The sequence below is a fragment of the Ixodes scapularis genome, unplaced genomic scaffold (assembly GCF_016920785.2).
Source record: "Ixodes scapularis isolate PalLabHiFi unplaced genomic scaffold, ASM1692078v2 PGA_scaffold6__148_contigs__length_123643588, whole genome shotgun sequence".
NCBI classification, from domain to species: Eukaryota; Metazoa; Arthropoda; class Arachnida; order Ixodida; family Ixodidae; genus Ixodes; species Ixodes scapularis.
The window spans coordinates 49,127,963-49,272,141 of NW_024609881.1; the positions used below are offsets into that span (position 1 = coordinate 49,127,963).

At 46.2% G+C, this 144,179-nt stretch overlaps 3 protein-coding genes and 2 pseudogenes across 3 annotated transcripts; 2 read left to right on the forward strand and 3 right to left on the reverse strand.

Annotated features, from left to right (window-relative positions):
* Nucleotides 1-21,633: 21,633 nt before the first annotated feature.
* LOC115327463 lies at nucleotides 21,634-99,334 on the forward strand (annotated as a pseudogene).
* On the reverse strand, nucleotides 58,289-60,219 carry LOC115312284. Its single transcript, XM_042294606.1, has 3 exons — nucleotides 60,183-60,219; nucleotides 59,958-60,017; nucleotides 58,289-59,904 (listed from the first exon to the last, which is right to left on the reverse strand). The coding sequence occupies exons 2-3, from the start codon at nucleotides 60,009-60,011 to the stop codon at nucleotides 58,303-58,305; spliced, it is 1,656 nt and encodes a 551-aa protein (XP_042150540.1). The 5' UTR covers nucleotides 60,012-60,017; nucleotides 60,183-60,219; the 3' UTR covers nucleotides 58,289-58,302.
* Nucleotides 61,600-62,662, reverse strand: LOC121838386. Its single transcript, XM_042294607.1, has one exon. It carries the CDS (start codon nucleotides 62,641-62,643, stop codon nucleotides 61,630-61,632), a length of 1,014 nt encoding a protein of 337 aa, XP_042150541.1. The 5' UTR covers nucleotides 62,644-62,662; the 3' UTR covers nucleotides 61,600-61,629.
* LOC120845183 lies at nucleotides 81,911-85,390 on the forward strand. Its single transcript, XM_040216991.3, has 2 exons — nucleotides 81,911-82,322; nucleotides 82,488-85,390. The coding sequence occupies exons 1-2, from the start codon at nucleotides 82,170-82,172 to the stop codon at nucleotides 85,218-85,220; spliced, it is 2,886 nt and encodes a 961-aa protein (XP_040072925.3). The 5' UTR covers nucleotides 81,911-82,169; the 3' UTR covers nucleotides 85,221-85,390.
* Nucleotides 99,335-109,966: 10,632 nt separating the features above from the next.
* LOC121838480 lies at nucleotides 109,967-112,813 on the reverse strand (annotated as a pseudogene).
* Nucleotides 112,814-144,179: the final 31,366 nt, after the last annotated feature.

A 144,179-nucleotide genomic window follows, 5' to 3' on the forward strand; every position in this document is an offset into this window, starting at 1 on the left:
ACCAACGACGTGTCTTGCAACTAAAGGAAACTAAGCAATGAGGTCAAGAAAAAAAGATCAGCTCTATGGTATTGAGTCATCATCAAGAATCTGCATTCGTTTTTAATATTATCACTTAAATTTAGGAGTGCGTCACTGCTAAACGAAACGGGAAACCAGAGCGGATCGCTCCATCGCTCATCCTCAGTTAACCGAAAAATATTTAGGCTCATTTTCACTCCCCGCGAACAGACGCGTGAATCGCTGAAAACAATGCCAAATAAACAGCAAACAGTTTCCCATCTTTTAAAGTGAGCATATGTGCTCGATCTTGATATGACACAGAAGTCTCCAGTAATTTGACAATGACATATTTCTCGCGACGAGTGAAGAGCCATCCTGAACAATCATAGGATTTGGTTTTGTGATTGGAAACCATCGTAGCTATTGCCAAAATCAAACAATTAATACTCACTACCACTGCAAAAATTAGGTTTTGTTGCAAACATCTAATCAGGGAGTTAAGCAAGAGAAGACCAAAAGAGCGTACTGCACATCCATTGGAGCTCAAAACCATTGATGTCCCGGCTTTCGGCAGTCATTGTTTCCCCACTTGGCACATCAGGTGGTGTGGTGATGACGAAAATCCATGCTTGACCACATTACAAAAACAACGAGTTCCCACGAAAAGGAAAAGAAAGCCGAGCGCGCACGAACGCGGCACGAATCTCGCGCCGCGACGCACTTCCAGAAGCGAAACAGCTCGCCGGTTCGACGTTCCTCACGCGTTCGGTCCACTGACTTCCCGGCGCCAGCGGCCAGCGCATGTCGAGGCGCGAGGCGCGGGTTCGGAGAGAGAGAAAGCGCGCCCAGACTCGTTGAAAGAGTGAAAGAGAAAGTTACCATAACAAGCTTCAAAGCCATTCACACCTTCAAAACAACTTCACCTTTATTTCGCTTCATTAAATATATGAATCATATTTATTTAAAATAAAATAACAAGTGCCAACACCGGCTGGGAAATCATGTCGTATTACACCTGAGACTGCGGTGGAAGAAATCGGAAGAACTTTCAGTAGAAGGAACAAACACAGAGAACGTCTCAAGTACCGGAACAGACACAGAGAACTCTTGAGACGTTCTCTGTGTCTGTTCCTTCTACTGAAAGTTCTTCCGATTTCTTCCACCGCAGTCTCAGGTGTAATACGACATGATTAGCTACCACCAGCTCGCCTGCACTCTCACCGTCTTTTCACCGGCTGGGAGCGCGGCAATCGGAAGCAGTTCGCCGGACCGGACGAACGTCATAAGTATACGCGGCGGGACGGAAGTAGCCGAGAGCTTCACCCCACTGACTACTCTGTTAGCAAGTCCCGTGTATTTGGCGAATATTTGGGGTGAAAAACACGCTATTTACACAAATTACCATAAATTTACACGATGAGTAACGGATAATTCGTTCAGAAATCATGCGAGGTTGTAAAAAACGTGTTTTGGTTCGGTCATACACGCATAACCGTGTAGCCGACCTCGGTAACACGCATCGCCCCCGGCGACGACCGCGGCATTGCCGGCTATCGAAGCACCGGAATGATTGGGGACACACTTAGAAAGGACCGTCGAGACAAATGCCGCGGAAAGAAACATGTCTCGGAGGTCGCAGGACGTTGGCGAAACTTGCGCTTACCGTGCTCGCCATGGGTGCTCGCACTGATCTCTATGACAATTGCTGGATCGCGTTTGCCCGCTCCGCGATTGCGGTCACTGGCGGCCATCTTTAGGTAGAGTTATATCACCTCTAGCCAATGTAAGCTGCTGCAGCCGCTATCATCCATCCATGGCAGATAGCGTTTTGGCAGGTGGGTTGGCAGGCTGCGGTCAAAATAGCGTGGGTGATATTGCGTGCTTGATTAAAATTATTTGACGAAACATGTTTTTGAAACCCGGCGTGAACAGTAGTCCGGCTTCTGAGGACCTGGTAAAAGTTTCACGAAATCGAAGCACCGGGAGAAAAGCAGCACAGCACGTATCGAAAGTCGCTTCGAAAGAAGCATCGAAAGCAGACGACGGTAGGGAGTCTGCTTTTGATGCGAGCTGCGCTGCTTTCCGCCGGTGCTGCGCTTTCGTAGAACTTTTTCCGGGTCCTCAAAGATGAGGCTACTGTTCACGCCGGGTTTCAAGAATCTGCTTCGTCGAACAACTTCAATCAAGCACGAAATGTCACCCACGGTACAGTGTACTAGATCTACGGCTAGTTTTCTGGCAGCCTGCCGCCATTCTGCTGTCCGCCATATTACTATGATGGCTATAGATGATATAACTCTACCTAAAGATGGCCGCCAGTGACCGCATTCCGGTCCATAGGAGGAGCTGGTCAAACGCGATCCAGCAAATAGACATAGAGATCAGTGGGTGCTCGCCACTGATCTCAATGACAATTGTGCTCGCCGCCATCTTCTGGTCGATGGCAATGCGGCTTCCCTCATGTCGCCCATGTTTGTATTTAGTTTAGGGGTCGTGATAACAGTTTCTTAGACACCACAAATAAAGTTATGGGTCTAATTATTCGTTCCAAACAGTTAAAATGGATCTAAAAAGCGTTTCCTCGATGTGAACACGTGACATTGCAGTTGGTTTCGTTTTTGCTTCAACCTTCAACTGCAAGCGATCTGGCCACGGCGCAAGCGCAACGCCGATGTACGCTGGAAGCAAGCGCCGGTTGGCTTTCGTTGTTTTTGTTTGACCGGAGAAAATCTGGCAAGTACGCATGGCGCCGCTACTGTTTTGGTTTGACGGGACGCGAGACGCTTCGCATAGAGCTTCGGAGTTTGCGAGCACACAGTGAAGACGTGACCGGAGAAGTGCCCCTGTGATGTTCCTGGAAGACGGAAAGTAGCATTCGTAATCGTCGTGTGTGCTTTGAAAGCGAAGGGAGTCACAGGGTCCACGAGTTCGCAATTCTGTTTATTGAACAAGTTCAATACATTCGCTTTTTGAGGAAGCTTAACCTTAAGTATGCACGGCTCTGCATCATGCAGAGCCGTGTATACTTAAGGTTAAGTATGCACGGCCGTGAACCTTGGCACAAGCCAAGGTTCACGACAGCGCGGCGTTGACTTCGGCGATCTCGTTCTGTTTTGTGCAACCCGGCGATGCGAAAAAGAGCTGAAACATTCGTCGTGTGTGGTGCGGTGCTTTGTATTCCGGGTCTGTTTGAACCACGCTTTTAACACGGAGCGCAAATTGTTTGTTGCGTGGTGGAGGTTCAACGGGTACAGTCCCGTCGTCGTCAGCTGATCCGGTCCAGCTGGTCCGGGAGGACGCAGCGAGCGTTTTTAAAAGTAAATTTTCCTTCGTTCCGTTTTAAACCGTGGAAGTATCCCGACACATACCATGAGTAAGAAGCAGCGGCCGTTTTCAACAAAATTACGTTGTTTTAATGCAATAATGGACTCCGGATTGTTGTCTTAAATCTGCCGTTTTTTATGCTTCGTGTTGGACTGCGTTTGCATAGCGACGCACACCGCTCGAGTAGATGATTCGGTCCTGCAACGAGTTTATTGCGCCAATCATGCTGCGTGAATAAATTAGGGCAAGGTTTCCTACCTGCCCACAGATGCATGTACTGAGACCATTTTTTATGTTGTGAACGTAGTGCTCTTTCTTTATTTTGTAAGATGCGTTGGTGCATTTATTATGGTACAATCACTTGAGAGTTGAGAAATAGACCGATCTCACAGCCAGTTTTATTGCGCCACCGCTGCCGCCATGCATCCTGGGAGATGTAGTCTTTCTGCACGCGCGACAACCCCGCTAAGGGCCTGCTCGAGCAGAACACGAAGCGGTACGGACTGTCTCGTGAACTGGCGCCTGCTTCCTATGAACTACAATGATGGCGGCGTCACGCATGCGTGGAACGCTTAGTGGGATCGGTCTATTGGAGAGCGAGCAAGCTTTCTCAACTTTGTCTCTTTCTTTCTGGCACTGCCCTGTTTCAGTTTCAGTAGGCATATCTACTAGCAGGTACAAACTGCTCTAAAGCAGGTAAACTACGGGAAGCTTAGGACGGTGCAAACTCCGTGTTTCGCGGTTTTCGCAAGGTGACAGGGTAAGTGAGATATGCGGAATATGCAAGCGATTTTGTTATGCCCGTCGTTTGCGTCTCTCCAGCAAAACGAATAAGATGATCTACTACAAAGGCGAAATCACAAGCCAAGATTTAAGATAGCAGTCGTTTGCTTCGGTGATCCGTGTAGCTGTATTTTACCCTGCTCTCTGCAACACCGTGTCATGACGAAGAGCTGGAACGGTCACGGTTTGTGCTGGCCTCCCGGTTGACAGAAACCCGCGTCGCCCGCATCGGCACCGAGTGCGCTTGGGCTGTTGATGCTCAAGCCTTTCATCCGCGGTTTGTCGCCAGCTCATCCTGCTGCTCAACGGTGAGGAAGCGGCGAGAGTAACCTCGGAAGTGAATGTAAATCCTCGTTCATTCAGTTATCCGGTGTCAAAGTGTGGAAGATGTCCAACGTGTACTGAGGGCAGGAACTACGAGCGTTTTGCCTTGCTTTTATAACCGAAACCAGACCAACGAGATAACTGCCTTGCGTACTCTAAAATGACGGAAGCAATACGTTTCAACAGGTCGAGTACGTCACCGTGGATGTAGGCGAGACGGTGCACACTGTTTAAACGCTTGCAGTATCCACGAGTGGTACCAAGAAAGCGACGTCAACAGAGAAGGAGCTCGCGATTCAGCATAATGCACTGCTACGGGCCCGTGTATCCCAAGGCCAAGATTCCGAGACATTCGGGCTAGTTTCAAAACTTCCCACCACGCGGCGCTCAAAGACCAACCTGCAGAATATTTTTCAACCAGAAAATAGTTCCCCTCGCCACACTTCCCATTTCCTCCTCTCCCACTGCTAACTTGACGGCGGGGGGACTCCTTTTGTTGCTGCATCTCGGGGCCAGATAAGCCAAGCTAAGCGCATAATGGGCGATTTGCGGCGGGAGGCACAGCGACCCCTTTCCTCCGGCGATACCAGAGAAGCGCCCGAAACCGAACTCTCCTTTCTGCAGCATTTCAGAGCCTAGCCTCTCAGTTTTGTCTCTGAATTTTTGTTTTGTTTTGCGATAAGCATGCTTGGCTACTCCGAGCATTTGACTGCTTCTGCCGTCCATGTAAAGTGACCCAAGGCCATGTGAGGATGGGCATAGGCCAAGAGCCATCGTCCAAGAACCCTAGAGTTCGAAGGAACTACCGCATTTTCCGGACTATAGCCCGGACCCGGTGCATAGTCCGCAGGGAAATATTTTGCGTCAAAAATAAAAGTGCTTGCTTAGATAGTCCGCACCCGGTACACAATCGGCACCCAGTGCAAAGCCCGCACTTAGCACCTAGTCACAACGTAAAAAGTATCATACACAGCAGACCTTGACAAACGCCTACTGTATTCGCTCACGATGAAGCTTTATCGTACGTAAATCAATATTAGTATATTCCGTTACTCATAAAATTCTTCACGATTGTCATAGTGAAGGATCTAGAAAAATTAAATCATTGTATTGTCCGCACCTGTAGATAGTCCGCATCGGGGGAATTTTCAACTTTTAAACTTATATAGTCCGGAAAATACGGTACTACAGAGTGTATTGTGACCCTGGGTACTTGAAGAGGAAGTGGCGAGCCTTACAAAAAGTGTTTACGGGACGGGAACTCATGCCAGCGTGCGTACTTGAGCATGTCCGGTGCTTTTACCCCAACCCACCTGGTGTTGCCTAAATGGGACACACGTTGAAATAAACAGTGCTGGGGGCTGTCAGACCGTTGTTTTTGTTCTGAAATTTGACCGAAACTCCAAATATTGAGATCTGCAAAAATCCATAATACGAAGCAGAGCCTTTTCTTTTTTTTTCCCGGTTCCTTGCATTTTTATATTGCGTTTTGAGATCCTACTAGTGACCAGTGCCGCGTTTAGACGTCATATTGCACGTGGCCACACCGGTGACTAGAACTCCACCTTTCCGTAATCAAACGTTTAAAGTACAAGTTCACCCGTGAAATTTTGGGAGTGTAATTACAATATTGCGTTAATTTTTCTCAACTCAATATCTCTTCTCGAAATGGTTAATCACTTTAGTACAGTCGCCCTCTTGAGATTTCTAGGCGAGAGATGGCAAAAGCATTTTCCAAAACTAACTGTTTTACATTACCGATTCCTTTCTTAAAAATCACTAAAATTTAATTATATCACATTACAAATTACTGATTACTAAAACTATGGGCATTCTCTTCGTATTACATTTATTTTTGCAGGTAGAGTTTGCTTGTCGATAATGAAATATCAGTCTGCTGTTGCAAACAGTGCAATGTAGGCGCAATATAATATATTACTGTCATGCCGCAACCTTGTTCAGGAAGCCGCCGATGACAACGAGGTTTTACGATGCGCTAGTAACTCCAAAGTATCTGAATCAGTGGTGTCGCCATGCTGTACTACAGCGCAACATATGAGATGAGACCATAACCGTGCTCGCGCAAGCTCGTTTTTAATAAAAAAAGAAGATAATATTTTTTTCTTTAATTCTCTTCTTGTGCTTGTAAGTTGCAACACAGCAAGAGCTACTCAAGTCTATTGTAATGTATCACTGATATCCGATAAGCTGAGGTGGCGTAACCTGTGCAGCATAAAATGCTTTGACGGAATCGTTTGTTCTTAGGTTCACGCGTGAGGTGCGAGCTAACCTAACCTATACCTACAGCCAAGAATAAAGACTCCGAGCATTAATTGGAATGCGACGGCAGCACTTCGACTTTCCGGACTGCCATGATTATATCTGGAATGACTTCTCTAATCGAGGTGAACACACGCACACTTATACCGGAGGCACTGTTGATGTCTCAGGGGCTCGGGTTTGCGTATAGATTATCATTTGCGCCGATACCCGGTTTTCGCTTTGCTAAAATATTTCAACAACTGCCAGTCTTGAACGGATCAACAAAAGAACTGATCGTTTTCACGTAGTTGGGTTAAAACTATGTGGTTAGGCTACTGTATGGGTGCACTACTAAAACCAATTATAATGACATCTAAAGCGACAATCACTTTCCTGTGTACTTTATCTTGTAAATAACACTTTTGCGATTGACAAGTACTTTTGCGCGCGTGCACCGTCGGCAAAAGTCGCACCATTAAATGATCTCCCTTCTTTTTCTTTTCTTTTTTCTGAGCGAGAAAAAAAAAAAAGGGGGGGGGGGGGAGAGAAGGTTGTTGAGGGTAAAAAATGTTGGAGATATGTGCTTTGATTGTCATGATTGTGCATTTTTGATCACCTAACCTTTACAGCTCCCACATGAACGCGACGTCCCATGATGTCAACCGCAGAAACAGTTTGATCACTACTCGTACATCACCCACTGCATTCGGCTTTCAGGTTATTGTGTACATTCGTGCGTGTGTGCGTGCGTGTAACTTTGATATTTGTATCTGATGTTTGCGAGTGCATATCTCGTAATATTTTCTAGATATTGCGTTGATTTTTTTTTGTATATTCTTTCCAGAACGGTAAATCATCTAAAAATATTTTTTTACTCGAGTTTTATAACTGAAAATATTTACAACGCTTCAAACGTGCTTCAATCTGGAAAGTTCCCCAACTTCAGCGCGCAATTAAAAGAAAACTTCGTTTTTCTTTTTTTCTCGAGGAAAATATTTTACACTATATCGCGTGGTGTTCCATTAACATGTTGCATTATTTTGTCTCCATGCAAAATGCAGCGCTTCGAAATACACGAACTAGGCAACTTTGACATTTTTACCCAATATTTGTGAGTTGTTATCTGGCAATGTCTTCAAGATATAGCATTGAACTATTTCTGATATGTTCTTCCCAAGAGGGCCTATCACCTACATAAAAATCATTACACTCACTAATGACTGGACAAATTTACAGTGCGGCAAACAGCTCCCAGGGCCGAACTCGGTCCCAAGCAATAACAAAAGTTACAAGTAAAAAAAGAAAAACGATACCGACATTTTCAGAAGCTTTTATTTCTACGCCACATAGTTTTATTGTGTCCAGAGTTTGCGAGCTCAGGCTGAACTCAAGCAGGATTTACGAATGAACCACTCTAAGCGATCCATTATTCGCAAACACAAAGCAGCGTAGTCTGTTACGATCCGTTCTACCTTAAAATGAACCGCAGCGGACGCTACGAGCCATCGGAAGTAAATCAGTTCTGAGTGTGTGACACGTGACATGCGCTGAGTGTGGGGACACGCGGAGCACGAGCCCAAATGAAGCGCTCGCAGCGCTGCATTGGCTGGAACGACTTGCAGCGTCCGGTGTGGTCCATCCCTGGGTATACAGAACATAATCTTGTACCAAAGCAGTATGTCTGACTTCTCGGTTTACCCCGAAGAAATCTCCAAGCAGCTCACAAAAGTGTCATTGTATATTGTGAGAATGCCGAACCGGACAAAACCATTATCACGAAGTACCTTCCGCACAGGACAAGGCGAGGGGTTAAGTGCTCTTTCAAGCGTTGTGAGAGCCAGTCTTTTGAAGACAGGATATAAAGCTACGACCCTCGTGAGCCAATCGGGGCATCGGAGCAAAGCACCTGACGATGTGCCATAGAAACACGATCCTCCCACGGAGAGATGTCTCGTGCGTCGCTCCCTTGCTCTGATTGGCCAACGGGGATCGTAGCTTTCGCCGTTTACCAAGTTATGGGGAAACGGAGATACACTCAGTCCGTGTAGCTTTTCTATCTGATCTTTTTTTCTGTTCCACGTATTTTTAAAGTTCAATGTCACGGTTTGAGCGGAGAACGTAACGTGGCTTTTCGAAGCTACTGGAGAATCCAGTGTATGTCTGTTATCTGTTTCAACGGTCGTTTACTTACAAAAGCAAGCCGGGTCTTCCTGACAGAATAAAGTGCTCCTCGCCGACATTTACGATTCTGCCCCATTCCATGATTAGTTTAAGAAATAATCCAAATCCGAAAGCCCCGTTCCCATACCCCTGCCGCAAACCCCCGCGTTTTGTCACACATCTTCAAGATCCCCGGCTTTTAAAAACCAACCACCGCTTAACAATTTTCCAAGCTTCTCCCCTTATATTGCTATCAATGCGTTTCTTCCTACGCATTGTATACATGATTAAGCAAGAGATAGAGTTGACAACGCGACCACAATTACTACTTTTGTGAACTTGTTTGTCGAATGCGCTCTCGTGGCCCGAAGTCGTTATAGAGCGGAAGGTAAATACACTGCCAAAATAGTCTGTACATCTGTAACAAATAATTACTAATAATAAACAGAAACAAAGAAGCAGGTCACGGGCCACCGGAAAAACGTCACTGATGGCATTTATAATCAAGTTAGGTCACTGATATTAGCAACCAACCAGATGAGGTGGTTTTATCCGTGGACTGAGCAAGGTAGGAAAGATTAACTCGTATTTCAAATTAATGCTGGTGATTGGGTCCGGACACTTCATCGAACGCCGTCTCATCGAAGCCATTTCATCGAACGTTATTGAATCAAACGCCATTTGATCAAAGCCTTTTAATTGAATGCTTTAAAATAATATTTGGAAATCGTTTCTCGTTTTCGGAAATAGTTCCTTTTGCATCGAAGGACAACTATATCCTATGCCCTATTTTCAATTAAATGTCAGGACCAAGAAAAGAACTGCTTTTCTCCGGCAATATAATGGTAGTCGCATGAGGACAAGCACGCGTACACTATGCAGTGCTGACTACCCCGCGACAACCAGAAAGTTTCTGGCTCAGTGACTTGGTGTGCGCCGCCTATTTGTGTCACACTTGTGCTACTAAGCTTGTGTAAAGTAGGGAACATCCAAGATCACAATTGTTTTAAAGATGTCATTTACGCACGAGAAAACCAGAAAGTTTTTGATGAGGCGATGAAAGGGATAAAAAAAAAAAGGGTACAAATATTTTCGGACATTTCATTATGCACGTAGTTCGTAGCTCAGGCTCAAATCAATCACGACTTGCACAAGAAGCTGTCTGGTTTTCGAAGCTTTCTCCCAAGCCTCCCCATTATTTACAGACTTGGGCTTGAAACATTGAACCCAAACACAAGAAAACGCAGTGGAGACTCCTCTTCCCCCCTTCCCCCTCGAGCGCCTCGATACCATGAGACATCGAAGGTGACTCAGTGCTGAGAAAAGTGACACGTGGCATTCGGATTTGGTGCAGCGATGCGCGCCAAGGAGCGAGAAGTCGTATGAAACCCTCACAGCAGTGCATCGGCTGGAACAGCTTGTAGCGTCCGGATGTCCTACTTCCATCAAGCCCCACCTCAGCGACCCGAAGGAATTCCCCAAGCAGGCTCTAAAGCGACCCCCCATTGTGCGTTTCGAAAACCTTGAACGGGGCAATAACGTTATCACAGAGTTCCTGGTATACTGAACAAAGAAGAATGATAAGTGCACCCCCCCCCCCCCCTTCCTCGCTTTCAGCATGAATCACACACACCCCGTTCCAGTATTGCTTCTTTCTTTTTTTAATTTAATATTTTTAAGCGCGGGAGGCATAGGGTAGTTCGAGAGCGCCCTGTTTCAACGACCGCTCTTGTGAAAGATTGCATACGTTTTGTTTTTATATATTATTATGAAGCCGCCAGTCGCTGCAGTTATGGCTTAAATCTCTGATGAACCCGGATACTTGGCGTTTTACAAATTTAGAAAAATACATTTCATCGAACGCCGTTTCGTCGAACGCCATTTCATCGAAGCCGTTTCATCAAATGCCGTTTCATCGAGCACCGTTTCATCGAACACCGTTTCGTCGAAGCCGTTTCATCGAACGCCGTTTTATCGAACGCCGTTTTATCGAACGCCATCTTATTGGGGGCATCGGAGGGGCCCATCCCGGGTTCTTGAAGTTTTTGACTTGCATCGCCACAAAACATCAAATGACGGAAGACAAGCTGGAGGTGATGCTGAGTTCCCAAGAGCCTCCTCGCCAGAAAATAGCCATAGCGGCAAGAAATGAGAAGGTCCACCTTTTTTATGAGAACTGATGGCTGTGGGGGACTTTTTGAGAGCAATTACTCATCATTTGAAACAGTGAATGGCTGTCGCACGAACACATGAACCCCCGAAAGTTTTCAAATACAATTTGAAGAGACGTACTTACCTTCGACTTCATTGAGTCTTAAAACTAAAAAAAAAAAAAAAAATGTTTCGTTGTAGTTTTATAAATAGCACCTCAGCTTTAGCTACTGCAAGCTTCGGGCAGTATCAATAGAAATACATGAAAGGCTAGGCGGCTCACATGGCTAAAGTTGTTGCGCCTGCGCAAAACCTAAATCACCTTCTGGCCTCCATGAGTTGGAGTGCGCTCTTACCGGGAGTGCGACTTTTTATTTATTTGTTACAATACCCTCAAGGACCATCGGGTAATACAGAGGGGGTGAACAGATGAGCACAATATGCGAAACAAACATAAAAATCGGTACAAATATCCTCATGGGTTACTTGCATAAAAATAAATTGTAACAGCTACAAGTTTGGTCATTAAAAAACCTGACGATGAACTGGGTAATGACACGAAAATGCACGCGATCCGTGCATGAAAGACCATCTTTCACACTTTTTATATAAACGACATTCAATGAAACGGCCGTCAGCGATTCGATCAAACGGCGTTCGATGAAACGGCGTTCGATGAAACGTCATTTTTTTCGATGAAACGGCGTTCGACGAAACGGCGTTCGATGAAATGTCCGGGAACCGAGTCAAATGGCTCTGTCTTTATTCGCAAGGTTGTTGGATTCTTCAGACTGGGGATCCGAACAATTCAGTGTAGGACGTTTCGGTGTAGGTCGTTTCGGTGCCGACATTTCGGAGCACGGACTTTTCGGTGCAAGGACGTTTTGCTGCATGGAGATTTTTGTTTAAATACACGCCTGGAAGTTTAAATAGCTGAGCTTTCCAGCAGGCATTGCGGACATTTGAATGTTCAAATAGTGTGGCGGCAGTGGCGCATAAAATATAAGGGATGTAATTATCGAGATGTCTTATTTGACTATGTTTTCCCCCTAATGAAAATATACGATAGGTGTAATCAAGCAATTATTGGCCTGTGTGATCCTGTGAGGACATGTTCATAAAAGACGTAAGGTACACGGATATTTCGGTGTAAACGGCCCGTCATTTCTGGCAATAGCATGCTTTAATATTCTAAAGGTTAGAATATACGTCTAGGACATCTTTAATAAGATTTGTCATAATTATGTCTGGATGATAGGTATGTAACGTGCATAAGCATACGCTTATGAAGTTATTTGCATGTGTGGCTTGATAATAATATATTCCGGAAAGAATGCCAGTTTCTAGCCCTCCCAAATACTATAACGGCCACGTATCACAAGTGAGTCGTCGTATACGTAATAAAGTAAGAGTCTGAGGCCAGCTGCCTTCAAGAGAAATATAATCATGCACAAAGGGTAATGCGTACCCCTTTTATTTACAAAACGCGTGTGCTCACTGCTCTGTGACCTAATCGGCGTTGCTAGCAACGCCCCTGAGGAATCGTCGAGCACCATTGCAGTCCCTGATCCCGGCTTCCCAAAAGACGCTACACGGGGGTGCAAGTTTATTCATTGTGGTCGGAGGCGAGAGACACATGCTCTAACCCCCGTGGGGCGGTGGTATCTGCTAAAAAGTCGAGCAGAAAGAGAAGATGACATTTTTTTATGAAGTTCGGGCAAAAAATAATCGTAAAATAAGGATAAAAGCGACTCTCTGCGTCGCTTTGTGTTCCACGACCATGCAACAAAAACTCCGCACACCAAATATTTCGAGCACCGAAATGTCCTAGACTCTTCAGACTGCTAGATGAAGCCTAAAACAAACCATTGTACTATACATGGGCTGCACCTACGCCACAGAAGGACGGCGCACGCCGGTTTCGACCATGCTGGTGGTTGAGACGACCGCGATTTGCAGCGGAGCTATGGAAGACGGTGGTGCGTTGGGCTGCAGCAAGCGCTCGCGCAACAAAAAAGAAGCGGAAACTACACGGCCAGCTTCTACCGTACTCCGGCGATCGCAACATCGGTGTGCACTGCGACGGAGATGCTGTCCAGAAAAAGAAGGCACGAATGGCATGCAGAGCCGGCTCAGGACAGACGTCGATGATGCGGCCGCTCATTATTGAGTTTGCGGGGCGCATTTATTTGTTGGCGGTGTGTGACGCACTTTCATAACGTGTTTGTGAATGCTGTGAGGGCCAATACGACACCGACGCGATAAAGTTAGTGGCCCCAGTGATGAAGTGATGACTTTCCACTACACCACAAGTTTGTGTGGTAGACAGAAACAGTCTAGTGAGGTGCACCTTGTGTTGTTGAGCAGCGCTTCGCAAACATGGAACTCAGAAAATGTGGTTATGGTTGAGTTGGAAGTCACTTCCTAATGTACGCAACTTCACCATTCGAAATAACATTCAATCTCGGCTCCTGCACCCAGCCGATCGATCGTCAAGTGGTTCTGTGTGCTTTAAAGTGTTTGCGTACAATAAAGCTTCTTTTTCGGACAAGGTAATCAATCTCGTGACATGCGCTCTACTGGTCACGCGCTCTTGTGACGTGCACTCTAATGGCAAGCGCGCTCCTATCGCAGCGCTCTCGAGTCGCGCGTTCTAACGTCGGCGCTCTAGTTACACTGAACTAGAATATAGGGGCAGTGGAAAAAATGTCGGCGGCGTCCCATCGGCCGTGTGAAGCCAGAAGTGCAGACTGCCGCGAGCGGCGCTGTTGTCGAAATCCGGAGGACATGACTACTGTAACATGGGATATGGCGTCGCGTACGTTCTCCGATGGTTTCTGTAGTGTCTGTGGTCGCTTTTGCAATTTGTTTTTGTGAATATCAAGTGCTTGGCATTGTGATTACACAGGTTCGAGTTTTGTCGCTAAGCTATGAAAACGAAGAGAAAGAAGACGGATGCGCAGCGCTACGCGCCAGCATGCAAGACATGGTTACCCCGGTTTTCACTAAATTGTGGAAGTAAGCTTTAACCAATTTATTCATACACGTTGAAACACCAATGAAGCATTCAAAGGCCATACTAATGAACCGCTAAGATCAAAAACAGCTACGCTTGGCGCGAGCTTCGCTGGCAGGAGTGCTCCGGAATCGAACACCAGCGCCACCTGGCAGGTCCAACACGAAGCGCCTCACCTGGAGGCCGGCTAGTGTCGTGCGCTCGAAAGGGCCTCTCCCGTCTGAGTCCACCTTTGGAGAGCGATAACTAAATAAATTCTGGGCCGCTTCAAAAGCACTCGGGCATACGCGTCATACACCTAGAGGAGTTTCCTTATAATGAATTACAGACTGCTGAGTGTCGCCATTGATGGTACAATTGACGGCGCGTATGCCCGAATTTGTGGGAAACGCCCCCTTTTAGGCTGATTTTGGCGTCTGAGGCAACCTTTGGAGAGCGATAACTAAATAAATTCCGGGCCGCTTCAAAAGCACTCGGGCAGATGCGTCATAGACCTAGAAAAGATTCCTTATAATGAATTACAGACTGCTGAGTGTCGCCATTGATGGTACAATTGACGGCGCGTATGCCCGAATTTGTGGGAAACGCCCCCTTTTTGGCCGATTTTTACGTCTGAGGCAACATTTGGAGAGCGATAACTAAATAAATTCCGGGCCGCTTCAAAAGCACTCGGGCAGATGCGTCATAGACCTAGAGGAGATTCCTTACAGTGAATTACAGACTGCTGAGTGTCGCCATTGATGGTACAATTGACGGCGCGTATGCCCGAATTTGTGGGAAACGCCCCCTTTTTGGCCGATTTTTACGTCTGAGGCAACATTTGGAGAGCGATAACTAAATAAATTCCGGGCCGCTTCAAAAGCACTCGGGCAGATGCGTCATAGACCTAGAGGAGTTTCCTTATAATGAATTACAGACTGCTGAGTGTCGCCATTGATGGTACAATTGACGGCGCGTATGCCCGAATTTGTGGGAAACGCCCCCTTTTTGGCCGATTTTTACGTCTGAGGCAACATTTGGAGAGCGATAACTAAATAAATTCCGGGCCGCTTCAAAAGCACTCGGGCAGATGCGTCATAGACCTAGAGGAGATTCCTTATAATGAATTACAGACTGCTGAGTGTCGCCATTGATGGTACAATTGACGGCGCGTATGCCCGAATTTGTGGGAAACGCCCCCTTTTTGGCCGATTTTGACGTCTGAGGCAACCTTTGGAGAGCGATAACTAAATAAATTCTGGGCCGCTTCAAAAGCACTCGGGCATATGCGTCATACACCTAGAGGAGATCCTTTATAATGAATTACAGACTGCTGAGTGTCGCCATTGATGGTACAATTGACGGCGCGTATGCCCGAATTTGTGGGAAACGCCCCCTTTTTGGCCGATTTTGACGTCTGAGGCAACCTTTGGAGAGCGATAACTAAATAAATTCTGGGCCGCTTCAAGAGCACTCGGGCATATGCGTCATACACCTAGAGGAGATCCTTTATAATGAATTACAGACTGCTGAGTGTCGCCATTGAAGGTACAATTGACGGCGCGTATGCCCGAATTTGTGGGAAACGCCCCCTTTTTGGCCGATTTTTACGTCTGAGGCAACATTTGGAGAGCGATAACTAAATAAATTCCGGGCCGCTTCAAAAGCACTCGGGCATATGCGTCATACACCTAGAGGAGTTTCCTTATAATGAATTACAGACTGCTGAGTGTCGCCATTGATGGTACAATTGACGGCGCGTATGCCCGAATTTGTGGGAAACGCCCCCTTTCTGGCCGATTTTGACGTCTGAGGCAACCTTTGGAGAGCAATAACTAAATAAATTCTGGGCCGCTTCAAAAGCACTCGGGCATATGCGTCATACACCTAGAGGAGTTTCCTTATAATGAATTACAGACTGCTGAGTGTCGCCATTGATGGTACAATTGACGGCGCGTATGCCCGAATTTGTGGGAAACGCCCCCTTTCTGGCCGATTTTGACGTCTGAGGCAACCTTTGGAGAGCGATAACTAAATAAATTCTGGGCCGCTTCAAAAGCACTCGGGCATATGCGTCATAGACCTAGAGGAGATTCCGTATAATGAATTACAGACCGCTGAGTGTCGCCATTGATGGTACAATTGACGGCGCGTATGCCCGAATTTGTGGGAAACGCCCCCTTTTATGCTGATTTTGGCGTCTGAGGTAACCTTTGGAGAGTGATAACTAAATAAATTATGGGCCGCTTCAAAAGCTCTCGGGCATATGCGTCGCAGAACTAGAGGAGATGCATTATTATGGCTTATAGAGTACTGAGTGTCGCCATTGATGGTGCAATTGGCGGCGCGTATGCCCAAATTTCTGGGACACACCCCTTTTTTGCCTGATTCTGACGTCTGAGGTTGTGATGACTTAAGAGATACTTGGCCGTTTCAAAAGCTCTTGGGCGCACGCGCAGCAAACCTACATAAGATTGATTAATTAGCAGTAACAGCGTGCTAAATGTCGCCATAAATGGTACTCTTCATGTCGCGTTTGCCAAAGTGTCTGGACCACGCCCACTCATTTTGGCATTTTTATTTTTAATACCATTTTTGGAAGTGGAATAGCTGGTGAAATGAAATTTGGACGCTTTGTAAAAGATAGTTCGGATCAAAAAACGCTTTGACTCCTTAATTATTCAGCGCTTTAAGTATAATGTATTTGAGCTAATTACGCGATGAAAACAAAAAACAAAACAAAAAAAAAACTGCATTTTGGCTCCGTGTTTATCAATTAAGGAAATATTCAGTGTAGTTGCCGTTTTGTTATACCTTACATATATTGCTAAAAAATGTATTTAGGAACGCAACAACGTCACTGAATTCTTGAGTCTCCTCACCAACTGCGGATTCTTTTTGGTCTTTAAAGTCCTGGGGAACCGCTTTAAATTTAAGTAATTCGAAAATAAAAAAAATTTTCCATGGAGCTAGAGACATTGGCTATATATATAGCAAAATGCAACTAAATTGGTGGTGTGGTTTTCTTAGGGTTTGCATTGAATGTTGAAAAGACGTATGATTTTTCTGCGGTTCGCCATGGGACCAATGAGTAAAAGTTTGGTTGCATTTTGGCCAGACTTAATATAAACCCAGGGCCACGAAAATTCTCGTGGAGGTTGAGGGCAACGTATTAAAACGTGACACAAAAGTGCAAAGGGATTGAGTGATTAGTTTTCTTTGTATAAAAAAAGATCGCTTTGGTCCATTGAGTTACGGGCGCCGGCGCAACGGCGGCCGATAGATGGCGTAAGTAGTGGCGGCGCTCGCCTGTCCGAGAATCTTGGGGTTGTTCAAAGTTCGGGGTGGTGGCAGTATAAAAAAAAGACGCATCAGCGCCCCACACCAGTGTTTACGAATAACACCGGTCACAAACTCCCAAGCCCCACCGCTCTTCTCGACACCGACAGGACATACGACAACAAACTGCATCAAAACGCCTCAAAAGTGAAGGCGTCTGCTCCCGTACTGCAACTGCTGCAACTAGCGGAAGTGAAGTGTTGGGCGGATGTCCGGATGTCGTTCACAAAAATATATAAAAAATGCTTTGCGCAAGGATCATTTTCATTTATTATTGTATACGTAATGACAAAATCCCAATAATTTGTTTTCCTATCTGATTCAAGCTAGTCGGACTGCTCATAACACTGGTCAAGCAAGAAAATAACAAAAAATTGAACTTTTTCATGACTGGTTTAAGATTTATTGTTAACATATCGTTATCTATTGCAACGGACTAACATTATAGATTTTGCCTCCATACTTTTTAAATGCAAACAGTTCTAACACACGGCTGTCCATTGCGCCGTGTTTTGTGTATTCTTCTATAAATCTGTAATGGTCAGCGACCAAAGAGCTCACCCGCACATGTCAAGCTTATATGCGCCGCGGGGAGAAATGGCTATCGAGTAGGATCGAAGTGTCGGGCGTAGTGTCGGTTGTTGTGTTTGTGTACATGTCGGTGCTGTGTAGCTCTGTGCTCTGTTGCCTGCGTTGTATGTAGGGTTGGTGTGTGGTCGTGGTCGTTCTTTTTTTTTTTAAAAACAGGCTGCTATAAATCTCTATAGGTGACGCAAGTTACCGCCCTATTCTAAATAGTTTGCTCAAGTTATTTATCCATGTAAGTTCGGCATTCGTTTTTTTTTTTTTTTTTTTTTTTTTTGTTTAGCGGTTTGTTGAAGCTACCGACGCCGCCGACCGCCGACAACGCACGTACGTACCTTTGCAAGTAGCTACGTCCGCCGCTTGGAGACTTTACTGTGTATAAAAGACATCGAACGAGAACTAACGCGCCCTGTGTGCTTTCAATTCGGCTGAAAGGCGCGTGGCTCGCTGGGCTCGTCTCTCACCTGTTCTCGGCCGCTGGCCGCCATGTTTCATAAGGAACACGCTCGAAGCGGTTTTGCGGAAGGCAGACACGGTGTAGCGTGTTAAGTTTACACAGCACCTCATGTGTAGACGAAAAACACAGATGGCCTCGTGTAAAACGAACGCGTTTCGACGTGTCCGCTATGGGACAACGGTTTACACGTCTGGGCGTGTTATTTTTGCTAACAGTGTAGAGTGCATGTCACGAGAGCGCATGCATGACCAGTTGAGCGCACGACCCGAGAGCGCTCCCCAGTTGAGCGAACACCGCAAAATGTGTGATGTACCCCCGGCTCCACGGACAGAACAAAATTGTGCGACTCATCGGATCGGAGCGTTGGTGATTTTTGATTTATTGAATATGCCTTTAATCAAAAATAAAATTAAAACGGGTACGACTCTTTCTAACCAGTTGTTTACTGACATTACTAGGGCATGCAATCAACATTCAAACATCCTAACAAGGTTCTAAGAACGTTCTCAGAACATCCCAAAGAACTTCTCCAACTTTCTTTAAATGTTGCAAATCTATGGAGGGACATCCTTTTAATCTCCTCGGAACGTGGCGTGGACATCGCTACATTCAGGGAACATTCTCTGACGGCCCTACGAAGATTCCACAATTACGGCTTGCTTAGGCTACTGCCCCAACGAGTCGCACGACAAATATGAATGCGATAAAGCTTCTCAAGGGGTGTCCAAACAGGACACTACAAAACGCACGACTCCGACAAATCGTGAAAATCGAAGCGGACGCTTTTATTTTTACGACTTGTCGGAGTCGTGAAAATTTTCACGATCACCACTGCTCTCCAGGCCTCCTCCACTTTTCTCTGACATCACACGCCACCTGCGTCATGCTCACCTCGCCAACGACCTCGCGTACCGCCGTCACCTCGGCTCAAAGGCCAAGGCTTCGGGTGGATTTGGGACATTCCTGCGTCTAAGGGTGCGTTTCGCCCGCCTCGGATTTGCTTTCTTTGTCGAGATTCACTTTCGTTGTGATGGCGTCCGACGCGGTTCCGTATTGTGAGCGGAGGCCTTGAGCGATTGACCGACAGCCAACAGATCGTGTGAGTGGCTCTCCGGACCCACGTGATGAGCAGAGCAAGGCCGCTGTGGAGGAAGCGAGGGGGAGATTTGACGGGGGGAAGTTTCCCCCCGGGAGCTTTGACGGAGGGAATTTTCCCTCCGACGGCCGGAAGCGGAGCGCGGCACGATTTGCCGGAGTCGTGAGTTTTGTAGTATCCTGTTTGCACAGGCCTTCACAGGGCGATATATCTTAACCGAAAATGATTTTTAGGAGGTGCAAGCACAAGCCAGCCTGACACGTACTAATGACAGTTTACTTCTACCCATCACTTGTCAACTTCTTTCATTTGAAATGTACTTTGCCGATTATACATGGCATCACACACTCAACTGAGAAATACCTTATTCAAAGTGTTGAAAGCGAGATGCTTAAAAATCGGGTCTATTCAAAACTGCCCCTTTAAATACGGAGTGAGTGCCAAGTTCATTATCAAGTTTTGAAAACCATTGCTTTTCTCCTACACCCTATATCACATTCATCGGTAGACTCAAATAAACTGATCCCTTATGCTAAGTTTCTAGAAACTCCACTTAATTTGCATATTTTTGGCACAAAGTGGCATATAGTGGATTGTGTTTCGAATCACAGGTTGCGTGAGAGCTCCGTAAAGTTGGCTTTACCTGCGAAATGCTAGGAATGTTCGCAAGCGAACGCTGGAAGAATGTTGCGCATGCGAATGTGTGAAAGGGAACGTTCCGAGAACATTGTGCGTACAAATGTTCTCCAACGAACGTTCCTAGAATGTTGAGCAGCTTAGTTCGCATACGAACGTTCCTAGAACGTTCCGAATTATGTTTTAACGTTCCTTCAACATTCAGAACATCCAGGGAATATTCGCACAGCATTGGGTGCTACGTGGGGCACAGTGTGAGTAAAAAGCTGGGGGCGTTTTCAACAAAATTAGGTAGTTTTATTTGTACAGTGAACTACGGATTGTTGCCCTAAATCTGCCATTTTTATGCTTTGTGTTGTTGGACTGCGTTTCCACTACGACGTGTTTACACAGCGGCGCACACCGCTCGAGTAGATGATTCAGTCCTGCAAACGACCGGTTATACAGAATTTCAGGGAAACTAAAGTCACCCTTGCTTGGTAGAAGAGCGTGTTGGTTTAAGTCATGGATGAAGAAAGAATAAACAATTAAAACAGGGACAACACAACCACATCTTTCATGAAAGATGTGGTTGTGTTGTCCCTGTTTTAATTGTTTATTCTTTCTTCATCCATGACTAAAGTCACCACCGACATTTTCCTGTAAATCTCGCGTGAGTTTGTAGTGCTCATCATGCAGTGTGAATAAATTCGGGCAAGATTTCCTACCTGCCCACAGGCACATGAACTGAGGCAATTTTTTACGTAGTGACCATATTGCTTTTTCTTTATTTTGGGAAGAGGCGTTGGTGCATTTATTATGGTACAATCAGTTGAGAGTTTAGAAATTCGGGAGAGCGAGCAAGCTTTCCCAAATGTGTCTCTTTTCTCTCTGGCACTGCCCCTAGTTTCAAGTTTCAGTAGTCATACTTACTAGCAGGTACAAACCGCTCTAGAGCAGGTGAAAGACTGGGAAGTCAGGACGGCGCGGAGTCCGTGTTTCGCGCTTTTCGCAAGGTGAGTGGGGAAGTGCTTTTGCGAGGTAAGCGGAATATGCAGACGATTTTGTTGCCCGTCGTTTGCGTCTCTCCAGTAAAACGAATAAGATGATCTACAAAGGCGCAGTCACAAGCCAAGATTTACGATAACAGTGCGTTTGCTTCGGTGGGCCGTGTGGTTGTATTTTACCCTGCTCTCTGCAACAAGAGCTGGAGCGTTCACGGTTTGTGCTGGGCTCACGGGGATCGCGGTGTCCGAAAGCGAAACCAGGTCAGCGAGGTACTTCGAAATGGCGGAAGCAATGTGTTGTAAAAAGCCAGTTTTTATGGTTTCGAACCTAGTAAACAAGACAAATATAATTATTAAATTTCGTTGTTTTTATGTAGGAGGACTTATGTAACACAACGCTAGATTCTGTTTCCTAAACGAAAAAAAGTAACACTCAGTCCGCCGTATATGGCAGCAACTTCTTCGCTGCAAAACTGATGCTGGCAACGTAAGCGGTTTTCTAATGGCCGCCACCGCGGCGTTTGACGGAATTTTGTGACAGTGACAACCGATAATGTCAGCTTCTTGTGTCGTCTGTGATTGCACAAATTATCTTTCACGCAAAGTCACCGCGAATTTGTTCAGATTTCCGTCGAAACTCATGTATCCCGAGAAGAGAGCCGCATGGGTAGCTGCAGTGAGGAAAGTGCACCCTGACGGTTCGCTGTGGGAGCCAAGCCCGGATAGCCAGATCTGCAGCGCGCACTTTATCACAGGTGCGACTTAATAATCTTCTGGCGAGCTTTGCTCGATTATAACGTAGCGCTGAATTCTAGGGCGGCCATCGAACTTCAAGGACCGCCCTGACTTCGTGCCCACCGTGTTCAACTACTCAAGAGCTCCCGGCGAGTCTGCAGGGCAGTCGCAAGACCCCTGCGTGGAGAGGCACGAAGGTAAACGCGGGGTTTATGTTGTCACCCTACCTTCGGTTGCCCTTATACTCCATCTCCCAAACATCCGCAGTGCAGGCAAAGGCACGGGTACGAGCGTGTGGCTTTGGAAAATGCGTCCGACGCACGAGTTCTCGTACAAACAAAAGCATAGTGCACAAAATTATCGCAATGGACGAACACAGGAAGGAGTAGACAGCACAGAGCGTACATTATAACGGGTGTAGCACGATTGTCTCGCGTGCAGGGTCCCCGTCGCAAAACCCCCGCGTCATTATTCCCATGTTTCGAAAACGCTGCGTTCAATTACCCCGTCCCGTATTCCCCCCGTGCCAAAACCCCCGTCCTCGCGGCCCCCGTCCTACCCTCTTCGCGCTTCAATCAGCATTGTTCTATGTCTTTACCCGATCTGTTGAAGGTCTACCGAGGCTCTTTTAAGTGAAAAAAACAACAACTAAATAAAGTTAACTTGAACCACAAAGAATGACGTGCAAGTGGCCAGTTGCATAAATCTGCATCACCAGCGATGCACCCCGCTGTCATAGACGTATACTCAGACATAGAATTATAGAATTTATCTACCTAGATGGATAAAAATATTTTTTTCAAAGGCATAAGAATAGAACTGGTGTTTGGTGCTGTCTACACATAATAAATATGACGCCATGAGGTGCGGGTTAATGGTTTTCACGGAACCGTCGGAACTGTGAATTCGTGCATTCTTCAAAGTCGACGAATGCTTTGATCCAGAAAGATAAAAAAAAAAGCAGGTGAGCTGGTGAATGACATCCACAGTAACCCTGAGAGCTAGGAACAATAAAAAGACAAACTTCATTGTGCTGTCTGTTTTTTTCTTGTTCCTACGTCTCAGGGTTACTTTGGATGCTTTGGTTCAATGTTTATTCATCAAAACTGTAACTTCGAATGTTTTGCCAGTGATTGATATTTTCTGTTTGTTGTTATTTCTAATGTCAATCCTTACTTGAGTCTTGGGTACGGCATGATTGTTACACAAGAGTTAAAAGCAAAATCATTTGAACTTTTATGGCTGGGCATCAGAAAAGTCGCGTGATGCCCTCCTTGTGGACGTACAGCCTGTTTTCTGTAGGAAAGATTATTATCTTAGTGTCCTCCAGTGATGTGATTGCTGCGCCAATTGCGCGAAACTGCGCCAAGTGGCTAACCCTGTTACATCCTGCTACAGTTTGCCGAAATGTCGGTAATCTGCACCAAGCCTGTGCCAAAAAGCCAATTTCGGTCTCCTTTCAAAACCGAAACTAAAATCAGTACCGTAATTTGAGTATGTGTATGTTTTGTGGGGCGACCGCCTGACACTAAGTACCCTGCGTCAATCGTCCATCCGGTCTTGCATGATTTTCCCGCCATCTCGTGTTTTGCGCTCTTGTCGTCTCGTAAGTCTTGTCTCGTGTATTTTTCTAAAATATTTTGAACGATAGACGCAGGCGTGTGTAAACGCTCCGACAGTAGCGTGCCGGGTACCAGTCATGCTGTGAAACGAAACCATATTTTTGTGCAGCGGGAGTTATTTTGTGAGCTGAAGGCCCTCGCTTCTGAAAGCAATGGCCGTGGGAAAACTATATTTGGTCCCTGCCTTCCAGTCACCGTGGTCGGGTGACGTCGGGTGTTGCCGTCCCCACATCGCTGCAGATATGGTGCTTTCTAAAATGAAATTAACGACCACCGCATGTTCATCAACATTCCTGTCCATGTTTAAACCATACGTTACTACAAAAATCCCTCTTTAACTCGGACTCCTGTGTCGAAGTATTGATTACCTAGGTTTCTCTCGGTGGGCTTTCTTTCGAGAGGAACCCCGGTACGTAAAAAAATCTGCCTCGAAAGAAAGTTGGGGAAAAGGAATGAGCTAGACCAAAGAAGGCAACGTCTTCACGCTGAACCCGCACAGTACGCTGTTTGTCTCAAGTTCAGTCGTTGCACGAAGTGCTCCAAGAACTTCTTGACCCTGGCTCGCGATGTCTTGCATCAATGCACTTGCCCTTACAAAAAGGATCAATGAGTTTCAGTTGAGTTTCTAATGTATTCATATAGAATATATGAGAAACTTAGTAGAAAATCATTATTATTTTTTGTAAAAGCTGATTCTTTTTTTTTGTGTGTGTGTGTGTTTAGCTTGTACCTTGTTTGCCGGCCTGGCAAGCACGCGCCGCTGGACTGTTTTTTGTCATATGCTCGACTGTTACATTTTGCACACAATTTTGGAAATCAGTCGGCGACGGAGTGGAGTGGCATGGTTTTGGTTTCGATCGAACAGCCGTTGTCTATGCTCACGCGGTGAAGCATGCGCAACTGCAAGCCTGCCAAAGTTGCCCTCACGTGCTTGCGAACACGATTGCACGACAGAGGCACCAGTCGGGACGCTTGCAATTTATTGTTTTGCGTTTGCTTATTTTTGACAAAAATCTGGCACATCCGGAACCGGTCAAACGGTGGCAAGCGATTTTTCAGAACTGCTCGGCAACGCCTAATGCACTTTACACTTGTGGGATGTCTCCGCACTAAAAACACGAGTAGCGAGTTCCGTCACATCAGAACACAACACAACACAAAGTGCCCTTCGCTTGTGCAGCACTTAAAACAAATATTTAAAATTTTTTTAAGAATATTTGTTCTGAAAACCACTTTTGCTGCTCCTAAACACTGTCTTGGCTGCCCCAAAAGCCACATTTCCTGCTCCAAAACACTGTTTTGGCTGCTTGAAAAGGTGCTGCTTAGGCCAATCACATCACTGGTCCTCCTCTTCTTAACTGCGAGGGGAACCGCGTCAGGGTAACACCTTCTAAAAATAAGGCCGTAGCGTTTCAAGTGGTTACGTCACAATGTTGGAGGACGGAAGGCCATGGCGCAACTGCATGAGAAAATATCTGCTATCGACACATATCGACATGAAAAAAATGTGTCTTCTCGAGCGGCGCGGTGGTATTCGTGCGCGTTTATCCGACATTAATATATGTTTTAAAAGTGGTCTTGTACAATTTATTATATATATACACCAACTCATGTTTACAAACAAACCAGAGCGCCCGGAGCGCCCCTAGCGGACGCCACCGGCGCCGCGCATGCGCGATGGGGGTGTGGGCAAAAAGCTCGCCGTCGCCCATAAACAAATCATTGAAATGCGATGTTGTCGGCGCCGGTGTGAGTCCCCGCGCTCTTTTTCGCGTTGGAACTGTTGATTCTACGTCCTCCTAACGATGTCTGACTACTTGAGCAGCGTCAGCGAAATTAACGAGGCTCATTACACCGCAAAACTTCGCGTGAATAATCTGACATGCGGCGATTCATTCCGCATGGACGCCGCAGAACGTACGCTAAAGCCTGATTCACATGATGATATTTCGCTCGCAATTTTCAGTAGCGACGTCGCTCGGACTACAAAAGCGTGAACCGTAGCTGAGATGGTCGACGTCGATACTGAAAATCGCAAGCAGAATCTAACCAAGCGAATCAGGCATAACAAGTCGGTGATGGCCACTGGTAACAATGATCAACATCTCCTTGTATCTACTGTTTACGTCGAGCCTGCTTACCAACCTTCAAACTTAAGTGTTTCGAAGGCCTGCACTTAATTCTTATCGCAAGTACCGGGCCCACGTTTGGTCTACGGGCCGGTGTCCTCTAAAAGAGCAGACGACAAGCAGAAACGTTTGAAAGAGCAGACGACAGTTCGAACGATCAGGCGACCGTTTGAACTTGAAGACGCACTGAACGTAGTCCGCAGGTGGTCCGTACAACTTGACGGTATTCCGGCGTTCATTTTGGAACAAAACAAATAAATTTGATGGCCAGCAGTATCCGTGAATTGAACCCAAAATGCTACCCGCCCAAGCAATCGTGGTCCGACGGCATCTGGCTTTCCCTTTTCACGGCACATATCCGCGTTCTCGGACGAACAGAGCGCATGAAAACTGACCTTCAAACCTTTCTCGACTTTCTTGGTACAGCCCCAGTCGCAGCATTTTGACGAAAAGGCAGGTTTTTGTCTGGTTCCTTTAAAAAACAACGCAGGCCGGAATACACGTCTCAAATGGGCACTTCCGCCCACAGCCCCAGACCGGAAGTGCGTCCGACGCGCCACCACCGCGCCGTGACGTAACAGAGATGAGTTCGTGTATAATATAAACGTAATATGCAATGCGTTACCAAGGTTGAAAGTACCAAATTTATATTAATGATTATCCCCGTAACCGTGGAACTATGTGCAGTCTTGCAGCTCCCCACACCTTTTGAATCAAACGGCTCCGAAATTCCAATGTGACATCTTCTTCCCTCGTACAGGCTCCAGTTCTGGTAAATTTACGTTGTGTGTGTGCTGCTGACTGTCTGAAAAGGAACGCTGAGACATTTCAGATGGGATAAACCGAAAAAAAATCCAGTCATTGCCGCAGGGAGTGCACACGAGCAAGAGATGGGTCGACAATGTTAAGCTTCTCGTCCCACACTGCTGCTGTTGCTCTCGTGTGTGTGCGTGGTTCTCTTGATCCTCCTACCTGTCGTTTTTTTGTCGTCACCGCAGTCTCGGGTAGTTTTTTTTTGTGTTCGCTTGATTCAATTCAATTCAATTAAATTTTATTTCCAACAGAGCGTTGGAGGTCCCCGGGCGAAAAAGCTGTTGTTGACAGCTTGAGATACTACGGCATTTACGTAGATTCGCGAAACAATTCCTGCTACGGTTCAAGTGACGTGTATGGCAACTAGTCAACGATGACCATGGCCTCCGAAATCCCGAAGTGCGCGAGATCTCGGAGGCCATGCGATGACACTGGTCGATGACGTCTCTCTTGACAGAGAGAGACTTCTTGAAGTTTGTGTTCAAATGTTTTCGTGATGGATCTTGTGGGACGTATGGATACGATCGACAGGTGAGAAACAACTTATTTACGGCCTTTCTTGGTCATGTAAGACGCAAGTAAAGTGCTGCAGTCGATTTTTTCTAAAAAATCTCGTGATAGAATGGAATTTTGTTCTTCGTCGTTATCCGTTTGCTATTGCGTCTACATTTGTAAATATGCGTGGTAATATTCTAGTTTTTACTGAAGGTAAATAACAAGTTTGGTGTGATTATTGAAAGTGCGTTGTTTCTGCTTATGTGTTTATTTATACTAATGTTAATTTGTTGCCTTTACCGCATTTATACTAGAATCTTAACTGTATTAAGGTAATAGTATTATTGTAAACAAAATAGGTCATATTTTGTTCTTAGGCAGCTCGAGCCCATAGGGAAAAGTAAATTAGTTGACTGTAAATAGTAAGTTTAGTACCCCTGCCACATGGAAAAGTTAATATATTGTAATTAAATAATACGGGATTTAATCAGCTCTCTGTTTTGAGTGATTATACGAGCATCGCAAGATGATTTGTCGGCCCCATATTGTCATTTGATCGAAATTACATTAATTTTAATTTAGTGACTGCACGCGATAACATCGCTTACATGATCGTAAGTGACACTTGTCGAGCCGTGTCCGTGTTGGCTACGTCTACCTGATTTTTAACTGATCTGTGTTGCTGTGTCCAATCACTGCGTGTCTTGCCCTTTTGTCGAAATATTTCTGTTTAAAATATGCATTCCTACAGCAATAATTGCGTGACTCAATATTTTCTGCTTAAAACAATCACATTTTTCTATAGACGTCTTCTATGCATACCTCGTGCCATTTCGTATAGATTATTTAGTGGTGTAATGTTTTGCCCGTGTAATAGAGTGTTTCTTAAACCCGTTGCAATGTGCAGCTTTCATTTTAGCTAATAAGACGTGCGTATGTGATGAAAAGCGTGTTACGACGGTCGATCCACACGCGTTGCCTTCGCTTCGACGCGCGCCCCTGATGGCCTTCCTTTGCGACGTCACGAGAAGAGCGCTATGGCCTTATTTCTAGGAGGTGTTGGTCAGGGAAGATAAAGAGTAAAGAGGATATAGGAAAGGAGGAGTCGGGAAAAAGTGGAAAGTGCAAAGTGTACGTTGGGGGGCCTTAAAAAGTGAACAGAGTATCGGTGCGTACACATATACAAGTTTGGGAAGCTGTTCACAGTGCAGCACTTCCACAACATATACCTGCCCGTGTCTATCCCCTTTCCACTCGGGGCAGACTGCTATGCCCCTCCCGCAGATCATTACAGTGAAACCCATTTAGAACGAACCCACGTACAGCGAATTATTGTTGATATCGAACTCGCGGAAAATTGAAATAAAAATGCATGTAAAAAGTACTTTTTATAACGAACAATATATTGGCTATATCAAACTTTTTCCCCTGGGAAGGCTTCCAAAAACGCGCTGACGATCGTCTTTTAGCCTGTCCCTTCCCACAAAAAAAAAGATTAGGAAAGAAAGATAATTCCAAAAGCTCAAGTTGCGAAGAAAACCGATGCAGAAGGAAAGGAGGCTAAAAAAATACACTGCACACATGCACAGAAAAAGAAAACATAGTATTTTCATCCCAAAGCGTTTGCTCACGAAGCGAAGCGATTCAGAAGGGAAGATAAGCAAAAAATTAAAAACAAAACTGCACACATGCAAAAAAAAAAATGAAAAACTTTACAGCGCATTGTTGCAAGGCGGAAGTGAGGAAATGAGAAAGAGAGACAAGCTCTCGCCTTACAACGAACGCATCCTGGATATTCGTTGTAAACGGTTTTTGCTATATCGAACTACTTGCTATATCGAACTGATCGTAGCGTTTCCTGCTGTTCGTTATAAACGGGTTTGACTGTATTGCCGTTCCCCCGCTCTGCCCAATTGCCCTCATCAGGAAGACGACGAAGTGACGATCAAAAGAGTGCGTCATCCCCTCCACTTGGCCGTCTGTGGCAATCTTGGTCTCTCGCAAAAAAGCGACATCCACCCTCAATTGCGAAAGCGTCTCTAACACCCATTGCTTTCTTCTTCTAGCCACAAGACTGACACAATTAAGCGTTGCACACTTGAGCGGTCGCATTTCATGGAAAAGGGGTTGTGGGCAAAGTTACGCTTTGAAACAATGTCGAGAGATGAGCAGGGAGCCGAGAGGCAAATAAAAAAGAACCGACCTGCAGAGGGAATGTCCGGTGTCACTCTTTCGTTCAGATGCGCAACTTCGGGTTGAAGCGCTCCACTCTCAATTGCGAAAGCGTCTCTAACACCTATTGCTTTCTCCTTCTAGCCACTGACACAATTAAGCGTTGCAAACTTGAGCGGTCGCATTTCCTGGAAAAGGGGTTGTGGTCAAAGTTACGCTTTGAAACAATGTCGAGAGATGAGCAGGAAGACGAGAGGAAAATGAAAAAGAACCGACCTGCAGAGGGAATGTCCGGTGTCACTCTTTCGTTCAGATGTGCAACTTCGGGTTGAAGCGCTCCTTCCGTACGCTGTTCTTGTCTTACTTGAACTTGGAGCACGCTGATGCATCCCTTGGCCGCTCCAAGGATTTACTTTCGTCTTTCATTTCCGAGTGGTCTTCGCTCAAGCTGGCCTGGCTTCTGTCTTTTGGCTCTGGAGCTTGGCTGGTCTCGACGTCTTTTAATATAGACACTTTGACGTCAATCGAGACGATAGGACTGCTGCCTGATGCTTCCGGAGGGTCAGGTTTCGCGGCGTTCCTTTTGGGCTGCAACTGTGTAGGGTGCACTCTTTCTGGTACAGTGACCGGCACCTGTTTTGCACTGGCTGTAGCAGAAACCTGTCTGGACGTCCCGTGCGGCCTCTTCTGCCTCTTCCTCGTCCATGCTGAGGACACTGTCGCCGTCCGCCACTGCTTCCCGCGTCACTGCCGCGTGGGTCCGAGCACACTTGTTCCACTTGTGTCCGAAGCGATGTCACTCGTTGCACCGCGGTACCCTACACTCCCGTTGGATGTGTCTCTTATCTTTGCGGCGTAGACACGAAGGTGCACGTCCTGGAACCATGACCAGAACGTTGCCACCAGCAATACTCAACTGGTGCGGGAGACGTTCTAAGAGGACGCCCTCCTTTATGCTTAGCTGCACCAGCCCGGTCGTCGACTGGGTGCCGGTGAAGCTTTCCACTTTTCACGCGCGAAGTCTTGAACCTTCCCGGTGGGCTCGTGGGGCTTCCCATCGGCTTGCTCCGGTACTTGGGAAGGGAGCCTATGCGGCTTCGTGCGGATGTCTGCGTTGTCTGGGTCCACGATGGTGCAATGCTTGCTCTTTACCCTGGTGGCGACCGCGCGCATCTTGGCGTCCTCCGTCTTGAGGGTCATCATCCAGAAATGGTCTATTTGGTAGGAACGTGAGTGCCTCGATGTGCCTAATCACACCGAGACGTTCTAGCGCGGCCCTGAAGTCGCCTATCTTGTATGAACGGACACTCGCGTCGCCATGAAGCACCGTGGAATTGTGCACGGCGGTTCCGGATGGCAGGGGAGGCAGAAGGGTGCAATAATTTGAGTTAACCGAAGTGGAGAAATAGTGCAATCAAGACTCTACTGCACTGTCCTCGCCCATCGCAGCAGAGGCTAATTGCACTATTTCTTCACAGGGCGCGGTGCCGTCGGGGCCGAGGTGCACTCTGATTGCAACCGAAACTTAAAAGCCCGTCGAATTTGTGTGGTTTTTCAGAAAGCCGTAAAATGCTGCGTGTGCCTTCTATCGTTCTGCAATTTGCTGATTTAGGGTTTTTTGATGATGGTGAACAATTTGAAAATTGAAACCATGCCCTTAAACATGACACAACCCCTTTTTTTTTGTTGCGATGCATAGTTTTCACAATATTGAATTTGCTTACCTTTCGTGAAACACCCTGTATATTGTACTTAGGGCTAAAATAATGTTCATTTGGAATTCCATTACAGAGCTAAGTTTCAGAAAGACAAATGATATCGTGATTGGAAACAATTAAATTCGACATGAACTCGTCAGCCTTTGTACGTAGGCCCCGTACGTTTTGATAAAACAATTTAACCTTGTTCGCCATCTACGTTATCTACTGGATTGACACACTGAACAGGAGAGCTGTTGAGTCATCCAAAAAAGATGCTGCCCTCCAGCCACACTTCAGAATTGTTGATTACATTGAAGACGAACTCATAGCCTGAAAAGTTTGACAAGTTTGACGGACTCATACCCTGACAAGACGGACTCATAGCCTGACAAAGTTTTTATTCGTTCTCTGTTGTTGTTGTTGTTTGTTTTGTTATTTCATGCCCCAGGTGGTTGGCTGACAGGCACACTAATGTATGGGCACTCTCCTTTCTGTCTTCGCCTCGCAAGCCACCCGGGGTTACATTACTCTTGCAAATAAAGATTATTATTATTATTGATCATTATTGGGAGTATGTACCAAACTTTGCCATAATTTTTGAGCAAATAACCGGTTGTCCGTTCAAAACGTGCTTGACTAGCACGTCAACATTGATGACCATCGTGTCAGGGTGAAGCCTAGATACTAGTGATGGATCGAATCTGCCGAACTTCAGATGCGGCACAGTTCGGCACTTGCCGAACTTTTGAAGAAAAGTTCGGTAAAGATTCAACAAAAATTCGGCAAACGTCTGCACACACGTGAGAACGCGACGGGGCCATGGATTGCAAATAGACGTTGTGCGATCGTGCGGTTACCATCATATTGTGTAGTACTATCAGCGGTTATGACCACGTGTGGAGTAGGGGACATGGTAACTGTGTGTTTGTCAGCCTTTGCAAGTGTGGTTGTCTTCAATATTTTCTGCCTGAAGAACAGAAGATCCACCAGAAATTGATGCAAAAATGACGCAGTCCACTGCGCAAGTAACAAATTATGCGGTACATTTTGGGTAACGTGATTTTAATTTGATCTTCCCAGTGATGCAACGAGGTATTGCAACATTCACCGACAAGTACTTTAAAGCACTCCTCGCCATTATAGCAATCTTGTTTTCGGCTCGCAAGTGGTCTGTGCCAAAACAAAATAATATGACTTTTCAATTAGCATTATTTCGCTGTTTTGATCTATCCGCATAAAATTAAATACAGAACTGTCATGTTCCATGTTGCGCATCCAACATGCTTAAACCTTCCCATCTTCCTAAACGACCGTGTGTGTCCTAACACCAGAAATCGTCATTTTAAAAGTTAAAAACAAGACGTTGCATATATTGGACGCACACTTTTATGGAAAGGTAAAGTGACTCAAACCGAAAAACATGCATATTTACAAGAAAATTGTTATCTCTTCTGGTGAACGCTCCGCAGCCGTTGCATTTATTGTAGCGCACAAAAGGGTGACTCGCAGAGAAAGTCAGAACACAATGTTACCGCCTTTATTCCAACAATACACACTTGCAGGTTTGCACCGATTAGGCCTCAAAACTGAAACTCGCGTATTGCGACTGCGACCGCTACTACAGAACCCGATTGTCACACCACTTCTGCAAAAAGTCACTTTAAAATTACCAGTAAACACACAAAACTGACACCGATACAATTAGCTTGAAGAATATCACCTTATTTAACTGTGTCAATGTGCATTAAAAAAGAATCTAAAAACTTTTTTTGCACGAAAAAAACAATATATGAATTTTTAGGTCTGGTAACAGTGCATTTTTGCGAATGTTTGCCGAATGTTTAGTAAAGTTCGGCGAAAAATCTCAAGATTCAGCACTGAATTTTCGATTCGGCAAAAGTTCAGCCCGTCACTGCTAGATATAAAAAGCGCTAAACGGCGTTCCGGTTGATGGACAGCAGTCACCTTGTTTGGTCTGGCGGTTCCAAGTGACCGCTTGGTTCTTCGTCGGGGTCCCACTGTTGTAAAACCGTCATCATTGACACTCCCGTGCCCGGCATTTCCAGACCGCGATTCCGGGTTCACGCTGGCGGGAGTCAGACAAGCCACTGAGTTGGAAGGCCCATTCTGTGAGGAGGGCAGTGACACTGACGGCGGCGCGAGGATGGAAGCCTCGGTTAACTGAGCTACAACCGTAGCGTACGAAGTCGGTGGAACTGATGAAAGCGGCATCCTTTCCATTATGTTTTTGCGAAGTTGTGGAATCTCGGAGCGAAGACTGCTGTTGTCAGCTCCGAGGCACTTGACCTCTGCCTTTAAACGTCCAGCTTGTTGGACAGGCTTCCGATGAGGCGTAGAAGCCCGGGGGGACAAAGTCTTCATCCAGTTCACTCGCTGGCTCATCCAGCGGCCCTGACACAAGAACCGTTTCTCTGGAACTCACAGTGGTATTGCTGGGCGACATGCAGCTTCTTCTATTACAATCGGAGCACTTGAACGTCCTCTTGCTGTTTTTCAGGTAGATATTGTACACGTCAGGGGCCAATGTTTAGGCACTTGCAATGAAAATGTCGGTTGGAGCCAGACATGCAGATAAGATACTGCTGCCTTCCGTCCTTTTTTTTTTTCTAAGAATATCTGTTTTAAAAGCCACTTTTGCTGCTCCGAAGCACTGTTTTAGCTGCTCCAAAAGCCAGTTTTGCTGCTCTAAAAGTCTGTTTTGGCTGCTCCAGAAGGTGCTCCAAAACGGCTTAGTCCAATCACATTACTGCACGTGCCACAAACATCTTTCAGCAGAGCGCATCCAGACACGTCTTTCGTTGGCGGCATTATTCCGCGGAAAGACGCCGCTGACGTAATCTAAAAGTAGAATTTTTTCAACTTTTCTTGATTGCGCACTGAATGTTAGCCCGCTCTTTAGTTTCACCCAATTTCCTTTTGATGTTAGGTGGGCTATCTCTCGGTATTTTACGGTATTCACTTTGAATTTGCTTTCAACCCAGAATTCATTATTTTCACATGCCTAACGAAGAGTTATCGGTTTTTGCGCGAAGGGTGCTCACATCGATTACACGGATCAGTTAGAGTAGCTGTGTGCTTTACTTAGCTGCTCTATGAACAGTAGCAGGTTGAGTACAAGCGAGTTCAGCGTGAGACACATTCAACACAAAAGTGTCCGTTTGATGTCGAACTCGCGACAATTACGTTGCCGCAATACAAGCCGTACAAAGTAGCCGGAACATAATTTCTACGTCAAACACAAACCGAAGACACCATTGGTACTCCTAATAAATCAATTTGAGTCATCTGCAAAATTACCAGTGTATGATTGTTCAATAAATAAATAAATAAATATTTGTAGTGGCCTGGTCCCCTGTAAGTATGATACCTTAAATAGTCTCCCAGCTCTCCAGCAACTCAAGTTTTATCCACAGGTTAGCTTTTAAAGAAATTGTATAAACATTTTTGTAATGAAAATGCAAAATTGTCTGCTCCAAAAGTGGGAATCTGCTCCAAAATCCGTTGCTCCCTGCTACAAGAGCTGCTCCAATTCACCATTTGTCAATTCCACCACTGGAATCTTCAAATCTGCCCCCAAGCACTACGCCAGTTATGTTCAGAGTACTTACTGCTCGATAATGCAGTCGTCAACGTACAGGCCTGTACTAGAAAAAATGTCTAGAACAGAGTAACAGGCTGAAGTTGAGCTAGTTGGTACATAATGCAAAAGGAAATGGTCAGCTATAACGAAGGGACAAAACACAGACAGGTTTTGTCCCTTCGTTCTAACTGATTGTTTCCTTTGGCGTTTTGTCCAGAATAATATCATTGATAAATATAAAAAAAAAAAAAGCAGTCCCAACACAGAGCCCTGGGGTACACCAGAAGTGGCAGATGTAAAATTAGGTGATTTGCCATTAATTAAGACTGCTTGAGTCCTGCCGCTTTGATAATCTGTTAGCCATCCAAGAACTCTATCATCTATTTTTAGGGACCTCATTTCATGCAAAATAAATAATGTAGTACGACATCAAAAGCTTTCCGGAAATCAAGAAAGATACAGTCTGTTTGGAAGGCCTTTATCGTATCTGTGTGCTACATCATGATAACGTTTCGGTAGCTGGGTTGTGCATGACAAGCCTGGGTTTAACCCATGTTGGGATGGAATAAAAAAAGGGTTTGACTGTAAATGTTGAGCAATACTGGTGTAGATCACCTGTTCCATGCGTTTAGAAGACGTGCAGCAGCGATATGGGCCTGTAATTTTCAACTTTGTTTTTGGGGCCGCTTTTATGCACAGGGGACTATGAGAACTTTCTTCCAGTCAAAAGGAAAATGACTATCTGATAGAGATTTGTTAAATAGGACATACAAAAACGGAGAGAGTACACCAGCACATTCTCTAAAAACCGTGTTGGGAATACCATCAGGACCGGGAGACTTATCAGGTTTAAGTGAGCTTATAAGTTTAACCAGGCCGTCAGAGTGGAATTCGATTTTCGGCATATCAGGCAACTGACTCACTGCATTTGGCAAAGTTACGTCAACTGCAGTTACCGGGGGAAGAAAAAGCTGATTTAAAGTATTGACTAAAGCATGCTGCTTTTAGTCTGTGTGTGTGGTCTCTTCTAGTTCCTGATTTGATGGGATGCCAAGCTGCTTGTTGCTTTTTAACAGTTTTCAAAATTCTTTAGGGCTCCTTCTAAGGTGATTGCTTAAAGTGCTATGAAAAGCATTTTTAATTGATTTGAGTTTACTTTTGTAGAGTTTACTGAGGCCTTGTAACTGGGTAAGGAATGTATGTACGCTTTTTTTCTCAAAATTTGCCGCAACTCTTTATTTATTCAAGGTTTGTTTGCTTCATTGGTGAGATTAGCTTGTCTGGTGTGTAGGTGTCGATTAAGGCAGTACTCTTATTTCTAAAAATGTTCCACAGGTTTTCAATATTCATCTCATAGCTCTGCATTTCAAAAATGGCAAAAAAAGTTACAAGTTTATTAGCAAGGCTAGCATAATTGCACTGATCATAAAAATAAACCCTGCACGGAGGGTGTTGTGCTGATAGTGCATGCTTACACTGTATACTTGCAGTAACTATATCATGGTCGCTAATCCCCGGAATGTGTGTGACTTCAGAAATAACTGTTCTGGAATCACAAAAGAGGAGTTCTGTGTGCTCGCTCTTTTGAGGTTCACGCTGGTTGGTTCAGCGACATATTGGGACAACCCAAGGCTTGAAACGACCCGAAGCTTGAAACAAAGTGAGGAAATGTTCTGTATAATATAAAAAAGCCTGGTAGTTGGCATCTCCTTATCACACCATGTTATATCAGGCAGCTTAAAGTCACCACCAAGTACAAGATAGTCACTTGAAATGATAGAGAGCTCTTCAGATAGGAATAACAATGACTCGTGGGTTGTGCTAAGAGGCTGATATTATGATCCGATAGCTGGGGTTTTCGTGGAATCTAGATAAATTTTACACCTAACCAATTCACACAGTGGACAAGAAGCATTTATTTGCCAACTCAGAAGATTGCTTGCTAGTAGTAAGAAAATACCACCCCCATGGGTACTTCTGTCTTTTCGATAGACAGAGTAGTTAGAGTAAGAAGGAAAGATTTCTGCATTAGCTATCGCTTTGGTTAGCCATGATTAAGTGCCTATTACAATGCTAGGTTGCGTCGTAGCAACAAGTTCAGCGAAGTGATCAATTTTGTTTTAATGCTGCGATAGGCAATAAGCAGTACCTCAAGTTTCGACATAGATGCTGTTGTCACAGCATGCTTCCGTGCTAATAGCTGTGATTCACTCTATTGGGTTGAAACTAGGCTTGATATTTTCATTCCTTGGTGCATTGGTTCGTCCCAGGCATATGCCTCGCTGTTGACTATTAATTTATCACAACGTAAAGATAGTTTGTCTTCTGGCCTTCGAGAATGTTTTATGCTATTCCAAAGTTCTTTTCATATGAGCTGAACCCTATGTGAAAAGTCCTCGGATATAAACACCTGCGACCTCTTCAATTTTCAAGCATTACGAGGACATCTGGCTTTTCAATGAAATCTTACAGATGCAGAATTAAGGGCCTTGATTTACCATCTTTTGATTGCCCCATTCTATGGATCCGCTCCACACTGGAAACGGTAGTACATAGCTTCTCTTCGAAAATATTTTGAAGCATCAGTTTTTTTAACTTCGTTGTACTTTCATCTTTTAAGTCTTTTATTCCATGAACAATTAAGGTATTACACCTTCCTCTGTTTTCTAGGTCGTCGACTTTCCTCGTTAAAAGGTTATTTCGTTGGTAACGCAGCCGAATCGCCGCCCGGGTGCCGCTGACCCTAGTCGCGCCACCGCGTCTTGCTTTAATCATGTCGCAAACAGACGCTTTATTGCATGCTGCGAATAAAAATCTGGATTTTGAACTTTGAAAGTGTAATGTTTGAAATTGACATGGATCTGAACCCCATGTTTGGTTCCATGTGAAAATATCTGAAATTATCTGCTGACACAAACTCTCAAAATTTATGTATTTTCTTTTTTTTGTTTGTCCGTGGTTATTTTCTGAAATTCATTCGGGACTTTCACATAAACCACCTATTTACAAGCTCGCATGCACCCGAAAATTAACGTCAGTAAGGGTTCTGTTCCGAGATTAAAATAGGAATGATAAACACTATTATTAGAATTATTAAATATTTTATGCAGTACCAAGTTCGTCTGTGTCAGTGGTATGTGTTATGAAAACCTGGGTTCAAGCTAAAATATAAAGTTATGTTTGGGCACCTATTATTAAAATTTCAAACAATCTTTTATTTACCTAAGAATTCAAGTCTGATTCGTTCTATAACTTTCTTTGCTGTCCGAAAGAATCAGATGTGTGCATCTTTGACTTCAAAATTAGCGATGCTAGTGCCGAGTTTTAAATCAAAGCGAGCGTGACAGAGGCTGCCTATGCTAGACGACCACGGGGTCGCGGCTTGTTTCACCTTTTATTTTGCAGAAATCTGCCACAGCAAAGTTTCCCAGTCAATTACAAAACATTACAGCACTTTAAGAGGCCACTGGATGCAGAAACCATAAGGAAAGACCAATTTAATTGTGGAACAAACAAAACATAGCACTTATGCTGCTTTCTAAAAGCATGCCAAAAATACCCGAACCAGAAGTGTTCTCGGCTCCCTGTCAAGGCGGCCGGAAGTGGCCCAAGTACCATGTATCCAGGTTGTGCGGAGGCAAACAAAAACAAATAATGGCGGAACTTTTGGGGGACTAAGTTACTTTTGGTTGGCTATTGTTTTTGCTTGTTTTTGAGGACGCACAGCGAGTATCGAGTACTTTAAAAGCCTTGCCGTCAAGTGCCAACTGCGGTACCTCCTAAAATTTTATTATACTTGATCGACATGACTTCCTGATCCCTTGGGTGAAAGAAAAAGCACTTGTTTCTCAAAGAAATGAAAATCTGCCGAAGGTAGTGTGGGCGCATCTTCAGGACTACCTGTTCGTCTAGCCTGGTTCATATATTTGAGAACGATTTAAAACACACAAATCCCCAAACCCGATCAACCAGCTCTTTGACGCCTCAAACACTTTGTTGAAGACTGGCAGTTGTACGAAAATGAAAGGAAATATTCAGTTGTCCTCCAGATGTTTGTTGCTCTCATCCTTCCTGAATGTTTTTAACAATATGGCATGCTGGAGAACTATTGATTGGACACTTCAGATGGCCAGGAATATATTGTGCGAGTAACAAACATCATCTGGAGGACAAGTGAATGTTTTCTCTAATGTTTGTGCAAAATACAAATTTTCAATAAAATTTTGTCACTATTTATGAAGAAAAAAAAAATTAGGAATCAATCAAGAACCTTTTATACTCTTAATTGGTTGCCAACATTAGCCCAGAGCCAGGCGGAAAGCCTCTTCCTCTAGCTTGTCCTTGACTTCACATGTGTAAAAACCCAAAATTTACATTGCCCAATCCCCACAACCATGGACTTCTCCAATAATTCAATCATGTTTCTAGCCTTCCTTCCCTCGAAGCAGCCTGCATCACCATGCACATCCCCATCTGGGCTCAAGTGGGGACACATCCCTGGTGGAGGATCAACAAACCCCTGGAAGTTTGTGGAAAGCTGAACAAGAAGCACTGCTCTAGACTATAACTGCCTATAGTCTAAACACTGCCAATGTCCTCTGTTAATGAGAGGTTGAAATGAAAAACTTACCACAAATTGTGGACTGGATCGGTTCCATTTGAATTGCTGCCTGCAGTCAGGTTCGTAAGTAGGCTCGTAAGATCACGAAGGATGCACGAAACCATTTGAGATGACTAAGGACCAAATGCAAAGAGCAATGACATTAATTATTTCCTATTTTGCTAACTTCAGTGATGTGGTTGCTGTGCCGATTGCGCCAAACTGCGCCAAGGGGCTAACCCTGCTACATCCTGCTAAATTTTGCCAAAATATGGGTAATCTGCGCCAAGCCTGCGCCAAAAGACCAATTTCGGTCTCCTTTCAAAACCGAAACTATTCTGAGCACCGTAATTGAGCATGCGTGTGTTATGTGGCGCAAGCGGCGGACCAACACGAAGTACCCTGCATCAATCGTCCTTCCGGCCCTGCGTGGTTTTCCCGCCATCTGGCGTTTCGCGCACTCGTCGTCTCGTCAGTCTCGTCTTGCTTTTTTTTTTATTATTATTTTTAACGATAGACACAGATGTGTGCGGAGGATCCGACGCTATAGCGTTTTGGATACTAGCCTTGCCATCATGCTGTGAAACGAAACCGCTTTTTTGCGCGGCGGGAACTTTTTTTTTGTGAACTGAAGCACTCGCTCCTGAAAGCAACAGCCGTTGGAAAACTATATTTGGTCCCTGCCTTCTAGTCACCGTGGTCGCGCAACGTCGGGTGTTGCCGTCCTCACGTCGCTGCAAATATGGCCCTTTCTATAAAATGAAACTAAGTACCGCTGCATGTTCATCAACATTCCTGTTCTTGTTTAAATCATACTTTACTACAAAAATCCTTCTTCAACTCAAAGACTGCTGTGTCGAAGTATTAATTACCTAGGTTTCTCTCAGTGGGCTTTCTTTCGATAGGGATCCCGGTACGTGAAAAAGAAAGTTGGTGAAGAGAAGTGACCTAAAGCAAAGAAGGCATTGTCTGCGCTGAACCCGCACAGCGCACTTGTTTGTCTCGAGTTCAGTCGTCGCAGAAAGCCAAAGCAATCCAAGAACTTTTTGACTCTGGCTTGCGATGTCTTGCATCGATGTGCTCTGGTTCTTTTTGCTTTTTTTGTGTGTTTAGCTTGTACCTTGTTTGCCTGCCTCACAATAACGCGCCACTGGACTTTTTTTCGTCGTATGCTCGACAGTTACATTTTGCATACAATTTCGGGAATCAGTTTGCGATGGAGCGGAGTGACATGGTTTCGGTTTTGATCGAACAGCTGTTGTCTCCGCTCGCGCGACGAAGCGCGCGCAACTGCAAGCCTGCTGAAGTTGCCCTCACGTGTCTGCGAACTTGATTGCACGGCAGAGGCACCAGCCGGGACGCTTGCAATCCGTTGTTTTACGCTTGCTTACTTTTGACGAAAATCTGATACGTCAGGAACCAGTAAAACGGTGGCAAGCGGTTTTTCGGAATTGCTGGGCAACGCCTACAGCACTGTACACTTGTGGGATGTCTCAGCAGTAAAAATACAAGCAGCGAGTTCCGTCACAACACGTCACGTTAGAACACTACACAGGTCACAACACAAAGTGCCCTTCATTTGTACAGCACTTAAAACAATTATTTTTATTTTTATAGGAATATCTGCTCCAAAAGCCACTTTTGCTGCTCCGAAACACTGTCTTGGCTGCTCCAAAAGCCACTTTTACTGCTCCAAAACACTGTTTCGGATGCTCCAAAGGCCACATTTGCTGCTCCAAAACACTGTTTTGGCTGCTCCGAAAGGTGCTCCAAAATGGGTTAGGCCATTCACATCACTGTAACTTGCATATCTTGTAAATTGCTTGAACACATTATTTATTCTCAGATAGTGAATCACCTAGTCACTAACAATCTTCTTTTTCAAAATCAGTATGGTTTTTAACGAGGACGCTCCGGTGAACTCCAACTTTTTTAACTAGTTACTCACCTTCATTCTAAAATTATCTCATCCCTCAGCACTGACGCAGTATTTATTGACTTTTCAAAAGCTTTCGGCCGTGTCCCCCACAAATGACTAACAGAAGCAAAGATAGAAGCAAGCGTCGTTAAATGGATTTCAGACTTTCTTTCAAATAGATCCCTGTGTGTTGTTATAGATAACATTGTTTCTCCTCCTATCTCGGTTAAATCCAGTGTTCCTCAGGGTTCCGTCCTCGGGCCTTTACTCTTTTTTCTTTTCATTAACAACATTCATGCCAACACTCTTTCTACCAGTCGTCTCTTCGCAGATGACTGCGTCATCTATCAGACCATAACTTCTCCCTCAGACAACTCTGTACCTCAAGCTGACCTCGAGAAAATTTCAAGGTGGTGTTCTGATTGGCAAATGCTGATTAAAGGGCAACTCCGCTCAATTCCAAAAAATTTAGGCTTACATGTGATTCCATTTTACAAAGCACTACAAAATAGCTCCACGTCCTCGGATTCGCGAAATGTGGAATATTATTTGTGTAATCTTAATTTAAACATCAGCTGATACCGAAACCGAAACTCCGGTTGCGTCAGGCAACATTGGTCTCGTGCCGTCAGAGTCATGGCTACGTCACGTCGAACCACGTTGTCTTCTGACGTTCGGGAGGGAGCGAGCGACAGGACACGCGGCGCAGGCAGGTCGCTTCTCATGTCGTGGACGGTGATGGCCCGGGGGAGAGGGGGAGGGGGAGTGGAGAAACAGACCGATAAGCGTGCAGGGCAGCGCAAACTAGCGCATCCGTGTTACGGTGATCACGTGGACGCCGTTCAGCCAACACCGGAAGGAGCAACTTGCCAACTCATGACGTCATCGTTCAATTTCGTTGAGAAGTAAAAATAAACAAAAAGTGAGAATGATGTAGTCATGCCTCTGACGTAGTGGCTCAACGCTGGCTGCTCCAACGCTGTCGCATTGACATCGCTGACGATTGCGGCTCACGTCGCACGCTGGAGTTGGCAGATTTCAGCGACTTGGCTGATTTGAAAGTTTGCTAGCCAGTTTATTAAATATATGGACGGAATTAGATAGTAATATTTGACATGGGGTCTTCGTGTATGATACTGAAGAGGGCTACATAGTTTTCTAAATATCAAAAATGAAGCGGAGTTGCCCTTTAACATAAAAAAACTAAATGCATGACTTTCACTACAAAAACGAAGATAACCGAACATACTTATAAAATTAACAACACAGATATTGAAAGGGTACAATCATATAAATATCTAGGAATCCATTTAACTCCTAGCCTCTCATGGAACCTTCATATTGAACTAACTTGAAGGAATGCTTCTAAAATATTGGGTTTCCTGAGAATGGCAGTTTTGAGGACAAGGATGTAGAGTGCTAAATTTCAGGAGAAGGACACATTACCTGCTGCCTGCCATAATGAGAGTGAGACACTAGGGCACTTTGTTTTTGAAATGCACTGGGCTCGCCCTGCCCTCTTTGGTGGGGTAACGGATTTGCCCGGGGCCCTGGTTTTTGCTGGTTGAGAATGGAAGGATGGAAGAGAAAAGTATTATAGTTGCGAAGGGGCAATTAGAAGATTGGTGGAAATTATCTTGGGAAAATTGAATGATGTGCAACTAACTAGCACAGCTGGGGACAGCCGGGACAGAGAAAAATCGGTACTCCCTTTCACGTGGCTCCGGCCCAAAGCCGCAAACCTGTCTCCCAGTGGGTTGGGTGCTGGGGTAACGCCGACCAGGTTTGACTATAGAGGGAAATTGGCGACTCCCTCGGTGGGGGGGAAGATGTGGAGGGTGATATTTTTAGTTGTTTTTCTTCCGATGCCCCAAAGGTCAACCTGGTGGTACTCCATAGTCCCTGGTGATAGTTAGTGGGAGAAAATTGGCTTAAAAGGGTGGGAAGAATTGTTTTTTTTTAGAGTTTGGTGAGGTGGCACAAGCTACCGCCCACTACAAAGGGTACAGACATAACATCCATCCTTCCATCGGCATTCGAAAGAGACGCCTCCACATTGTCACCCATTCAGTGACCCAAACAATAACTTATATTAGCAAAATGTCAAAGTACTCTGAGTGGCTTGCAAGACATCGGCTTCAAATGTTTGCCACCGACTTTGTGGGGACCGTTGGTCGCCCTTCCCCGATGGCCGGTATAACGGCCGTGGTTCGGGACGCGCGGCCTGGTTGCCGTGAGTTTTAACCTGTTCGGGAAGCGTAGGAGAGCCGCCTGGCTTGGGGGGCTCTCCTCCTCACTCTCTCCCGGGGGGACCTTTTTCCGTCCCCCCGCTCATCCGGGAACCTGGTTGTTTTGGGTGAGGACGACGCCTGCAGGGGGAGGAGGTCGACGCGCGTTGCCGACTTCGGGAACGTGGGGGACTCCTCCCGCGGATGCGATAGAGATCGGATGTGTCGCGAAGGACTTCCTTTGCCCGCTCCGGACTGCGCTCTCGGGACGGTGTCGACAGGGTGAGCCTTTCATCTGACCTTGTCGGCGCGGGGGTTTTGGGGACAGTGTGTCTTTTGGTGTTCCAATAAACACCGTTGGACCCAGTCCTATTGTGGTACGTGCTCCTCCTTTTTAGAGAAGCGATCAGTTGTGCGGCGGACGTTCGGACCCGCCCGTAGCGGTGTTCTCGAGAGAAAGCTGCGGAGTGTGGGAGTAGGCTTGGCGTCTCCCGATTAGAGACCGCCGCTGAACCCTTCGGTTACCACCACCTGTGACCATCCCACATATTCTGGCACCCAACGTGGGGCCACGACTTCCTTTATCGCGGTCGTGGCATTCGTTGAACGTTTGGCTAGCACTGTTGTCTGCCCTTTCACGCCATGTCGACAGGCCAGCCCAATTTTCGGTCGCTGATCACGTTGGCAGAAGTGGCTACGAGAGGGCTCACTTCTGATCCCCTCGTACCCATCGGTGACCCGGCAGCCTCTTATGCAAGCCGTGTGTTGTCGCCGAGCCAGCCAGGTGCACCTCTGATTGGAGGAAACGCCTCGGTTGATGGGCCCACGAGAGCTTCTCCTTTCCGAGACGGCTCTCTGTTGCGGCCAGAGCCCTACGCCGCTCCTATTAGAGCCAGCGTTGGGGGCTCCTTCGATGCCACTCCCCTCGGAGGCGGCGCAGATCACCGGCATTTGGGTGTAGCTACTGTTCAAGCTGGCGCCCTGCCGGGCAGCCACATGACAACTTCTCCTGTCCGAGACGGTTATCAGGTTCGGCAACCTCCCGGTCGCTTCCCGATGGGAGGCAACTCGACGGCTGGACCGAGCGCGCCCCTCTTTTGTGGTGCCGCTCGGAGTTCCGTGCAGTTCGTCGCCTCCCCCCTTCGGGACGGCGCGCTGCCCGATGGCCACGAAGCGGTTCCTCTGCCGCGAGACAATATCCCACCCTGGCCCGCGCAAAGCACGACCCCGATTGGAGTCGATGCTGCCGGCGACTTGATTGAGTTGCCCGCCGGCAATGTCCATCCACCGGCTCCGTGCGACCCCGCTCCCTTCCTAGCTGGCGCGTCGCCCGTTAGCGGCCTGGAGGCTTTTCTGTTTGGAGATGGCCCCTGGGCTCCGCCGGTGTCTAGCGCCGCTCCCCTTGGGGCTGGTGCTGGGAGCTCTCATGACGTGCTGCTACAAGAAGCGGCGCGAGTCATTGAAACCTTGACCGGTGCAATGCAGTCAGTACTGCAAGCACCCAGGGCACTGCGACCGCCTGTGCGAGTCCCAATTCCCTAGTACAAGGGTTACGGAGACTCCATAAGCGCGAACGACTTTCTCGAGGACCTGCTCCATTACCAGCAGGCCACGGGAATGGTCGATCAAGAGGTTCTTGGCCGAGTCCTGCCTGTCGCACTGACTGATCAAGCTGCGCGGTGGTTCCGCCTTTGCGGACAAAACGCGCCGACTCTCGATCAATTCCGGGCCCTGTTTCGCCAGGAATTTCTCCCCGCTGACTACGAAAGGCGGATGAGACGGGAGTTGGAGCGGCGTACGCAGCACCCAGACGAATCGTTGCTGGAGTACGTGAGGGCGATGCAGGAGCTGTTCCTTCTCACTGACCCCTCGGCCCCTAATGCGGAACTTGTTGAGCGTGTCATTCGGCAGGCGCACCGACTTTCTCCGCCTACCTTCGAGGCAGCCGTTTCCATTCACTGGATGACCTGGCACTCGAGGCTCGCCACATTCAAGGTGACATTCTTGCGGCTCGAGCCTACCGGCCCCCACCCCCACCCACGGCATCTCTTGAGCCGCAGTGCGCGTGGAATGTCGACCCTGTCGCTCCCCATTCCCGCCGGGCCGAGGCCTCCTCGGCATATGCCGACGCCCGGGGTCGAGACGCACGAGAGATTTCTGATCGGGCGCTTGATCCATACTCCTACGGGTTGCGAAGATCCGCTGCCAAATCGCAGTCGGGCCCGCACAGTCAGGACCGCGTTGTGGATCCTAGACGCGAGGAGAGGCGACCTCGAAACGAGCCTTTCGCTCCGAACGAGAGGAGAAATTCCCCGAGACCTGCCGGACGGAACCCTTTGGCTCCCGAAATTCGATGCTATCGCTGTGACCGCATTGGTCATTTGGCTCGAAACTGCACGAATCCTCAGGCATCGGGAAACGGGCCAAGCCGCCGCTAACGAGGCCGGCGGCTCGACGGAAGACTGGAGCACCTGGTTTTGCTCTAGCGCCGTCGGCGTACCGGGCCGGTGGTTTGTCCGGTGCGCCCGCCCCGTTCCTGGCCTTGACGATCGCTGGCCGAACGTTTAAGGCTCTCCTGGACTCCGGAGCCAGTGCTTCGTTGTTCGGTGAGGACGTGTTGGCGCACCTCCGGACCCATTCTGTCCGATTGAGAGAGTGTAACACAGCATTTCGGCTCGCAGCGGGGGGCACAGGTCTTTCGAGCGGCTCCGTGCGGCTGGTTGTACGCTGGGACAATCGGGTGAGGCGACATCGCTTTGTGCACCTCCCTGGTCTTTCTGTGCCAGTAATTTTGGGTCGAGACTTCTTGGCTCAGACTGGCATAGTTATTGATCTCGGCAACGCTGGCTATCGTGAAGGCGCTTTCGGCTCAGTCAAGCCATTCGCCGAACCGTTCGCCGAACCCCCCGCCGCCGCTCCGGCCTCTTTCCCGTTGAGCAGCCGCAACAACCGCGGCCACGTGGGAGACGCTGTTTCTTGGAAACCGGTTGTGGACCCTGCGGTCGCGCGCCCCCCTCTTTTGGGAGCGAGCGCCGCCGCGGCGTCCCGAGTCGCCACCCACCCGCTAATTGCTGGTTCTTGCAGTTTGGGGAGGCGCGACAAGGCCCGTCTTGCGTCGTTGTTGTACTCTTACGACTCGATGTTCACGGATCGTCCGGGCTGCGCCGATTCGGTGCGGCATCGGATTGACACGGGTGAGGCCCCTGCTTGGAAGTGCCATCCCCGTCCCGTGAGTTTGGCCAAACGAAAGGCCATTGACGCTGCCTTGGACGAGATGATTGACACCGGCGTTGTCCAATCGTCGGAGAGCCCATGGGGGTTCCCCGTCGTTCTCGTTCCGAAAAAGGACGGTAGCTCGCGCCTGTGCGTGGACTACCGCAAGCTGAATGAGGTCACTCGCAAGGACGCTTATCCGTTCCAAAGCATTGACTCGATCATATCCAACCTTGGCGGAGCTAGATATTTCACTACGCTCGACGCCAGCAGAGGGTACCTGCAGGTTCGGATGGAGCCCGGTGACGAAGAAAAGACCGCATTTGTTTGTCACCGTGGGCTTTTCGAGTTTACTCGGATGCCCTTTGGCCTAGCCGGTGCTCCTATGACGTTCCAACGGCTAATGGACAATGTCTTAGGCAATGCCAGATGGTCGCATGCAATGGCTTACCTAGACGACATTGTCGTGTACTCCGACACCTTCGAGGACCACTTACGTCACTTGAAGGATGTTCTCGAGAAGCTGCGGGCTGCGGGGATCACTGAACCCCAACAAAGCCCAAATCGCTGAGACCCGTATCTCCTTACTGGGTTTCGTGATCGACGACGGGCGCGTTGTGCCCTGCCCGCAAGAGCTCCAGTCTATTCTGGAGTATCCGAGGCCGTCTGATGTCAGCTCTCTGCGCCGCTATCTCGGACTGATGAATTTTTATCGTCACTTTATTCCGGGATGTGCGGCCCTCCAGGCACCTCTCACTCGTTTGTTGAGGAAGTCTGAGAGATGGAGTTGGGGTCCCAAGCAGGAGGCGGCTTTTATTCGTCTTTCCAACGCTCTGGTTGACACAGCCAACTTAAGGCTGCCCGACCTGAACCGGCCGTTCGTGATTCAGGCTGACACCAGCAATCTGGGTCTCGGGGCAGTTTTGCTCCAGGAACACGAAGCCGAGCTCCGACCGGTGGCCTTTGCCAGTCGATTGTTGACGCTGGCGGAGGTCAACTACAGCACCACGGAGAAGGAGTGCCTGGCGATCATTTTTGCCCTGTCCAAGTTCGACATGTTTGTCGATGGAACCACCTTTGTGGTAGAAACGGACCATATGGCACTTGGGTGGTTGCAAAGGCTTCGCGAACCCTCTGGTCGTCTAGCAAGGTGGGCCTTGACGTTGCAGCGCTATACCTATGTGGTGCGCTACAGGAAGGGGAGCTCGAATGTCGTGGCGGACGCCTTGTCGCGTGCCCCCGTTTCTTGCCCGAACCCTCCCGCGTCTGACGCCCCGGCTCAGCACGTAGCGCCGTTGGCGCCGCGTGAAGCCGAAAGCCAGTGCCAAAAGGAGGCGATTCCGCCACATTCCTCGGACGAAATCGTGAACCACCTGAACCTGATTAGTTCGGTGGGGATTACGTTCAGCAGAGAAGAGCTCCTCAAAGCTCAGCAGGGTGATCCTTTGTGTCGAGAGATGATCGACAAACTCAAGAAAGAGCTGGACTGCGCGGAGTCGGACGGCGCGGCCGTCGGGCGAATAGCAGCTGGTAATGCTGTGGAAAACGCCGAGCACCGAGAAACTGCTGGTATTGCAGTTGGTGCGTTGGATTCATACCTGCTTGACGCTGACGGACTCCTGCTGCGGTACATACCATCCGAGAACGACACTAGTGCGTTCAAAGTGGTCGTACCTTGCAGTCTTAAGGGCGCACTTATGCGCTTTTATCACGACACGCCCCTGGCAGGGCACGCGAGTGGCCTTAAGACTTATTTCAAGTTGTGTCACTTCGCCACCTGGCTGGGCATGAAGCGCGACGTACTTCAGTATGCGCGTTCGTGTCACCTGTGCCAGAGCCTCAAGCCACGAGGCGGCAAACCCCCGGGCCTCCTGCAGCCAGTTCAAAGCCAGCAATCCTGGTCTCTAGTGGCGTGCGGTCTGGTCGGACCCTTTCCAAAGAGCCCGAAAGGACACCAGTATTTGCTGACCGTCACCGACCACTTCAGTAAATGGGTAGAGCTTTTTCCTCTGTGCAAACTGACGGCCCGGGCAGTGCTGGACAAGCTGATGGAGGTGTTTTCCCGTTTCGGATACCCTCAAGCTTTGATTTCTGACAACGCCAGCATCTTCACGGCAAAGGTATTCGCCGATTCCTGTGCAGCGTTGGCATAAAGCACAAAAGGACGACGACGTACCACCCCCAGTCGAACATCACCGAGCGTGTCAATCGCAACCTGAAGCCTATGCTTGCAGCGTATGTGGAACGACACCGGGATTGGGATGCCTATCTACCCGAGATCGGGTTTGCACTCCGCTCCACGATGAACAGATTGACAGGTTTCAGCCCTGCTCTCCTCAATCTTGGGAGGGAGCTGCCGATCCCTATAGATCGGGTCTTGGCGGCTACAGGCGACGGGGGCGGCGCGCAGCCAGCCTATGCTGACTACGCCCGGCGGTTGCAAACGCGGATGGAGGCGGCCCTGTCGAAAGCCCGCCAAAATTTGTGCGCAGCCAGAGCCAGTCAGAAGGCTCAGTACGACCGTTCACACCGGGATGTCCGCTATCAAGTGGGCGATCTGGTGCTCAGACGAACGCACGTCTTGAGCGACGCTAGCAAAGCCTTTTCTGCTGCGCTGGCACCGAAATGGTCGGGCCCCTACCGAGTAAAAGAGACTGTTTCTCCTCTCGTGTACAGACTGACGGACCTGCAATCCAGGGACGTTGGCGGGCTGGTGCACGTCGGCGATCTCAAACCCTACATTAGCAGGGATGAGACGGCCGAGGAAACGTGTCGCATGCGTCAGCAGACACGCACGAGGCGTCCCCGTGACGGCCCCTCTGGGCCACAGCCGCGCTACAATCTGCGGAGTTTTCGGTCCTAATGTCCGAATAACTTCGTATGACTGAGGCCATAGCGCTGGCTATGTCGTCTGCCCAAGCCGCTTATAGCCAACGGACGGGTTTCCGGGGGCTAGAAAGCCGGATAACGTGGGCAGCTTCCGTGTCTGCTGGTGGGGTGAGCTCTGTACTTTTTCTCAGAAATTCTCCCCCTTGGACTCCGCCGCAGAGCAGACCCTAGTTGGTTTACTTTGCGTGTGGACAAGGAAGAACAAATGGCTTTTCTTTGTGTGTCTCCTGCCCTCCCTTGTCGGCGGTAGAAGACAGACCCCAGCCATGTCGTTCGCGCTTTCGGAATGACTTCTTCCCGGCTCGACAGACGAACCCCCGGAGTGTTTGGGGGTGCCGTCAGGTCTGAGCCGCTTTTGCGCAAGGTCCATCATAGAGGCGCGCGGCAGTGGCCTGGAATGTCGCTGCCCCCGCTCTGGTGGAGGGGGACAGGTGAGCCAGGCGGAAGTGCTTTCCCCTTTTGGGGAAGCTTGCCCCCTCAACTCGCAGGCGAGGCGTCTTTTCGTCGCCTTTGCTCTCCGCCGCCCGGAAGAAGGCTCGAGCGGCATGGCCTAGCTTTGCCTTGCTGCTCGCCTAACGGTGGGCCACCAAGAGATTTATGTGGCTCCTGTCGGTTGCCGACCCCGTTTGGAGACAGCAACTTTTCCCCCGTTGGACTTGCGTCGGTCCGCAGGCTCGTCGTTTCCGTTTTGAAATGGCTTGAAGCCTGGCCGACCAGGACCTGGCTCGCCCGCTCCGTGACACCTGATACTCGCGGAGCGGAGCGGCCAGGGATGGCGGGCCACTTTGTGACTCTGGAGGCCACCCGTCCCATTGGAGGGGTTTGCCAGAAGCCACCATGTCGCTGACCGCCAAGCACGCAGGGTCATCGTCATCAACATCTTCGCCATCGCCGTCGGGCACTCGGGCCGGGGGTCAGCGTCGCCGGGATCGCCGTGGCGGGCCGAGAGTGGAGTGGTCGCCGTGGGCGCCGTCGCCCACGGCAACTCCGGTGGGGAATATTCTAAGTTTTGCCTCGCTATTACACGGCGGAATTGCAATATTTCGATGAAAGGAGGTGTGTTTTCTGTCATTTGTGACAAGGTGAGCAATATCGAAAGCAGAAGATGCCAATTCTTTCAACATTAAAATCGTTGCACAGCTCCTTTAAGCCTTCTGAATTCACCCACGATACCTTTGTCTGTTTTCCCCAAAAGTTAAGGTGTCGTAAAAAAATTACAAAATAGCTATGGCGAAATAATCTTGCAAAATATTTCTACATCACCAGTAGTAACACATACAATTTTTTGAGGCAGAATCGGTGAGGGTGGAATTTGGGCGTGGATCATTTGGCATGACCCTGTTTGAATCTTTTTACGGCCGAATAGCAATCAGAAACAGCTTTCATTGGTGTCGCATCAGCCACCATTGTGCTAGCCTCGCTGCAGTACTAACATGGTTAAAATCGCGCACAAAGAGACGAAGACAAACGAGGAAGGAACACAGAACACAGACAGGCACGCACTCACAACTCTAGTATATTAAGTGAAGAAGAGAAAGATGAAGCACTATTATTTACAGGGGACAACGTCACCAGGGGGAAACAGATCATCCGCAGTCAAATGATCGCAAGAAGGCAACTTCTTTTTCGCTCAAAGCTACCGACGGCTGGCTAACGCAGTGATCGGTCAGGCTCAAGATGGTGAATGCCTCGAGCACCTCGTGCGTTTGTTTTTCTTTAAAGCGGCCAATGATTGATGTTTTTTCTAAAGATGGTGTGCACATACAGGTTTTACAGTGCACCGAAAGGTGACCTCCTTATTGGATGTTAAAGAAAGTTTATGCTCTCGTAGCCGGTCATTCAGACACCGTCCCATCTGTCCTACATAGCACCTTCCACATGAAAGAGGAATGCTATATACAACGCCCGATGAACAGGGAACAAATGGCCGCACATGTTTTTTATGGCACGTGTTTTTTGATAATTTTTCCGCCTTTTCACGAACCTTAGAACAAATTTGTCGCATTTTCTTAGGGGCTGATAGTACTACAGGCACACCATACCTGCTGGCCACTTGTTTTAGGTTACGTTTGTCCTCGTCTCTTTGTGCGCAATTTTAACCATGTTCAACGTTTACCAACTCGCCCAACTTACTACTCTTCTGCAGTACTAATTTCACAAAACCGAATTTGTTTTTGTCTGCAAGTTAGAAGGGGGATTGCCAGACGTTGAGATTGTGTGATGATGTCACGTGCGGGCCATGTGTAATGCCATGATTACTAGCTGCAATCTAAGGCTGTACGTTTGGCACTTACAAGTGTGCTGCATCATCTCTCTTCTCCTCTGCTGGTGTAAGACCTCCTGCAGTGGTGCGGATTCGGCATCCTCCAAAGCATGTCGCTCCATTGCAGACAACACCTGTTGGTTTCTGCAGTACTTTAAAGAAATCTCTTCAAATAGGATATTTGAGAAAATAAAAAATTATTTTCGAGAACAAACTGCCAGTCACGGGGGGGGGCATTGGGGATTGCATTAGACTCATTATTTAGCAAAGTAATTACCGAAGATTTGCTAATTAACTTTTTAAGTTAATTAGCTCGGGAAAAAGCATCGGGATGCGCTAAGGTTTCCAGTCATCAAGCAGGCGGAAGGCTAGCAATGCCGCAATGTGGATGATAACAAACTTATCCGTTTTCGCATCGTCAGCTTTCTGCCTGCAGCACAAGCTCAAACTTTAGTGCACCCTCTTGCTTCGCACATGCTTTAAGTCTCCTGAATTTGACTAATTTAGGGATTTTGTTGACAGTCAGCAAGCATCCAGTTGAAAGCATGTTTATTTTCACAAATTCTAAAGTTAATTAGTATGTTTTTGGAAATTATTTCGCTAATTAGTATGTCTTTGTAATTCCTGACATCCACCGTGGCTGGCAGTTGGATCTCAAAGAGTTGTATTTCCTCAACCACCCTCTTTGAAGGAATTTTTCAAAGTTTCTGCAGAAACGGCCGGTATATGAATGTCCGTTATGTTGAGCATTAAGCAACACTCGAAATGTTTTGTGCACAGAGGAATATGGCGGCCTTCCTGAATGGGCGGATCCAAGGGCCCCCTGTTCAATTGAATTTATCCACAAAACTAAAGCACTGTTTCTGAAACAAATTTAGCAAAAATACGGGAACACTTATTACACATTCCAGCGGCATAGTTATCTCAGATTTTATCTTTTGTTATTCCTAACATCTGTACTGATCGAACTTTTACTGTGCTGGCAGTGTGGCAAAAAGAAAAAAAAAAAGAAGAAAACATACTTTTTACCTTTATGTCAGGTGATGCAAGCTACTGCTTTTAGTGGAGCGCAAGTTTGTCTGCTTCTTGCATAGGGGTTGTGCTGCTATAAGAACGTCGAGTTTTGATTGGCTCTGATGGAAAAGCAAAGGGTAACCCCTGCTTAAGAAGCAGACGAACTTGCTCTCCGCATTGCTAGGCACACAAACATTCCATTTTCTCATTCATTTGTCATTGTTATCTCGAAATAGCAAAGTTCTTGGTGTGTCTCATTTGTCTCATCTTCACAGCTGTCTGGCTAGCTTGATATGCTTGGAGGATGTGTTCACTTTTTTCTTAATTAATGTAACTGCTCTATGAATCTGGTCCTAGTCATCTCGAATGGTCCCGTGCATCTTTTGTGATCTTACGAGCCTACTTACGAACCTGACCGCAGACGGCAATTCGAATGGAACCGATCCAGTCCTCAAGTTGTAAGTTTTTCATTTCAACCTTTTTCATTAACAGATGACATTGGGCAGTGTGTGGACTATGTGCAGTTATAATCTAGAGCAGCGCTTCTTGTTCAGCCTTCCGCACAATTTTAGGGGTTTTTGCGGGTTCATTGATTCCCCACCAGGGACGCATCCTCACTCGAGGCCAGATGAAGATGTTCATGGTGATGCGGGCTGCTTCGAAGCAAGAAAGGCTAGGAGCACGATTGAATTTTCGGAGAAGTTCATGGCATTGGGAATTGGGCAATGTAAATTTTGGTTTTTATACGTGTAAAGGTGAAGACAAGCTAGAGGAAGAGGCTTTTTGCCAGGCTCTAGGCTAACGTTGGCAACAAATGAACAGTAGGAAAGGTTATTCATTGCACCCTAATTTTTTTTTTTCTTCATAAATAGTGACACAAATTTTTATTGAAGATTTGTATATTATAGAAACATTAGAGAAAACATTCACTTGTCCTCCAGATGTTGTTTGTTATTTGTACAATATACTCCTGGCAATCTGATATGTCCAATCAATAGTTCTTCAGCATGTCGTACTGTTGAAAACAATCAGGAACGTGGAGAGCGACAAACATCAGGAGGCCAAGTGAATATTAATGCGAAAGTATTAACTTTGCTATGGAGCAGAGCCGGCGTCCGTAACTGCGAAAAACGGCAGAGAAAATCACTTCATGCCATAACGACTCTTAAAAGGGCTGCGACGCTACAGTGTACTACAATACTTGGGTAGTGTTGGGACCGGAGGGGCTCGCCTGAAGCGTGTGGCATTGATCGCGACAGGTGTCGACACCGGCGCGTTATCCAGAAGGTGTGCTTATGCGCGGCTGCACGCGCGAAAATATGAATCTTTGGTGCCGCTTTGGTGGAGTGCACATAGGATTTCTGATACAGCTTCGACGTGCCAGCGGTCGTACCTTCGCCATCAATTACGCTGCGGCACGATCGTTAGCAACATGATGCTTTAAAGGGATACTTCAGCGAAATTTGAAATATTCCCGTCGTGTTCAAAAACAGGTTGAATATGATCCACAATATCTGTAAAAGACAATCGCACGTTTGTATTTTGAGCCTGGTGGCTGTATTTTTCGTTATAAATGGCCCACTATGGCAAGGGCTCGGAGAAGGCCCAGCGGAGACCACGTGACATCCAACGCAATTGTGACATAGGTCGTCTCGGGACGAGCAAAGCTATGGCGAGGCTGACATTGAGAGGATGGCCTAGTCGTTCCAGCCACCGAAGCGGCTGCTTTTGTACGAATTTTGAGTGACTGGTTAATCTTCTATAATCTTGTAGGGGGACAATAGCGACTTCTGCGACACACAAAAGGCATTCTCGGGAAGAGGGGAGTTCCTCCTTCCCCTCTTCTTTCGTCGTGGCCGGAGGTGAGACAACCTCCGTCACTAGCTGTCAAGGTTCCTAGACGAGCATTACAAACGAGGCGTTAGCGACATCCACCAGGTGCTCTTTGCTAATTGTTTAATTCATTTTAAAATTCTTTTTCGAGGCTTTTTTAACAAGATATTGGTATGTTTGGTGTGATACTGCTCCTTTGAACACACATAGACCAAAAAATGAGGGCCGAAATTTCGTTATAGTATCCCTTTAAAGGAGTTGTGCAACGATATTCAGTTGGAATGTTTTTCACTATACACGAGCTTACTGGCACTAGTGGGAGTTAAGGATACTCGCACGCAACTCCGCTGGCCAAGAAACTCCTTTGTTGCGGTGTAATTTCAAGCACAAAAGCGATCATTTTCATTCAATCTCTCCTTGGCAAAATTTCATGACGTAACGTGGGGATCGCAGTACACCCATATGACGATATTTGAATGCTGTTCATAGATTGGACCCGAGCATTGCGTGGGCACTCGATTTGGGCTCGTGATAATTACTAGCTCGAGAAGCATTCGGGTAGTGGCCCGTGTCCAATCGCTGCAACGACGACAATAGCCGAGCCATAACAATATCTGGAGCTCAGCGCGTGCCCTGTGCTTTGCCAACCCCAGCGCGTGGCTATGATCTACATTGGCGGCATATAATCGGCTCCAGACCACGTGGCCGCTTGTTCTGGCTGCGAGTTGAGGGGGTGAACGTTGCTCGTTTTTCTTTAATTTTTTTTTGGGGACTTCTATTGCGTGGGGTGAAAAACGAACGCGTGTTTTATAGGTCATTAATGTCAGGGATCCGTTCTAAGCGGTATTTGCGCAAGGTACAAAAATTGTTGCATCGCCCCTTTAATGTATTGGACGGTATAAGCTACACTACCCTTCCTTTACATAAAAACAATTGTGACTTTAAAGAAGCAGATTGCAAGTTGTTTCAGCGTAGAATTAGCTGCGACTTTCGGTTCGTTGGTTGGTGAGCATATCAAATGAAATGCCCATTTCCTTGGTCGCAAAGGCCGAACATTAGATATTTGAAAGGAATATCTAAAACTCAGAAGCAGTTTTTCTTCTTTTTTCTTGCCTATCTTATTTTATAACGGAACGAAACGGCGCATACTAAAGTCCGAGATTGTTTTAGTATGTTTTTAATACCCCAGGTTAACTTCTCAATCTTCTTTTCTGCCCGTCTTCTTTTTTTTTACCTTAATCAGCTCGCTTCACTTGTCACTCATTCTTGTGTTCATTTATGCGACGAACCACCAAGCGACGGTCGCAAAGGGGTGAGAATCTTTTATTTCTTCATGGCTGCCACCACCGTACGAGGACCACCTGACGTTCACTTGTAAGAAATGGCTTATAAGCCGTGACAATTTTTATCACGCGTTTTAACATTGAACTTAAGTCCAAAAACTGAGACAACGTGGGCTGAACAAGCAATGCTTTATAAGAGTCAAAGAAAACAAGCAACTATTTCATGTCATTTTGAGTAGAAAACATGAGCAGACGTAGATCAGGCAAGGGAAATAGTTTACAGCACGGCATTGAAATAATGGTTACAATGTGCAGCGCATACATGGTTACAATATGCAGTGCATTATCCTCTTGAGGGTAAACCATCTGAAACCCACACGCTCATAACAATACATTTAACCGACAGCTGCTTTCTGACAGCCAGGTAAGTCTCGCCTGAGCTAAGTATTCGAAGGGAAAGACCCATGGCTCCACAGGGGGCGTATCTGGTTCACGTAGACATAAAGGGTGTTTTTGTTTTATTCTTTACAGAACTTTACATATTTTACAAAAAAAGGATGTGGCAGATATGTGGATGCCGTCTTTCGTTATATCTGTAGGGCTCGGTGGACAATAAATGGGTGAATAACCGTTCCAATGTTTTATAATTAACACAAATCTGTTAGTTAACTTGTTTATTAACGGCTTAATTGGCCATGGTGCAATTGTAGTTTTAAAAGGAGTAATTATTAAAGGCAAACACAATTTCGACAATTCGTGAGAAGGGAGGTTCGTGAAATTTATCGTAAAAGTTTGCCTTTCTTCGCTTGATCCAGAAACCGCGTTATGAAAATAATGCGTAGAATAGTGACTTAGTTGTCTTGATGTGTGGCACCGGCGAGTCCACCGAAGACACGCTGTCGAGTTAGTGACGAGGGGACAGAAACAACCTGTGACATTCTTCTACGCATCAATATCAGCACAACCTCATTCGAGCTTTCAGCGCGCATTTTTTTAATTAAGCGAAGAAAGGCAAAAGTTTAGCGATGAATATCTCAAAGCTCGTTGTTTGTTCACAAACCTTCTAAATTGGGTTGGCCTTTAATAATGACTCCCTTTAAAGCTGCAGTTGCAACATGGCCATTAAACCGTTCATTAACCCTTTGCCTACCGCAAAAATTAAAAAGAAAAGATTTAAAAATACAGATTTTTTTTATGTGTTTCACCTTGTACCGCAGGAAAAGCTTCAAGCGCGAGCTCCTTGCTCTATGGCACACCTCGGTGGCACAAGCTCTCGTGCACCAAGGGCAGCAGCCAACGCTACGAGCTCGCGCTTCTAGCCTTCGCTGCGGTGCAACATAAGGTGAAACCGACACGTGCACCGCTCAAAGTGAAAAAAAAAAAGGCGGGCTCCGCGATTTTTTCTGGATAACTCGAGTACAGTGCCGCCACAAACTGTCAATACACGCGCCCTCACGAGCTCCCGTTGCCGAGCCGCTCCGGTCCCAACACTACCCAACTATTCTAGTACACTGTAGCGACGCGGCCCGCTTTGGATAGTTCCAAGGAACGCCGCCCCACACTCCTGGCGCTGCTACCCAGAGACCGGCTGGACGGCGTCCGCAAAGGCTCCTTGGCCGGCACCTGCGGAGGATAGTGGGGCGCGCAGCTTGTAAAAGTACGCTACATATACATATACTTTCGCATTCCTACATGTAAGCAGTTAAGTGCCTCCTGTAAGTTTTTCCTTTCATTTTCATACAAACTGCCAGCTTTCAATAAAGTGTTTGAGGCATCATAGAAAAGTTTGAATGCATTTGGGGATTTGTAAGTTTTAAGTCGTTCTCAGATATATGGACCAGGCTAGATGAACAGGTAGTCCTGAACGTGCGCCTCCGATACCTTCAGCAGATTGTCATTTCTTTGAGAAACAAGTGCTTTTCTTTTCATCCAATGATCAAGAATGCATGTCGATCTTTATAATAACATTTTAGGAGATACAGAGATAAGCACTTGACGGTGAGATTTTTAAAGTACTTGCTACTCACTCGTGTCCTAAAAAACAAGCGAAAACAATAGCCAACTGAAAGTAACATATTCTCCCTAGAAGTTTCGCCATTATTTGTTTTTGTTTACCTCCGCACAATCTGGATACATGGTATTCGGTCCACTTCCGGCCGCCGTGACAGGGAGCCAAGAACACATCCGGTTCGGACATTCTTGGCATGCTTTTAGAAAGCAGCATCGTCGCTATGTTTTGTTTGTTTTGCAATTAAATCAGTCTTTCCTTTTGTTTTCGGCGTCCACTGGCTTCTTGAACTGCTGTAATGTTTTGTAATTCACTGGGCAACTTTGCTATGGCAGATCTCTATGAAATAAAAGGTGCAACAAGCCGTGACTCCACGGCCTTCGAGCGCGCTTAATTTTGAAATCAAAGATTCACACATCTGATCCTTCCAGACAGCGAAGATATTTATGACACAAATCACACTTGAGTTCGTATGCAGATAAAATATTGATTGAAATATTAATAGTATTCGCCCAAATATAACTTAATATTTCAGCCTGAAACCTGGTTTTCATAGCAGAGACCACTGACACAGACCTAACCTAACCTAACCTAACCTAACCTAACCTAACCGAACACAAGCCGCCACATTGTCGTAGCAGTTGTCGAAGGTCAATATCAAGACCGTGAAAAAAGGTTCAAGCATTTATTTCAAGTTTCTTTGCAGTTTGTATTCTTGGTCGTCCAGGTAGTTGTCAAAGAGGGAGATGAGTGCGAGGGGATGAATCTTCTTGTCGTACTGCTTGAGGGCTGGACAGGAGCGCCACTTGTAGCGAAACATTCTGTGGTTGAAGGCTTCGTCACGTGGGAAGGTCTCGTTGTTGCTGAGCACAATCACTGGGGTCCGCGTCACAATCATGTCCGGCGAGTACTTGACCGCTACATTGTCCACATCACCACCAAAAATTTTCTTGATCGTTTCGTATGCAGCCGATTCGCAGTTTGGCTCGTTCCAAATCAGCACTCGCTTACCTACCGCGTCCTGGAGCGGAAAGTTTGAATAGCGATTAAAGTTGTGAATGGTGCCGCGGTTAATGTAAAAGCTGACGACGGCATCAAAGAAAAAGTTTTTACCTGCACTAGGGGGTGACACCACTTCCATACAGTTTTTCATGGGCACGCGACGTTCTAGTAAATTGTACAAGTCGTGTACAAACTCCTGCACCTCCTCTCCGAGTTGATACTCGAGCAAACGTACCATGGCGTCGTACGATGCGCTCACGTCCATGTAATAAGCACTAATGTTGCCGTGAGGCGCGTCAAAAAGTGGGTTAGTTGTGGAATAGAGCTGAATGTAATCTAGGGTAGTCCAGTTGCACAGCTGCTCATTAAGTACCTGAATCGCGCGTTGCAAGCGTTTATCGTCGAGTTGTATAAAGCGCAAGTCTGGACTGTCTAGCCATACCGGCGTTCGAATTATACTGTTTAGCGGCGAAACCGGATTTCGGATGATGACTCGGTACAGCGATTCTTCTGTATGTGCGTTTTGACGTCTTCTGGTTTGACCTGCAGTACTCGTTCCTGGGCGTAGCGACACAGCGTCTTGATCGCCTCCTGTACTTCTGGAGCAGTCTTCACAGGCACTTGTACTCGGAAATGCTCCAAGTAATGTTTCCACTGTTCGTGAGCTTCCACATCCAGTATGTCCTCTGTGTTCCACAGGCGCAGCTCCAAGGTATTCGCGCCAATCGGCTCCTGCCACCGCAAAGTGCTTGAGCCGACGGGGGTTTGTAGCAAGATACACGACGAGACGCCAGTAGTCCCACCCGGTGGCATTACTAGTCCAAATCGAAGCGCGATTTGGTCGACGGTGGATCCCATAAAAGGCAACGCATCGGCACGATCCGTTTGACCATGCGCAGTCGTGGACCACGTGCACGTGGGGTTTTCGGCATCCGTCGAGGTGAAAAGAGACGGCTGTGAATGCGAATCCTGACCGGGGGTCCTCAAAGCTTCGCGAGAGCGTTTGATACAGGCTCTCAGCTTCTCCAAGACTTCCAACGGGAATAACATCGTGCACAATTCTTCGTCTCGTCGGAACCCGTCGTAACTCCTCTGCCCATCTGGCTGGAACCGGAGGGGATTGGTAATCTTCATCCATTCCCGTTCGTGCTGCTCCTGATTGGGATATATCGTCTCCTGGTATTTGGTCCAGCGCTCTAGCAAGGTACGCAGAGAAATCCAATGGTTGGACATACTGAGTGGCAAGTCCTGAGTCACCTTCTCGACGAGTTCGTCCATGCTGTCCCTATAGACATGTGGACCATCAAACATATATTCTAGCAGAATGTGTAGCGGTACCTGGTCATGATGATCCACCTTTTGACGTTTTGGCTCGGGCGAATCTCGCTCCATTGCGTCCTAAACAAGAAACGGCGTTTAAATTTCTGCAAGTGGTAAAAGGAAAGTTTGAATTTCCCGCCTTATGTCTGCGCCCGTACAAAATTCAAAGCTTGCCTAGTGTAGTACATCTAGGCACAGAAAGGAGAAAAATTCAAACAGGGCATAGTAAGATGGCTGGCTTACCTGGTATCGGTCTGCTTGTAGGTCCACCCGAGCCCTGCAGACTGATTTCGCTCCTATAGTGGGGCTTCTTATATACTCACTGATCATGTGACCTCCAGGGTTTTTCCGAAGGTCGTCTTGCTAGGCGGAAGCTTTTAACCACCTTTTCTTGGAATTTACTTGACATTGATTAATTCTGTCTGCCTTTTAAGCAGCTTTTCCAGGAAATACCACACATTGATTAATTCTGTCTGCTTTTTAAGCAGCTTTACCAGGAAATACCACACATTGATTAATTCTGTCTGCTTTTTAAGCAGCTTTACCAGGAAATGCACGACATTGGTAAAGTTTGGTATGCTAATTTAACCTTGACTAACTTTGTCTTTGGAACCAGCTCGGGTATATAAGACCGCACGGTACTTGGGACGACTACACCGACGACAAGGACCACAACAAGAGGCTCCCCTGCTGCAGGAGATATCCAGATGGAAGGAACCGCCGAAAATCCGGTGGCCCGGGGGGCCAAAAATTTGACTTTGTCCAATTGGCCCGAGTGTGGTATCATTGAAGAGAGCTCGAAGAATGCTGCTCGGTGGTATAGTTTGTTTTTGGATTTGGCCCGGGCCAACTCTTTGGACCCAATTTTGGGCACCTAGATGTGGCCCTACGCAGTCGTGTTGGGTACCGTTCGATTCGTCTCTTTGAGCCCTTTCCAACGATACCAATGTCGACCAGTTTCGGCCCGGTCCAAATTTTGGCAGTTTTGCAAAATTTCGGGTGTGGCCCTACCCCGGCGTGTGAGGTATCAAACGAAAGGTCTCGGCGAGTGCTATCCCGCAATTCAAGTCTGGTTTCGCTGCGACCAATAGGAAGCGAGATGCAATTTTTCAAACGTTTAAATTTGGCGCCAAAGTGCACGGGTTGCCAGACTGCCTATATGAAAAGTAGATAAACTTGGCATAATTATTTTCTTTTAAGCCTAGGTTGGCGAGAGTGGTATCAATCGAAAGCTAAAATCGAGCTCTACATACCGGTGCAAGTCTGGACATGCTAGGCCTAGCGGCTCCCTAGTTACCGTTTGTTTTGTCGTAGCTGTTGTCGGTGTTATTAAAAAAAGTATATATATATCTTTTTATGCAGATCTACATCGACGACGACATCCCCGAGGCGTCCGAGACGGAGAGGGAGTTCGGTTCGAGAGAGAGGGCATTGGAGCGAGCCGTGGCACTGCAGTTTTGACTGCCACCTGATGGAAGAATTTGAAAATGAAATTTACAGGAAAACCGGCTGAATTGCATGCTAGCGCAACAAGCCGAGGCATAGCATGCGAGGTCATGAATGGAAATTTCAATCACCTAAATTTAGTACAAGAAGAGGACGAGACCAATTTTTGGAACGAGCAGAAAACGAGCATTGAATTGAGCAGAGTTTACGCTTTTATTCAGCAGCTCTAGAACCGAATAAAAATTTACGGTTCAAAAGGAACGAGGTGAGATGATGTCTTGGGAAGGTATGTGTAGTGGCCCAGGTGCGTCTGCCGGTTGTACGGCACGTACATGCCAAAGTTGGTCTTTTCAAAGTGTTGCTCCTGCGCCGGGTAGCAAGCGTCCATGGGATTAATCGTGTCGATATCCGTGTGCAGCACAATTTCAGTGTCGACCTGGAAAAAGGCAGCAACTTCTTGAAACTTGTCCCCCGATCCCGGTTGGTCCAGATTCTTTTTAGATACGGCCATCATGCCGAAACCCACACTAGGTTGAGCAGCGTGCAAGTTGGGATGAGGTCCGAGTCCCTGGCGGCCCCATTCACGTTCGATTGGGTTGGTGTACCGTGTAACTTCAGTGTTTGGGGAGAGTTTGGTTGGCGAGGAAACACCTGGAGGGCTCTCCTTGTCGTTGTCCAGGCTAGAGGCCGTCTTGGTCAGGCTGTCGGCCGGTGCTGCAACATAGGTCCTGCTGTTGCCGCAATACGGTGGACAAGTCTTGATCCAAGCGTTTTGAAACTCGTACTCGTAGTTGATGATGGGTATTCCAATGTGGCTCTTGAAGGGATACACGTTGACAAACTTGTTGGTGCGAAGAGCAAAGTTGGCACAGTGAATAAAGTCGTAGCACTTGTTGTGGCGTGGAACACCCATACACGTTGGTATCTTGTCCGACTTTGTCATGATCAGGTTTTCGTCCATGCTCATGCCCCAATACTTTTCAATGAGGTGTCTGTGGTCCGCGTCTTTAAGCTCTGTGGGGTTGGATGTATACATGGCATTGTCTGCGCCTCCGGGACCGGGAACGCACATGCCAGTGTCCAGAGATAGGTTAAGGCCCACTGCGCTCACGCCGTATACCATCATGTCCGAATTGACGGGTTGTACGACGCTGCTCCCAGTCTTCCACGGAGTGCGAATGCCGTGCGGTGTAATTTTGGCACTGCACTTGATGGCCTTGGTGTTGTCGGATAGCATATTGAAATGCGCCGGAGTCATGTAGAGGTACAGATATTCGACGGGTAATCTGCTCATCGAGGTCTGGTAGCCCTTGTACTTGTAGCTGTGTGCATAGGTAATCTCGGTTAGCACTGTGACATAGCCCCTGGTGGTAAGTAGTTTACTGTCACGATGCACCCGAACCATTCCTTTGTCTCGGGGGATGCGCAAAATCTGCTGTACGACGACTCCGTCATTCGCAGCGTTACTTCCAATGCCGGCTCCTCCTTCGTTCCGCAAGGCTTGCGACTGCTCTTCTTCCTGGTTACTGGTGGTGCTATCTGCCCTGGCTCGCTCTCCGGAGTAGAGGGCCTGGTTGATGAAATTTTCGACGCTGCTACCGTAGAGCTTTTTAAATTCTGGTGAGCTCCCGCTGCATTCACTGTGACCACGTTTCCGTCCGGACATTGCTCCACTTCGTCCATAGAGGAAACGACCGATTACCTTTTCTTCCACCAAATTCTTGAGACCGAGTCCCGCAGCACCGACCAACGAGTGGAAAGATCCTCTGTCGGCCCAGTCGCCCACAAAGTCGTGGATGGCGTCCTTGTCGGCAGCTAACACGTCCTGGTCGGTCTTTGCGTCCGAGTACCTCCTGTCGTGCTCCCGGGCAATAGAGTCGTCCTCGTCCACCGGCTCTCCATTGTTTAGAGGATTCCCGGGTCCCAGGTAGCGGTGGCCTGGAAAGAGAAAGCGCATGCCTGTTTAAATCATCACACGGTCCATGATAGCCGACGACATCAACAACGACAAAGCAGTCCCCCTAATAACGCGACTATTTTCTAACCTAACCTAACCTAACCCAGGGGTGGAACGGCTGCGCCATTTGCGCCATTTTGCACCAGACGCATTTGTCTGCGCCATCCTGCGCCATGTTTCGGAAACTGCGCCACAGTCAATACCTCGCGCCATTATGCACCAAATTGGAAAACGTGCGCCAAAAAAATTGTATTTTGTCTTGGTTTCGGTTTCTATCGACTCGATTGGCAACAATGATCGCGTTTAGCTTGGTCGGCCTTGCAATCCTTTTTTTCTCTTTATTCTCCCTGTGTATCCCGAGTAGGAAGTGTGCGAAAAAAACTCGGGGTTCGGATTCCAAGCGCTACACCATCTGCCTCTGGATTGTTATTCTTCAACCATAAGCGGTTAAACAAGTCGGTCGAGGTAAGGTCGAGTCGTTAAGCGTCAGATTGCCTGAGGCTCCGAAGCCCGGGATCCGGACGTCAGTCAGTTGAAAACAAATGAGCAAAAGATTCCTTTGAGCACTTCATCGTTAGAAGTTGGAACCGCATTCCTGCAAGATAAATCGTGATTTGATAGATCTGAAACGCAGTCCGATCCGAAACCTTGCCGGCCAGCAGCTCTCACGCGAGCGGTAGATCTGCTCGGCATACGTTAACCTTGCTCCTGCTTATCGCTTCGAATACGATAACTCCGTTAATTGTAGTCTGCTGCTTCGATATTGAGTTGCACAATAGGATAAACTCGAATTTTGTTGCGATATTGAGTTGCGCAATATGAGAAACTCGAAATTCGTTTCCCTGTTCTTCCGCGCAACTGCACGTTCGTTGCTTACGCACGTCACGTGGTTCGCACATAAAATCACTCTGTCGAGGACGTGTGGACTGTGCGATAAGCGGTGCTGGTTTGCATTTTGAGCAGCTGAAAGCCACTCAGAAAATATCAAGGCTCACGAAGTTCCAAGGTTTCGCTTCTGTTACACTGTTATCCCATCTGCCTAGGTCCCTAACCACTCATGTTTATCTGGGCTGCTAAGCGCAACTGAAATTGCTCCCGTGCTTGTCTAAGACACAAGCTGGAGTGCAATGAAAACTGATCTGAGCTGCTCCTAGCCTGCTCCAGAGTGTAGTTTTAGCTGCTCCCAACCTGCTCCAAAACAGCTGTTTTAGCTGCTCCCGTGGCTGCTCCCAAGCACATTTCATGAGTTCCACCCCTGCTAACCTAACACAAGCTGCCACATCAATTTCAGAAATGTCACTTCGATGTCCAAAAGGCAGATTTTTTCTTTTCAGCATGCAATAAGGCATCTGTTCGTTGCATGATTAAAGCAAGATGTGAAACTGCATGAAACCACTGGTAGCATTCTCTCTATTTTATTACTCGCCCTTGCCGTCAAACACAACAACGCTTCTGTATGTGTGCCCAAACAGAATAGTTTGAACAAATGGGATTTGTTTCTAGGAGTTCGCGTAATTGTAGCAAGTCAGACGTGAAACTAGTTTTCTTACCTTATCACCAGGGTTCTAGAATCCAAAATAGCCTTTTGATGTCAGCGACTGCAACTGTATCCACGTGAATATCATTCACGGAATCGCTGAGGTAGGTCGATGTGGTCACAATCAATATACCTCCTGTCATCTTTGCAAACACGCTGCATGTTTTTTTTTCTTTGCGGAGAACAAGCAGTGGAATTGTACGTACTGTGATATCTTTGTCCCAGTCACAATATCTACACATTGAAAATGCACCGCCCACTTTTTCTAGGGCACAATCAAGCACGGTTGGCAGAATCCTTCCCACCCTCCTTCATCTATGTCTGACAGGCATAGTGTAGTTTAGCTTTAGTCAGCTCGAACACTCACGGCAACGACGCGCAGATATCGAAGCAATCTTTTGCTCGTACTCGCTCTCCCATGCACAAAAGGCATGAAACAATTACATGTCTCGGTTGATTTGTGGGCGTCTAGCTTCGTTGAATATCTCTCGTGTACACAAGTTTCACTGGGACGTCAGGTAGGGCCACATAACTTTCGCCATGGAGGCCAAATAAAACCAGATTCGTTGCTTTTCCTTGCAAAAACATGCATTGATTCATCTTACGTCTGGTTTTCGACATACCTTCCTGATGTTCCTCCAAGAAATACTTGAAAGACGTGCTGCTCATCCTTGCTCATTGAAACATCCACAGGAAGCTTGTCGGCCGGAAGTTATCTTGACCACAGGAAGTTCCACCATTACTTGTTTAGGTTTGCCTTGGAATACCATGTATTCCAAGGTAAACACTGCTGGGTTAAATAAAGAATATCAGTATTAATGCTTCAAACTCCTAGCAGTCTTGCTATCGTCATTCATCATCATCATTTTGTTTCCTTGAGGGCCCGCGGGGCATTGTACAAGTGAGTGGCAATAAAACAAAAAAGTGCACTAAACACGAGTGTAACACTGTAAGCTGGTTATCTAAGTTAGAAAGAGGTTAATAAATTCAACAAATTTATTAGTATCATTTATAGAAACAATCTGAAGTAGTGAGTTCCAATGCTCGGCAGCCAAAAGTTGTGTGGAAGTGTGGTGAGAAACAGTTGATGATCGAATTGAACATAGTTTACGTAGCTGATGATCTAAACGAGAGAAAATATGGTGGGGAGGTGATAGTAATGGTTCTCTGAGGTGGGTATTGTGATAGAAAATTCAATGATGGGGAGGCAGGCTTTACACTCGGCTGTGAAGGGGAAGTGGATAAAAGTTAGCCAATTGGCATAATCCTGGTATGCTGGTATATGCTGAGTAGTTATAAATAAAATTAAAGGCTTTGTTTTGAATGGATTCTACATGATTTGTGAGGTACGACTGCCATGGAGACCATGTAGATGAGGCAAATTCCAACTTAGAACTTATAAGAGGAGTTCATGCTAGTCATTTTACCGAGGGTGTAGCAAGTTTGAGGTCGATCAAGTAGCAGAGAAGTTACTGGCAAACTGGCCCCCGCTCAAAAGTTGTGTCCATGGTAAGCTTCTTTTTTTTTTTCCGCGGCCGCAGTGGGGTTATTGCGTGAACGGCAGTGGGCTCACACGTTCGGCACAAATATCTGAGAGTATGGTTAGTATCAGCAGGTATCAGTATCGGTGTCAATATGGTTAATTCATTTCACTCAGGCGTGTGCCCATCTCAAATACTCTTTTCAAGATACTATATTTAAAATAATTTGGTAGTAATCTGGTTTCTTGAAAATATTTTTAATTGAGAGTATTTACTTCTCTCTTTCTTAATTAGACTTCTCGCTGTCTTTTACTATCGTGAACAATATGGGCATGAATGCCGGAGCACGTGGCCTTCGATATATTCTGCACTAACTGGAGGCTGATAAAACAATATAGTTGAGAGGGGAAGCTGCGAAGGTGTGCACACCGGAGAAAGTGCACATTCTCGCAACCCTGAGGCTGTGCAGCACGTTTTGAAGGCCACACCCGCAACTCCAGCTCGTACTGTTCATAATAGTACTCATTATCTCGTAGCATCTTCGATTAACTTGCACCGGAATTGCCCCGAAACGGTGTGCAGCGCATTGAGTCGGTGCAATTTTGAAGACAAAATGCACTTCGCAGGGACGTCTGTTTTTGCACGCCGGTATGCGGCAGTCGCGTGATAAGAGATTATGTGACCATCTTTCTAGCCCCTTCCTCAATTTTTGTATTTCTTTTCATATTGTTCTCTTTGCTCTTGCTCCAAGATTTCTCCCTGCATTTTTTGTTTGTTTTTGCTTTATTATTTTTGCTGAGATCTGGGCAGTGCGTGCTAATGATGTGCTTCATGTTCTTGTGCTACAGCGCAGTCCAAGCAGACTCGTATTTCTCTTACCTGCTTCGGTTCACATAAAAAGCAGAACTTCCGGCGCATATATGCGGAGCAAGACTTCGCGTGTTTGTTTGGACGGCCACCTTAAAAACTTGAGTGTATTCACAATACGAGCGAAGGAGGGAGAGGGTATGCAGCACTGCGGAGGCTGGCGGAGGTGCTTCGGCAACGGGTGTAATGCGGCCGCTACGAGCGCCTCGGCTGTCTAGACAACACCGCGTCATCCGCTCTGCGACATGGCCAACATGGCAACATCGATATCGTCGATCGGTTCTTGGTTAGAAGTGTGTTACACCACATGCAAACAGCAAGGTCAACCAGACAGTTTGCTTCCCTTTTTTTCCCGTGCATAGCAAATATGAAGTGTTTCTTTTCTGGCATTTGTCTCGGAAACCCAAATTTGAGTATAACAAATGCACTGCCTAAAGACTCCTTTGTGGTAAGTTTCACTGCATTGCGTTCATTGGCTTATTTATGAGGCATTTTTTATGTCCGGATAGCATTCGGGAAGGTGTATGGTGTACACATGACCTATGAATGTTCTTCAGGTTAGTCATCTGTGGCCGTGACATATGGTAAATGGACAAAAGCTCACTGGTCAGAAGCTCACCTAGCAAAAGCTCACCAATCAAAGACTCACAAACAAAAGCTCACCCGTTTTTTCACAAACCCGGACAAAAGCTCTTTTTTTTGCTACTTGGGCGAAACACGGGCTGGGATAAAGTGCAGATGCAATGGACATTGCACCATTTTTAGGAGAACTTGGTACCCCATCCCATACAAAGGTGTTGACAGATAAGCCATAGCTGGCAGACAAGCAATGATTTGGGACCAAAATTTAGGTCACTAAAACTCAGTGGAGCTGATAAGATCGAGCTTGCTTGACTTAAGATATGCTGGAGCACCCTTGTGCCACGCCCAAGAAGCTTCCTGAACTGAAGTTTTTGAATCCGAAGAGTGACCGAAAAAGCGAAGTCACCATTTGTCGACCTTGCTTTTTCATTGTGCTTGTGTCACACTAAACGCACACATGAAGGTTAGGCACAATGTCTCATCCTTACTAATGCATGGGTTTTCTTGGGGTTCAGGGTACTATTTGAAGTGAATCGCTAAGAAAATTAAATCTTTCCGTCATTGTGCGTCGTAAATGCATTTGAAATCAAGGATTATCTCAGGGTGATGTGAAAGGGAAACTGAAGCAAAGCTGTAATGTACATCCATTGAGTTAAGAATTTTTTTTTAATATGTTGAAGGAATGGAAGTTGGGCCTTTTAGAGAAGTACAAGACAGATGACCAATTTAGAAAGCTGTGTGGGATTTTTTGATAGGCTGACATTCCTTTCACCACAGCTTGTGCCCAAAGGACTAACCTACATCAGGGAAAAGTCCACCGGTGACATCGGCGACTTGCTGGACTACTTTGCATGTATGTCAACGGACCCTTCCGTTATGCTTCTGCTCCTTCTGCAGCTGCACCCAGAGCGAATTATTGCCTTTGCCTGACTGTGCTCCAACGACGACCGGAGTTTCCCCCGGAACAGTGGAATATGTACGACGACCCTCTTCAAGATAAAGACCGGACGAACAACAGCCGCAAAGGTCGGAATACCCGGTTTCAGAAGCTTGTCAGCCACGCCTATCCAAGCATCTGGAGGCTGATTAAATGCCTACAGCAAGGTGAGCCGCTCGTTGCCACAGCATTGACACAAGCCTGGAGTGGTGAGCCCCCAGTGAAGCAGGTGCAAAAAACCACTCTGGTGCCTGCAGAATCGTCTGAAAAATATTTGCAATGTGTTCCCGGTACACCGAGATCTACCAAGACTGCTAAAGCTAGTAGTGGACTGCATTCACTTCTAACCAATCGGTAGATGAACTTGTTTCTTCTATAATCAACAAACCAGGCGCATGTCAGATTTAATTTATCGTTTTATTTTTGGTGTCACATGCATGCACCTAAGTTGTCTTCACTCATGTTAAGACCATGAAATTTTCTCCTGGTGAGCTTTTGTCCGGGTTTGTGAAAAAATATGTGAGCTTTTTCTAGGGGGCTTCTCTCCGGGATTTGTGACACATAGGGGGAGAAGGGCAGGTCACCTATTTGGCTGGAGAGCCCCCAAAAAATTACACCATTGTTCGGTGCCCAGGTCTTATACCTTTTTGAAGGAAGGGCAACCATCAGCAGACAGTAGTGAAACTCAGTATGTATTTACCCAGTGTGTTCCCAAAACTAGCTCTCCATAGTTCTGACCACAAGTTTCTACATTAATGAGACAGAATTGCATGGTGGAGATTGGTCCCCTCCAATTTTGTCTGTATAGTGGGGCGTCCATGTTAGCAAGGCACAATTGCATCTTATGCTGAAATTCTTTCAATGATAACTAGAAAGAAGTCATTAAGTTATTGCCCATTATAAAACCTCTTTTCTAACAGTCTTCTGAAATCTTGTTCTTGTTTTACTCTGATTATGTATTCTTGGTTTGAGATCCAAAATATAGTAAAGAATATATTGTTAGGAAAAAAAGAATAATTCTAAGAAAACAGGGAGAAATTTTCAAGACGAGCTTCTAAGCACCATGAGTATCGTAAGGTACGTTGTTGGGCTAGTTGGTTCATCTTAGTAAAACATATAAAATAGCGCAACAGAAACAAGGACAAGAAGTAAACAGGACAGGCGCTGTTTACTTCTTGTCCTTGTTTCTGTTGCGCTATTTTATATGTTTTACCATGAGTATCGAACTTTTGATATACATAACTAAATAATTATGCACATTCTGTGGGCAGTAAATAGAAGATATGTAAACTGATTAAGAGATAAAAATATAAGAAGGCTTAAAAATAAATTTTCCTTGGATTTTCTATCTTAAAGGCTAGGGACTCCCCTCAATGGTGTCCATTGTGTTTGAGAGCTTCCAGGAACTTAGTTCAAAAGTAAAGCAGCACATATTGCATAGCTTCAGCAAGACTGCATTAGTCACTACTTTTTTCTAAACTAGGTGGCTACCTTGCTTGGACATTTCTTGTGTGTGCTAATACACACGAGTTTTTTCCTTGTAGGTGATGGAGCTGCACCGTTGGGGAAAGCCAGCAGCCCATTGAAAGTCACCGAGGTCATCTCGTTCAGATGCTGTTCCTGCACCTATGTCACCAGAGATCAGCGTGGAATCGTGAGCCACTTGGTTGCCCATGGCGATGAACAAATCAAGAGCCAGCATTCTCCCGTGTCCTCTGGATCCAGGTCCCATGTCCCAAGCAACACTCAAAAGCACAAAAGCAATAAGTTGTTTAATTGCAAACTGTGTCCTCAAGCTTTTGCTCGGAATTCAGGTCTGAGAAGGCATAACGAAACACACACTGGTGAGAATCCATTTAAGTGCAAGCTTTGCCCAAAATCATTTGCTCTGAATTTATCTCTGAGAAAGCATAACTTAACACACACTGGTGAGAAGCCATTTAAGTGCAGGCTTTGCCCGAAAGCCTTTGCTCGAAATGCAGATCTGATATTTCATAATAAAACACACACTGGTGAGAAGCCATTTAAGTGCAAGCATTGCCTAAAAGCCTTTGCTTGTAATTCAGTTCTGAGAATACATACCCAAACGCACACTGGTGAGAAGCCATTTGAGTGCAAGTTTTGCCCACAAGCCTTTCTTCGGAATTCAGATCTGAGAAGGCATAACAAAATACACACTGATGAAAAGCAATTTAAGTGTCAGGTTTGCCCCCAAGCCTTTGCTCAGAGTTATGATCTGAGAATTCATAAACGAATACACACCGGTGAAAGGCCATTTAAGTGCAAGCTTTGCCAAAAAGCCTTTCTTTGGAATTCAGATCTGAGAAGGCATAACGAAACACACACTGGTGAAACGCCATTTAAGTGCAAGCTTTGCCCAAAAGCCTTTACTCGGCATTCTAATCTGAGAAGGCATAACCTAACACACTGGTGAAAAACCATTTAAGTGCAAGCTTTGCACCCAAGCCTTTGCTCAGAATGCACATCTGAAAAGCCATAATCAAGCACTCACTGATGAAAAGTCATTTAAGTCCAAGCTTTGCCCCGAAGCGTTTGCTCAAAATTTCTTTCCGACCTGCCAATGTCGAACACACACAGTGAAAACCACCCAAGTGCAAGCACTGCTTTCAAACCTTTTTTTTCCTAATTCCAGTCTGAGCCGCCATTATCGGACAGTGTTCAAAAACCTTACAGATGCAAACATGCTGAATGCCTTGCGATTGACCTGTACGTTGAGCCTGCCATGCTTTACAATTTGTGTAAATATTTCACTCATGCAGAATTGTATGCCATTTTCATTTAAATTTACATATACCCGAGTGCAAGCTAAATCTCAAGGCATTGCTCAGATTAATAGTTAAGGTTGCCACACTGAGGCGCTTGTGCACAATAAGCCTCACTGAGGCCAGCAGCATCCGATGTCATTTTATAAACGGTGTTCCCTTATCAGGCACATGCCAACAGATGATGTTTTAAAAGCCTAATGGCATTTTCATAAAAACACTGGCAGCAAATAGCCCTTTCAAATGCCAGCAATATCAGGGAAGGTTCAGTTTGAATTCCGGTGTTTTGCGGGTCACAGAGGTTGTGCACACAGAACTGGACTGTCTGGCGTATTGCTGCCGAGTCTTTCGTCCAAATCCCGTTTGTCATCACAGAAATGTATTGGGAACTAGGGAATAATACCTTTCCAGCTGCAATCTAGAGGCCTGGCAATGTAATGGAAAACTTTGCTTAATGTTTTTTAGAGCAGTACTCTTACGTTCTGCGTTTGAATGCACATTGGGTCATGCTTTAGCTTTTGTTCCAAGTTTCTGCGCACTCTCTCGAAATGTACTGCATTGAGGTGAGGTCCATTGTGTTTGTAAAAATGTCTTTATTGTTTTTGTTTGATAAAGCTTCTGTTTATCTGAAAGAAACAAACCTGCAAAATGTAAACTCGATAGGAAAAAAAAATAAAATTCAGTTTTACTGTAAAAATAAATAAAACATTGGCAGTTTCAATTCTGAAACCCCTGCGTCTTCCATCATTTCTAGCGTTAAGTACTCATGCAAGTGTGAAGGAACTTTTTTCGAGATTTTTCGTTTTGGGGTTCTGTACCATGCGAAGACCTTTTTGTGGCAATTGCCTTGATGGTGGACTGATTTCCGAGTGCGTGATGCATTGGGACATCTCTAGTTGAATTGTCGCACTACCCAGCAGGTCCCGTTTGCTTGAAGCCGGTTAACTTTAACCGTGGCAAAAAGTGAACTCCCAATTCTTACTGGGTACGTAACAGTACCTAGCCAAGTTTGACGAGGGCTAGATGTGCGATAGCTTCAAGTATTATGTATTGTGGGTTGGTCGTTTGTGTCACGTACTGGTTGTAGCGAATATAAGTGGCTTTCGTGGAAAGCGTTTAAAAAAGGGGTTCCCGAATACACGCACTGTCGGGTTTTCGCGACGCAAGTCTTTAGAGACTGTTTTTGTTGCTCGTGGTACAAATATGAGTAAAATAAGCCAAATCAACTCGTCTGTGACAAATTATTCAATGTTTGCCTGCCTGAAGTCTAGGCAAGCTTCGTTGAAATTCCCTCCCTGTGTTTAAAGGGGGACCAGCAGAAATATTCCGCCTGGCGGAAAGTCCTCCTCGCCCTCTTTCTTTCCCTTTCTCTCTTGTATTGTAGCACGGCGAGGCGAGGGGAAAGGTCCCCTTTTGCGCCGGCTTCTTCTGAGGGGATAAGCCGAGAAAACCCCCATTCTGAGCGACGGGCGATGGGTGTGGCAGCAGCGACCTCATGACTAAAGCACGAGACACATAGACGGCAGAATCGTTCGATCCGACAGTCCGAACGCCGCTCCGAATCGCCGCACGCGACAGTTTAAGACACACGCTTCCGACCTTGCATGCGACACGGCGATCCGTTCGGCTCCACCCAGGAGATCCAAGCACTCCAGCGGAGGTCCGCGTTTACAGATCTCTGGTCCCAGATTGGCGGTTTAGCTCACACGAGCGAAGTTGGAAGCTCGTTCTCGTTAGCACGTGCATTCTTTGCCGGCGCCATCTTTCTCGAATGAGTCAACGGGATCCACGCGTCCGGCTTCCCGTCGCCCGTCCCGTTTTCTATTCGTCCCGACAGACCCAGTACGTTATCATGACGTTCGCGCTAGCTGGGCTGTCATTGGCTGGACGCATCCGACAATTCGTCCGAAACTGTCCGTTTCGTCGTACACGTGTTCTGCGCTTAAGCGCAGAACACATGTACGACGAAACCGTCCGATCCGACGTGCGGACTGCCGGAAGGACCTTAGGGGGGCAAGGGTTTTCGTAGCATCGGAGAGCGTTGAAAACCCTCGCGTCCGACCGTCGTATTGCGTGGTCGGACGTCGGATCGGACGGTTTCGTCGTACATGTGCTTCGCGCTTTACAGGTATCTTCAGCTCCTATCGCGTAATCTGCCCTATTTTTTTTTTAGCGCTTGCCAAGCCTAGCCTCTCGGGTGTAGGTTTTACGGAGCTGCAAGGCTGCGCCGTCGCAGTCACAGAATTTGAGCTGTCGAAGTTGTTTGGTTTAGTCCGTGGCAAAACAAACACATACTTTGGAGTTGCGATGCATCCCCGCACCCATTGAAGAAACGTTTCATAGATGTTCTGGGTTGATCAATCAGCTCAAAAGACATGCGCGGGATGTGGTGACTTGAATAGGTAAGGATGACGTACATGTTCACAAAACATTCCATCTTCAAAAAACAAGAAAAAAAAAAAGAAACGGCTTTTCACGCTCAAACCTGCCTCAAATTGGGATCGATGCTAAAAAAACTATGCACGAGGCGCAGGCATCTTTTAGAAGGTCTCTGTTTTCTAGCAGCGAGCACACATTATTGGAGAACTTTAGCAGACTATGTTTTCAGGCCACGCTATATTTAGCGGGAGCTCGCGCTGCCACTTCGATGCATTCTATGAAGCGCGTACCTGCAGTGGTAGCGGACCTTTGAAAACAATTTACTAAAATGCCCTGTTGTGTGCTTAACTCGCAGAACATGATGGCCAGCAAAATGTATAAAAATCATATTTACACATCCCAACAACCACTTGAGGTGAGAGGGCATCAAGGGTGGACGTCAATACTAGAAAGTTTTAGTGGGTTGCGTTTAGCCACTTCGATAACCGTACGGTCCGTAGCCCACAACGAAATGTAAGCTAAACTCGCTATGGACATTCCTTATCGAGTGCGGCTATAGGGCGGGAAATAAAATATCAAACCCCTTTTTGGCAAGTCTAGCGTGTCGTGTTATGGGTCAACGTTGCTTGTATTGGTACCATAGCATGGGCCGCCACTTCGAAGTATTTGTGGTGGCTCAAAGAAACTAAAGCAGAAGCAAACCATTTTTTTAACGTGACACAGAATTGTATTTAACATTGTAAAAAAACTTTTAGGTACCCTACGCCACGCAGTTAGCACGAACAAATGATCGCCGGTGTTTCCCACTTTTTTTTTTCTTGTTAGAAGTGAATGATGTTTAGGAAGCTGTTAATGCGAGTATCCAGCCTGAGTGGTAGATTTTAATGCGAGCCAATACATTGCTGCCGAAAATAGCAAAAAGCGCCGATGTCGTGTTTGCGCTAACAGTGTCGCGTAATGTACGCATACAGCTACACAATCAATGCTAACATAGTAAATCAGTAAATTTAGTGGCCCCAAAAAAAGTGGTGTTATTTTTTTTTTATAGTTTAAAAGTTTATTCATTTTTATACAAGCAATTCGGTAGAGAGTGCTTCCACTGGGCACCAACTTACGAGGCATCAATTTGTTCTTGTGCACTAAATTCTGCATGGCCCTTGCGTAAAAATGTCAATATTGTGTTCGTGCTAGCTGTGTCACGCACAGTAAGAAGACCGGTTCATTGCTCGAACTTGTAAAGAAGGCCTTTCTTACGCCAAATAGACATTTTGCGAGTACGCTCTATTACTAGTGGTTCATCAAATAATCTACGTTGTTTATTTGGAGGAAAGAAAATGGTGGTGAGGGGAGGGGGAATTGAATACGAAAGACGACTCGGGGAACCTCGAACTTCGCAAATATTTCGCTCAACCTAAAATTCTGAGTTAATTAAATCACTTTTTCTTTCTGTTTCGGAACTTGTTAACAGTCGCGCTAAAGGCCAAGATGAGCGATAAGTCAGATGCACCTGTTTATTTGAGCAAGAAGCGTATGCGAGATTGAACTGAAAAAGCGTGCGTGTGTAACCGTAGCAATCTCCGACGAAGCCTGAAACTCACTTTTTCTGAAACCACGGAGATTAGTGCTTTTGACGACTATCTGTATAAAGCAAGCCAAAGCAGTTATTAAGTGTGACTCGTTGTCAGCTGTGATAATCAAGGCGCGGCAACGATTTCTTGAAACCTTCGATTTATTAAAACAAATTGTGTAATAAATTTATTGCCATATTATGCTTGCGCTGATCTTGTATCAGTATGCGTACATTACGTGGCACTGTTAGCCCGAACGCGACATCGGCGCTTTTTACTATTTCTGCCCAGCAACATGTGTTGTCTAGCACTGAGCTCTGCCGCCCACCTAGGTTGGATATTTGCAGTAACAGTTGTTTAAACATCATTCTATTCTAACAAAACATAACTAGAAAGACCGGCGATAGTTAGTCCGTGCTAACTGTGTAAAATGTGTTTGCAATGACTAATTACAAATCCGTTTCATGTTTAGGACAAATTGGCTACATTTTTATTTTTATTTTTAATGCTTCAAAAATATTTTAAAGTGGCAGCACGTGCTATAGCATCGATTTAAGCAACGTTGAACTATAACACGACACGCTTCGATAGCCGCACTCGATAAAGAATGCTCACAGAAAGGTTACAGCGTATATATTGTTGCAGGGTACGGTTATCCAAGAGCTAAAAACGATCCACTAAAACTTTTTAATATCGACACACACCATTGCTGCCTTCTCACCTCATGTGGTTGTTGGGATGTGTAAATATAAATGCCGTCTACATTCGTTGGCCATCATTAGTGTGAATTACGCACACAATAATTTGTGCTCGGTGCTAAAAAACAGACCTACAAGATGCAAGCGCCTGGTACACAGTTTTCTTTTCCATCGATCCAAATTTGAGGCAGGTTTGAGCGTGATAAGCCGTTTTTTTTTTTTTTTTTGAAGATGAAATGTTTTGTAAAGATGTAAGTCATCCTTACATATTCAAGTCACCACATCTCGCGCATGTCTTTTGAGCTCCTTGATCAACTGAGAATATCTATGAAACTTTCCTTCAATGGGTGCGGGGATGCATCGCAGCTCCTAAGCATGCGTTTACTTTGCCACGGGCTAAACCATAGCCTCCTCTATACGGAGAAAGCCTGGCGCGTCGCGTGAAAAGACGGCCGCCGTAAATGGGAAAGGAGGGGCGGAGAAACGGGAGCGGAGAGAACCTTGCCCGCTAGCGCCACAAAAGAGCGAGCGGCCAAACGCAGAAACAATCTTTTTCTTTTTTTCTCGTTTCTTGTCGCTATCGCGGAGAGGAGAAACTCAACGTCCATCCTTTCCCGTTTCTCCCTGCGCCCTTTCGAACCTTTCGAATCGCCGCGCCCGTTTCTCCCGGAGTACGAAAACGACGGTGACAAAAACACAAAAACAAGCGTGGTTCGGGGAGCGGCCGCTCATGACCCAAGCGCTCGCTGTCTAGGTCTGCCCTTTCTGCTCTGCGCTACCATATTGGTCACCGTTCGGCGCGCTCCTCCTCTCCTTTTTCCTGCGGCCGCGCGCTCTATGGCTCCGTCGTCGATGTGCCAGGCTTTCTCCGTATAGAGGAGGCTATGGCTAAACCAAAGAACTTCGACAGCTCAAATTCGGTGACTGCGAGGGCGCAGCCTTGCAGCTCCGTAAAACCTATGGTGCTTTCATGTGCGCTAAAGCGCACATGAAGGCTCCCTAGTAAAACTTACACCCAAGGGGCTAAGCTTGGCAAGCGCTAAAAAAAAAAAAAAAATAGGGCAGATTACGGGATAGAAGCTGAAGATACCTGTTAGTCATAAGGTCGCTGCTGCCACACCCATCGCCCGTCGCTCAAAATGGGGATTTTCTCGGCTTATCCTCTCAAAAAAAGCTGGTGCAAAAGGGGACCTTTCCCCTCGCCTCGCCGTGCTACAATATAAGATAGAACGGGGAAGAAAGAGGGCGAGGAGGACTTTCCGCGAGGCGGAAGAATATTTCTGCTGGACCCCCTTTAAGAGGACAACAAAGTTCAGTGTAAGAAACAATGAAAAATCGAGAGAATAAACTTTATTACACGACTCAAGTCCGAGTCTAGAGAAAGAAGTGAGCAATGAAAACCGGGCGGCACACCGGCAGCTTGGTTGGCCAGCATCTAAGAACTGTTCATAAAACCTTCTTTGGTAAAGGAAAATTACGTACTTCAGCTCCAGTGGAAATTGGTGCGCGGTCTGCTTCTGCGTGTCATCGCCGCGGGCGCCAACCACAAATTTGTTTTGCGCCGTAAGTATAGCCCTAAATTTTTTTCTTCGTTGTAAATTTGTTTTATAATATTTTCTCCATCTAGCCTGTTTAACAAAAAAAAAGATTTTTCCTTTGCATGTGTCCTTTAAGGTACCAGTGAAGACAACCAGCTGGCGTGAAATTTCTATCGAGCGGAAAATGAGCGTCACTTTCGTCATGCGCGTTCATTTCGATGTGGTGCAAAATGTGCGCGAAATAGCAGCTGATAAGGGAGCAAAATTTAGGTGTTGGGTCTGGAACACCTCCAGACTCAGCCGTGTTGGGGGCATCTCTCGCGAGTCATTACGTCAAAGGTCTTGCGCGTCGAACTGTAAGTGTGAGTTATCCATTTGAGGGAAACCTTGATTTCGCAGAACTATTATGCGTTAGAAATGTGCATCGTGTGAGTCAGCTATAACTATACTCCATCTCACTAGTTGAGCGCAGTACTTAGAATTTACGGGCGAGAAACAAATAAAAGTTCATTTTGTAAGACAAACGCGACGTGGAGACCCATAAAAGAGTCCCGCTAATGAGAGAGCTCCCCCTTCTCCTTCTCTTCAAGTGCTTGGGTTACTCTTTCAATCCTGCACCTTTGGTAACACTGCGTGCACCTAAAATCGTCTTCTTCCCGAAAATCCCGTGGCCTTCAGAATCTAGGGGTGCTACGCAAAAACGAGCGACACGTCACGGAAACGAAGGCGAGGAAGAAGGGAGGGGAGGAGGGGAAGGGATGGGTCTGGTCTCCACTCTTGGTCTCAAAACGCGTCTCAAGCGCGAGACACATGGACGGCAGAATCGTCCGATCCGACGTCCGATCCGACAGTCCGAACGCCGCTCCGAATCGCCGCACGCGACAGTTTGAGACACACGCTTCCGACCTTGCATGCGACACGACGATCCGTTCGGCTCCGCCCATGAGATCCAAGCATTCCAGCGAACGTCCGCGTTCACAGATCTCTGGTCCCAGATTGACGGTTTAGCTCGCACGAACGAAGTTAGAAGCTCGTTCTCGTTAGCGCGTGCATTTTTTGCCGGGGCCATCTTTCTTGAATAGGTCAGCGGAATCCACGCGTCCGGCTTCCCGGCGCCCGTCCCGTTTTCTTGTTCGTCCTGCCAGACCCATTACGTCATCATGACGTTCGCGCTAGCTGTGCTGTCATTGGCTGATTGCATCCGACAATCCGTCCGCCGTGCGAAACTATCTGGCGAGTTGGACGCACGTCGGATCGCCGATCCGACGTCTGAAGCGAATAAATTTTTCGGATCAGGCAGTCGTACTGCCGGATCGGACGTCGGATGGGACGGTTTTTCGCGCATGTGTCTCGCGCTTTAAAGCGCGAGACACATGCGCGAAAAACTTCACTTCTTCACTTCTTCCATGAACAGTGTCGCTGTATTCGTAGCACACCTAGACGGAAACGGTTGAGACTGTGCTCAAATAATATCTTTTGTGAGGTACTGCGCAGCGATTACACACAATGCTTCTAACATAAACATGCTGCTCTACATGTGTATTCACAAGACGCAATACAGTGTTCTCCCAACTTCATTAAAATGGGCATGAAAGCGCGTAACCGTCACTTGGTGAAATGTTTACCGTAGAAATTCGTTAATTTTTTTGTTTTTTTATGTCACAACAAGACTTTTTTGTGTCGCCTCCTCAGCGCTTCCACGTCGATTATTTTCGCGTTAGAGGACATCGCATACAGTGCGAAAGGAAACGGTACGATAGATGCTGCGTAGCCTCTCTTTGTGGACATTAATAAAAAAAAATGTATTTGTCTTCGCTTCGCACTGCACGTATCAGCACGGAAGTTCCTGCATGATTATAATGGCTTTAATTTCTTAAAAAAAAAAGGAAAACAATCTACAGTTATTTAAATTACCGAACCACAAAAATGTTGAAATTGCATAATTGCTTTCAGTACTTGCATCTATTTTTGCTCGCATAGTGAAGATTAGTTCAAAACATATCCGAAACGAAAAGCTGGTATGTGTATTCTCTAAGGTGTTACTTTCCTAGCGGCGTAACTTTCAAGAAGTGCTAATTTCGTGCATTGTGTATTCCTTGTTTTGAGCTGCAGGGCATTTTGAAGTGGAAATTAAGAAGATAAAACAGCATGATCCCCTTTGCTTTGCTAAACCAGATTAGCCGCACCTTCTGGCAACAATATGCCTTTGGCGGTTCCATCCACTGCCGAGCGTGAATGACGGAGCTTGCGTACTCTCTTGGAGCTGAAACAAACTCGGCGTCAACCAAAAATAGGAACGAATATATGAAAACAAACAAAACATCTCCGCTATAAACGACTTACGCGTCTGTAGAAATCGAAGAACATAAGTGAAATTGGAGTGCCTTCATGCACACGTGCATTTGTAGAGTTATGACATCTCCGCTGTTTTGTCGCCCATCCATTTTTTTGTTTAAATGCACTCACTGTTGCCTTTTCGAAAGCCAGCAGTTTATTTATATGTTTGTTTTTTCACATGCTGATGACAAGCGTTGCAGCAGTCGGTGTTTTCACACTGAGAGAAACACACCGACGCACTCTAAATTCAATAACTTAACAAACCTTGTATTTAATTCACTACCTTTAAGGCACCAAAAACGTTTCACGTAAAACAGTTGCCACAGTACCGAGTACAGCCAACCTTGATTTTTTTTTATTCTCATTTCTATATATATATATATATATATATATACTCTTTTATTTGCAAATACCGTTGTACCACGTTGTTGACAGCAGAATAAAAACTGCAGCCCCACCGATTTTTCCGCGCTGTTTTCGCGATTCGTTGTACGCGCCGTTGCTAGGATCACCAGTCTACCAACATAACTAGAAAACGAAAGAAGCAATAAGTAGAAATAGCAGTCAGTATCCTGCATTGGCGACACTGGCAAGCTATGTATTGTATTTATACTTTGTTTCATCGTGTGTTGAATTGCAGTGGAAGGTTTGGCTTCTACAGCCAATCAAGCGCAAGTCAGAAGTGACGTCACCAGGTTCTTTAAGCGTGTATCAGTGCGTGACGTCACCTTTGAACTGGCTCTTGATTAGCAGTGGGGGCCCCCAGCCTTCCGATGCGAAAGGCCAAACGCCTTATTAGTCCTTGCGGATGGAGATCGCCATCTAGCGGAAGGAGACCAAAATGCAAAATGCATGAAAATTAGTGAAAACTTGCTTTCAGAAAAATCGCTGTAGCTCGAAAACGGATTAACCAACACCAATTATTTTCATTCCTATCGATTCTGTATTAAATTTTATAGAAAATAGCGCGAACACAATTCTATTTTTTAAAAATTAGTGCATTATGTAAACTGAACCCAAAAGTGTCAAAGTAATCGTTTTAGTCGCTTCCCGATTTAAATATATATATATATATATATATATATATATATATATATATATATATATATATACACTAAATACTTAGAAATATGGTCTTCAGCAATGCACCAATTATGTATTAATCTCTTTGTCGTAAAAGTTTCAACCACATACAAGAAGCGGTTCTCATGTAGGAATCTTTTTTAAACATCAAACATCTGCATGTATTCTTTATGGCGTTTGGAGGTACTATGCCCTCCTAAAGACGGAGATAACATCAGGGCATAATGTTGCTTAAAAAACAGCCAACTCGCTGAATGCCCGTGGGATATATTTGACCAGCTTGGACACTCACAGCCTCGGCATGCCGGCAGTTAAGGAGGCAATGTGAGCTGGTGCACCCACTCATTTCCCATTCACAAAATTTTTAGAGTCGACTCAATTGATTTGCTACAACTTTGTTAAATGCCTCCCATGTAAATGGGTGGGTTTCGAATGCATTGTTACATAGGGACACATATACTTTCGGCTTAAAGGCCAAATGGGCAACTGTGTTTATTCTTGGCCTGTTTTGTAACTACTTGGCAGAGTGAAACTTTGTTTGATCAAATTTTTCTTCGTTTTAACTTGTGTTCTATTGTTAATTTCTACTCTGTTTTGTTTCCTGCTGGGCTCTGTGTATGGTGGTGGGGCCTCGTCCAGGTGAATCTTTACCTTTTGCCCCCTCACCCGAGACTGAAGGAGTCTCGGGTGAAGGTCAGGGGCCTGAAACTCATTTGAGTGTGGGGGCCAAATAACACATCCCTAAAGAGTCGAGGCAAAGCCACCTAGAGGAGGAAAGCCTGGGGGCTCCCGCGATCACGTGGGTCTACGTCACCGCTACTCGGCCTACGGTTCGGCCGCGGTGTAGTTCCGTTCCGGCTCGGCAGATGGAGCCGGCTTGCTTCGGCGTCTTTCCAGAACGTTCCGCGGCTTCTTTCGGCGTGTTCGGAGACGCTTGGTTTTGTCTCGGCTGTTTTCTTTGTTTGTCTTGTTTTAAACGTCGCACAACTTGTGAGTGCTCTGCGTTTTGTGCGCGATGATCAAGTGCTCTTTCCGTCATGCCTGACAAATGCTGTGTGCCTCGGTGTAACGGTAATTACAAAACGGGGCCCAAAGTGCACGTGTTCGGACTCCCCAAAGATGAAGCGCTGCGGAGTGCCTGGATAAACGCCATCCCCCGAGAAAACCTGATCGTTTCCCAGAGAACGAAGGTGAGGAATTCCCATTTCCAATTGTTTATCTCGCATTCGTAGTGGCATAGCGCCATTTGGACGGGCTAGCAATAGAAGGGTTGTGGGAATAGGCGATAACGGCGACATGTAGCGCGTTTAGTGGTAAGTCGCTATTATTTATACGAAGGGTATATATCTTTATAGGTGTGCGAGCGTCACTTCTCCGACGACGACGTTCTTCGGGAGGTGTCTCACGTCGACGAAGTTACCGGGAGGACGGTGACTGCGCCGCTGTCTAGGGTGCGCCTTCGCCCAGGCGCAGTTCCATCGAAGTTCCCTGGCTGTCCAGATTATTTGTCGAAGCACCATGCGAGAAGAGAAGACCCGGACAGCAAGCGATTGCGTCAAGAGGCTTCTGCAATGGAAAGAGCGCTTGCAGAGTCGATCGATTCATTTCGCAATGAGGAAGAAGCGGATCGAATACTCAGCATAAAGGACTTGTCCGACCACTTGAAAAACGTAAAATCGGCATTCTGGCATGTTATTGAGGGCAATGGACACCTCACTCTGGTGCACATTGTTGAGACTGAGGCCCCTTGGATAAAATACTCGATCGTCGTGAAGCCTGACCTTACACTAACTCTACATTTTGCGAAGATTCAGGTCACAAGGTTGGGCTCCAACTTGCTCATACCAAGAATCGCAAACAGCAAGAGGGGAGTTGTAGAACTACTCGAAAGTGTCGAAAATTGGGACAACGATCTTGAGTCAAGCTCTGAAAGCTCGCACAACGATATCTGTGCCACGATTCGTTTTCTGCTTGACAAGCTGCCCGCGACGCAAAGCGAAGATCAAGCAGCGGTCATCCAACTGCTCGCCGAGCAACTGAAGCTGATTTCTTCCAAGAAAGAGCGAAGGCGTTATTCAGTGGATTTTATGGTGTTTGCATGCATTCTTTTCACAATATCGCCTCATGCATACCAGTACATCCGTAGCTCTAAAAGCATTGTTCTGCCACACCCTAGGACAATCCGATCGATATGCTCCTCGTTTGGAATGAGCCCTCAAAACGAGCAGCAAAGTTCAAGTTTTCTCAGCTACATGGCAAAGAGGATCTCTGACTTGAACGATGACCAACGCTATGTGACCTTGATGGTGGACGAGGTCCACATCAAACCGTTTTTTGATTATAAAGGAGGTAGCATTGTCGGTGTCGCACTTAATTCCACAGAAGTAGCGAATAGTGCGTTCGTGTTTATGGTGCAAAGCATCAAGTGCCAATTTAAGGAAGTCGCTCACGTCGTACGCGTGCACGGAGCCAACGCCGAGTTTCTGCACAAGTTGCTTAGAGACGTGATTTGCGGGCTTGAGAAAATCGGGTACCGAGTGATGTGCGTCGTAACGGATAACAATGCAGTGAATCGAAAGGCTATGGCTCTCTTTATGAGCTCGATGGACAGCCACGACACGCCTGGTACAACAACGCGCAACCAGGACACGCCTGACACAACGATGCGTCGTTCAAACGAGTTCTGCTACCCACATCCGTCTGATCCCAACAGGCCGCTGTTTTTTGTGATCGACACTGTACACATAATCAAGTGCATACGCAATAATTGGCTGAAGCAAGACGATCAATGCTTCTGGTTCCCCGAGCTTCATGCTGACACGGAAGGCCAGCGGCGCATGCTGTGTGCGTCGTTCAAAACCATCAAAGCTGCCTACGACTTGGAATGTGACCAACTGCTGCGCTATGGATACAAAGTGTCAAGGAAATCCCTTTGCCCGTCGAGTATTGAGAAGCAGAACGTGAAACTTGCTCTCCAGATATTTGACAGCTCTCTTCCCAGTGCCCTCCGTGCCATTGGAGAGAAACACAACCTGAAGTTTTTCAAGGAGACGGCCACTTTCATTGAAATTATAGTAACGTGGTGGAAAATTGTCAATGTAAAGACACCCGGCAAAGGAAGCAGGCTGAAAGATCGGTTCCAAGAACCTGTGCGCCCGGCTCCAGACGACGAGAAGGTAGATTTTCTCTACGACATTTTAGACTGGTTGGACGAATGGCAGAAAAATGCAAACAACTGCAAATTGACCGACAAAACTCATACCGCACTGCACCAGTCAACTTACGCGCTTCTCGAAATATGCAGGGACTGCTTCGAAGAACTCAACCTGTCCTACGTCCTCCTCGGGAAATTTCAGACGGACTGTTTAGAGGACCGCTTCGGAAGGTACCGGCGGCTGGCAGGTTCCCAATACCATATCTCAATACGACAGCTTTATGAAGGAGAAAACAAGCTTCGGCTGCAGAACACACTTGCACCGATTGGCAAAGCTTCTGAAACAGAGAGAGATGAAAAATGGGAGGAAATGCAAAAACGACGAGACGCGCCGCGCCCTAGCTACAACATAGTAGTAACAGAAGACTCCCTTTCAAAAATAAAAGACATCGTCCCCGTTCTAGCCTATGTGGCAGGATATGCGGTGTACGCGACGGTGAAGAAGCTAAAGTGCGAGAACTGCAAAAATGCCCTGACAACAGACCACACGATCACAGCCGCCACCGGCCATGAGCACTATCATCTCATCAAAGAGATTGACAGAGGAGGCCTTCTGTACCCAGCAATGACCGCAGTCAATGCCGTCGCCCACAACTACGTTGTCGTGGAGGAAATGTCGAAGCGGGTGGACTTCTTAACGATGAGCAACCAACGCCAGCTGGTCACGGAGCTCACACTGGACTTGCTAGTCGACGAGGATTGCGACTTCGATGTGTGTGAAGAAGGACACACGAGTGAGGTCGTGCTGAAACATCTGTTGTGGTGCTCTACAAACATTCTACTAAAAAACTTTTGCCGCAAGCTCAACGACAAAGTTGTCGAAACGAACAACAAATCTAAGAAACGAAAACTGGCCACGTTAACAAAAAAATGATGTGGATATTCTAGCATGCACAGTGACAACCGTTTTGTTCGAGATTTCTAACGCGCGAGTCAATAAACACGCGTTTGTGCCGAAAAACTGGAGTAATTGCTACCCTTGAGCGCTGCTCCGCGGCGCGCTTCGGCTTCGCCTAGGCCGACTAGCGTGACGTCACGCGCGGAGAGCCCCGGCCTTCCGCTCTAGGTGGCTTTGGTCGAGGGCCAACCTAAGGCGGAAAGGGAAGGAGGGGGGGGGGGGGCTCAGAGATTTTATAAAGGAACTTCATGTTTTCTGCTTTTTGCCAACTCAGTTTTTCCAGTGATATCTTTAACTTTGATTTGTTTATAGGACTACTTTGGACCTTTACCTGTTGTGATAACAAGTTAGGATGCCGCCGCCCCGCCAACTTGCTAGCATTTTTAATAGAACAATTCACTCTGAAATTAGCCGAACTTAGCATGTCCAAAAAAATATATACTTCATTTGTCAGTTTCTGCTTTCCTCAGTAGCAGCAATCACAGAAAATACTTGTATTTTAATGGTGATATACTCAGATGGCGGGAATAGTAGAGGGATATCCGTATAGGGGATTAACATGGTAAAAAGTTGGAAAGCAAAAATTAAAGCAAGGCAGGTTAGAACTATAAGAGAAGAGTTATGTTTCGTGCGGAAGTGAATCGACGACATGAAATATGGCGTATGTCATTTGTAGCTCTCTAGACATTGTAAAGGGGGCTTGCAGCCGGTTGACTTCGGGCCACGTCCCAGCGAGTGGCGGGCCACATGTTTGAGACCCCTGATCCGTGTATACACTCATCAATCCATGGTCTATCAATGTTTCAACATACCCTTTCTGATTCTCCACCAAGAAGAACTTCGAATACATTCTGCTCATTCTTGCTGATTGAAACATGCACAAAGTGCGGTCCAATTGGAAGTTCTCTGAGGTTCAGAAAGTTTCACCTTTACTTGTTTACATAAGAATGCCATGTTTACACATTTGGTCAAAATGTGGATGGATAGAAGTATGGACATCAACGACTGTACCCTTTATGACAGGCATTTGCTTGTGCCACCTAACCTAAAACATAAAAATTGTGATTCTGCCCCTTTTAGGCCAATGCTTTTCTGTAAATATCCCCGGGGCGTGGGGGTGGTTGCTGAGATGACCTTCAAGGGATAGGGCAAAAAATACTGAAAACACACCACCCTTCTCTTCCCCCCCGTTGAGGGAGTCGCCAATTTTCTGTTGGCGTCGCCCCAACACCTGACACACTCGGGTACAGGGTCCTCGTGGCTGTAGCCCAGACCTTGGGCTACAGCCACCGAGGAAGGGAGTCAAAATTTTTCTCGTGTCCCCCCTGTTCTTAAATCACTTTTCCCCATATAATTTTCACCGGCACTCTAACCTCCTCTCCGTTGCCTCTACTTTACTGTAATTCAAACTGCCACCTCCAGCGAAACTCAGGACCCCCGTTTGTCTGTCACCCCTTTGGCAATGGGAGCACTAACTCATTACCGCTTAGAATTGCATGTTCAAGTGTTTATCTCCTCTTTACACCGTGACCCACAATCATCTATATTTTCAAATTTAACCCTGTATGGTTTATTCAGTTTAGATGGAAAGAGAATATTAAACGAATTGACAACGGAGAAAAATATTTTAGACCTATATTTATGGCGCAAAACGAAGTTGAAGTTGGCGCCTGCGGGAGTCGCCGCTGGTCACGTGTTAAGGCCCATACGCACATTCGCGTTTGAGCGCGGTGCGTTCTGTAGCGGCAAGCGGACGCGTTGCGTTGCGAAGACCGCTTGCGCCAAACTTGTACGCACAGTTGCGTTGACACGCAGTCAACCGCAGTCAAGAGCCAACTAGAACGCGCTATCGCAACACCGCATAGACAGAAGGCCTCCACACGCGTCATCATAGCAAAGGAAAAAAAGTTTTTTTTTTAGAAAGCAGTTTAGATGGAAAAAGAATATTAAACGAATTGACAACGGGGAAAAATATTTTAGACCTATATTTATGGCGCAAAACGAAGTTGTAGTTGGCGCCTGCGGGAGTCGCCGCTGGTCACGTGTTAAGGCCCATACGCACATTCGCGTTTGAGCGCGGTGCGTTCTGTAGCGGCAAGCGGACGCGTTGCGTTGCGAAGACCGCTTGCGCCAAACTTGTACGCACAGTTGCGTTGACACGCAGTCAACCGCAGTCAAGAGCCAACTAGAACGCGCTATCGCAACACCGCATAGACAGAAGGCCTCCACACGCGTCATCATAGCAAAGGAAAAAAAGTTTTTTTTTTAGAAAGCAGTTTAGATGGAAAAAGAATATTAAACGAATTGACAACGGGGAAAAATATTTTAGACCTATATTTATGGCGCAAAACGAAGTTGTAGTTGGCGCCTGCGGGAGTCGCCGCTGGTCACGTGTTAAGGCCCATACGCACATTCGCGTTTGAGCGCGGTGCGTTCTGTAGCGGCAAGCGGACGCGTTGCGTTGCGAAGACCGCTTGCGCCAAACTTGTACGCACAGTTGCGTTGACACGCAGTCAACCGCAGTCAAGAGCCAATTAGAACGCGCTATCGCAACACCGCATAGACAGAAGGCCTCCACACGCGTCATCATAGCAAAGGAAAAAAAGTTTTTTTTTTAGAAAGCAGTTTAGATGGAAAAAGAATATTAAACGAATTGACAACGGGGAAAAATATTTTAGACCTATATTTATGGCGCAAAACGAAGTTGTAGTTGGCGCCTGCGGGAGTCGCCGCTGGTCACGTGTTAAGGCCCATACGCACATTCGCGTTTGAGCGCGGTGCGTTCTGTAGCGGCAAGCGGACGCGTTGCGTTGCGAAGACCGCTTGCGCCAAACTTGTACGCACAGTTGCGTTGACACGCAGTCAACCGCAGTCAAGAGCCAACTAGAACGCGCTATCGCAACACCGCATAGACAGAAGGCCTCCACACGCGTCATCATAGTCAGATCGATCGAGGCGAGAGATTGGGCACGAGTGCTGCGTCAGTGTTCGGCTGCGGCTCGTGGCCAATCAGCGCGTCGAAGGTCGGACTCGGGTCCAATAGCCGACCGAGTGCGATCTGACTGTGATGACGTTTCATAGAGGAAGAGGAAACCATGCGGAGGCCTTCTGTCTAGGTGGTGTTGGCTAGAGTAACTGTATAGGCTCTGCTTGCAGAGTCTATGCTCCGCAAGCGGAGCATATACAGCTACTCTAGTGTTGGCTATCGTCGCTAGTGGCTCACCAATAGTAAGCGAAATCCAAGGCAACATGGCGGCGCACGGCGACAGCGTCGAAGTGTTCGATCTTGGGACAATCTCGCCGGCTTCCTCGACGTTTTGTCAAGCTTCAACCATCGCAGCCTTGGAAAATACAGTCCCCACCGCTCCCCAAAACGAAAAAGCAAGCACTGCGACCGGCAAACCGCATACGTCTCGCCGAGTCGGCCGGGTGGGGCGTGCGAACGCGTCACCCCCTCTTCTTTCGGCTTCTGATTGGTCGAACGCACCCGAACGCACCGCAACGCTTCGCAAAGTTGAGCGAGTCTCTACTCGCTTGCGTCGCGCTACCGAGCCTTGCGGGAAGGCTCGCGTCGCTCCGCAAGCGACCGCGCCTGGCCGCAAGGACTCCGCAACGCACTCAAACGCGTTCAAACGCAAATGTGCGTATGAACCTTTAGGCCTGTGCGCCGCCGCTCTGCGTCGCCGTTGCCGCAAAAGTCACGCCACCGCCAAACGCTGAGCGTGTTGCGACTTGCGAGTCGACGCCGGGTCAACGCGTTTCTCCACGCCGCTGTCGCCGCCGTCGCACAAGTTCGTCTGCTTCGGGGTGCCACCGCCGTCGTCTGACCGGCGCACAGGTCTATCACGTCTGCTTGCGCTTTTTGAGGAGTTTCCTTTGGACACTAAAAGTTACTTATTAAACATTTTTTTTTTTTTTTTTTATATAATTCAAACGAAGATGAATAAGTTACTTTTAGAGGCTATAGGAAGCGTCCGAGAAAGCGCAGCACCACGTGACAAATAGCGGCCCCTTTTCTGCGGCACCCGCGGCCGTCAACTACAAATTAGTATATATCGCTCTATTTTTTTTTTTTTCGTTTTAAATTCGTGTTATGACTTCCATTTCCCAACCAGGACGCTAAAAGAAAATGTTTTCTTCCTTTGCATGCGTCCTTTAAGACTCCTGTCCTGGCCTATTCCATCTAAGTGCTCCCTCTGGAATTATCGCCTTGCCAATGTGTGCCCACGGTTACCGGACTGATTTTCAGCAAAAACGTGGCTGACCGTAAATGTGCATAGACGGAAGAGGCCAGCTAAGCTAGAAAAGCGGCCACAGATGCCAAACCTGAAGAACATCGTAACGGAAGGAGAGAAGGAAAGGTTACTCATTTGGCTGGAAAGCCCCGACAAATCGAGCCATTGATCGGTGCCAAGTTCCTGTGCTTTTCGAAGAAAGCACAACCAACAGCAGACTGTAGTGAAGCTCTTGGTGAACTCTGTAACCAAAAATCTTAACTAAGCTTTTTTTTTTTTTTATTAGTGGACCCTTTTTGGTGTTCGTATTAATGAAACAAACCTGCACGTATTTATCCGGTTTGTTCCCAAAACTAGCTGTGCATAGTTTGGACAGCGGGTTTTAATATTCACGAGGCAGAGTTGCATGGGGAGGGATTTGTACCCAAAATTGTGTCTATTCGCGGCGATAACCACGCAAGGGGAGCCACTGAGCAGCATGTGAATGTCACGTGATACCCTGAATGTGAGAATGCCGGGTTTGTTTACGTCGCGCGCGCCATGGCGGTACGGCGTGATCGCTTGCTTTCGGGCGCGCCGCGGTGGTTCGTTATTGTTCCATCATCGGTGGCACAACACACGCGACCAAAAAAGGTAAATTTTCCATCCATATCCGAGAGAAAAATGACTGGGGAAGTAGAGATGAAAATAAAACAGCGCAAAATGGTGTGGGCGAGCTCGATGGTGTGCTTGAACCACTTATCAGGCGCTTTCACGACTAATGGTGTTGTATCTTTTATTATGTTTTGATTTCCTTCGCAAGTGTCTGTTTCGTCCTTCGTACAGATTCCACTGGTGGGGCTCGGCGCCAGCGATAATCCGATAATCCGCCTTTCCTCTTCCCCCACATCTGAATGTCTGTCTTCGTGTCGGCCGTGTCACATGTCGCGCTGCACAGTTGAGAGAATGAACAGTCCTCTTGTTGTTGTCCGAAACGAAATGGCGCTCCTGTGCCCTCAAGAAATCAGGTCCCGAGGATCCCACAGTCGAGCGAGTCTTACCTTTCTTACTGTGTAGTAGCTGCGGCGCAGTGTTGGGATCGAGAAAAAAAAGAAGTAACTTATGCTAAATGGTTTACTATTCCGCCTACATGTAGACGCTATTGGGATCATCTTTTTTCTTCTTTGTAATGAAAGGTGCTTTGCTGAACATTTATGCTCTGTACTACCAGGGTGAATTAGTCTAGACGGCTTATGGTCAAGGCAAAATATATAACGTCCTAAAATACTGGCTGTGATCCCAGGGTTTGTTGCGTTTTATTGTCGGAACTATAATTGGAATTCAAAAATATTTTCTTCACCCGCATGTCAGACATAAATAAACCCACATCTTTTTTTTTTTTTTTAGAGCGCAGTTTTTAGGCGCTTGTTTCTGGCTTAGGCGTAACCGCGGGGAAAAGTTTCCGCGCAATTTAGCGTGAATTTCTTTTTCCGCGAGAAAATTTTCCGCTAAATTTAGTGCGGAAATTTTTTCTGCTAAACTTAGCGGGGAAATTTTCCCACTCATTTTAGCGGGGAAATGTTTTCGCTAAACTTAGCGGGATAATATTTCCGCTAAATTTAGCGGGGAAATTTTTTTTCGCCAAATTTTGCGGAAATATTTTTTCTAAAAGGGAGGCGAGCAGGAGAGGAGGAGGGTATTTAAACCTGTTTTATTTTTCTTTAAATCATATTGTCATGATGTTCATCACATCACATCCACATCTGTGCAATGTCTCAAATGGCTGTCATTGAAGTGTTAGCTGTCGATCAGGTGATGTATTAGTTTAAATGCACGATCTTAACAAAATGACCTGGTGATAAAGATAATTTTAGAAAACGATTTTCAGTAGAAGCTTGCTTATGTTTCTTTTTTTAATTTTTAATGTGTGTACTGTTTGATTTCGTTTTTTTTTTTGTCTTTTTTTAATCGCGTTAGGCTTTTTTGCCTCTTCAGAATACAACGTTTCATTTTACATGAATCCTCTAAGGACTCATAGTCAACCACACTTTGTATTCTGGGAGCATTCACATGTTCACTGTAATTTCCAAGAATATAAACATGGTGCGTCTGATTTTATTAAGCTTGATAAAGTCAAGGATTTGCATAAAAGCAAATGGGTGCAACTAGACTACCCCTGATTTTTTTAAAGATACAACAGTAGAAATAGAGAATTAGTAAGTTTATCTCAAAGGAGAAAACCCGGACAATGGTGCCATTGATTGTCCTCCAAGGAAGTGGCGCAAGAAATTTTCCTGAAACTGTCAACTGAAGTCTGAAAGAAAAAAAAGTGAATTTAAAACATTAGCGAGCTAAATATGAGCGTCTTGACCATGCTTTGCCCAGGACACTAAATTAAAAGCACTCCAGTTAGCAGCATTGAAGCCTGGGAGAAGACCTGCCAGACGCGATATTTGTAATCGTCCTCGACGAATGCAGTGCTGTGATTGCTGCGCCAATTGCGCCAAACATATGCCAAGCGGCTAACCTTGATACATCCTGCTATATGTTGCCGAAATATGGGTAATCTGCGCCGAGCCTGCGCCAAAGGACTAATTTCGGTCTCCTTTCAGAACCGAAACTAAACTGAGTACCGTGAGCTGAGAGGTGCAAGCGGCTGCCCGACACAAAGTAACTTGCATCAATCGTCTTGTATGGTTTTTTCCGCCGTCTCTCGTTTCACACTTTCGTCGTCTCGGGTCTTTTTTAGTGTTTTGTAAAGATATATGCAAGCGTGTGCGGACGCACCGACGCTAGCGTGCCGAGCGTGAGCCATGCCGTCGCGTTGTGAAATGAAACCACGTTTTTTGCGTGGCGGGAGTTACTTTGTGAGCTGAAGCACTTCTCCTGAAAGCAACGGCCGTGGGAAAACCATATTTGGTCCCTGCCTACCAGTCACCGTGGTTGCATGACGTCGGGTGTTGCCATCCCCACGTCGCTGCAGATATGGCGCTTTGTAAACTGAAACGTAAGGACTGCCTCAAGCTCATCAACATTCCTGTTCTTGTTTAAATCATTCGCTACTACAAAAATCCCTCTTTAAATTAAAGACTGCGGTGTCGAAGTATTGATTATTTAGGTTTCTCTTGGTGGGCTTTCTTTTGAGAGGGACCCTTGTACGTGAAATCGTTTGCCACAAAAGAGAGTCGGTGAAGAGAAGCGAGCTAAAGCGAAAAAGGCAATGTCTGCACGCTGAACCCGCACACAAAGCGCTCCAAGAACTTTTTGACCCTGAATCGCAATGTCTTCCATCGATACGCAGGTTCTTTTTTTATGTGTGTCTAGCTTGTACTTCGCCTGCCGGCCTGGCAAGCACGCACCGATAGACTGTTTTTTTTTCTGTTTTTTTTTTTCTGTATGTTGGACCGTTACATTTTGCATACAGTTTTGGGAAACAGTTGGCGACGGAGCGGAGTGGCATGGTTTTGATTTTGGTCGAACAGCCGTCTCTGCTCGCACGACGAAGTGCGTGCAACTGCAAGCTACCGAAGTTGCCCTCAGGTGCATGCGAACATGATTGCACGACAGAGGCACCAGCCGGGGCGCTTGCAATCCATTGCTTTACGTTTGCTAACTTTTGACGAAAGTCTGGCACGTCGGGAACGAGTAAAACGGTGGCAAGCGTTTTTTTCTTTTAATTGCTTGGCAATGCCTGCAGCACTGTACACTTGTGGGATGTCTCAAGGTTTCTTTGGAGACATTGACAGTGGACATTCATTACTTGCCGAAGGCAAAGCGAGACGTGCAACAGCTTTGTAGGACGTTCTGAAAGGCAAAAGAAAAAGCACCCACTTGCCGTACTGCACCTTTTTCTTGTGTACAGTTTCGCATTGCACTGGAGTAGTTTCATGTTTTGTCAGTCGGAGACTGGTTCAATTTATTATATCATATAACTAGTCAACTTTATTAACACAGAGGTTCGGGCGAGTTGGTTGCTCATGATGTACAGGGGGAACAGCGCACCCGCAGAACAGTCATTCAAATCAACATACACACAAAAAAAAGAAACAGTTACTCAGCGCTGACTGACAACTCTCTATATTTACACTTAGGGGGGATCGGTGGCCGAGTGGTCTAGCGCACACCAGCTCGAAGCACGTGGAGCGAAAGCTCGCGCTGCAGAACCCAGGGATCCTGGGTTCGAGTCCCACCCCTGCCCATTTCGATCTGGATGAGCATCGTACCGGCGTGCGGTCGTGTATCACTACTGCGTGATGCACGTTAAAGACCCCAGGCTAGCGGCTGTACCGCACTGACTAAATTTCTCATATACAGCTGGGAGACTCGTCGCCCCTGTGAGGCAGACCAAGTTCTAGGCTGTATAAACACACACACAACCCAATTTTTTTTTTTTTTTTTTTATATTTACACTTTTTCTTCTTTTATTTGTGCTATATGCAAGGGCCAGGGAGAATAACTGGTCTTTTTTTCTTTTCTTTCGATATGATGCTAAATAGTGAACTGAATTGAAATTAATGTAAAGCTAGGTAGTCTAATTCTTTTTGTGACAAGGTTAAAGACGGAGTACTAACGCATGTGCCGTTATGTTTCGCAATGTTCTCTGCCTCGATAATTTCTCTCGTGAGCTTGTTATGATGCTTGCCAAGCACGCCGCAGTTACTCAGCTGCACTGAGCACCCACAGTCACGGCAGTGAATCCCTAGATGACCGGAGCTTTTGTTGGTGAATGTGTTCTTATGCTCTCGAAGGCGATCGTTCAGACACCTTCCGGTTTGACCTATGTACAGCTTTCCACAAGAGAGCGGAAAGGAGTAGACCACCTTTTCTGCACAAGGGACAAAGGTATTCTTGTGCTTCTTTTTGCAGCCAACTGTCGTTATTGGTGGAGTATTTACCTTCTTGCATAAGCTGTGAAGTTTGTTAGGAGCTGAGAAGATGACTTCCAAGCTTACCCGGTTAGCTATTTTCTTCAGTCCGTGAGAAAAATTATGAATATATGGCACAATGATGGGCTTCTTTGTTTTGTCTCTTTGCTTTTGTTGTGTGCATAGGTCTCGCCTGCTTTCGTTGATGAGCTTTTCGGCCACTGATGTTAATAACGAGTTTGGGTATCCTGCGCGCTTTAGTCTTGAGACTTGCCCGTCAAAGCTCGCTGGAATGGAATGCGAGCAGGATTTTTTGAGTGAGTTTTTGAGGCATAACCGCACGATGCTTCTTTTAACGAGTTTTGAATGGGCCGAACCGAATGGTAAGAGCGGTTTTTTCCCCCTGGGCTCATACGACCAGCATAAATGGTAGGGTAACATGAAGAGTCTGAGATCTAGGAATCTTAAGGAGCGCTCGTTTGGAAGTTCATGGGTAATTTCCAAAGGACTCATGCAGATTTTAAAACTGCCGAGGACGTCAGCAACCATGCTGGTGAAGTTGCGATCGTCTGAAGCTAGAACAATTAAATAATCTATCTAGCGCACAACGACAGGAAGATAAAAGAATCATTAGACAGCTCCAAAGTTATAAGAGTGTTCCGGTACGTCGACGATTATTTAATTGTTCTAGCTTCAGACGATCGCAACTTCACCAGCATGGTTGCTGACGTCCTCGACAGTTTTAAAATCTGCATCAGTCCTTTGGAAATTACTCATGAACTTCCAAACGAGCGCTCTTTAAGATTCCTAGATCTCAGACTCTTCATGTTACCCTACCATTTATGCTGGTCGTATGAGCCCAGGGGGAAAAAAACCGCTCTTACCATTCAGTTCGGCCCATTCAAAACTCGTTAAAAGAAGCATCGTGCGGTTATGCCTCAAAAACTCACTCAAAAATTCCTGCTCGCATTCCATTCCAGCGAGCTTTGACGGGCAAGTCTCAAGACTAAAGCGCGCAGGATACCCAAACTCGTTATTAACATCAGTGTCCGAAAAGCTCATCGACGAAAGCAGGCAAGACCTATGCACACAACAAAAGCAAAGAGACAAAACAAAGAAGCCCATCATTGTGCCATATATTCATAATTTTTCTCACGGACTGAAGAAAATAGCTAACCGGGTAAACTTGGAAGTCATCTTCTCAGCTCCTAATAAACTTCACAGCTTATGCAAGAAGGTAAATACTCCACCAATAACAACAGTTGGCTGCAAAAAGAAGCACAAGAACACCTTTGTCCCTTGTGCAGAAAAGGTGGTCTACTCCTTTCCGCTCTCTTGTGGAAAGCTGTACATAGGTCAAACCGGAAGGTGTCTGAACGATCGCCTTCGAGAGCATAACAACACATTCACCAACAAAAGCTCCGGTCATCTAGGGATTCACTGCCGTGACTGTGGGTGCTCACTGCAGCTGAGTAACTGCGGCGTGCTTGGCAAGCATCATAACAAGCTCACGCGAGAAATGATCGAGGCAGAGAACATTGCGAAACATAACGGCACATGCGTTAGTACTCCGTCTTTAACCTTGTCACAAAAAGAATTAGACTACCTAGCTTTACATTAATTTCAATTCAGTTCACTATTTAGCATCATATCGAAAGAAAAGAAAAAAAGACCAGTTATTCTCCCTGGCCCTTGCATATAGCACAAATAGAAGAAGAAAAAGTGTAAATATAGAGAGTTGTCAGTCAGCGCTGAGTAAGTGTTTCTTTCTTTTGTGTGTATGTTGATTTGAATGACTGTTCTGCGGGTGCGCTGTTCCCCCTGTACATCATTGAATTAAAGAATCCAAGTTTTCAGGAACCCGCCGAAAGCCAAAAATTGGCGGAGCCAGGATTTGAACTCTGGGCCTCCCAATGTCCGGTCGGGTGTGCTAACCACTACACTACTCCACCTTGGCTTTCTGGCGTTTCCTACCTGTCTTATTAATGCACAAGAAACGAAATGTATCCAATCGGAGGTGTTCTGGAAACACACGCCGCCGCGTGGAACGCGGTACGACGCTTAGTGTCACGTGGTATGTGCTCGTTTGTGCTCCAGAAATCCTCCCACTGTTTGTCTCGCCCCGTGTACCTGTAGTAGTATTCTTTGTTTATGAGCTTTAGAGACACGGTATCATCATCATCTGCGAGAATCAAGAGCCACGTTATTGAATATGCAACATATATATATATATATACATATATATATATATATATTGAATATACATATATATATATATTGAATATACAACATATATACAATATATATATATACAATATATATATATAAGCAGAGAAAACGAAGCGTTACCAGCGAGGCTGAACGAAAGCCCATTCAGCTGAGACGTCACGCCGGGAGCGTCGGCAGAGTCCTCATTTTGGGTTGTGCCGGGCTTGCGCTAGATGGCGACACCGAAACATCTCGCCGGAAATATGGCGGGCGTCCATATTAACGAGACATGACTGCATCACATGTTGACATCTTTTTACTGATAACTTGAAGAAAGACTTTCGATCTGACTTGCCATAATCAAAGTAATTGCCAATCAGAAAACGTCGTCTCTAACAATCTCCAGAAATTTTGTTTTTTTCCGCCCTCTGAATAATGAGGTATCCAGCCCTTCAAAATTATTGAGATCTCGATTCTAAATCCAAGGGTACTGTATTAAAAACATTTTCCTGTTACAAAAAAAAAAAAGAAAAGGAGTAACCTTTTAGAAAACAGAAAAACTTTCCAAAATTAGAAGATATTTAAAGTGTGATTTAGAAATAAAAATAGAATAAGAAATTGATGAATTTTGTTTTCTAGGATTTCTACTTTTCGAGATTAGGGATCCCCATAAAAAGACACTGACAGGGCATTTGTGGTTTTTATTTGTACATGACATATGAGAGCCCAACTACTTAGAACAAAATTTGCTATTTGAAATTTGTTTTCTTTCCACCCGAAAACCACCGATCGAGAACGGCCAGCTTGAGTCACGCTCACTCTGTTCTCCGTGGTCACGTCCCGTTTTCTATGGTTTCGAAACAACCACCAAAGATAATCGAAATCATTGTTCACCGAAGGCACACACTGAATACTAAAAATAGACGAAAACTATTATATCTATTTTTGTGTCAGTAAAAACTGCAAAAACTTTGATTGCAAAAAAAAGTCGCACAGCCATTTTACTTTTGGTAACCTTCACTATATTTCTTCTTCCGCCCCAGTTCAGTTTCGGTTTTGAGCAGTTGCATATTTCGAGTTTATTAAAAATATATTTGACGCTGTAGCAGAATATAATTGGGTAGTCTTTTGACACCAGAATGGCTTGCCTGACAAAAAATTCAAAATAGATTTGTGGCGTGTCAGTGTCCCTTTAATGGAGCCAGTTGCATCCGAGTGCGTCCGTGAATCGAATTTCAAAAGTGCAGCAAAATATTAAACTGTACAGCTGCAGCAAAACTGTGTTAATGATTACGTTTTTTCCAAACTAAGTGACTATCTTTGTTGTGCTTTCCTTGTGTGTCAATACATATGGCCTTTCTTTTAGGTGATGGAGCCACGCTGTTGGGGGAAACCAACTACCCACTGAAACTCACCGAAGACATCTGGTTCGGATGCTGTTCCTGCACCTATGCCACCAGAGATCAGCATGCAATTGTGAACCACCTGGCTGCCCATGGTGATGAACAATTTAAGTGCCAGCATCCTTCCATGTCTGGCTCTAAGTCCCAAGTGCTCGGCAACACTCGAAAGTACAAGATTGAGACGCCATTTAAGTGCAAGCTTTGCCCCCAAGAGTTTGCTTATAATTCCCTTCTGACCCGTCATAATCGAACACATACTGGTGAAAAGCCATTCAAGTGCAAGCAGTGCCCCATTGCTTTTGCTCGAAATTCTAATCTGATAAAGCATAATCGGATACACATTGATGAAAAACGATTTAAGTGCAAGCATTGCCCCCTAGCCTTTGCTCAAATTTGCCATCTGAGAATTCATAATCGAACGCACATTGGTGAAAAGCCATTTAAGTGCAAGCAGTGCCCCCAAGCCTTTGCTCAAGATTCCCATCTGCAAAACCATAATCGAACGCATACAGGTGAAAGGCCATTTAAGTGCAAGCAGTGCCCCAAAGACTTTGCTCAATATTCCTGTCTTAGAAATCATAATAAAACGCACACTGGTGAAAAGCCATTTAAGTGCAAGCAGTGCCCCAAAGCCTTTGCTCGAAATTCCCATCTGCAAAGGCATAATCATTTGCACACTCGTGAAAAGCCATTTAAGTGCAAGCAGTGCCCCCAAGCCTTTCCTCATAATGCCAGTCTTATCCGCCATTACCGAACACACAGTGTTTAAGAACCATATAACTGGAAACAATGTCCCAAAAGCTTTGCTCAGAATAGATGTTTATCTGCCAGAACCAGATGCACACGTGTGGAATGCCTTGCAGTTGACCTGTAAGTTGAGCCTGCCCCATGTGTAATCATTTAACTCATGCAGAACTTTATGCCATTTTAATCGAAGTACACATATACCCGAGTGCAACATAGGTCCCAAAGCCTTTGCTCGGATTAATACGTAAGCTCGCCACTCTAAATCACTTATGCGCAATGAACCTAAAAAATACCAGCAGCGTCCCACACCATTTTCTGAATGGTCTTAAGTGCATTTGCGTCATGTCTGAACCAAGTCGGCTTTTCAAGTACCAGCAATATCCGAGAAACTTTAATCGGAATCCCAGATTTGTTGGCCACATAAACTGTGCACACAGAGCCAGACTATTTGGCCTTGCTCTGGAGCCTCTAGTCCAAATGCCATTATCTGTCAACTCTCTAATGTATTGAGGAGTAGTTATGATTTTTCTCCAGCTCTGATCTAGAGGCTATGGCGATGAATATGAGACGTTTAATTTTTTTCAGAACAGTTACTCTGTGTTCCGCACCTGAATGTACATTTGGGCATGCTCTAGCTCTTGTTTCAAGCTCTCTTAAGGCCGGTTCAGACACTTGCGTTTGACTGCGTTGCGTCGAGTACGGAAAGCGAGTCACCGGCGGATCTGTGCTTCGTATGAAGCGTGGAATCGAATTCAAGGAATCATCTTGGCACGTGATATAGGCAGCAGGGATGTCCTGGTTTCTCGCTGCCGCAACGCAGTCAAACGCAGCTGTCTGAACCGGGCTTTAAACTCGCTCGAGGTGTGCTCTTTGAGGCGAGGTATAATATGTTTGTGAAAACGTCTATCATTTGCTCTTGATACTACTCCTATGTATAAGAAAGATACGAACGGACCAAAAGTTAATGTGTAACCAAAAGATAATTTTTCTTATCAAGAAAAAAAAGTTCGCAGTTCCAATTTTTACATTGTTTTCTTTCAGCTGCTGCGGATTTTGGTACTGAAGTAGTGGCTCATTCACATTCTTGCGACTGCCTACTACCGGAAAGGATAAAAACCGGTTTTTAAGCCTCTAGGGAAGGCTTACGACTTTCTGCATTGCTGTGCAGCCGGTCGTAAACAAAACAGTCACGAGAGGCTTAAGGACACATGCAAAGGAAGAAAACATTTTTTTTAAACGGCTTAGATGGAAAAAGGACGCCATAAAACGATTTTACAACGAAGAAAAAAAATTTTTAGACCTATATTTACTGCGCAAAACGAATTTGTAGTTGGCGCTCGCGGGCACCGCGGAAAAGTGGTCCGTATTTATCACGTGACTGGTCTTTATTTATCACGTGGTGCTTGCGTTCTTTTGGAAGCTTCCTATGGCTTCTAACAGTAACTTATTCATCTTTGTTTGAAGTATAACAAAAAACTAAGATGAATAAGTAACTTTTAGAGCCCAAAGGAAACTCTTGAAAAAGCGCAAGCAGACGTGATAGACCTGTGCGCCGGTCAGACGACGGCGGCGGCGCCCCGAAGCAGACGAACTTGTGCGGCGGCGGCGACGGCGGCGTGGCGAAACGCGTTGAAGCGGCGTTCGCACAACGCTCAGCGTGCGGCGGCGACGCAGCGCGGCGGCGCGCGGGCCTACCACGTGACCAGCGGCGGCTCCCGCGAGCGCCAACTACAAATTCGTATAGCGCCGTAAATATAGCTCTAAAATTTTTTTTCTTCGTTGTAAAATCGTTTTCTGACATCCTTTTTCCATCTAAGCTGTCTAAAAAAAATGTTTTTTTCCTTTGCATGTGTCCTTTAAAGACCGGTCTTGTCTCAGTCGGTCGTAGTCAAGCGCAATTGTGTGAACTAAGTAATGTGAAGTAACATTTTCAAAGATTTTTCTTTTTACGTCCTATACCGTGCTAAAACCTCATTCTAGCATTTTTCTCGATGGGGGACTGATCGACGAGTTTGTGTGTGTGTGCACCACAACACTTCCTGCTAGCAGTTGGGACATCGCTAGTTGAATATCCCTCAGGCTACCCATCAGGTTTTGCTGTAAATTGACAGTGTACCCATTTTGAATACAGTGTAATGCCCCTTCAGGACTGCACAAAAGTTGTGGAAATTTGGAACAGACTAATACTCGCCTAAACTTGAAGTGTTTTTGCCTTTCTTGTTTGCACTGGTATCTTCAGAGTCATGTACTTATATGACACCTGCTTTGATATATCACTTTCTCATATGTTTAGTTTCCCAATATTATCTTGCTCGATGTTCATGTTACTGGCAGTTTCCGTGTTGCCTGGCTGTCGGCATCAGAATTTTTGACCTTGAGCGTCATTGTTTGCTGGAAAAGTCCTTCTTTTGTTTTGTTTAACAAAGAAGAGTAGTTTGTTTCTCTGCTTTTGTGATGGCTAACATTCTTATATATTTTTAATAGAATAAAAGGGATTTGTGAAGCTAAGTCTCAAAGAATACTAACTTAGCCATGAATTGGCTTTGGTTGCAGCACCGTTGGAGTCGTTGCTTAATGTTTTTTTTTTTCTTGTATTGTGTAATTAATTTAAAACTATATCTATCGCGGCAATTTTTTTTACCTCTGATGCTGTTTGTTTTGAACGAAATCTGTGGATGATGAATATCTAATCAGACTTCTGTTTCACTGTTCCTCAGAAATAAAGGTTGACAGTCAAACTCCCGCAGTGTTATCTTTTGTTTCTGCCATTGCAGATCTTAGCTGAAGCAAATCTGCCACGGGCAGAGTAGTTCTTTAGAAAGTTCCCACTTTGCATCCTCCACAATGCTGGGATCTCACTGTAGGGATTTTGTCGAAAAGAAAATCGACTGCCAAGCTGAAGTCTGTACAGCGGCATATAAGAGAATGCCGGCTCCTGGTGTCGGTTCTTACAATAGCCCAATTCCTGCCCTCCCCAAGGTTTATTATGTAGGAGGTGACACCATGTTTTCAGTACGGATGTTTAATGCATGTGAAGGCATCGTGCTGCATTCTCAAATGGTGTGAAAAAGAGCCTTGGGAGTCTAGGGGAACTTTGGACCGATTTAATTCGGCTGATACTCCTCAGCGCGGGCATCTTCGTAATTGCGTGTTGTTAAACGACAGTTGCTTCTTTTCAACCATAACTATTTAGCACTTACGTGACTGCAATACTTTGTTGCACCAGGCACTTGTTCCGGGGCTCCAGTTGTCTCTCTTCACCAGCATTTATAGATTGGATGTCGTCGTTCAAGTTGCAGTGCTTCTTGTACAGTTTCTTTTTGGCCCCGAGCGGGAACGACTGGAGCGCTGCGATCGCTCGACCGTGACACAGTTGGATGGGGTATCACGTGATAAGGCCAGCTATTCCGCCTTGCTTTGGTCGTGGTCTTCGGAAACCTTTCGCTCGGTACTTTCGCTTCTTTTTTTTATGTATTATTCAGAAGCTTTAACATTCGTCGCTCGAAAATTCCGACATCACAGAAAAATTACAAGACATGTGCTTCAAAAACGTAAAAAAAAATAGTTAGATGCACCATATTGACCCTGCGACTCGCTACTTGGGAAGCGGGCACGTTACCACTGAGCCACGAGAACAAGAGACGACCGAATATATTTGAAAGAATAGCGTCGCACTTCACCGTTGGTCGCAAATCGCAATCTCCAAGAGTGCTCCAGTTGTTTTGCTCCCGATTCGGTCCGCGAGCTCCTCGATCGATTTCACAGCACGCCGTCGGTGGGTACATGCATCCCAACCAAGTAATGATAAACGTTCCTTTATACCTGGTTTGCAAAAGCACGTTTTGTCACCGGCGTTTCTCACTTTCAGTGTTATCTCCAGCTCGTACGGGTCGGAAGTGAGTGCCGATGTTTGGGGAACGAATCCAATGAACGTGTAGATACCCTTACCCACCTTCTTGGTGCTGCAGGAGAACACGTGTCCCGCTTCAAGAACTCTTTCGCCCTCGAGCAGCTGCCGGGATGCTTCGTGGCCCTTGTTTACAAACGCATTGATGCTGCTTACAGGCAGCAAAACTGAGGAGGGGTACACAGCTGTAACGGGGCGCCCGGTCGCATAGAAGTTTAAAAAAAATTGCGTACCTTCATCGGTAGGTCGCACTTCGTTACCATCCATTGCGGTGCGCGAGACAGCCGCCGAAAGCGACAAGTTAGCCCGTACCCTTTAAGTCCACGCCGCCGCGCTTCCCTGCAGCGACCAATTCCCTGCTCGCCTGCAACCGACTCACCGGCTCCCCGGAATCATTCGTATACGATAGCCGTTTTAGGAACTTGACCTTGGGTCGAGTAGTGGAACGAAAAATTGGGTTGAAAGAAGCCTCAAACACCCGGAGTATCTAAAAAAAAAAAAAGCGAAGACCTTGACGCTCCACCCTTGACACAGAGTGCAGGAAACGGTCACGTGATCCCCAATCCTACGTCACGACGATAGGTCCGTCGGGTGGCGCCACGACACCCGACGCCATGTTTGTTTGTTTATTTATTTTTGACACAATTGTCAGGGAGGTTGGGACAAAAGGCGAAAACGAATGATCTGACTAGGTCCCAACCCCCGTTACAGCACTCAGCAGCAGGGCACAGGAAATGTTCTCGGGGCCAATAGCTTTTTTACTGGTATCTAATTTGCACCGAACCTGAGCGCACTGAACGTAATAACTTAATACAAGTTTTCTCGGATTTCGCTTTACTTTAAAAGTTATAGGCAAATTACAATTACAAAAACAAGCAAAAAATAACCTCCTTCGTGACATACTTGGTCGCTTGAGTGGCCGTGAACTAGAGGAGAGGTGGTGAGCTCAGTGAGCGCTCACGACTGCCGCACTCCGTGTCGACGGCTCGAGAGGGCGCCACTAAAGTAGGTTCCGGATAGATCGTATGAAGCGGGCATCCAGGGCGGCTCGCATTGCATTTGCTGCGCGATTAAACACTAATTCAGCATGACGCTTCATTGGCCACAAACGACAGCAAACACGGGGTAAAGATCAGTTCAGAACGGGAGCCACTTCGCGCTGCCATACCGCCAAACGGCCAAACCGCAAGCCAAACCTGCTCGCGAAGGCCTTCGGCACGCTTGGAACCGGTCGGATCCTCGACTGCAGCGCCGCCGCGTACATCCGGGACCTTTCTACGCTCGCCGCTCGTCGTTGCCTGATCCCACTACACCTTTTTAGTATGCGCCGCCTTTTTTACCGCTTGGTGGCGGATATGTCGACGGGTCATTTCTTGTTTCCGTACTTTATAAACTGTATGCATTTCTTTTCTGATCTGAAATACCGAACAAAAACTACTTTTATAAATAATTGAAACGGCTCGCGCCGCTCATATTTGGTATTTCGACTAAAAAGAAGCTTTTAGCGGCTCTAGTAAGTCCAGGACCAAAGACCTCACCACGACCTACTGGAATCCTGACCTGCCGACAGACGAGAGCGGCAGCGCGCGGTGTTTAGTAGACACCAGCACACACAGAATCCGCGGCGTTTTGTTACGCTACGAGTGCATGACGCCACTTAAAAATCTTTCTGCTGCCTAAGATATCCGCACGTCAATTTGAGGCGCGCAAGTCGCGGCTGCGTTATCTGGTCCTGACGTCTACGCGGAATAGCTCTCCTACCGCGATTTCGCCACTGCGCGTGTGAAATATCTTGCCACTAGAGGCACCAGCTGCCGTCACAGTTATTGCCGCGCGCCAGCTGCAGAAGAGGCGTGGGTCGAACACGCGCGTACTTATTAGGCAGCTTCAATATGAATATGCGACGGAGGATAACCGATTTCATGGTTAGCAATATTTATTGATAGGCGTTTGATGATTAACACATCAAGCCTATTTTGGTTCTTTCAGAAGACATTGTGGGTCATTGCGGCCGGTTCATACCTTGAAAACCTTTCTAGACGCAGGCTTTGCTTTCTCTTTTTTTAACTTTGCATTTTTCTTGGTCACGCAGTTTGTGTTGTCTGAAGGTATAGACGCTTTGCAGCAGCTGTGCATGGACGCCGCCATAACTGACCTTCAGTTTTTGTTTCCTCTTATTTCGTTCATTTTACTTGATCATTACCATAGCAGGCCAGGTTATTGCCACATTAGATTCAACTGTGTCCTTTTCTAATGCACCGGCCTTTGTAGAGGATCGTCAACTACCGTATCAGTTGCTCGGCATCTCGGTAAGACAAGAGAAGGTCAGCAATGGCGGCTGTAATTTGGCGCGTGTGTAAAGCGTCTATTTGCCGAACAAATTTTTTCAGTTAGAGCTCGACCAGGGTTTTTTCGTGCTCAGGTGTTGCACCTTTGTGATCAAAAAGAAGGTTTCTGAATGCCGTTGGTAACACAACTGTCACGAATGAATGGGATGGTTTGCTTTCGTGGTTGATAGCCTTTATCCAAGATTCTCTGATGTTGCTTACTGGAAATTCATGAAAACTAACTCCAGGCGTCTTTTTACTTGCCGATTTACCAATAGTGTGCGCAGCAGTAAACCATACCATCGGTGGTTCGTTACGGTTCAAGCTCAAGTACAAGTTGCAGAGCCCGAAAATATAAAAGCACTTCCGGTGCTGTAGTACAATCTCGTCCTACCTCCTGGCACCGCCCCCTCGCCTCCTTATCAGCCAGACAGAAGTTTGGCTGATTAGGGGCTGGCGACAGCTGGCCCATAGGGGGCCCTTCTGTCGGCAGATCAGGATTACAGTAGGTCGTGGACGTCACATCAGTGGGGTGAAGCTCTCGGCTACTTCCGTCCCGCCGCGTATACTTATGACGTTTGTCCGGTCCGGCGAACTGCTTCCGATTGCCGCGCTCCCAGCGGCTGTTGGCACTTGTTATTTTATTTTAAATAAATATGATTCATATATTTAATGAAGCGAAATTAAATTTGAAGTAGTTTTGAAGGTGTGAATGGCTTTGAAGCTTGTTATCGTAACTTTCTCTCTCACTCTTTCAACGTGTCTGGGTGTTGGTCTGGGCGCGCTTTCTCTCTCTCCGAACCCGCGCCTCTCGCCTCGAGATGCGCTGGCCGCTGGCGCCGGGAAGTCGGTGGACCGTTAGAACGCGCGAGGGACGCGAGCCGGCGAGTTGTTTCGCTTCTGGGAGTGCGTCGCGGCGCGAGATTCGTCCCGCGTTCGTGCGCGCGCGGCTATCTTTTCTTTTTCGTGGGAACTTGTTGGTGTAATGTGGTCAAGCATGGATTTTCGTTCATCAACACACCACCTGATGTGCCAAGTGGGGAAACAGTGACTTCCGAAAGCCGGGATATCAATGGTTTCGAGTTCGAATGGACGTGCGGTACGCTCTTTTGGTCTTCTCTTGCTTAAGTTTCTGATTAGATGTTTGCAACAAAACCTAACTATCGCAGTGGTAGTGAGTATTAATTGTTTGGTTTTGGCAATAGCTACAATGGTTTCCAATCACAAAACCAAATCCTATCATTGTTCAGGATTGCTCTTCACTCGTCGCGAGAAATATGTCATTGTCAAATTACTGGAGACTTCTGTGTAGACTTTTTCATATCAAGATCGAGCACATATGCTCACTTTAAAAGATGGCAAACTTTTTTCTGTGAGCTGTTTATTTGGCACTGTTAGCGAGGAGTGAAAATATGGGCCTAAATATTTTTCGATTAACTGAGGATGAGCGATAGAGCGATCAGCTCTGGTTTCCCGTTTCGTTTAGCAGTGACTCACTCCTAAATTTAAGTGATAATATTAAAAACGAATGGGCAGGTTCTTGATGGAGACTCAATACCAAAGAGCTGAGCTGTTTTTCTTGGTACTCATTGCTTAGTTTCCTTTAGTTGCAATTAAGACACCGTCGTCGGTCTTTACTTATATGCTTACTTATATAATCAAATTTGCAAGAACGCATATCATCACCTTCGTCGCACGTAACCTTAACGTTTTATCCTGTTTTGTTGTTCATTTCTTTGTTTCTCGTGTGCAAAACAGTGAGAAATTTCGCCTGTATTTTCTACTGTCTGGTGAATAAAAATGAACGCAAAAGGACAAGCATTGCATATCTTTTGTGTATGTGTCACTTTCGTTGCTTTGCTAGGTTTCTGCTGCTTTGCTGCTGGTCTCGCTTTTCAGTGCTGGCTTGTGTGCGTTTCAACGCACATTAACCAGCATTGAAATGCGAAAACCAGCCGCGAAGCAGCAGAAGCCTAGCAAAGCAACGCGCAAACCGGGCAAAAAAAAAAAAAAAAGCTACAATATATATATTTTTAACTCTAGGTGGCGCAAGCTACCGCCCATGCATCCAAACACAATGGCGCTGCCGTGCAGTTTCGGTTTTGGTTTCGCTGTGCCGCCATGTTGATTTTAGTACAGCCACCAGATACCAGGGGATTCAAATGGCGCTGCGGCCTCCCAGGGTTTTCCAATTTGCGTTCCATGGGCGGTATAGGAAGTTGCACTCCTCTGGTCACATGCCGGGCGCTTTCGGCACCGCGGGTCGCCTTCGTAGGTAGAAGAGGTTTCCGCGTCGTCGGGTTAAATAACGACGCACTGATATCTAGTTACTCTCTCCGTGCCCACTGCCTTGCCCGAACCGCAAAAGACCTGGAAACCGCAAAAAAGGGAGACTCTTAAATATGATTGCAGGGCCCTTTTAAAGGGGTATCCACACGAAGGAGAACTCCGCGGACGTATGTCGTGACGTCAACAACCCGGGAAAGTCCGTCCCCGGCTCCGCCGCGTGCACCTGCGGAGCTTTCGTGCTGACAGCACGAAGCTTCCGCGCCTCCGCCACGGAGGAGAACTGGGAGAACGGCGCCGCGAGGCGTCAAAAAGGAATGACGTATGTCTCACGTGATGCGCGCTCCGCGGAGGAAAGTGGAGGATTTCTCCTTCGTGTGGATACCCCTTAAGGGGGTCATGAAATGAATTTCGGGCTGGGATAAATGATTTCATAAGTTTAGTTCGCAAAAAGGAATAGGGTAGAAATTCAAAAGCCAGCTTTTCGGTACCAACATTTCAAAATATAGCGCACTATTTCGTACCTCCTTTCCTTCGAGAGCTCTCCGCCTTTTCACTATGACGCATCCGCTGTACACAAAACATAGCCGACCCCAGCTAACGCATTGGACACGAGAACTGCGTCACTGGGACGTATGCGCTCGTCAACGACCAATCCGTCGACGAATATTTGGATTCCCGTTCGCGGCCGATGAAGGCGGAACTTATCGTCACTTGTGAATGACAAGGTCTATGTTGTGCTAAGAAAAACACGGTGGAAACTTGGAGTCATCGCACCGGTGCCCAAGTATGTCACGACGAGGTGATTTGTCGATTCGATTTTTAGTTGAGGATTAAAGCTAAGAAAGAAGAAGTAAAGAAATTGTTTTATGGCCCATTTAAACAGTTTTATACAGTTGTGCACTGGCCTCATTTCGACTAGATATACCCAAAGATATTTTTTAACATTAAATGTCCAAAAGTACATATTTCTTATCCCGAACCGCCAAACTGCCAAGAGCCCTTACTTCCTTCGAAGCATTGAAGCTAAAATAAATATGTCCATTTTAGCGCCTTCTACAGTGTGCAAACCATGCTTGTTAGGTTTGCTAAATCCATCCACTAGTTATGTCCCTTACACTGTTCATGCTCTTTCGGGGACCACGATTTTAGTGCCCAGTGGTCATAATGAACAGTGTATGGTACTGTGCCTGATTTGCATATTTCACTGACGTGTATGTCTGCCTTGAAATACTGCATATGCATCTAAAGTGGTTCCGAAGTGGTCACAAAGTATGTCACAGGACCTGGCGTGTCACCCTGTCGGATGTCGCGTACCTGGTGGTTGCTCCTATGCGTCTCAGCAAAGACGACGAAACGCTAGTGTCTCTTTCGTCACAGCGTCCCAACACGCGGCCGCTAATGCTTCCGAGGACTGTCAAACTGATCGCGACCTACACCAGAAAAGGGACCTGCTTTCACCAGCTCAACTGCTGTGCCGCTGCCAGGATCGCGGCAGTCTACAACCTAACACGACCATGACGTCATCGAACTGAAATAGAGGGACCATAAATGAAGACACGGCCACCACACCAGTCGGACACATGTTCCAATGAAGGCCTTGTGTACTTCGGCATTCTAATAAACCAATACACCAACAGGCCTCTATAGGACCAATACACCAATCGGCCTATATAGGACGAATACACCAATAGGCTTCTGCTGGGCCAATACCCCAATAGGATTCTAAGGTAGACCTGAATGCTAGATGCCTCGAGGTGTACCCACTACTTTTTTAATCAGCCAATAAAAGCTCGGCGTTCTGACATCATCGCAACCCCTGTGCAAGAAGCAGACGACTTTACGCTCTGCATAGTACCACCTATTGGTTACGATAGAATTCAATTGGTCTATAAGTTTACGGGACCATAAACTTATACAGATAGGACCACCTATTGGAATTTTCGATAGGTTTCAGAAATTTCTTCGTGACATCACATAGGACATTACCAAAACTCGACACGCGACTCCTCGAAAAATTGTTTACCTTGTATGATTTATGTAAACGAGAGGCTACACATCTCCATGCATTATAGAGCTTCGTAGACAAAGGTCGCTGTTAATATATTTATCGCTAGATATTTCCAACGAAAAGAAAAAGCGGCTGTACCTATTAATCAGTTGTTTGCAGACCGGACGCTGCAGATTTCGTGGACCGTACGCATGCTAAATCGACGCTTTAAAGTGACGGTACAAGCTCCCGCTAGCAACACAAAGCTCTAGCGTACGGTATTCTGGCCGCTTACTGCTATCATTGTCCTGTTCTAAAAACACGTCTGGAAGAAGACACGGATATTCGTTGTAACCACACTACGCACAAAATTTATTACAGCATAATTAACAGAGGTCTAGATGGGCTTACACGAGAAATTAAATGATAAAGACGCCTTTCCGAAAAAGAGAGCTAACGAAAACACTGCCAAAACAACCACGCAAAAGCATCCATGGCGTAACGTCGGCATGGCTTTATAACATAGTCGTTGAATCGAAAGTTTTGCTTCAATGTTTCTGAGCAGCTCGCCTGTAACTCGGCCTTTCTTTTCTATTTATCTGCAATCGTATTTCGTTTCAAAATCTCAATGTAGCACTGCAAAAGTCACTCCTTAAGCACGTGGCATATCGCGCGAGAACTCGTTTAAGAAATGCACTATATCTATATTTCCGCGTCTCCCGTGTTCACTGCATTGCACAAAGTTTGTGACTTCAAATATTATTTTCAGTGAATCTCAGCCTTCTCTGGGCCAAGGAATGACGTATTCTCTGTACATCGATTCCATCCATTACCGACTGCACCAGGGGCAAATGTGATGCGGTCGACGTTCTCCAGAGATCCGTTTTTCAGCAATTTTGCAAATGACTTCTGGCAACATCTCAGAACCGGGTTTTAGGATGTTGCAGAGAACAGCCAGGGCTTCGCTTCCAGTCATGATCTTCCATGAAGCTGGACCTCTCATGAACTCCTGGGCACTCAATGTGAGGAACCGAAGTTCTGGAAGGAAAGGCCTCATACTCTGTTGCAGTGTGGCAATGGTAGGCTTGTCAGGCTCCTGCTTGCAGCGTGCAACTGCCCAGCTGTAGACACCCTCAATGATCTCGTATTCTGTAATTTTCAGCCCGGGGATCTTCAGTATTCTCACTACGGATTCACTGGATGCGGCGATGAACGCTTTCGACGTTAATACCTGGCGAATATTTGCTGCCAGAATATTGTTGATGATACCGTCCAAGTTTGCGATGTTTCCATACTTTACTAAATAATCTAAGACGATGCAGACGTTGGTTGGCTTCACTTCCCGTTGAATGAATGTGTCGCAGTCTTGCATACCCTTCGAATCCATGTATTTCTGGGCGGCTGCTCGTGTATGCACTGCTTGCTGGATGTCGACGAAGGTGGCTTTTCGGGTGTAGAGGTACCTTGAATGGAAGCAAATTAGAGTTTTAGTATATAGTTTTGATAACCCTGATTATGATGCCCAATACTGCGCTGCCGCCTTTACACATGCGGCGTGTCGTTATTGGATATTATTGGGGTATCGGAACGATCTACTAAAAATATCTATGGACTTACACTGTCAAAGCAAATAGAATAAATCTTCAATGTCGCAATATCTCACCTCGCGAGTCTAGAAGCTTTGGCTGCTGCTAACAAAACCATATATGTCGATGCATACCTCTGCTGCTACGCCTACAATTTCAAAGTATGCTTTTCCCAAGTAGCACGGAGTGGGCTCAGATAGAGGTGGGCCGCGTGGGACCTACCAGGGGCTTACGTGGGCAGCCCAGATGGGCTACCGTCATAGGACTAACAGGCGGCCACTTGGTCAGCCTAGCGGGGACGCCACAATAGACCTACCTGCGGCCAACTGGGGCAACGTCTGTAAGACTAATAGCGAGGCATACGTAGGTTGCCGACATGGGCCACCCTAATAAGACCCACAAGGGGCCAGTTCGGCAGCCCTCTTGGGTTACTCTTGTGGTGCCCACAGGGAAGTTACTTGGGCAGCCTACATGAGCCCCCCTCGTGAATGTAAAGCCGAATCTACAAGTGCAAGCATGCTGCCCTTAACTGGTCCTACACTCCACGAGTGGACATGCTTGGCAGGTCAGTTTAATATGTGGAGCCTGCTGTAGCTCTGCTGTGCTCAAATGAAGTGACATAGGAAAATGCCACACAATTTGTACAGAAATGTTTGACAAAGCACTGCTACCATGATGTGACATCAAAGATACGAGTTCATAAACAGTCTAAGGTTAAGTATGAAAGCCACCTGTGTTCGGATATAGCAATATACTGCATAAACATTCTAAATTATCCGGAAATCGGCATTTCAAACCAATGAACTCAAACACAAGAAAAGCCAGGAGAAAACGAAAGCTGGTCGGCTGGGGCGAAGCAGGTCATTATAAAAACAATTGAGCAATTCTATTGACTCACAGGCAGCGCAAAAATATATAGTCAATGTAAAAACTAGCTGAAACTGAACCACCCGGAAAAGGCGGTCGGGAACACAAAAGCACCTCTTGTGTGCAGCACCTTGAGCTAGAACACAAGTATCTGTGCATTGCTTAATCCACCCTTTTAATCAGAACTGGCACTCTTTTGATGTGCCCAAGAAAAGGTTGAAAACAAACCCATGTAAGCTCAGCCAGTGAACGACGCCTTCATGTGCTTCATTTTTATCTTTTTTTCTTATCTGAAATGTGTGAAAAAAGCCTCCCCTGGCAAGAGCTTTAGGCGTTGACAGTGATACGGCGGCACTTGTTTTCTAGTTATTCATCTGTCTTTCGCCAGTGGGTGCGTGCTGTCGGCATCATCTTAGCCCATAGTTGCCTGCAGGCTACGTTCCCTTTCTGCGTCCTTAGGTCGGGGATCGTTGGCAAGTTGCTCTCTTCTTTTTTGTGCATGTGTGTGTGTTGGTGTAGTGCATTGCATGCAACTGATACGGCAGCCTAGCTTGCCCTTTGCGTTCGCTAGGGAAGGCTGGATTCGGAATGCTGATGCCAAATCACAAATTGAAAATGTATGAAACTACCTGCCTAAATCGTCGCACTGTGTTTGACAAGGGTGGACTCTAACACTTTGGTGACATAGCAATTTGAGCACCTAAATGCTGCACATTGGCCAGGCATTACATCGCCACCTCCGACGCTTTGACTGGAGCAAAATGACAAATTTGCTTTCAACCCGGATAAGAGGCGCACGTGTGCAGTGCAGTCTGATGAAAATGGCGGATTCATTTAAAAAAAAAAATATTTAGATACATGTTTGTGAACTAAAATAACGCGGTTAGCAATTTACTATTATGATTATAGTTCCACTTGATGAAAGTAAAAAATTCATCGGGATGCAAGTCGGTGATGTGAATTCGGCCTTTCTCAGGTAAATTTCCGTAGAACATGGTTTCAAAGACCTCGTTTCGTATAGCAAGCATCATCTTGTGGGCCTTGACGACCTTGGGCGAATGACAGCCATCTTCCACCAGGAACTCAACGTCAGTGAGCCTTTCTTCCAAAAAGAGAGTGAGATCGTCCCTTTGGATACTTTTGTCAGGTGCAGACAGAGGTTTCGCCATCTGAAATTGGTGCGAGTCTCATGAGGCTTTCATTTATTAGAAACGCTAGTAAAGCACCTGGCTACGCGATCTTATATTTTCCGCAAAAAAGGTATTCAGTTTGGACTCTTCTTTGAGTTTGGTTTTCTATCAGAACGCGTTTCTGTGCCAGTGGTCCTGCTCCCCACGACCAAAGCACGCAACAACCACCTCACCTCCGTTGTAAAGGAAAAGAAAGTAAGGCGCGAGTCGGCGAAATAAAATGTACTGTTCACACGACGTCGCAAAAATAAGCTTTGGTCAAACATTTGACTAAAAACCCCGAAACTGGGACGAGAAGGGACGTCCCTTCTCGTCCCAGTCTCGGTGTTTTTGATCGAATGTTTAACCACCACCAGCTCGTTTGCGCCCTAACCTTTTGTTCAAGCTTTGGTCCTTAGATTCACAGGCGCCGCTTGTTAGTTGCACGGCTTGGCCAACGGGAGCAGGACCACTGGCACAAGGATGCACTCTGATAAGAAACCGAAACCAAGAAATGTGACCGAAACGTTTTTTTATTACGCCATTGATGTTGAACGTGAGTCCCATCTTCGTGAGAAGGGCCGATTTGGTGATTAGCGAGAATGACCAGCAGTTTCCTTATTGCAGCCATTCATGTCTGTAATAATTTAAAAAAAAAGTTAATAACTGAATCAAGTAAGGTACCTTATTATTGCAAACATTAAATTTCTTCAATAAGCCTTTTGGCAAAGACCAATATAACATCAACCTTTTTTTCCTATTGGACGCATAGCTTTTACAGGAAGGATGTGGCTGACGTTCCGTGGTACAGCCTGCATAAACCAGTTACACAACGGCAGCCATCTTGGAAATCACGGCGCCGACAATGCCGCAAAGGGTCTCAGCGTGAATGAATTAATGAATTTGGTGTTTTTGGCGCCGCATCAACGGAGGCCATAGTGTGCAAAGAACAGGGTGTGCTTATATGACGATGTTCACTGACCTTTCAGCGAGTATTGCTTGGTTCAATTTACACACGTCAATTTTGAAAGTCGTAAAAGATTAATGCTTTTTAAAATGTTAAGAACATGGGCGTATGAAACTAGAGGTTCATCGTCAATTAAAAGTGCAATATGAAATGGTATATGTCAGTTCAAAAAAATTGAAGAACATTACCATTATCTGTGCCTTAGGGAGTTTACTTTGCTTGTTAGCGAATGGATGTCTATCGCCTAAATATGGCAAGACGTTTTGTGTTGTGTTTCAGCAATCTTTGGCTATTCTTACTATATTACGTGCGCCACTTTGAAGACCGAAAAGTTGTGTGTGGGCACAAAAAATAATGAATTATTATTAATATTATTATTGATGCCGAATTAGAGCGCAGCTCTTGAGGAGGAAAGGGAGAGGGTACGGGGAAAGGGTATGCCCCTCCTCCACTCCGTACCGTCCCCTTCTTTCCTGCTCCCCTCCCATTTAGCGGGGAGCGTGGAAATTTTCCCGCTATATTTAGGGGGGAATTTTTTCGCAAAGCATAATGGGGAAATTTTCCGCTAAATTTAGCAGGGAATGGTTCCCACTAAATTTAGCACGGAAATGTTACCGCTAATTTAGCGGGATATTTATCAAAAGTTTTTGCACTAAATTTAGCGGGACAATTTTCCCATAATGCAACACGCGGTTACGCCCGTTTGCATTATACCCATAACGTAACGCGCGCAGTAACGCCGACGGCGACTCCGACGCCACTCAAGCCGGAAACGGGCCCCTAAAGCCCGGTTCAAACAGACCCGGACTGCAAACCCGGGCGCCGGAACCCGTAGTGACGTCAGCGCTCCCTCCGTACGGGCGGTGACGTAAATACGGCTTCCGGCACCCGGATTGAAGAGTTGAAATTTTTTCAACTTTCTCCTGCCCGGGTCGTGACGTAGGTTTCCGTATTTTCTCCGCGGCCAATCAGCGCGGCGCGCTTCCCTCCTCCGCCCTCCTTGCCACCGGCGTTCACGTTGTTCCGCGCGCGAATGCCACAGTCGCTCCGTGCTTGCTTGCAAGAAAAGCTCCGGCGATGAACTTCCCGCCCGTCTCCGACGCGAGGAAAGCAGCTCAGGCTGCAAAGAAGAGTGCCGCTGCGTTTGACGTACCCGAGAAAGCCTATGGACTAGTTAGCTAGTTCAGCGGTACCCCTGGTTCTACGACCGGTTTCGTAGCGACCACAAGGACCGGGACAAGTGAAAGAACTCGATACTGCTCTTAATAATTTATTGACACGGGAGGTGGTTGCAACCCGATGAAACGGCATCTTCAATGCAAATATCAGCAGCGTTTAGAAAGGCCGTTTGTAGAGGCAGGCAGTGGTTGGCTTGCTGGCTGCAAAGAAACCGGAAAGGCAGTGGGATGTTATTAATAAGCAAATGTGCTAAGCCTCCAGCTTTGAGGGCATGCTTGGTCACTACAATTGTAATGAAGCAACTCATTTGTTCATTTCTTTTTATTTATACACAATGTTTTACCAGCCTCGGGCACCCTGCGAACGACAAAATCTCCTCCCCCGGAAACAAAATCCTGGCTACGTGCCTAGCTGCAACCATTGTGCGTGCGAGCTACATCTGACACTTAAAATGTTAAAAAGGTGATTGACACTGGTACGCGCTGTAGACCAGTTTTTAGGCAGTACTGTACGACCGCTAGCCTAGGGTCTTTAACACCCGTCACGCAGTAGCGAAACACGACGGTCTGCTGGTACGATGCTCATCCAGATCGAAACGGGCAGGGGTGGGGATTGAACCCAAGATCCCTGGGTTCTGCAGCGCGAGCTTTCGTGCAGAAAGCTTGTAAGCACACATCCTAGCTAGCACAAAGGACAAGGAAGCACAACGGGCTTCCCTCATACATGCACTCAAAGGAGCACAACACCGTGACCAGATTTTGTGGACCAAGAGAGTGTGTCGTACGAGCTGCACATGGGCATGCCATTGCTATCTTTTTATAGCACAGACGCAGTAAAATTTGAAAAGCATGTGACTGTTACGAAAGCTGCTCTCGTGATCCTGCCGCGTTAAAAATGATATAAACGTGCTTTCACCGCGGGAGCGCGCGCTTCGGGCGAGTATTCCTGCGAGCGACGCGCGAGCCCATGTGGAACGCCACTCGATATATAACATGAAAATAATCCAAAATAAAAAGCAGCACACCCTACCTTGCTCGTGACATTCGGAAGCACTCAAAGAATTCCCGGCCGTCGGGGTCTTCGAACATCTGTCTCACAACACTGTAGGACTGTAGTCTCACTACAGTACACTGTAGTCTCACGATGGTGGCATACTCGTCGAGCATTTTTCGAGGCTTCAGGAGCTCGCGGACGGCCTTTCGCTTCTTTTTCTTCACGCTCCGTAGGTACTGCTCACACGCAGCCGCGAAAGTAGTCAGCCGACGCCAGGTGATAGTTCTTGCATTTGTGATGCACCTCACTACACAAAGGTTCATAAGTGAGGCAATTCGAGCTTCGTAGCCGGGATCCTGCCGAGACGACGCCATCACGAAACAAAGCGAGTGCCGCGGTGCCGCCGGTCACCGGTGCCGCTCTAGACGGAGCGCGTCGCGCGCCCGGGCTACAGGCACCATACCCGGGCTGCCCGGACTGCCCGGGCGACGACCCGGCTTGACGACAGCCGCTGATTGGTTGCCTGGGGAGCCGCCGTGACGTCAGTTACCGTATGCGGAAACCCGTGTCGCGCGCCGTTCAAACCAAACCGTGACGTCAGCGCCCGTAAACGGGAGCCGGAAGTGATTACGTCAGTACGGGTTCCGGCTCCCGGGTTCCGTATTCCGAGTCTGTTTGAACCGCCCTTAAGAGCTGCGCTCTAAAAGATGGGAAAGACTTTGCTCATGAAACTGTGGACAATACTAGTAGAATGAGAACTATGCTCAGATCTAGGCAACAGTGGTCACACAATGGTTGCTCGAAACCGTGGGTGAGATGCTTGTGGCGAATTCATGGACAACACAAGACAACTTCGGAGAACCGTTCTCAATACCTGCCACTACGCCACTCGCTCAAAATAGGTTAGCAACATGAAGCTTGATGTGGAGATCAGAGTCCTATTTCGCCTACCTTATTTGTATTTTTAAAGTTAATTTTTATGCTGTAGGGCCCGGATGTTTATGCAGTAAAGAAGTTCAAAATAGGCAGGCATTTAGGCTTGAAGAACCTCAAATAGGTGTCAAATTATAAAAGAGGCAGAACGTACATGGTATCAATTATATCGATTCCAATACCACATAAAAGCTTCATATATCGCCACTTCCTTTTATTTTCTTGTTTAAGTGTTTCACAATACTACAAGAAATTGCTTTGACTTATTTAAATATAAAAGAACACTACGAACAGGCGAAACAGTGATTATACAAAACGTGTCACTGCAATAGTAAGGAAAAACTGGCTTCTGCCTATCTAGTGTCACTGTTCGGATGCGGAACTATTCACTGCCGTGAAAGCATGCTACAATGAATGACATTTTCAGGCTCTCAAACTTAAGGAGCAACCCCACTGTGCATGACGTTTTGATCGCTTTTGGCTGTTTATAACGTTTTCTCCATGTATCCTACGGTCATAACGTTAATGTCAAATTAAAGAACTGTTTTTCAAATATATGGTAATGTCTCGATATTACATTTATTTTTAGTTTTTAGTTTAATATTCAGCTTTTAATAGACCACAGAGTGATATTGAAAAAATGATTTCTCGAGTTATAACGTCCCATCGACCACGATAATTTACGTAAACGGTCGGTTGGATATATTGATTTAAAAAAAATAATCAACAGACTGTACAGATCAGACTTGTACGTAATCCGTTACAAGTAACGAAATTACTTGTAATCCCTTACATTTATCAGTAATTTAGTAACGGATTAATTACATATTTTCTAGAGTAATTTTAAAGTAATTCCGTTACATTTTTTACGTAACGGATTCCTTGTAATCCGTTACATTTTTTTTGTCAGAACCCCCCCCCCCCTTCCCCCAATTCTAAAAACGATTTTTTTTTTTTCATTTTTGTAAATTCGAGCGCAGTGACACTGCCACGCGAATCGACCAGCGCAAAGAGAGGCTTGGCACTCTTCAGTTCCGCAAACCCTTTTTTTGCAACACCAAGCCCCTGAATCTTTTTTTTTTTTTTAGACCCTAACATCAATGTCATAAAATCCAAATGAACAATTCTACAAAAAAAAACAAAAAAAGGGAGGGGGGACAAGTCATTTCCGCTTTTTTTTAGGACACCAAGTGATTGTGCGCGTCTTCGAGAAGCTCGAGGCGGTAAGTGCACTGAAAAGAGGACCATTTTCATAATGTCACAACACGAGACAACGTTCCGTCTACCCTACCCTTTTTGTGAGTCAGCTTTTTGCGAGCACTTATAAAATGGTAATAGTCTCCCTTCTTCTTCTTCCTGTTTTGCCCCAGCAGGACGCATCTTATCTCAAGCAGATATTTTTACAAATAAAAAATAATGGTGGCTGACGTAGACTTGATATTCTGGGCTTGAGGAGAGAGTGAAATTCGTGAGTGGGGTCATAGCGCGGCTTACTTAGTACTCTACCCTTTGCTGCCCGTGGCATCAGCGGACGTCTATCTGGAGAACACCGGAGTAAACTGCAGTCGGTCCGTGCTTTGTGCGTTTTTGAACGGCACCAAGATAAGTACACACGGCAAACGTGCGTTTACATTTTCTTGTTTTAACCGACGCTCTAATTAATTGTTGTTATGAGTGCCCTTCTTTTTCTTTTATTACTTATATTTATATACTGGAAACTTTTTTTTTATTCACCAACGTCTCAAGTGAGGCTCGAACTATTCAGAACCAAAGGAAGAAGAATATCGAGCCAAACCTTATTTATTATTTATTTATCCCCTTACTGTTACAACTATGTTTTACTGTTGATGACTTCTACAACTTCGCGATTTAGACAATGGAGAATTTTTAAGTATATCGGTCCGATGACTCCGATAATGATATCCGATACTTCGCCGCCGTCTTTGCGTATGCATCATATCGTTATCGGGTACCGTTATCGCGGGCATCGGAGGTATCGGAAGGATCTACTAAATCACTCGAATAGCATGGCAACGGCTGCAACGACGAAGCTTTGCTCTACATTCGAAGTAAATAGTACTTCCCTCGCTTCGCTGAAAAAGCTCAATGCAGAGCATGAAGCATTCGTGAGGAACAATATGGCGCTCCCATCCAGTGCCTCAGCTCAAATGGTGTTGAGCGTAGCAGTCGACATATTGAGTAAGAAATAACGCAAAATGTCTGACGAGACTTTCGAGAGCCAGCTGTTGCTCAAAATACTCAAGGTCATTAAATGGAACAGGTGGTAAAAATAAGAACTTCAAAAACCCTCTTCCCTTTGATTCTTACTTGAGGACAATAATGTTAAAAGTAACGCACGAAAGTAACGGATTACTTTTTGGGGCAACGGTCACTTACTTTTATGGGAGGGTAATTGTAATTGTAATAAATTACAATTTAGCCTTGAGTAATTGTAAATGTAATTCCTTACTATTCTTCAGTAACGTGTACAAGTCTGGTACAGATGATGCATATTTTAAATAAAAAACAGCGTTTGAAAAGGTAATATATTTTTGTGTTATAAAAGCGGAATCACGTAAACTAATCAAAATTACGAGTCATTAAATTACCAATCATCATTCGATATTAGATTTTACAGAGCTTCCATGCTAATATGTTACACAAAGAATGCTATAAGACCTCAAACTTTTCCAATTCAGTTATGGCAAGATGAGATTTCTTAATATAAAAAAATGCAGATGGTGACACGCGTTCAAGAATAGCTTGATGCGCATTTTCCGCCGTGTGCCGCTTGGAACGCCACGTAAAAGGAAGAAAAAGCGCCAGATGTTAGGGTATCATATGTTTGGATGGCCGCAGTGAGCTAGCCAGAGATGTCAGAACCAGGGTGTTGGAACGAAATGTTTTTCGTTCCGTTTTCATTTTCGTTCCCTACAAAAAAGTTCCGTTCCGTTTTCGCTCCGGAACGAAAAAATAATGCTCCGTAACGGTTCGTAACGGTTTCTTTCTATGAAAAAAAAAAAAAAATCGCAGCAAAAATTAAAAGTAACGTAACGTTTATTTCTACACAAAAATAGATAATTCAGGCGCTTTAGAGGAATCCGCGGAAACGACATTGCTTCTGAGATCATGTTCATTTCCTTGAGAATGAGATCATGATCAATAAGGCACCGAGCATGATCTCAGAAGCAGCACGTCATCAAGTGTGCTCGGTGAAAGGCAAGACCTCTGGTCCGATAAAATAAATTTCAGCGCCGAGAAGGCCCTGAAGGCCCATAGGGATGAAGAAGTACACTTTTGCAACAGAGTCTCAGGCTGCCGTATCCGTAGAAAAACAAAAGATGGACTTCTACAACGCCAGGTCACAAACTTCCCGCGCTTGCCGTGATCTGTTGTCTGTCTGTGTCGTCCGAAGAAAGCATGGAGGGAGAGGGCGCAAGAGCCAAGGAGAGCATTGCGAGCGTGTGGAGGCGTCGCGCCATCGCGCTCTCATTGGTGGGAAGCAATGGCGCCTTGCGTCATGTTTTTTGTTTCTCGTTGTATTTTTTGTCTTTGTTTCTGCTATGCTTGTTCGCCCGGAGTTTAGACGCGGGGGCGATGGCTTGCTTGTCTTCTCTTTAATTATGGTACAAACCAACGGCTGTCTCTCCGCTGCGTGAAACGAATTACTGAAATACCTGATATTTTCCCTTGAACCGAAAACCGATAAGAAATTTTTTCGGTTTCACTCCGGAACAAAATAATAAATAACGTTTCGATTACGTTTCCGTTCCGCCAAAAAATATCGTTTTTTTCGTTTTTCGTTTTTGGTTTTCGTTTTGTTCCGATACCCTGGTCAGAACAATAAGCATAAGGCTGAAGGTGTACCATAGCTGCTTTTGCGCGCGTTCTGTTATGCTTGCGTATAGACGCTTCACAGGAGCTCTGCATGGGCGCCGCCATAACCGACAATCAATTCTTGTTTCCTCTTATTTTGTTTAGTTCACTTTATCATTATCATAGGAGGCTAGGTAATTGCACTTTTAGATCTTATTTTGTCCTTCTCCCCAGCCTTTCCTTTGTGGAGGCACGTCGACGCCCATCTCAGTGGCTCGGCACCTCGGTAAGACAAAAGAAGGTCAGCAATGGTGGCAATTGTAACCTGGTGCGTGTGTAAAGCGTCTATACATGCCTGGCGCGATCAAAATGAAATGGGTGCTGGGAAAGCGATTCCACCAGTTGGGATTCCGCCACGTGTGCAAAAACAATTGAATGTTTTTATCAATTGAGAAATCATTTTCGCAATCGGACTATGCTTGTCGTCGGTCGGACTGTATTTTGTTTCACAACCACCAAGGTCGTTTTTAAGTGGAAATGATATTAAAACAAGACGTTAAACATTAAAACGGCTTAGTAGCTTTGAGCCAACGGGCTGGCCTATAAATTCTTATTTGTCGGGTTTAAATAGCGATAGAGGTGCCCACAATTTGACGGAGGCCAATCTGAGATTTCAGTTGCCAATCAAAAGATCTCCAGCTAATAAAAACAAAACCCCTATTTTTTTTTTTGGGGGGCTGGGGTGTGTTTTGTGATTCTTGTTGGTTTAATTGGCTTGTAGAATACTAAAATCTGAATATTTTCTTCACTTTACCGTAGTTCAGAGCGCAGCCAACGCTGGGGACTGATAAAGCCACTGAAGCGCCGCCAAAAGCGCGAGGTGATGCAAAAAAGAAAAGTGGTGTGTGTGTGTTTATACAGCCTAAAATTTAGTCTGCCTCAACGGGCGACTTGTCTCCCAGCTGTAGATGACAAATTTAGCCAGTACAGTACACCCGTTAGCCTGGGTTCTTTGACGTGCACCACGGAGTAGTGATACACGACCGCACGCCGGTACGATGCTCATCCAGATCGAAACGAGCAGGGGTGGGATTGTACCCAGGATCCCTGGGTTCTGGAGCGCGAGTTTTCGCTCCACGCGTGCTCTGAAGTGGTGTGCGCTAGCCCACTCGGCCACCAATTCCCACTAGAGGCATTCTATATTACCAGGGAGATGTTTTGGTGGCGCCCTCCTGTGGTTCCCTCTCGTGACGTCATTACCTTGCGAACAAGAAGTTCGATAGTGTTCTTAATTAGCATGGTGGAAGCTTGAAGTCATTGCCCTCTAAAACCGACACTGCCTACACCGTCAGAATTGAAGTTCTTACATTCCTCTTATTTTCGTCTATGAGAAGTCCTTTGCTGACGTCATAGTCGGCATTCGGCCAATCGTGGAAGGCCGACTGCAGCGACGCTTTCGATCGCGCGGGGCGCCAATGGCAGCGTAGCTACCAGAGTAGCGACAGGACGGAATATTATCTAGATGCGCGACGTCAGAAGCGCCTATAGTGATCTCCATTTTGGGCCTGGGAGGTTTCTATGGTAACCGTACTGCTAGCGACGCCGGGCAGCAACCTTTATCTAGTTCAGTGGTTCTCAGCCATGGATGTGCCGGGGACCCCTTGCGGACCGCTGGCAGTGATGGGGGACCCCTTCCAGCGGGGGGGGAGGGGTGGGCGACGGGACGTTAGTAAGTTAACACATCTGGAGCATGAAACAGGTGCCTTTTATTGCTACGTAGCAGAAAAAACAAAACAAAGGTGCCATATCACTTCATTTTGGTCAATTCATCAAAACGTGCCAACTGAAAATTTTTTTTTCAGTTGGCACGTGGGGTCCGCGAAATGGGGTCCGCGAAGCCAGAAGTGGCTTCGCGGACCCCATTTGAGAACCACTAATCTAGTTGATATCTCCATTTGTTAATTGAAAAGTGGTAAAAGACCTAGACGCTTTGCATGGCGGTACGACACGGGCCTCTGGAGGAGCGGTACCTGTTTCTTCTGGGAAATGAGACGATTTGCAGCGTACACGGACAAGGCGAGTGGTTTTCCGCGCCGCCGGGATGGCGGCCGCTTCGTGGGACGAACGTACCGTCCTTGTACTTTCGGACTTCGCTCCTATGGAACAAAATCAGATTACGCCGGCCTCGACAGGAAGATTGCCTTGGGACATGACTGCTGCTCGACTGCCCCATAGTAAGAGAATGTATGCTTAGCACCATACTTCTTCAAGACCCAATCATTCATTCAAGGTGAGATTATCTCACCGACTGGCGAAGAGCGACGTCGACGACGGTATCACCCTTGTTTTGGGCATGAACAGTCGACGGGGTTAAACAAAGAAGGACAGCACGGTGGTCTACAGAGGATTGTTAATGCCATCAAAAGAGACGGACGCCGGACATGGGGTGTTCTGCCGACAGGCCAAGTGGTCGTCCGGAAGTTTACCGGCATGCAAAATGTCAATATTTTTATCTGGTGTAGCTAGCATAGCCGCGTTAAAGGGGCCATGAAATGATTTTTTAAGTTCTTCCTTAGCTTTAATCCTCAACTCAAAAGAAAACAGTGGAATCACGCGGTCGTGACATGCTAGGGCACCGGTGCGATGACCCCAAGCTTCCACCGTGCTTTTTAAGCACACCTACACTCACGTGCACTCATTGGCCACGGACGGGAATTCAAATATTCATCGACGAATTGATTGTTGACTAGCGCATACGTCCGAGTGACGCAGTTTTCGTGTCAAATGCATTAGCTGGGGTCGGCTGACGTCATTTTGGCTTTTGTAGGCATTGCAAAGAGGATATTTAGAACCATACACATGATGATAACATCATAGCACGCGGACATTAATGAGCACAAAACGGGCCCCCAGCTACAGAAAATAAATATTACACTCATAAAAAATAATTGTCTGTAACTTGTTAATTGCAAAGACGATCACACCTCTGAGCATATAAGTTTAATAGTATGTGTTGATGCATTGTTATAGAGCAGGTCATTTCATATACGCCATTTGAGGAAACGCCAGCTCGTCACTTGAAAAAAAAAAAAAAAACAACCCAAAAAACACTGCGATAAAATGCAAGCTATTGCAACAAAATGACGTTTATCAAAGTCTTCAGAACTGACAATTCGTAAAATCGTCGATTAGTACAAATGGTTAAAGGTCGCAGGCGCTTCCTCGCTTAAAGTTGCTGTGATTATTCGGAGACCCAGGACTGAAACAACTTCCCCTAGGCCCTACACACGACATATACATTTCGATTCTCAGAAATTCCGACATTCAAAGGAAGCTAGAAAATGCGATAATGTTATCCTAAAATCTATATCGTAAAATCGTTGATTATTACAAAACGTACAGATCGCAGTAGCTTCCTTGCTAAAATTTTCTGTGATTACGCGGCTAGCTGGGGCTGAAACAACTTCCCTAAGGTCCAAAATGCGACGCATACAATTCGCGTCGATTCTCAGACATTCCAACATTCAAACAAGGCTAGGAGTATGCGAAAATTGCATGCAAACTGTCTTATAGATCCTCGAACACATCCAGGAATCCGAGCACCGCTACGGCGATATGACTGATGCTGTCACACAGGTGCTAATATCCAGAGCGATCTTGCGCAGAAAAGGTATAAAGTCACATTCTTTCAAATCTTCACGTTATACCCGCGTCAGAAAGCACGAAGAAGTCCGAAATCGTCGGCAAGCAGCGGCACCATTACGACTATTGCGCACCGAACAAACTCGTATCCACCAGCTCTGGGCGCTGCCTTCTTACCGGTGACATCACGGCTCTTGTGAGGTCACGTGAAGAGTAGTCATTCGGTTGCCAAAGAAACCGAGCCAGCACAGCTCGTTGCTATGGTACCGCATATGACCAATCACGGTGAGAGATGGCACAGGGAAAAGCGTGGCGCTACTCTGGCAGCTCCGCTGCCATATAGAGTGGCTCTAATCCCCCTGAGGTCATGCAGTTCGTTCTCTTACTGTGCCTGTGCGGTCGGCCTGAACTAGAGCCACTAAATAGCTACGCTTCAGAGTAATGGCACCTACCCATCTTGGTGCTTAAAATCATGGTTGTCAGTTATCTGAAGCTGTATCTGAAATCGTAGGGTACACTTTTCCGTCCTCCACAAATGTTTAAACAGGTCGCGAGAAAGCTAAGCAATATATTACATGAGCTTCCCAACACCAAAACTAATACTGAGAAAGTCGCACTTCTGAATCATGACGATCGGCAGTGGCTTGTGCTTTTTACTAATCACAAAGACGACGGCGTCCACGACAATACCGCGGAAAAGAGTGCCGATACTCTAGGCGTAGCTCATTTAGTGGCTGTAGGCTAAAACAAGTGCGGTGGGGGATCGTTGGCCGAGTATGTTGGCGCACCGCAGATCAGAGCACAGAGAAATGTGCGAGCGCGAGCTCCATTCAAAACACGGAGCTCGCGCTGCAGAACCTGCAGGGACCCTGCGTTCCATCGCCCATCTGCATCGTATCGGCGTGCGATTGGGTACCAGTATACGTCGTGATGCATTTTAAAGACACCAAGCGAACAGTTGTACTGCATCAAAACTCCTGCTGCCTGAAAAACTAACGACGAATTTTGAGTGCGCCGTGTCATTGCATTTTACAGCAAAGCTGCATATGATTGGTTGGTCTGATCGCTTCGTGTCGGCGTCCTCAGGAAAAAAAAAAAAAAAACCCTTCAGCAATTGAAGCGAAAAGTACATACATCACGCATACAACATACAGCACAGCATTCGTTACAATAAAGAACAAGCACAAAACAAGGATTCGGCCACTTAATCGATTATAAGGCGCTCCTGATAACAATGCGAAGCACGTAGCGCTCGCCACTTCAGTTTCACGGTAAAGATTACTGTTGCGCAAGCTGCCGCGGTGAGGGCAGCTTGCGAACGGAAGTGATGTCACTCACCTTTCATATATAAAATAAGCCTTTCCATACTCCGTTTTACCCTACGTCCGGACGCAATGGACGCTGCGAGCTATCCTAGCCAGTGTGGCCTGTTACCGAAAATAAGTAACGAAATAGCGTTACGCGCCGTCCACACATATGCAACCGAGTAAGACCGAGAGAGACCAGATCGGGTTTTAAGTCTCTTGTGACGTCTTAAGACCAGCTCCGCTGCAGCGCATCCGGTCCTAAGAAGTCGCAAGAGGCTCAAAAACCGGTCTGGTTTCTCTCGGTTGTAAATGTGTGAATGGAGCTTTCTTCGATAGCTTGGAAAAAAGCTAAAGCGTTACAGAGTTCCGTTACCATTTTGCAAATGTAACGAAATACCGGTGCCGTTGCTTGCCATGACTAACGGACGTTACTTTTACGTTACCTTGTCGTTACTTTGTGTTTCACTGTTAGTGAGAGCTGTTTATAATAAACCGCCTCTATAAAGTTCGGCAACGATACGTTTTTGTTCAGAGTGATTATTCATTTATTTATATATTTGTACTTAGCAGCGCTGCATCATTACAGCAGAGGAGTGGGGTACAGATGACATTTATGCGTTGGAAACTCACACAAAGATCACAAGCCAGCAACAAACAATATAAATAAGACATTCAAAGCAAGACACAGTAAAAACAATTCAAAATTTCAATAACGCCAAATATACTAATAAAGAAATTCACATTGCATTGATCAGGTTAATAAAATATTCGCTGTCGGCAGGATGCCTAATTTATATCCTCGAACAAGTGACGCTTCGCGAGCGGGATTCGGAGAACTGAACCTTGCTCATAGCACCTGCCTGAGAAGAAGAAACCGCTCTGAAAAGAACGACTGGATGCACGCCACGTAACGGACGCAAAACGGACCTCTTCATGTAGTCAAAGTTAATCCGATAAAATAAGCGTTAGTGTATTCCTTCACAAACCAACGTCGCATTTCCAAATAACAACACGTCAGCACCCGGCCACCGCCGACACACTTACGAAGAGAAACATAAAACACGGACTGGCGCTAACTTTCTACTGATTTAATCAAGGCAAGCCACCCAGCACAAATGCATGAACACTCTTTCCAATCGTGCTAACCACATCTAATAAAAGTAACCCATAAATACAAACAACACATGACTAAGACTTAAACATTCGCATCAGTTCAACGTGACTACACAAAACGATCTAAAAAAAAATTCCTTGTCATTTAGTAAAATCGAAGGCGTGTTGACGCAGTTGCCACCGGAGGACTTTATAGAATACGCTTCAACTACTTCCCCTCAGTCTCGCTATTTGCTATTTTAATAAATTTTGTTAACTCTAACAGGGTATCACACTCGCACTGCATGGAGTGTACTGCAAGGTGTTCCCCGCTTTGTTACGAACCGCTAGACGATGTTTACGCGCCCTTTCGTTAATACAGCGCCTATAGTCTGTCCAATATACACGCGCCCGCACGTTAGCGGAATCCCGTAAACATTAGAGGCACAAGCTGTATACCGAGTGACGTGCTTCTTCAAGACTCGAACACGTTTCTGTCTAGTCATCATAGAACAGCTATTTTACAGCTTGTATGGAGCGGAGAAAATATTGAAATCGTATTTAATTGCTATTTTTTTAAGATTATGCGACACCCTGTGTAAATAAGGTATCACTTGAACTCATGATTTTTTAAACTTTTTCTTGCTTACCGTTCCCCGTGTTGCCTGTACTTATGATCTTTTGTGGGAGATTTTCACACAGTGCCTGTTTTCTTCAGGAGCGCTCATAAATGGCAGGTTGAAAAAAGGGGCAGTTTGAAGGGGGAATTCAAGCTCGCGTAGAAAATATCTACCCCCGAAACCGGTTAACGTCCGACCGCGCTGCTTTCTTTTTATATTATCTTTTTAATATAACTATCTCGAAGTCCATCTGTTCGGTGGCTGCTGAGCAGTCGGACCAAAAATTTGCCATTGGAAATAAATGCATTGGGACTGGAAATGCATAAGGTCCGGATAATGTGATCGGTGCCCGACCAGCTCGACTTCTAATAATCCTGTCATATGTATTAAAGGGGTACGGAAAAGAAAATCTGGCGCTCATTTTATAGCTTAAATGTGTTGCATGTTGCAGTATTACCTCAAATATACCATTCTGTCGTTGAAAGGCACGAGAGAACTACATTTAAAGATTTTTAAAGATAAGAAACGATATTTCAATGTGCACGTGGTGGAGGCCTGTGAAGCTTAGATGGGAGGTAATCTAGCAACGTTGGGGATCTTTCCATATAGGTCATGACATAGCAAGTGTCGCACCAAACATCGGAGCAGCGCCGCTCTTTGGAAGTACGCTCAACTTTTTAAAGCGGTCATGAAACAATCTTTCAACTTTTTCTTTCTTGGATTTCCTCCTCAACTCACAAGTCGCGCATTGTACCTAACAGTTCAAGAAACCGAAATGAGAACACCGGACCCTCGTTTGTGCACCCAGACACCACCATTCTCCCCCTAGAATATTAGCGCGCCGCTCAAAATAAAGAATAGTTGACTTCCATACCTCGTTCACCCCTAAGTTGACAGTGCTGTGGAAGCTACGTGCTCCTTGGGCCAGCCACACGCTCGTCACACCACGGGTACTTCGAACGGCTCGGTTGTAACGCGTTGACGCTGACAATGCCACCCACGGCAAAGCTCATAACCACGGCAACCTTCGCGTCACAAATGCGAAAAAGCTTTCTTTTTTTTTTATGTGCCGAACATTTTATGACGCATCGCGCTCTCCATTCGCTTCTCTTTGAGCGCTTGCTCGAGTACAGCGTTTGGAACAAAAAATAGTTAAACGATTAAAACAGCGCAGAAAAACGAAGGACTGGATGAAGGAGGACACGGACAGAGCGCTGTCCTTAATCCAGTCCGTCGTTTTTTTGTGCCGTTTTTATCTTTTATGTATGTCGTACCAACTCGTCCAAGCTTCAACTTTGGGAAATTATAGCCAGTTATCTAAATACAAACGTGCAATTATCATTTAGGTTATTATCCGTCACATTTGGCTCATTTCCGAACGAAATTTGTATATTTCAATTTTAGTTTCCGTACCCCTTTAAATATGTTGTCTCTCTCTCTCTCGGTCCCGATGCCGGCATTCCGACGGGGGAATGGGAAAGGAAGACCCCGAGAACACCTAGAAACACGAGCAACAGGAAGCGAACAAGAAGAAGAGACCGATTCAACTACGACAGGAACGAAAACGGGCGCGAATATAGCCCTCTTGTATCAAATTATTTCTCAAAGTTTTCGATAAATCAATTTACAGTCAATAAAAGTGTTCATTACGTTCTAACAGATCGTCATATGCTAAAATGGCGTTCGATAACATTCTTTTGAATCCTGTTTTCGACGAAAATTACAATGAGCCACAATAAAGACTTACCACGAGCTTGGGAACAACGTTGCTTGTGACCGGCGGTTCGTACGAATTTGAAATCACTTTCGGCGATATTCAAAGACCGGGGATTCCGAAACTATGCACAGACACTTGTTCGCGTCGGCCTGCGGAGGAGGAGAGTCGAAGTGTGAAGGCTCGCGGGGGAAGTGAAGAGCTAGCGGTGGCGGGGCGGAAGGCGGGGCAGCGGGGGAAGCCGTCTGAACCAACAAAGAAACGGAGGAAAAAAAAGATAAGCAAGAAAACAAAAGTGGAATGGGTAAGATAAGAAATAAAGCGAACGACCGTAGAAAGTTGGCAAGTTGGTGATTCATTATGATTTAAATGCGCAACAAGATGACGGACACAGAAGAAGACACTGACACAGCGCTACTTACAGCTGAACTTTATTTCCGCTGCAGCTCGTATTAGCGGCAACAATACATACAAGTTTGGAAGGATATACAGATACACATCGGGATAAAAATCATCATAAAAAATAAAAAAGGCTAAAAATCGTGCATCACTCATTGGCATCGATACAAAACTAGTCATGCTTAATCAAGAAACTGCAATCCCTTTTTTGATAAAGATAAAGAGGGTGCGCTGACACATTGCGGCCTAAATCTAGCAATTTCTCGAGCCTCGAGTATTTCCCTTGTGGTTTGGTTTCTGTTTTTGTTTAGGACAGTACAGTCTGTGAAAATTGGAGTACTGTACTGTACTAAACAAAAACAGAAACAAAACCACGAGGGAAATACCCGAGGCTCGAGAAATTGCTAGATTAGGGCTGCAAATGTGCCACGCACCCTAGCTCTTTATCTTTATCCGAAAAAGAATTGCAGTTTCTTGACCAAGGATGACTAGATTTGGGTGGGTGCCGATGAGTGATGCAGGACTTTTAGCCTTTTTATGATCTTTTGTGGTGATTTTTGCTATGTGTATCTGAATATCTTTCCAAACTTGTTTGTGTTGTTGCCGGTAATATATACCGAGCTGCAGCGGAAATAAAGTAGTACACCTGTAAGTAGCGCTGTGTTTGTGTCTTCTTTTTTGTCCGTTGTCTTGCTGCGCTTTGTAATCATTACGATAAAATTGGAGAGGTGGTAACGGAGTCCCTACGTTATCGTATAGACTATAGACGATACTTTTGCCTTGTACTCTCGCGTCCTCGCTTCCTAGGCGGCCGGTTTGTCGTCGATCTCTTGGCCTCTTCTGGTTTCATTGAACGTCGGTAACTTTGTTAAAGGGGTCATACAGCCATTTTACACCTTTCTCTTTCTTAGTTTTTCTCAACTCACCTATCGCGCATTGTACCAAACAGTTCAAGAAGACGGGAAGGAGGGACTCCCCTCTTGCTCGGACCCTCGTTTTGTGTACCCGGGGACACCGCCATTCTCTTCCTAGAAAATTAGCCCGTCGCTCCAAACTGGAACGAAAGTTGCTTTCCCCACTCCGTTGACTCCGAAGCTAACAGTGCTGTGGAAGCTACGTGCTCGTTGGGCCAGCCACACTTTTGCCACGTGATCACGCTACCTCGCGCATACCCACGCGCAGAGAATGAGGTCACATGAGGAAAGGGAGGCGGCTGATTGGTCCGGCAAGCGCGTAGCTTCCACCGCACTGTCAGCTTAGGGGTGAAGGGAATAAGTGAGGTCGGGTGTCGTATGACGTGCGTCTGGTCCGGATGACGCGCTTGGGGTACCGCTGAGGTATCACAGTGAAAAGGCAGGTAGTTTTCCAAGGGCAGGAGGTACAAATAGTCCGCTGTGTTTTCAAATTTTAGTACCAAATATCAGGCTTTTGCTTTTCTACCTTCTTTTTTTTTGTCCACTAAACGATATACTATCAATAAAATTCCAATCTAAATTCATTGATCCCAGCCCCAAATTCGCTTCATGGGCCTTGAAGGGCCCATGAACGAGGGCCTGACCACACCAGCGGGAACGGCACCCCAAGACGAAGAGGCCACATTGGCCTCCGTTTTGCGGGCGTCACGTGACAGCACTGGTTCTCGCGATCGCGCGCGCGCCTCCCGTCGGACTTTTTGCTCTTTCGTCGTCTGCTCTTTGTTAGATTCTTCCGTTTCGGCTCACATCGTTCGCATATATCAGCATCGAAACCGCACTCGCTGCCTACATGGAAGGTGTCCATGATGACTTGGTGATCAGCGTGAGTGTGACCATCCTAGCCTGCTCGTTGATCTTGCGACGTCGCCGCGGCAACCCCCGGTCACAGTCCAAGTTCCGCGGCGTTGAGGTTAGCGTCGCCACTATCGGCGGCGCTGTGAATAGCGTCGCCACCGGCAGCAGCGGTTTAGTGTTGGGCGGCTCTCATTAATACAAAAATACAAATATGAAACGTTGTTCGCTAACAACAATTTCAACAAAACGTCGTCACCGCGATATGAAAATAAAGTGTAATTTATTTTATATATTCATTTCTATTTGTTTTTCCTTCGGCCTGAAACCAAAACCATAAACCGACCGGGCGGAGGTTGCATGAGCAGTCAACTCGCTCGATTCGCCGCCCCCCCCCCCCCCCCCCCCCTCTTCCTTAGCGACACTGCTCCCCTCTCCCAAATCTGTAACTTCGTAACCGTCGTGTCGCTGTGCGGCTGGTCGTTGCACGTGGTCGCGTGATTTCGTTTACCCGAGGGTCGTGCGAGCGTGGTTCCGAGTTCCAGTCTTCGGCGTTCCGCGCGCTTGTCGAACTCGATGGACATTTTTGGTGCAAACTTTCTGAGACTGTTGACGTGTGCATTCGACGTGGCCATGTCCAAATGGTGCACAAAGGGTGCAAATGCCGAGACCCACAGGTGTGTATTGTCGTTTCTTTAACAAAAGACGGGTGAATTCGCACTTCCCGTACTCAGTTTTATTTGCTGAGCGAATTTACCATCGAACTCTTGCTGCTCATAGCTGTTATTCTAGGGGATGACCGCACTAGAGACAGGCTTATTCTCGTAGTAAAAATAAATGCTTTCTAATATTGTTCATGAAGTACATTCCGGAACGACTACGATTTTAATGAAGTTAATGGTATACTGTTAGCCCCACATCGATTTATGCACAACCGCATATTTAAAATAACAATAGGGTTTAATCTGGACGGAGGATGGGGGAGGATGATAAAAACGGAGGACAATAAAAAGACGGAATTCGGCTCCCTATATTTTAATTTGAAGTTTCATTTATTTCTGGTCCCGGGTGCGACAACGGCATTTTGTTTTGTGTACAATTTAATTAAGTTTAAAAATTTAAATATCACGACCAGATTGTTATCACAGATGCTGGGATATGGAACGAGCATTTGAACGTTTTCTCATGGAGGAAGGACGCTTCGGACATTTCGTGGTTCCCAACCAGTTCTACAGCCTGATGATTGCCAACAGTTCCGACTCTTTACTCCACCACGTATCCATCTTGCTTGCGTGAGGAGCTTTGAATGTGTAAAAATGAAGCGAATGATTGCCGGAGGCTACCTGAGTTGGATTATTTCTTAAATAAGTGAACAACTTATTTGCTCTCAGTGCACAGCTGACCCAAGTTGGCATCCCTGTTGAAAAATCCGGTAAAAACTTCCATTAACATCGGATCAAAACTGGTCAAGTTTCACTCGTTTTCATCCGAAGCCAGTGTAGTTTACCAGTCTTTGCTGGAAGATTTGCCGGCAGCTACTTTTGTTTACCAGACGACACAGCTTTTCTGGAAATTTTGCCGGATATAACTCGTTTCCCTGTTTACCGAATTTCGCTGGAAGCTGACGCGAGGGGAGGAAGAACGGCTACAGCCGAGACGAGCCGGGGATGGTTGTGTAATTATGGTGCCTAGAACGTAGCGAGGACCAGTCCCCACGCACCCTTTCTCCCTCGCGTTGGGTGCATGGGGAAAATGTGAGGCGGACCTTTTGCTGTTTATTTTAAAGGAAACCGTGTTTTTCTTCGCCGAAGAGCGCGAACTTGGGAACGAACGGACGCTCTCGGTGTCGACTTCCCGTTCTATATGTGCGACGTGTATCTTCCAAAGCAGCTGGGTGTGCGGGTAAAAAAAAATAAAGACATTTCAGTGCCCTGTTGCTTGTGCCTCTTCGTCCAACCGACTAGAGAAGCATTCGGCGAGCGAAGACGCCGGGGACGACGCTGTGACGGCATCAGGAACGACGCCGTGCCTGTACTCAGCCGTGGCGTAGCCAGGAAATATTTTCGGGGGTGTTTCAAGGTGTGGGTGCAATCACACACACAATAAGAAATATATATATATATATATATATATATATATATATGGGTGGTTTCATCTCAAATCGTGCAGGCAAAAAGTGTCGAATTTTTAATTTCGATGAAAAAAATATATGTTATGGCGCCGTTTCTAAAACCGCAGTCACCACAAACCGCAAGTTCGTCGCATTTTTTGTTCTCGACTTATGAATTTTTAAAGAGGCCGCGGCGAAAAGCAGTGTTTTTCACACTCGCCGTGGGTCGGATGTTTCGCTTGATCTCCCGCCATGGATTTTCAGTCCACATTATATTATATTTTTTAAAGCACTCTGTGGACACATTTAAAAGGCTCCAATACCATGAAATAATTTTAGGCGTTTTGCTTTTTTTCTGTGAAAATGTCAAAAACGCCTCCTCGGTCAATTGTTGACGAACTTTGACAATTAATTACTGGCGATCTACTTGGGTTACACCGATTTTTTTTATGTCCACGGAGAGCCCAAAACACGATCTTTATATTTGTTATAAAATGACTTGGCTGTATAAAATATCGTGTGCGGTACGTTTACGTTAATATTATGCAAAAACCACAAAGTACCATTTTTGAAATCGATTTTCTCAAAAAACCCATTTTCTATTTTTTTAATTTTTTGTTCAAATGTAGATATGATAGTTGTCTACACGAAAATCAATCCTAGAAAGTGTATATTTTGTTTGTATGTTTTATATTTAGGCCTCAATATCGGGAAAAAAACGTCTTTGTTTTGCAAGACCTAAGTCAGGCATTGCGACCCATGCGTCTCTATGAATTGTGAAAAAGTATTCTTGAATTTTCTTCTGCATTTTGTAATCAATTATAAACGAATTTTGTGGTATTGAATATTTATGTATGTTTTGATAAGAGCGGGAACCACGAGATACATATCTAACCAAATCAGCAGGCCTAGTAGACTTTCAATAACCAAAAGGCACAGACGTTGTATTGTTTTGATTTATAAACCTTTCACAGTAAACTAGCACGACTAGCTATTAGCTGTCATATTACTAAGACAAAAAAAGTCACCATATCCGTCGATATGTTATATGCAATTCTTTCCGAAACCAAACACCGGGGGTTTGTTCACCGCACATCGCACAGGTCACCAGGGAATGTCCTTTTACTTCCGTAATACACAAAAGTGGTGACACATAAACGGTCCGAAACACACAGAGAGTGTGTCATGGAGAGGGGTAGGAAATAAAAATAAATAAATAGGAATTAAATTGCCCAACTGCGATCTTAACGAAAATTGCGTTTAAAAAAAAATAAAGTATTTAGGTTCGAGTGGTGGCAAGGCGACAGGTCCACGCCTGGTGGAGAGTCAGACAAAGAAGTCGACGGCACGTAAAGGTAAAAAAAAAAAAAAAATCAATAATTTAATAAAGACGGGAAAACTCAGCCGCACATGGCAAGAACATAAACCAACTCCTCCGGGCATTCCCTAAATGGGACGCAACCAAATGCGTGCAAACACGCTCTCTACATCACCACCTAGGCCGCTACGCCATGACAAAATAAACCCAACAACTGAACAGTGCTAACAAACAGTTAGTAAGAAAACATTGAAAAAAAAACAAAAACGTTCAAAAACGCACCCGAGAAACTAAATTCAGCGGGGCGAAGAAACACACACGAGTCGGTCCCACGACACTGAAGTCTGGCAGGATGACGGCGTCCAGCTGATGCTCGAATCTGTTTTTCCCTCTATTACGCACATCCACGACCGCTGTGAGGAACAGTGGCTGTGCGAAAGAAAGTGAAGAATAGATTCGAGCAGGCGATGCGCGAGAAGGTAACCGAGACTGCCTGAAGCTTCATATCGGGAGAGGAGCTTTCGAGGTAGTTTCTGCAGTTACTCAAACTTTCTTTTTCCCCTTCCCTTTTTCAAAAGAACACGTCAGCCGGCGCTGACTTTTAATCTCGGGAGAAGCCCACTCTTCACAAACGGTTATAGTTGACAAGGAGGCTGACTTCGACCCAACTAGTCTCCGGGCAGAATACAAACACAAGTATATTTACCAACACGCTCGTTTTAATGTCAGTCTCCGGGCTTTGCTGTTTCCAAAAGATATAGCCCTTTATAAGGACAGAACGAGCGGGTTGGTGGGGATAATTAAACTTAAACACTCCCTTCTCGTTTTCTTCCTCAAGTTTAATAGATAACCCTTCGGTGCTATCGGATCTCCCCGGAGAGAGAGAGAGAGCACGGCCGTTTCAAGGTAAGGATAGGGCATTCGAAGCTGGGGCAAACTGGCGGTATCGTTTCACGCATGCACGAATGGCTGGTTTCAAATTTCCCCACATCCCTAACGAAACCGACCCATCTTCGTGTGTGCATCTGCGGGATTTGTGTCCCGCGCCGCCGGTTTTAGCGCGCACGCGGCGTTGTTTTGGCTGGCAGAACTGTTGTTGACCGTCGATATTGTAAGGCCGTGGTGTCCTCATCCTTTCAGGCAACGATTCCTTTGCTTTCCCTTTTGCAATACTCTGACTGACTCCTCCTGGGTGGCTGTCAATGTTCGCCGTGTCAACGACACAATCGTACCATTTCACTCCTCGTGACACAGGGTGCGCTGCTCGCTTTACTGTCACGGGCCGTCCTATCTAACACAACGAGCGTGAAAGGTCGTGGTCATCTGCTGGCTCCGAAAGGGCGGGACGTTCATGCAGGCCAATGAGGGCCCCGAATCAATACGACGTCTGCCGACTCCTACACGTTAAAAATTTACGACACCTGCTGGTCTGTTAAGAAGTGTTGCTTTCTCTTTTTGGAACTCTTCCGATGTAGCTTGCCGCGTATAAAAAAATTTAAATAATCAATAAATATAACAGGGTGGAAATACTGTATTTCGTTTTTATGTGGGAACGTTGAAAAAAAAAAAAAAAAAACTATTTCCAAGCTTGTGAAGACGCGCAATTCGTAAGTCCATTTCGTGCCGTAAAAACACGTTTTTGTACGATATTGATGCTTAAATAAAAAACATACAAACAAAATATACACTTTCTAGACTTGATTTTCGCGTAGAAAACTATCGCATCTACATTTTAACAAAAAATAAAAAAAATAAAAAATGGGTTTTTTGAGAAAATCAATTTCAAAAATGGTACTTTTTGGTTTTCACATAACATTAATGTAAACGTACCGGAAAGAATATTTTATACAGCCAAGTCATATTATAATACATATAAAGAACGTGTTTTGGGCTCTCCGTGGACATAAAAAGTATTGATGTAACCCAAGTAGATCGCCAGTAATTAATTGTCAAAGTTCGTCAACAATTGACCGAGGGGCCGTTTTTGACATTTTTACAGAAAAAAAGCAAAACGCCTAAAATTATTTTATGGTATTGGCGCCTTTTAAATGTGTCCACAGAGTGCTTTAAAAAAGATAATATAATGTGGACTAAAAATCCACGGCGGGAGATCAAGCGAAACATCCGACCCACGACGGGTGTGAAAAACACTGCTTTTCGCCGCGGCCTCTTTAAAAATTCATAAGTCGCGAACAAAAAATCCGACTAACTTGCGGTCTGCGGCGACTGCGTTTCTAAGAACGGCGCCACAACATATATTTTTTTCATCGAAATTAAAAATTCGACCCTTTTTGCCTGCACGATTTGAGATGAAACCACCCATATATATATATATATATATATATATATATATATATATCACGGGCATGGTGGGGGGAGGCCGAAGGCGTGGGTATAAAACTGAGAAGAAAAAAACCCTTAGTGAAAAGCAGCAACAACGGACGATTTAATCTTCGACGTTTCGGCCGGAGTCCGGCCTTCGTCAGGAAAGGAGTCCGGTCGTCAGGCTCTTCCTGACAGGAAGAGCCGGCCTTCGTCAGGCTCTTCCTGACGAAGGCCGGACTCCGGCCGAAACGTCGAAGATTAAATCGTCCGTTGTTGCTGCTTTTCACTAAGGGTTTTTTTCTTCTCAGTTTTATATATATATATATATATATATATATATATATATATAATGAAGTAAAATTTCGGCAAGTGTTCTGACACCTGAACACCCTCCCTGGCTACGCGCCTGGTGCTCAGGATTTCTTAACGGTGGCAGATGTTTGTTGCGCATTTGTGGTTTTTGCTAAACGTTCTACTGACAGTGTGTCTGTGTGCCCTGTCCGTGTGGTGCACCAGGTAGGTTTTATTCGTTGAACTATCGTAAATCTAGGAATGTACGTTACCCAGCGGCATTGTGAGTACGTTAAAAGATATTTTTGCGACAAACTACTCGGTTGTTTTTATTTGGTCTGGTTGCTTTTGTCTACAGCTCTGCAAACTGGTTCACTGATATTGAGCTTGTAAAATAAAGACATGGAACTTTCAGGCCTATATCGACTAACCGCTTTAATTGTTACCAAATCGTCCAGGATCTGATAAACATACACCACCCACGGTTCACAGGCTTTTTCCTAAGTGTTTTCCGGTGACGTGTAAAAAGACAAAAAAACGCATAGTAAGTTCCGGTGAATTCCGGCAGATCCGGTGACTACCGGTAATTTCTGGTGTATCCAGAGAAACCCGGAGAGTTGCGGTAAATTCCGGCTTTGCCGGAAGTGAAGAGAGTCCCATAATCAAGTAAAATATATTTATTACTGAAAATAAAATTCCTTTAAAAAAAGTCCGATGACTTCCGGTAAGTTCCGGCTTTACCGGCAGTGAAAAGAGTCCTATTATTCAGTAAAATATACATTTTTACTGGAAACGAAATTCTGGAGAAAAAAAAAATGTTCTTACAATAGGGATGTTGAATGCGTAATTGTGTGGTTCATTATGTACATTTGTAGATATATGTTAGTGGTAACTGCAATATTTCTTTGGGTTCATGAGAGCCGCGGCGCCACAGAAAGGGAAGTAGCTCATTCCAAGGGAGGTGTGCGGCGCCGCATGTAATAATGAACTGATGAGATGATGGAGAGATGACAGAGAGGTGCTGGCGAACTATAAATGGAGATTGTGGGTGAGGGTAACGAAGTGATTTTGTCTGTTTTAATTTTGCGCGCATGTAAGTGGAGTGAATGTACTTAATTCCTTTGTGCATGCTTAATGTGCAATAAATGCGCCTTGAAATATTTCGGTCGCAGCTCTCGAAACAAAAGAAGAACGAGCACACACGACTACGCTTATAACGCAATTAAATGCAAAGGTGCAAGCGAGCTGGACAATAATGACGAAAATAATCTGTGGAGGAGGGGAACAAGACGGAAGAAAGACAAACACAAATCTCCAAACACAGCTTGGTGACTGGTGCGCGACCGGAAATATTCGCCTGGTCCGGGTATCGAACCCGGGACCTCTCCATTTCCAGTGGAGAGTGGAGTGGAACTTGGTCTTGTCTCTCTCGGTCCTTCCCGGTTACATGTGTGTGAACGAGCCTTTACCATTTGTGGAAGTACCAAACGGCATCTGACAAAGAGTGCGGACAGACCCGTAGCTTTTCCAAATAAAACAACGATGCTTGATTTATTTTTATTATATTATTATTATTAATATTTTTATTATATTAATATTATCATCAGCATCATCATAATACTTATTATGCCGCCCAGTAAGCACGCTTGTCTGATTTGCTCTCAATGCTTTTACGCAAGGAGGTTAGAAGTACTAGGAGGGGAGCACGCTGCAATATTGGTGAAGCCTAGTCATAAAAATTTTAAACGATATTGTGCCCAGCGTGACCGCAGATCTCTCTAGCGATTGGTGCGCGTGACATGTCACGTGCGAGATGGATGGTTGATTTTAGGAGGATTCCTTGCAGGCTTGCACGCGCTCCTCCGGTAGCTTTTATCAGATCGAAAGCAAGACGAAGGCTAGCTATGGTCACGTGATGCGGTCATGTTGGGCTGATAAGTGAGGAGAGTAAGGAGGAAAATGAGAACGAGGCGAAGCGTCCAGGGAGCATGGCTTGTGGAGGCTACGCGGCTGACGTCATGCCCTCTCCTACCCTTCTATTCTCCATGCTTTTACGTATGGTGTCTGGAACGCGTCTCCGACAGGTGTGTTTACCACGTCCAAAATAGTGGCCCCTCGATTTCCGCCTGATGACGTCATAGAAGTGTCATGCTGTCGCCGGTCGCGATTTTGGCGGCGTCCCAGCAGCTGTGGTGGATGTGATGGACGCCTGTTCTGCTGCAGGTCGCTCTCCACTGTGACAGTCCACGGAAGCTGGTGCAGCCAGAAGTTGGGACGCCTGGGATGGCGCGACGACAGCAACACACGCGTTCGCTCGTGCTTTTCGCCAGCATCTCTACGACCAACCGCCAGGATCGCGACATGCAACAGAATGACACTCCGGCTTCTGTGACGTCATTTGTTGCCACTCGGGGACCACTTTTGATGTATGGGCGGGATATGACGCTAAACACACCAGTCGGAGACGCGCTCCAGGCACCATACTTTTAAGGACGACAAAGATTTCTGCGTTGCACTGAGTGCCGACTTCGCACGCAAATGAAGTGCGCATGCTTTCCGGAGACCGAACGGTCATTTCTTCGGCGTGAGGTGAGCGCATTTGTGTACCAAAGCTTTTTGAAGGTCAACGGTGGAGCTAGGCCTTATGTCAGAGGCGTGGTCTCCGGTGACCCCCACGACCTGTCCACCTGTCACCGAGGAGGTTGCTTCCCTCAGTGAAGACGAGGCGCGTCTCCGTCGTGAGCAGAGACAGCGGGCGGAACTCCGGGCAGGCTCCATCGCCTGCCTGCGAGCGGAAGTTCGCAGCATATGCGACGTGCCTGGCAAGTGTGCACGAATTGATGCTGAAGTTCAGGAAGGGCCCATAGAGTAACACAGTAAACGAAAAGAGGGGACACTCGAGCCGATTCGAGGCCCACGAGCTAGGGACTACGACGACCGTTCAGTGGCACTGCAGTCACACACACCTAATTTAGACATTTATCATATTTTCACCCTTGATAAATAACTCCACTCTATAACCTAACATTTCAAAATTAATAGCAGTTCCAGATACTTTTAAAAACAATTTGGACAGCTGCGGCTTTGGCTGCGGCTCAGTGGTCGTGCGGGCTTCTCGACATTCTTCCGTTGTTAGAAAGGTGAGTCGTTTTACTGACACCGTATTTTGCTTGCTTTTGGCTATAGTTGGATGCACGGGCTAAAGCGCGAGCTAATTGCTCTGGATGAAGCCTCGGCAGTTGCACGTGCACGAGGGTGCTCGTGCAGCGAGAGCGCCAGTTAAGGCACTCAAGGCATACTCAATTTCATACCTCATGTGCATCGCTGTCAATGGTGGTAACGCGAGCGCGTAGCTTTTGCGCCAGCAGCTATGACAGCGTTGTACCTGGCGCCATATATGAAGCAGGGTAGGTACCGCACGGGGTACAGGTAGCCTTCATGCGCGCTTTGCTTAGGGCGAGGCCATCCTAAGCAAAGCGCGCTCACGAAGAAAATACAAAGAAATGGAAGGTGACAATACCGTGAAGGCTTTTCTTTATCACCACTCTTTGTTGTCGCTTTAACAATTTTGGTTCCCGAATTGCTATGAAATGAAGGCACCAAATTCGCGTAATCTCAAATTGACTTGTGCTATTTTCGTTTCCCAGCTGATGCCGCCAGGATGTTTGGCTACGGCAGCTACTGTTGCGTAGCCTGGTGCGGAAACAATGGGAGAACGCGCAAGAAGCCAGGAACAAAGTTCTTCCGAGTTCCACGAGACGACAGGTTGTCCTTTGTTTTAACAACGTACCGGACGCATAGTTCTAATGAAAACCGGAGAGAAAGCTGAATGTTTAATCAAAACTTACTTAATCAAAACTTTACTTCTGTTAGTACTAAATTTAGTTTTAAAACATTCCGTTCCATGATAACCGGATTGTGGTGGACTAGCTTCCCAGCTCTGCAAGGCAGACTGCATTACAAATTCGTTGCTACGTGCTGAATTAACATGACATGCAAGGAAAGCACAACTCGTTTTTTTTATTTGTTTTTTATTGAGATTAAGTTTTTTAATGTTTCTATAAATGAGCAAGGCACTAAAACTAGCTGATGCCCATTGTCAGCACTGGTATAAAACTACCAAACTCCCAAAAAAGTTGCACTTCTTTTTATAGCATTGCGCACCTTTTAACCAGTCAGCAAAATTGTGTATGTGTGCAGTCAATAAATAACTACAACCTTCTGAAGCACTATTAGTTTGCTTATCACCTCCATGTGAAACCACAATATCTAAACCATTAAGCGCCGTTCACACTCTTGCAACCGAGTACGACCGAGAGAGACAAGACCGGTTTTTAATCCTCTTACGACTTCTTAGGACCAGCTCCGCAGCAGCGCGCCTGGTCCTAAGAAGTTTCTCTCGGTCGTACTCGGTTGCAAGAGTGTGAACGGGCCTTTATGGTCAAATATTTTATTTTTAACAAAAATAAAGAATAATGAAGTTCACTACATCTTCCAGGTCAAAGGCATGGCTGAGGTATGCCAAAAGAGACGACCTTCTGCGAAAATCGTCCAGTGAGCTGCATGCAAAGTATTTCGTCTGCAGCAGTCACTTCACAGCGCGTGACTTCATGGACCCTGGGCGAACAAAGCTAATGAAAACCGCTGTGCCTTCAGTTCGCCCTTCGACATATTCAGATGCTGAGAGAGCTAAAGGTAAAGATTTATTTAACTATCCATATACGAAAAGTATATTACTTGTGTAAAACTTTATTTAAACACAATATTGCTTCTACGGCTTCACAACCTAACTTCTAATAGACTAAACTCTTCCAGACTTTATGGAAGCGACAACCCCACCGTGCGGCGCAGACCCCATGGAGGCTACAGCCTCCAGCTTCCGGCCCGAAGAACCCTCAACCGCTGCCCATGGTGAGGAAGGACTTGTGTTGGAAACAACAGCCTGGGTCTAATAGACAAATTTTTCCAGACTCCATGGAAGCGACACCCCCACCGTGTGGCGTAGACCCCATAGAGGCTTCAGCCCCATCATGCGGTGCAGCCTCCAGCTTCCGGCCCAAAGAACCCTCAACCGCTGCCCATGGTGAGGAAGGACTTGTGTTGGAAACAACAGCCTGCGTCTAATAGGCAAATATTTCCAGACTCCATGGAAGTGACACCCCCACCGTGCGGCGTAGACCCCATAGAGGCTTCAGCCCCATCATGCGGTGCAGCCTCCAGCTTCCGGCCCAAAGAACCCTCAACCGCTGCCGATGGTGAGGAAGGACTTGTGTTGGAAACAACAGCCTGGGTCTAATAGACAAATTTTTCCAGACTCCATGGAAGCGACACCCCCACCGTGCGGCGTAGACCCCATAGAGGCTTCAGCCCCATCATGTGGTGCAGTCTCCAGCTTCCGGCCCGAAGAGCCCTCAACCGCTGCCCATGGTGAGGAAGGACTTGTGTTGGAAACAACAGCCTGCGTCTAATAGGCAAATATTTCCAGACTCCATGGGACCGACAACCCCACCGTGCGGCGCAGACCTCATGGAGGCTACAGCCTCCAGCTTCCGGCCCGAAGAACCTTCAACCGCTCCCCATGGTGAGGAAGGACTGGTGTTGGAAACAACAGCCTGGGTCTAATAGACAAATTTTTCCAGACTCCATGGAAGTGACACCCCCAGCGTGCAGCGTAGACCCCATGGAGGCTTCAGCCCCATCATGCGGTGCAGCCTCCAGCTTTCGGCCCGAAGAACCCTCAACCGCTGCCCATGGTGAGGAAGGACTTGTGTTGGAAACAACAGCCTGAGTCTAATAGACAAATTTTTCCAGACTCCATGGAAGTGACACCCCCAGCGTGCAGCGTAGACCCCATGGAGGCTTCAGCCCCATCATGCGGTGCAGCCTGCAGCTTCCGGCCCGAAGAACCCTCAACCGCTGCCCCTTGGTGAGGAAGGACTTGTGTTGAAAACAACAGCCTGCGTCTAATAGGCAATTATTTCCAGACTCCATGGGACCGACAACCCCACCGTGCGGCGCAGACCCCATGGAGGCTACAGCCTCCAGCTTCCGGCCCGAAGAACCTTCAACCGCTGCCCATGGTGAGGAAGGACTTGTGTTGGAAACAACAGCCTGAGTCTAATAGACAAATTTTTCCAGACTCCATGGAAGTGACACCCCCAGCGTGCAGCGTAGACCCCATGGAGGCTTCAGCCCCATCATGCGGTGCAGCCTGCAGCTTCCGGCCCGAAGAACCCTCAACCGCTGCCCCTTGGTGAGGAAGGACTTGTGTTGAAAACAACAGCCTGCGTCTAATAGGCAAATATTTCCAGACTCCATGGGACCGACAACCCCACCGTGCGGCGCAGACCCCATGGAGGCTACAGCCTCCAGCTTCCGGCCCGAAGAACCTTCAACCGCTGCCCATGGTGAGGAAGGACTTGTGTTGGAAACAACAGCCTGGGTCTAATAGACACATTTTTCCAGACTCCATGGAAGTGACACCCCCAGCGTGCAGCGTAGACCCCATGGAGGCTTCAGCCCCATCATGCGGTGCAGCCGGCAGCTTCCGGCCCGAAGAACCCTCAACCGCTGCCCATGGTGAGGAAGGACTTGTGTTGAAAACAACAGCCTGCGTCTAATAGGCAGATATTTCCAGACTCCATGGGACCGACAACCCCACCGTGTGGCGCAGACCCCATGGAGGCTACAGCCTCCAGCTTCCGGCCCGAAGAACCTTCAAACGCTGCCCATGGTGAGAAAGGACTTGTGTTGGAAACAACAGCCTGGGTCTAATAGACACATTTTTCCAGACTCCATGGAAGCGACAGCCTCACCGTGCGGCGCGGACTCCACGGAGGCTACAGCCCCATCATGCAGCTCGCCCTTGGATTTCCGACCGGTGACACCGTCCAC

Excerpts from the sequence above, each read along its gene's own strand:
- LOC115312284 (XM_042294606.1), bottom strand. The coding sequence starts at position 60,011 with ATGGAGCGAGATTCGCCCGAGCCAAAACGTCAAAAGGTGGATCATCAT. Across the intron at positions 59,905-59,957 it reads AGGTGGATCATCATGACCAG|GGACAGCATGGACGAACTCG; the intron begins GTACCGCTACAC and ends ACATGTCTATAG.
- LOC120845183 (XM_040216991.3), top strand. The coding sequence starts at position 82,170 with ATGCCTGACAAATGCTGTGTGCCTCGGTGTAACGGTAATTACAAAACG. Across the intron at positions 82,323-82,487 it reads TCGTTTCCCAGAGAACGAAG|GTGTGCGAGCGTCACTTCTC; the intron begins GTGAGGAATTCC and ends ATATCTTTATAG.
- LOC121838386 (XM_042294607.1), bottom strand. The coding sequence starts at position 62,643 with ATGACTCCGGCGCATTTCAATATGCTATCCGACAACACCAAGGCCATC.